The following is a 144,179-nucleotide window of genomic DNA, read 5'->3' as shown; positions in this document are numbered from 1 at the left end:
CCTCCTTTTTGCCTGTCAAAGCCACAATATCTCCTGACCTCCAGGGTTCCCTCTTCCTGCCAACCTTGCCTTTTACGCTCACAGGAACATACAGACCTTGAACTCCCGCCATTTCACTTTTCAAGGCCTCCCAATAGCCGGAGGTCCTCTCGCCTGCAAAAAACCTCCTCCAACCAACCCCTCCAAGTTCCTCTCTAATTCCATCAAAATTCGCTTTCCCCCAGTTTAGAAATTGAACATGCGGGCCAGTTTTGTCTTTCTCCATAAGTATTTTAAATCTATGGTCACTGGTCCCAGCGTGCTCCCTCACTGTCACCTCAGTCACCTGTCCTGCCCTATTTCTTAGAGTAGGTGAAGTTTTACCCCTTCCCGAATTGCACCCTCTACAAACTGCTTGAGGAAACGTTTCTGAACACACTTAATAGATACACCCCATCTCAGTCCTTAATTCTATGTAATTCTCAGTCAATGTTAGGAAAATTAAAATCTCCGACTATGGCAATCCTATTGGCCCTGCAAGTCTCCCCAATCTCTGTACATATTTTAATTATTCTAATTCCCTTTTACTATTAGGGGGGCTATAGAACAACCCAAATAATATCATCAATCCTTTTTTTATTTCTTTGCTTCCCCCACAAATCCTCACTGGATAATCCATTAGTTATTTTATCTCTGATTACTGCTGTGGTACTCTCCTTAATCAAAAATTAAACACCCACACCTCCTTCCACCAACTCTGTCTCGCATAAAGCACCTGTACCTTGGTACATGAAGCTGCCAGTCCTGTCCCTCCCTTAGCCATGTTTCTGTCATGGCTATAATATCGCAGTCCCACGTACCTCTCCACGCACTGAGTTCATCGGCCTTACCTGTCAGCCACCTTACATTGAGATAGATGCAATTTAATCCAACAGGCATTCCTTGCTCCCTGTCGTGTTCCTGCTTAACCTGTCTCTGCACTTTACACTTTGTGATTACGGTATCTCCTTCCAGCCTCACACTTGCAACCCTACTGTTGAGGATCCCACGCTGCACCCCACGCCAGCCTGTCTAGTTGAAACACTCCCTTGCAGCACTAGCAAACCTGCCAGCCAGGATATTAGTCCCCTTCCAATTCAGGTACGACCCGCCCTTCCTGAACACGTCACCTTTGCCCCACAAATGATCCGAGTGATCTAAAACTCTGAATCCCTACCTCCTGGACCAATTATTTAGCCACGCATTCCTCTGCCATGTCCGCCTGTTCTTACACTCACTAGCACGGAACACTGGAAGTAAACTGGATATTACCACTGTCGTGGTCCTGTCTTTTACCTTTTTTCCTCGCTCTCTATAATCACTCTGCATGACCTCATCATTACTTCTATCTGTGTCATTTGTACCAATGTGCACAATGACATCTGGCTGCTCCCTCACCCCGGTGAGAACGTTCTGCAGCCGCTCTGAGATATCCTGGACCCTGGCACATAGGATACGATACATCATCTTGGATTCCTATTTGCAGCCATAGAATCCCTTGTCTGATCCCCTCACATATCGAGTCTGAATAATTACTTCTGAAGTTATTCGTCTCGCATAAACTTCTGACAATGGGATTTCTTCCTGAAACAGTTGGATTGGCTGAATTGCTTTGCTTCAGGCAGTGGGGAGATTCCAATGAATCATCATCAGGAATCCTCCATGAGTGGAAAAGACGACGAGGCTTGTTTTCATTCCCACACAGTGCTGTGTTGAGCAGCAGGGAAAGAGAAAAGTAGCAATAGACTGTTCCTTCACAGATAGGCTACATTTTTCTATCTGTAAGTTAAATCAGTAATGTTATCAGGCCACAAACGGGACCATGTGAGCTCTCCTTGAATATTGTCTGAACTATATGACTCCATCACATTCTCGACTCCAGGTCAGTGCATTATTGCTGTTGTCATACACCGAATCAATTCATTAACAACAAATGGCCCGACTTGTTTTGAAGATGTGTTGATATATGCCTGCATAGTGTAAACATAAGCGTTTGATGACTTCACAATATCTGTGTTAAGATGAATATGTTTTATTCTTAAACAAATACAGAAATTGCTGGAAAAGCTAAGCCTGTCTGGCATCAGATATGAAGAGAAATCAGAGTTCAATTTTTCGGTCCAATGACCTTTCCTTTGAACCTGACTTATTGTTAAATTATTTCCCCAATTTTATTCTCCCAAATAAGAAAAACTATCCATCCGGTATTTACCAACTAAACTCTTCTCAAGATGTTATACGGTCAATAAAACATCTCTCATTCTCAGGTCGAACTGTTCCTTCTTTGTAACATAATGCCTTCATCCGAAGAATGAGTAAAGAGAAAAATCTTTGAAACCTTTCGAAAGCAATTTTGTTTTTATCAGTTAAGGCAATTATAACGACACATAATACATCAGATGTGATCTCAACAATGCCCTGTACTGATGCAAAAATCATGGCTAAGATCAAACACAACACCCCTAACACGGAACCGAATAATTCCATTTATTATCAAATCACCAGCTGCATCTTCAGAGTAACTTGATGTGATTCATGTACTAAGACAGTCAGATCCCTCTGTACCACTCTGTTCTGCATTCTCCTTGCATTTAAATAATTTTCTGCTGTTTTGTCGTTTCCCCAAAACAGAAAATTCCCATCACAGAAATGTTGTACTTTTTTCTGCTGAAGGTTTGCTCAAAACTGTCCCCTGTCTCTATCCCATTGCAGACGCTCTGCCCTCCCCTGTCTGTATCCCATCGCTTTATTCTCTGTCCATCCCCCTGTCTGTATTCCATTGCAGATACTCTGCACTCCCCCTGTCTCTATCCCATTGCAGACGCTCTTCCCTCCCCTGTCTGTATCCCATTACAGATGCTTTGCCCTTCCTCTGTCTCTATCCCATTGCAGACGCTCTGAACCCCCCCCCCCCGCTCCCCCGTTGTATCCTATTGCAGACGGTCTGCCCTCCCCCTGTCTGTATTCCACTGTAAATGCTATGCCTTCCCCGTCTGTATCCCATTGCCGACGTGCTGCACTCCCTGTCTGTATCTCATTGGAGACGCTCTGTCTCCCTTTGACATCTTATTGATTGACTATCCTGATGTATGAGCAAACTGAGATAAATCCTCTCCATCCAACTCATTGGTGTGGATTGTAATTTGTTGATGACCTCACACAGATCCCTGAAGAATTCCACTAGTTACAGCTTGCCAAAAACAAAATCAGTAATGATCTCTTGTCTGTATTTCCCGATGCTGCCCAAGGCGCCCCTGCTCCTGCGTAACAGCCTGGGATGGTTATATGGCGTCCACCTATGCTGTGTAATTTACTGAAATGATTTGAATACTTCATTCTATTCCTGTCTAACCCCATAGAGGTGCATTATGGCCTCCACCTGCTGTATTGTTACGATGCTGACTGGCTGAATGGGATCTTTCTCTCCCTCTGTAACAGCCTTGGAGGTGAATTGACAGAACAACGGGTGAGGTAGGAGCAGCAGTTGGCCATTCGTCCCCTCTCCAGCTTGCTGCTCAGTTTAGAAACATCATGGCTGGGCTGATTGTAACTGAATACCCCTTTCCTGTCTGTTCCCAATAAATGTTGACCCTCCTGGCCATCAATGATCAGTCAAGATCAACCTTGAATATCCTCAATGACCCATACTTCACTGTTCTCGGGGGATGAGAACGCCACCGATCGCAAAATCCAAAGGAGAAAGGAGCAAAGTAATCTCAAATGGAAATGGGAGACCCCTTTTATATTAAAGCGTGTTAACCTCACAGCAAGTCACCTACTCTTTTCAGAAACAAGGGCACAGCAAATAGGAACAAACATATACCATTCAGCCCCTCAAACCTATCCCACAGTCAAATTGACTGTTCAGTCAAGTATTTATCAAACTTAGCTTCTATTGCACCCTTGGAAAATAATCCTGACACCTTAAGGCCACAGAGCATAAGAAATTGGAATTAGGCCATTTGGCCCATCAAGTCTACTTTGCTATTTGATCCTGTCGGATGTGTTTCTCAACACATCTTTCCTGCCTTCTCACTGTAACTCTCGATCGTTGTTTTAATTTAACCTTTGTCTTAAAGACATAGTTGCGTCGGTGTCTCTGTATGTGTGTGAGATTGCGTGTGTGTTTCTGTGTATATCTGTTTAATGGCAGGAGACAGGGTGGTGGTGGATGGTTGTTTTTGAACTGGAAGCCTGTGAGCAGCGATGATTCCAGAGGCAAAATTGTTGGGTCCACTTTTGTTTGTCATTTATATATATGATTTAGATGAGAGTTATAGAAGGTATATTTCGCAAATTTGTGGATGACATCAAGTTTTGGTGTACAGTGAACAGTGTTTGTCTCATGGTGAACAGCTGAAGATTACAAAGAGACCTTCACTAATTAAATCAATGATTCATAGAGATGTACAACAGGGAAACAGACCCTTCAACTTGTTCATGCCATCCGATTATTCTAAATTGATCCACTCACATTTGCCAGCATTTGGCCCATGTCCCACTAATCATAAAGCCATCCAGTTGCCTTTTAAATGTTATAATTGTTCCAGTCTCCACCAGTTTCTCTGGCAGTTTATTCCATAAAAGCACCACACTCTGCAGGAAAAAAAAGTGGTTCTTCATTGTCTTTGAAATATTTCTCTTCCCACCTTCAACCTATGCCTTGTAGTTTTAGACTCTCCTACCTTGTTGGGGGGGGGGGGGGGGGGAACCTTGACCACTCACTTTATCCATGCCCTTCATAATTTTATAAACCTCTAGAAAGTGTAAATGTGACTCCAATCAAGAGGGTTGGCTGCGCTTTCAGTCATCCTGGTTCTATAGTCTCAAATTCAGTCGTGGTACCTCTTCCTTCTCCATCAAGGCACGATTCCAAAAAAGTTTCATCAACTTGTTCAGATATATTATGAAACAGCTCTGTGGGAGTTGGAACTAGATTTTTCGGTGCAGTGATAGGGACACTACCATCATTCAGCATTAGCCCCTAAAGCTGCAACATGATGCTCTTGTATGTTGTTCATCAGCCTGTTGTAACATGCTGTGACACACCTCCATAGGACATGACTCCACTCCACCTTCTCCAGAGATAGGGGCACTATCAGACAGTCATGGACTGGAATCGAATCCAGAGCTCCAGCGCAGAAACGTGGGCACCATCCATTAAACAAGGCCTAAATCATGCCCAGATTTCGGGTCATATTTGAAGTGTGTGGATTTATTAAAATCTGGTTAACATTGCCAAATTATACAGGAGACATTTCTAATTGAAAAAAAAGGTACAAGTTATTAGCCTCAACTAAAGGATGTTGAGTGCATTCGCTGTGTCATTGAGATAACGATTGAACATCTTCAATTGCTTGGCTATGATTTCTGGTTTAAATGGTTATTGCCAGTAGTCTGCTATATAAGGGAAAGAAATCCTGCAGACACACTCTGAACTATTAATGATCTCGAGTAGATAACAATACTGAACACCAGAGAGGAGAAAGGAGCACAATTCTGGGCCCAAAATACTTGTCACTATTTCAAATCTCTATCATGTGGCTTCCCTCGTCCTAAAATCATTCATTGATACAAGGCAACTGTTTTCTTTCCAGCTTTTGGTTATGGACTCCTCACTCTGCCTGTACAAGGCAAACCAAACTCTGGGTCTTTGGGAAAATCAAGGTTGGTGTCTTTCGGCCTTCTGGAGAGGGGATTGTCGTTTAATCCAAAGGGGGAGTGTGAGGGGGCAGTAATATCACTCACTGGGCTGAGGTGTGGCAGATGGAGTTTAACATGGATACATGTGAGGCATTGCATTTTGAAAAAAACAAACAAGGGGAGGACTTATACAATTAATGCTGGGCTTTGGTAGTTACATAGAAAAGAGGGACCCGGGGCGCAGGTATAATTCTTTGAAGTTGTGGCGTAGGGTGTTTAAGGTTACTTCATTGCTCATACCTTTGAGGTTAGAAGTTGGAAGTCATGCTGAGATTGTGCAGGATATTGATACAGCCTCTTCTGAAGTACTGTGTGCAGTTCTGTTATAGGAAGGAGATTATTAAGCCGGAGATGGTTGAGAAGAGATTACCAGGATGTTACCAGTAACACCTCATCTTCTGCTTCGGAAGCCCCAAACACACGGCATGAACATTGGATTCACTGGTTTACAAATCCCTCCTGGCCAACCCAGATCCCAGATCCAACCCCCGGACTCACATCTGCCCTCTCGAGGAGACTTAATGTCCATCTTCCTTCCCACCATCTGCTCCCCACTCCCCACCGATCTATCACTATCACCTCCTATCTTCACTCACCTATCACTGATCTTTCCCCCAGCATCACCCCATCACCCATTTTCTGTTAGCCCCTTTTCCCTCCCCAGTCCTGAAGAAAGGTCCTGCCTGAAACGTCGACTCTCTTGCTCCTTGGATGTTGCCTGGCTTACTGTGCATTTTCCACCGCCATGCTTTACCTGCACTGAATTATCCAATATCTGCAGTCACCATTATCTCTTAGGTACAATTCCCTTTTAACATAGCCATGTCGCAGTCTGTTATAACCGCATGTAGTCTTAGGGATATTTTCTTCTCAGATCATGGACGATAAAAGTTCTCTCAATGTCTTCCTGATATTGCAGTGCCTGATCAGTAGATACAGAACGTATGTTTCAATGCATAAACGAAGAAGCACGCTTATATTCTGATAAACCTTTGGCATTGCTCCCATATCCAAGGCAGATTGAATGCTTACACATGATTGATCTACCAGACCCAACATTTGTTCCCTCAGTCACCCCCACATATATCATCCAGAATATGTAAATTTTTAATCATAATTTGGAATTTTAATAAAAGTCATTGAAGTGAAATGGGTTAACGGGAGGTATTTGTTCAGTGACTATGATTGATGTCAGTCCCCGTGCATCCTAAATATGTCACTGGAGGACTTTCCTCTTCTATTAATTAGGGACTTGGTTCAATGTGTTATCTCATAGTATCAGTGGGAGCATCACCGACAGCAGTAACAGGCATCAGCAGATCCAGAGAGAGGGGGAGGAGAGATCAGAATCTGAGAACATTAGACTGGAATGTTCCAACAATGGATCAGAATCTGAGACCATGAGCCTGAAATGTTCCAGCAATGGACAGGAGTTTATCCGAGGATCTTTACTGTCTTTCTCGGTCTTGGATCTCATTAGTTTTGCGGATCTATGATGTACTGATGGTTATTCAAGCTGGTTACTATCCAATCCTCGCTAATTTGGTGTTCCTGGTAATTCATCCTATCTGTTCATTAAGCCAGGTTGGACTGAATTGCTGCACATATCATTTAACATTTAGAAAGGTGAATGCCAACATTTTCAAGTCCAATGAAATATTCCGTTCCTCACAAATTGTATCGAGCAAATAACTCATGACAAATTACTCACCAAATTGTGAGGAGAACCAGATTGTTCTCAAACTCCATAATCCTTCTAGCCCTGCACAGATCTACATTTCTATATCCTCCCACTCACTAATCCTGTCCAATACCACCATCATGATATCCTCGACTCCTCCTCTGCCTCAGTGCATCTTCTGAATAAACCATCAATTGTGCCTTTGTTAAATCTGGATACAATTTATCAAGTCCCTTTTAACCACATGTCAATTACAGAATAATTGCTCTTGAGTATGTTGAACTTGTTTACTGCACAGATTCTGTCAGATGGGCAGATGCTGCATGCTGCTTAAGTCATTGACACATAATCTAGAGGCACAGATTAATAATCTTTTGATATCTCATGAACGACATTGATGTTATTGGACTGAAACTATCATCATTTGTGAGAAAAGGCCCATCTGCTTGCTCCATGTCCTTCAGAGAAGCCAATGCGTTATCCTTCCCCAGTCATGTCTGGGCAAACCCACAGCAATGTGTTTTACTCTTGACTTTCCTGTGGAACAGCTGAACCAGTCACTCAGTTCAACCTCAGCATAACATGCTGGCCTGACCATGGCTGCACACATCCCGTGAGAGACGAACAAAAGTAAAGTTAGCTCCCTTCCTCTGCCTGTTTTCCTTATTCCTACACTTCATTTCCATTCAGGTAGGTGACCATTCCCTATTTCAAGTGCAATCTTTCTGACCGAGTCTCTCCCCAAGAGTGATGTTCATTTCCACGGGCACCTCTGGTGCTGGCTTTACTGATGCTGACAGACAGATGTAAGGAACTTTTAAATTCCACAACAGTGGCAGTGCATAGAGAAGGAATGGGTTTTTATGTCATAATAAAGATACGGAGACCAGTAAGTGAGCGAAAGGAAGTATTGTGATCATCACTGAGAGTGTAGTTGAGGCCATATTCGGGGTATTATGGACAGATTTTTCTCCTTTAAAAGGAATTATCTCATTACAATAGAGGTTGTGCAAAGGAATTTTATGAGACTAATCCCTGGGCTGGTGGTAAAAGACGAGTGAGTGAAGGTTAATCTGTAGCACAGTCAACGAATAACAGGTCATTGCATTGAAACTTGATGGTGATGGACAATCACTCGTTATATACTACACAGACACTGAGAAGGTGATGAATTCCATGGCTTGTATTTTTATTTTTACTCGGGATGCATGATTCTGGGTATTTAAGCGCCTCTGTCGATAAAATCTTCAGTCATATCCAGCCTTGATATTAGGGTCAATCCCTCTTACCTGAGCAGGTCAGTTAAACACTTTTGTTAATGTTAATACGTGATGGTGTCTGTGTGGAGAGTATTTTCTTCTCATAGAGGGTAGTGAATGTTAGGAATTCTCGGTCTAGAAAGTTAGGGGAGCTATATCACTCCAAGTATTTAAAAAGGAGGCAGATGGATTTTTGACCTGTCATAGAGCTGAGGGGTGTGAAGAATTGCGCATTAAAGAAGAGTTAATGCCAACAGTAGGTTAGCCATGATAGCATACAATGGTTTGAGCATCCAAATTACCTCTTCCTGTTTCTTATGTTCTCATATTCTGTCTTTGTAATGTTAATGGTTTTAATTTTCCTGGAAATTTTCCTATTGAATGTTGAGGACAATGAGAGAAAATAATTTTATGAGACATCTCTGGGAGAGTATGGGCTGGATATTCACATGAATCTGGGTCTACAACATGACCAACAAATGAAACACCACTTGCAGAGAGGAGACACTCTTTAAAGAGGTGGGAGACCACTTTCATACACAGCTTGAATTTCCCATCACATTTTCCAACTCACAGCAAACCACACAGTGTTGAGGGACTGAATGATATCCTGTAATACTGCGAACCAGGTATTTGGAGCAAGTGGTCTCTATCTGCTCCTATACAAGTGGTTTTAAGGACTTAATGGAACACAGGAACAGAGAACTGAGGAGCAGGAGTGGGTCATTAGACACTTTGTCATTGCTCGACTAGATAATAAGATCATGGCTGATCTGATTGTGGTCTGCGCAGCACTTTTCTGTCTGTCCACAATTTTCCTCCATTTACATGTCTGTCAAATGTTCCAAAACACAACTTTGAATAAATGCAAGCATCCAGGCACAATACTAGGGAACTGCACAAAGTCAAAGAACACAGGCAGCACAATTCTGGAAGGCAACAGGCATTTATCTATCAGTCTTGTTCCCATTCAATTAATGCTGTTGCAGTTTATCATTTTAGATTTGTTCATGGAATGTGGGTGTAGTTGATAGGCCAACATTTATGGACCATGTCTAATTACGCTGGAAGTGGTGGTGTTGAGCTGCCATCTTGAGCTGAAACCTCTGAGGAAGGGAATTCCCATTTGAACAGCCCGTGTGAATTTCTCATTTCTGCTCCGACAAATGTTGGAGGGTCACTGTGTCCTTTTCCAGCCCCACTTCTCCACTGGTTACAACAGGTTTGATGTGTAACCTAGCCCAGTCTCTCAAAAAATGTGAATACACAGAGTCACACACGTACAGACACATACACAATCGCACATGTCTGACGACGAAAATGAATAGGAAAAGGTTTCCAGAGTTTCATAGTAGTTGAACTCATTTCAAATGGAAAAGAGATAATGCGTCCCAACTGATACACTGTCTCCAACGGTATTCTACTCAAACAAGCTGCTGGTATGAGACCTCTTCCTGGAACAGTTGGATTTGGCAGAATTTCCTTTCCTTCAATCAGAGGAGCGATTCCCATGAATCCTCAACAGGAATGCTCCAAGTTTGGTGAAGATGACTCAGGGATTTTTACTCTCACATTTTGTGGTCAGAAGGGACAAAGTGAGAGAGAGGGGGCAATAGACAGTGGGTAACGACCATAAGATCATCGGATACAGGAACAGAAATTAGGCCATTCAGCCCATCGAGTCTGATCCACTATTCAATTACGGCTGACAAGTTTCTCAAAATCATTCTCCTGCCTTCTCCCTGTAACCCTTGAACCCTTTGATACTCAAGAAGCTAACGACCTCTATCTTAAATATACACAATGAACTGACCTCCACTGACTTCTGTGAAAATGAATTCCATTGATTTTCCACTCTCTGGCTTAAAACGTTTCTCCTTACTTCCGTTCTTAAAGAATTTCCCTTGGCTCTAAGATTGTATCCTTGGGTCCTATAGTCTTCTACCAATGGAAGTCTTCTCACCATCCGTACTGTCCAGGCCATTTAGTATTCGGTATGTTTCAATTAGATCCCCCCACATCCTCTGAACTCCATCAAGAACAGACCCAGCATCCTCAAACGTTCTCATATGTTAAGCTTTTCATTCCTGGGAACATTCCCGTGTACCTCCTGTGAACCCATTCCAAGGTCAGCACATCCTTCCTGAGATATGGGGCTCAGAACAGCGCACACTACTCCAAATATAGTCTGACAAGAGCCTTATAGAGCCTCAGAAGTACGTCCCTGCTTTTACATTCAAACCCTTTCAAAATAAATTCCATCACTGCATTTCCCTTCCTAACTAATGACACAACCTGCAAGTTTAAATTGAGACAATCCTGGAGTAGAATTCCCAAGTCCCTTTGCACGTCAGACATCTGAATTTTCTGAGTAGTCCATGTTTTTTATTCTTCCTAACGAAGTGCTTGTTCCCACAATTTCCCACGTTGTACTCCATCTGCCATTTCTTTGCTTATTATCCTAACCTATACAAATCCTTCGTGAGCCTCCCTGCCTCTTCGACGTTACCTGTCCCTATACCTATTTTTGCTTCATCTTCAAACGTGGATAGAATGCCTTCAGATCCTTCATCTGGATCGTTAATGTATAAAGTGAAAAGTTATGGTCCCAACATTGAGCCTTATGGAACACCACTTGTCAGCGACTGTCAACCGGAGAGGTGCACTTTTATCGACACTGTTTGCTTCCTGCCAGACAGCCAAACTTCTATCCATGTTAGCACCTTGCCTCTAACACCATGGGCCCTTGCCTTACTCAGTAGCCTCCTGTCAAAGATCTTCTGGAAGTTCTGGTCGATGTCATCCATGGCTCTCCTTCATCTAAGCTGATTGTTACATCCTCAAGGTTTTCTTGCAGATTTTCCAGGCATGACCTTCCCTTGATGAAACCATGCTAACTTTGTCCTACTTTGCCATCCACATCCAAGTATTCAGAAATTTCATCCTTCACAATGGATTCCAGGATCTTACGTACAGCCAAGTTTAGATTAGTCAGTTTGTAATTTTCCATTTTTTGTTTACTTTTTTAAACGGTGGTATCACGCTAGTGATTTTCCAGTCCTGTGGGAATCTCCCTGATTCGAGAGATTCCTGAAAGATCTCCACCAACGCCTCCCCTGTCTCATTCGCTATCTGCCTTAGAAATCTGGAGTGGAGTCCATCTGGTCCAGGTGATTTACTTACCTTCAGGCCATTCAGTTTTCCCAACACCTTCTCCGAGGTGATGCCCACCTTACTCAGGTCTGTCCACTAAGTCTTTTCAATGTTTGGGATATTACTCGTGTTTTCAACCGTGAAGACTGACACAAAGTAATTTTTCAGCTCCTCAGTCATTTCCTTGTTCCACATTACTATCTCTCCTGTGTCAATTTCTAGCGATCAGATGCCCAATTTTGCCTCTCTTTTGCCCTTTATGTCTCGAAAGAAGCTCTTACAGTCTTTCTTTACATGGCTGGCTTGCTTATCCTCATATTTAACTTTCTCACTCCTTATTTTTTTCTCTCTCTGTTGGTCTTTGCAAGTGTTACGATATGGGGGTGAACGCCTCTGTTAATGAAACCTAAAACCCAGGAGAGCTCACCTCACCTCGTAATCTATTAGAATATGAGTGACAGAGAACTCCCAAATTCCACTATTTAAAGAAAATAACGCCAATTTATTTTTAACTGTAAAAGTGAACATTATGCCACAACTATTTACAACTTTAACCAACCCACCCCCCACAACTGCCCCCAAATCTCTAACAATATGCTGTTTCAATAAGACACTTATAAAGATTACATCAACTTAATTTCAAAACTACACAGCCACTGCCGTCCTCAGTGATGTTACTCTCGTGGCTGCTGAATTCCCTGGGTCGTCGTATTTCTGTTTACTGTGAATATGTTTCATATGAAAACATATATATATTTAGTGAGTATTTCCTAATTTCTTGCGGAGCAAGATGATTGATCCCAGGCTTCTACCATCTCGATGGCATCTGTTCTCTCCCAATTTTTAAAATGTCCGCATTTTATGTCCCCAGCATCAAAATGTCTCACTGTTTCAATGTTGGCAAAACAATAAATTTAATCTCGAATTGCTTTCAGTGACAGAGAGAGTGAAGGAAAGAGAGTGTTGCATGCAATAGTGAGAGTAGTGGAGCAAGAGCCTTGGTCGGGGTAAGGTGCTGTAACAGATATATGGAGAGTGTGAGGGAGTAGAGAGAATAGGAAGACCTTTGTCCTAGCTGAACGGGGAAGGTTATTGATGCTTGTCCTGTATTGATGGGCATTTCTTCAGATCATCTCAGCATCGGGGTGAGCCTCCCTAATGTCTTGTCCACGTCTATCACTAATGACAGCACAGAGCACATCCCATAGCTTCTTAAGAATATGTTTGCATGGATCTTGCAAATAACAAGGAGGAACACACATTGGTGCCTTACATATCTAAACCAAAACTGTTGTGCAACTTTGCGCATCCTATTATCTGGAAATTAGATATGTAAATATCTTGGGTGATGCGGTAATACTGGATGATCTAAATTTGCATCTAAACTGCGTTAACTAAATGATTGCTAATGCTGTGAAAAATCTATTTCACGTGTACATGAGGTAGGTTGAAGAGTATGTTGTGAACCAAAGTAGATAGCAGGTTATTTCGGGTGTGGTGTTGTGTGGTCAGAAGGACTAATTACTTACCGTGCTCTGAGGCAGCTTTTGGGCAATCGCATTAATGTGTTGAATTTTACACGGCGCCTACAAGCAATATAGAATTTTTTAACATTACACTCAAATATCATGGAAACCCGAAGGCTAGAGGGTCAAGTGAATTGGAAAAATACAATATGACATTTACTGTGAGACAAACAATGGCTTTTAGTGATAGAAATACTGTAAAGTCTGAAAAATACATACATATCACTTAGTTACAAACATCAACGAAAGGGAAGGTGACTCATCAATGGTTTACGTAAGAAAGCAAAGATTGCATTAAATCTAAGGAAGCAGCATCAGAAGAATTCCAGATATTGTGCCAACCTGCACATTCTGAGAGATTTACTTTTCCGATAATAAGGATGAAGAAAGTGTTAAGGAAATCAAAAAGAACATGAAAACAAACAAACAGGAAACACACAGACTGCTTACATCTACAATCCATATACCAAAGAAAACAAAAGCAAGGTCAAATGTAGAAATTTGTAAGGTATAGAAGAAGGTCCAATGTAGAAATTTGTAAGGTATAGAAGAATTTATTGTGGGGAACAAGGAAATGGCAGAGAAAATAACAAGCTACTTTGCATCTGTCTTCATGGAGAAAGCGCCAGGCAATCTCTGTGTAAAGCAAGTGATCACATGGGACTTGTGGAACTAAAGACAGAAAGTCCATTCATATCAGCAACAAGGTAGTCCTTGAAAATTGAGCTAGATTGATCATTGCTAAATCTGATGCGCCAGATATATTTCATATCAATATGTCAGAAATAAAACAGCATATTAATTGAACTGTCGGTGACTGTATTTTATTTTCTTGTAGACTCTGCAAAGGCCATAGACATTGTAGATAACTGAAAGGTAGTAAACATGATCCATCTATGTACACAGGGAGGAAGAGATAATGTGGAGGACTGCAGACCAATTAATTTGACATATGTAGGAAAACAGTTGGAATCCATTATATAAGAAGTGATATAGGGTACGTAGAAATGAACAGCAAAATTGCAGAGACTCACAATGCATTGCTGACAGAGAAATCTTGCCTGACAAAATTCGGAATTACTTGAAGTTCTTTCTTGCAGCATAGACCACGGACAGCCAGTGGAAGTAATGTATTTGGATTTTCAGAAGTCAGGTCAGGAAAACTTTCTAGCTGTAACAGCTGCTCCTTTTTTGAGGTATTTTAGGTGTTGGAGTCGATTTCCTCGAATTCCAGAAGCAGCAATTACTGTTTTGTATGCTGTTGCATTATTTTGGAACTTTGGGAAAAAAAGTCAAAGCAACAGCAGCTTTATGAGGGAAAAGAACAGACAAAGGAAGCACATGGTGAGGGGAAGAAACTGATAGGACAGCGTACCTGCTGAGCTACTGCCTTTTGTATTTGAATTCATGTATCGCTGGATATCGGAGTACATCTTGGAAAATTAACAAACAGTGAAATTTACAACTGGTTTGGAGGAACTGTTTGGGCAAAGTTCCCTGCCAGATAAGTGAATTGTTTTATCTGTGTCCTACAGAATGTCTGCAGAAGTAAGTCGAGTGGGTTCTTCCTTAATTATATGTTTTTGATATATGTCTCTTGATTAATCTTAAAATATAAGCCATAAATATTAATTTTACTTTGAGCAGTGTTTTGTAGAGGAATAAGACAGTTTTGTTTTTCTGGGTCAGTAGATTGTGAAACAGCACAAATGGCCTTAGTAGAATCATATGCGCTTCTTGTCAAATGTGAGAGTTTAAACAGGATTTAAGGGTTACTGCAGATTATATCTGCAATAAATTCTTCTGGTTGAGAATTCTGTCAGATTGAATGTATCGTTTTGAGAGACAGTTAAAGACAATGAAGAATTTGTAGCAGCAAGAGTATGTGATGGATAGCAGTTATAGGAAGAGGGGAGGTCTCAGATACAGTCACATAGATGGGTTAACTCCAAGTAAGGTAAAACAGTTAAGCAGGTAGTGCAGGATTCTTCTGCGGCTGTCCCCATTTTAAACAAATATGCTGTTTTGGAAAATGTAGCGGGTGATGGAATCATAGGGGAATGTAGCACGAACAGGCAGGTGTCTGACATTGAGACTGGCTCGACTGCAACAAGGGATACGTCGGATTCCACGAGGTCAATTGTGTTAGGGGACTCACTAGTCTGAGGAACAGACAGACGGTTCTGTGGCCAGCAGAGAAAAAAAATGGTGGATGGTATGTTGCTTCCCTGGTGCCAGGATCAATGATGTCTCAGAAAGGGTGTAGAATGTTCTCACGGGGGAGAGGGGCCAGCAAGAGGTCATTGTCCAAATTGGAACCAACGACATAGGAAGGTAAATGTTTGAGATTCTGGACGGAGATTGCAGGGTGTTAGGCAGAAATTTTAAAAGGAGGTTCTCGAGAGTAGTAATATCTGGATTACTCCCGGTGCTAGGAGCTAGTGAGGACAGGAATAGACGGATAGAGCAGATGAAGGCATGGCTGTGGAGCTGGTGTATGGGAGAAGTATTCACAATTTTGGATCACTGGAATCTCTTTTGGGGTAGAAGGGACCTATACCAGAAGGATGGATTGCACCTAAATTGGAAGGGGACGAATATACTGACAGGGAGATTTGCTCCAGCTGCTCGGGTGGATTTAAAGTAGTAAACCGGGGGAGGGGGGAGTGGGCAGAGAGATAGTGAGGAAAAGATCAATCTGAAATTGGTACAATTGAGAAAAGAAACAAGTCAAATAGTCAGGGCAGACAGGGACAAGGTAGGACTAATAAAGTAAACTGCATTTATTTCAATGCAAGGGACCTAACAGGGAAGGCAGATGAACACAGGGCATGGTTAGGAACATGGGACTGGGATATCATAGCAATTGCAGAAACATGGCTCAGGGATGGGAAGGACTGACAGCTAAAAGTTCTAGGATACAAATGCTACAGTAAAGATAGAAAGGGAGGCAGGAGAGGAATGGGAGTGGTGATTTTGATTAGGGATAGCATTACAGCTGGACTGAGGGAGGATATTCCCAGAAATACATCCAGGGAAATTATTTGGGTAGAACTGAGAAATAAGAACGGGATGATCACCTTATTGGGATCGTATTATAGACCCCCTAATAGTCAGAGGGAAATTCAGAAACAAACTTGTAAGGAGATCTCAGCTATCTGTAAGAAAGTAGGTTGATTTGGTCGGAGATTTTAACTTTCCAAACATAGACTGGGGCTGTCATAGCTTTATGGGTCTAGATGGAGAGGAATTTGTTAAGTGTGTACAAGAAGATTTTCTGATTCAGTATGCGGATGACCCTACAAGAGAAGGTGCAAAACTTGACCCACTTTGGGGAAATAAGTCAGTTGAGGTGCACTATGGGGCCAGCGACCGTAATTCTATTAGATTTAAAATAATGATGGAAAAGGATAGACCAGATCTAAAAGTTCAAGTTCGAAATTGGAGAAAGGCCAATTTTGACGGTATTTGGTAAGAACGTTCAAAACCTGATTGGGGGCAGATATTCACAGACGGCTGGAAAATGGGAAGCCTTCAGAAATGAGATAACAATAATCCAGAGGAAGTATATTCCTGTTAGAATGAAAGGAAAGGCTGGTAGGTATAGGGATTGCTGGCTAACTAAAGGGTTTGATTAATAAAAAGAAGGAAGCATCTGTCAGGTATAGACAGGATAGATCGAGTGAATCCTTAGAAGGGTATAAAGGCAGTAGGAGTATACTTAAGAGGGAAGTCAGGAGGGCAAAATGGGGACATGAGATAGCTTTACCAATAGAACTAAGGAGAATCAAAGGGTTTTTCTTTACAAATACATTAAGGACAAAATCATAACTAGGGAGAGAATAAGGCCCCGCAAAGTTCAGCAAGGCAGCATTTGTGTGGAGCCGCAGAAAATGGGGGAGATACTAAACGAGTATTTTGCATCAGTATTTACTGTGTAAAAGGATACGGAAGATATAAAATGTCAGGAAATAGATGGTTACATGTTGAAAAATGTCCATATTACAGAGGAGGAAGCGTAGGATATCTTGAAATGGTTAAAGGTGGACAAATCTCTAGGTCCTGATCAGGTGCATCCGAGAACTCTGTGGAAAGCTACAGAAGTGATTGCTGGGCTTCTTGCTGAGATATTTGTATCATCGATAGTCACAGGTGCGCTGGCGGAAGACTGGAGGTTGGCTAACGTGGTGCCACTGTTTAAGAAGGGTCGTACGGACAAGCCAGGGAAGTATAGGCCAGTGAGCCTGACGTCGGTGGTGGGCAAGTTATTGGAAAGAATCCTGAAGGATAGGATGTACATGCATTTGGAAAGACAAGAACTGATTAGAGATAGTCAACATGGCTTTGTGCGTGGAAATCATATCTCACAATCCTGCTTGAGTTTTTTTGAAGAAGGAACGAAGAGGGCAGAGTGGTAGATGTAATCTATATGGACGTGTTCGACAAGATTCTCTATGGGAGACTGGTTAGCAAGTTTAGATCGCATGGAATACGGGGACAACGAGCCATTTGGATACAGAACTGGCTCAAAGTTGAAGACAGAGGGTGGAGGTGGACGGTTGTTTTTCAGACTGGAGGCCTGTGACCAGTGGAGTACCACAAGGATCAGTGCTGGGTCCTCTATTTTTTGTCATTTACATAAATGATTTGGATGTGAGTCTAAGAGGTATCGTTAGTAAGTTCGCAGATTACAACAAAATTGGCGTGCAGTGGACAGCGAAGAAGGTTACCTCAGAGTACAACAGGATCTTGATCAGATGGGACAATGGGCTGAGAAGTTTAATTCAGTTTAATTCATGGAGTTTAATTCAGATAAATGCGAGGTGCTGCATTTTGGGAAAGCAAATTTTAGCAGAACTTATACACTTATTGGCAATGTCCTGGCGAGTGTTGCTAAATAAAGAGAGCTTGGAGTGCAGGTTTATGGCTCCTTGAAAGTGGAGTGGCAGGTAGATAGGATAGTTAAGGCGGCGTTTGGCATGCTTTCCTTTATTGGTTAGAGTACTGGGTATTGGAGTTGGGAGGTCATGTTGGGGCTATACGGGACACTGGTTCGGCCACTGTTGGAATATTGCATGGAATTCTGGTCTCCTTCGTATTGGAAATATGTTGTGAAAATTGAAAGGGTTCAGGAAAAATTTACAAGGACGTTGACGGGTTTGGAGCATTTGAGCTACAGGGAGAGGCTGTACAGGCTGGGGCTGTTTTTCATTGAGCACTGGAGGCTGAGGGGTGACCTTATAGAGATGTTTAAAATTATGAAGGGTATGGAGAGGATAAATGGACAAAGTCTTTTCACTGGGGTCATGGAGTCCAGAACTAAAGGGCATAGGTTTAGGGTGAGAGGCAGAAGGTGTTGGGTGGCACGGTGGCACAGTGGTTAGCAATGCTGCTGCATAATGCTCGAGACTCAGGTTCAATTCCTACCTCAGGCTGTGTGGATTTTCTGTGTGGAGTTTGCACATTCTCCCTGTGTCTGCGTGGGTTTCCTCCCACAATCCAAAAATGTGCAGGCTAGGTGAATTGGCCATACTAAATTGCCTGTGGTGTTTGGTGTAGGGCAATGGGTCGGGGGGGGGGGTTGTGCTTCGGCGGGTTCCCACACTGTAAGTAATTAAACGTAAAGGACCTAAGGGGCAACTTTTTCACACAGACAGTGGTACGTGTATGGAATGAGCTGCCAGAGGATGTGGTGGAGGCTGGCACAACTGCAGCATTTAAAAGACTTTTGGATGTTTATATGAATAGGAAGGGTTTGGAGGGATATGGTCCGGGTGCAGGCAGATGAGACTAGATAGGGTTGGGATATCTGCTCGACATGGACGGGTTGGACTGAAGGGTATGTTTCCATGGTGTACATCTCTATGCCTTTTTAACTCACACAGTGAGTTCATAAATGCAATTAATGTGAATGGTATTTGGAGGAATACATGTAATTGGAAAGTTAAAGTTAGGTTGGAGATTGTTTAAGGGAATTGGAATATAGAGGTAAAGGCATCATGAAGCAGTGGCATAGAATGTTGGTGAGAGTGTACCTGAGGTATTGAGTGCAGCGTTGGTGATCTAATCTAAGAAAGATTACACTGATCACAGAGGACGTGCAATGGACATTCTCCAGATTAATTCCTGAGATGACAAGAGTTTCTGATGGGGAGAGTTGTCTTGCGACCTCTCCAGTTTCAAAGCATAAGAGGTGATCGCTGTGAAATTTCAAAAATCTATGATACATGTGATGAGGTGGAAATAAACAGGATGTTTCTCTAGTGGTCTAATCTATACTTAAGGAAAATAATGACAGGATAAGGGATATGCCATTTAAGACCGTAATAAGGAGGAAATTCTTCCCTCGGAGGGGACTGACTAACACAGGGGCACGGAAGCCTATTGGCAGGGCAAGATTAAGGAGAATCCCCAGATATTCTTCACGTATATCAAGTGGAACAGAACAACCAGGGAACATGTAGGGCCTATTAGTGACTTGCCAAGTTGTATCCCAACTCAACTTCATGGTAGAAGGGTGTTTGTGTGACTGGAGCCCAATTTCCCCAGGTGTACCGCAGAGATCAATGCTGTGTCCCTTATTATTTGTGGTATTCATAAGTGATGTGAATGTGAAGTGGGTAGGGGGAGTGTGATAAGTACGTTTGTGTTGTCATAAAGATTGGCCGGGTGGTTGGCAGTGAGGAGGAAGGTCTTATGTCACAGGAAGATACAGATAGAATGGTCAGATGGACAGAACAATGGCAGATGGAATGTAACACTGATAAATAGGGGATACAGTTTGGAAGAAGGAACCAGACAGGGGAGGAAACAAAGAATGGCATCACACTAGGAAGCTCAGAGCGTGCTTCTCCACACATCCCTGAATGTGACTGGATATGATAATTGATGAGTTCAGCATGACTGTAGATAAAGCCTTTTTTCATTGACCCAAAGATTATCCGAGTTTTATATAGCACTTTGGTAAGGCGAAATGAAATGGTTTGTGCAGTTCTGGGAGCCACATTACAGGAAGGATGTGATTGTACTGGATGAGGTGCAGAAGAGATTCACCAGGATGCTCCCTGGGATGGAGCATATGAGCTGTGGAGAGAGGCTGGGTAAGCTCGAGTTATTTATTTTGGAGCAGAGGAAGTTGAGCGGATAAGTCATTCAGGTTTAAGATTACAAGGGGCATGGACAGGGTGAATAGACAACAGCTGTTCTTTTTAGTCAAAGTTTCAGCTTCTTTACAGAGTGAAACCAGGGAATGGAGAATGGAGAACAGAGAAACATGACACAGCTACTTCACTTCTGTCTTCACAGAAAAATACATAAACAAAGCCTTCCCAGCAATAGGAGAAAACCTGAGTCTGATGAGAAAATGATGTCGAATGAAATTAGTAATCAAACTAATTTCGAGAAATTATTGTAACTGAAAATAATGGGCATAGAAAAAAAACAACACAGATTGATGAAATGGGAAACATATTTGAGAAACTGACTGGTAGGTTAATTACAGAAAATACAATAGAGGCATTGAACTTGGATTTTCAGCAAGACTTTTAATAGAGTCCCAAGCCTAGTGTGCAAAGTAAAAGCACATGGGATGGGGCGTAATATATGAACATGGTGTTAAAATGGGAGTGTTGACAGGAAACAATGAGGAGGAGTAAATGGATGGTTTTCAGTTTGGAAGGCTCATGAGGCATCGCAATGATTGGTGCCGGGGCACCAGATGTTCACAATATATCTCAAACATCTCGTAAAAGGAATCAAATGCCAAGTTTCTAAGTCTGCTGACGGAAGTAGGATTTTGAAAGTGAGGAGGATGTGAAAAAAACTTAAAGGTGATTGAAACAAATAGAGTGAATGAGTAAACATGTGGCAGATGAAGAGCAGTGTGGATAGATGTGATGTTGTCTACTTTGTTGGGAAAAACTTAAATTCCAGCCAACCACCGGAAAAGGGAGTGGTTGAGAAATGTCCATCCATGAAGGGAATTGCACTTTTCTTCTGTTATTGTTTGGACAGACATCTGAGTTCCATGTTTACACAGTCCAGTTTTCACAGACCCATCATGTGGGGAGCTGTAACATTGAAAAGAATCTGGGATTTCCCTGTACAGCAGTCACTGAAATTAATATTGCAGGAGCAGAAAGCAGTCAGGAAGATAAATGGGGTGTTGACAGTTATTTCAGGTGGGCTTGAGTCCAGGAGTAAGGGTGTCTCAGTGCAGCTGTACAGGCCCTTGGTTAGACCTCAACTCGAACATTGTGCAGTATTGTGTGCAGTTTTGGTGTCCGTACCGAATAAAGGACTATCTGACATTGAGGGAGAGCAGTGAAGGATGAAGGATGAGAGACTTTTTGTGGGAGCAGAGTTTGGGGCGACTGAGCCTGTATCCCATGGGGCTTAGGAAAATGAGTGGAGATCTCAGTGAGATAAATAAAACACTGACAGGGCTACGTAGATTGGAAGCAGTGATGATAATTCCCCTGGCTGGGACGTCTAAAACAAGAGGTCACAGTACAGATGGGTCACATTGCATTTAGATACGAATAAATGTCTGAACTCAGAGACTGGTGAACCTGGGAATTCTCTCTCACATAAGGTTGTGGAAGACAAGGCACTAAAGACTAATAAGGATGTCTAGACACCGAAAGGATGGGGGAGAGAGCAGGAGTATGTAGTAGAAATAAAGGGTCAGCCATCATTATATTGAATTGGATAGCAAACTCGACAGACCAAGGGGACAACTTCTGTTCCTATTTTATAGCTTCACAAGGTTAATCACATTAAGGCATGTGTACAGTGTGTGGGTAAAGTGCGTTGAGGAGATGTTCAGACATTAACTAGAATGGGGCAGGCTCAATGTGCTGTATGGCCTATTTCATTCCCAATGTTTCTGTGCGGTCTGTCGGAAACCTCTGTAAATGTTGTCACAAGTTCGCAGATGTTAGGAAGGAGGTCTCTGCAGGGTCAACAGGACTTTCTTTCCAGTTCCCTTTCCCATACTGAGGCTGAGGCTGGGTGTTCTGTCCGGTTTTATCCTTTAAGACCTTGGAGCAGTTTGATACAATAGAATGTCTTGCTTGGCTTTTTCAGAGACCATTGAAGAGTTGATCACATGTCTGTGCGTCTGGAGTCAGATTTAGGCCAAACCAGGAAAGCATGGGAGATTCACTTCCTGAAAGTTCATTGGAAAAACAAATTGGTGTTTACAATCGACATTGACTTCAACGCCACTGTTACTGACACAAGATTTGAGATCTCGATATTTTATTAATTGTTTTTAACTTCCACCAGCTGCCAGAGCATTAGCCTGGTCTGGATTATTCATCCAGTGTCTTTTCCAAAACAGCACCATCTCCACATGGGGACCTATCAGAAAACACACTGAGCAAGTTTATGTCTGTGCTGCTTGACAGCTCTATCAAAACGAACTCCCAATTTGACTATCGTGATGAGACTGAGAGGGTTGTAATTGGTCAGATTGTAATTATTCCCCGACACTGAGTAATTTTCCACATTGTCAGGGAGATGTCAGAGTTGGAGCTGGAAGGAAACCGCTTCCCCAGGGATACAGGCTTGTTGTACAGCACAAGTCTTCAGTCCTATTGTAGGGATGGGGTCAGGGCTCATTGCCTTTGCCGTCTCTACTGTGTTCAGCTGTTTCTTCATGTCACGTGCAGCAAATCGAATTGGTTGAAGACTGATAAACTCTTTTTTTATACGCAGTTCTGTGATTCTGTGGGCATAATGATGACGGTGAGTTGAATCATCGACTCAACACCCCTGGCTAGGATGGTACAGATACTATTTCCTTGTTTTTTACACTGATGTGCAGAGCTTATCCATTGACAGAATGGGGATAATTGTGGAGCCCTCTCCATCAGTCAGTTGTTTAATCGTCTATCACGATTTTTGGCCGGATGTGGCAGACTGCAGAGTTCGATCTGGGTGTATTGACCTTGTGACAATTTCTCTCTCTCTATCATGAGATTTGGTTTCATTTGATTTGATAGGAGTCATTGTCGTATGTATCTAAGTGGAATGAAACTCTTTGTTTATACACAGTTCTGGCAGATCATAGTGAGAGTTGGAGCTGCCTTTTTTTAGAGACATGGAGTGGCCAAAATTTAAAAGTCTATTTCAACTGTCTGTTTTTGAAGAGCCACAAAATAGCCAGAAATTAAAATAGATTGCTTCAGCATTCGTGAAAAACGGGCCTTTGAGAAAGGAATTATTCCAAAGCAAAATAAAGGATAATCTGAATCGTAAGATTCTGAAACATGCCAACATAGTGATAAAGAAAGTTCTTTATTAAAGAATCGATGATTTTTAACAGAACACAGATGAAATAATGAAATTGTAGCACAAAAACCTTGAAGAATCATTACAAAAGGTAACTTATTCTGATCTCAGTAAGGATTCTTTTCATCCACAAAAAAAGCAACTCAAGTTATCTTTCAGAAGCAAGCTGCGCCTTTGAAACTATTTGGGGAATCTCCCTCCGACAATAAGCAAGGACATACAGATCATAGGGTAAAGGAAACTCTTAGACTGAGACATACAGGCTACACCAGAAAGGGCAGGCAATAGGCAGCATCAATGTGAGCAAGATCAGAATTATTTGAAGTTAGAGAGTCCAATCATTAGTTGAATAATGGCTGGGAAGAGGCTGTCCAGGAGCTGCTGGTTTCAGTGTTCAAGCTTCTGTATTGTCTGCATGATGGAAGAGATTGCAGGAGATCCAGGGTGCGATGGGTCTTTGATAGTGTTGTCAGCCTTTCTACGACAGTGAGCTGTGTAAATGGAGAGAATGGATAGGACGTTGGTTTCCGTGATGGCATGGGCTGTGCACACAACCTTCTGTCATTTCTCTTCCTTTCTTGGGCAGGGCTGTGGCCACACCAGGTCATTATGCACACAGATAGTTTGCTGTCAGTGGTGCATTTGTAGACATTGGTGAGGGTCCTTGTGGATATGTCAAATGTCCTGAGCTGCCAGAGAAAGAAGAGGCTTTTCTTGTGCCATCTCGGCTGTCATATCTACATGGGAGGTCGGTTATCGTCACTCCAAGCAACTTAATGCTTTCCACTCTTTCAACTTCAGTTCCATTGATGCAGATGGGGGCATGTTCTCCTCCTTTCTTTCTGAAGTCATTGATCAGTTGGTTAGTTCTGCCGACGTTGAAAGAGAGGATGGTCTCAGTGCAGCACATCACCAAGTCCTCTATTTCCGTTCTGTATTTTGACTTGCCATCATTATATACCTGTCCTACTATGATGATGTCATCAGTGAACACATAGATGGAATTTGTTCAAAATTTGGCAATACAGTCGTGGGTGAAAATGGAGTATACTAGGGGGCTGAGGACACATCCTTTGGGATTTCAGTATAGAATGTTATCATGGAAGAGACACACTTACTTATTTTCACTCACTGTGTACTGTAGGTCAGAAACCTGAGGATCCAAATTCAGAGGGCGGAGCCAAGACTAAGGTCAGGGAGTTTGGTGATCAGCCTGAAGGGAATAATGGTGTTGAAGGTGAACCTGTAGTCTTTGACCAGGAATCTGACGTGGGTGCCCTTGTTGTCCAGATGTTCCAGGGATATGGCACCCGCTATGGAGCCATTCCACTGGTAGGAAAATTGTAAGGGATCGAGGCAGGCTGGGAGACTGGAACTGATGTGGGCCATGACGAGCTTCTCGAAGCACTTCATGCCTCCCTCAGTCTCTTGCGCTCTAAAGAGAATTGTCCCAGCTTATCCAACCTCTCCCTATGACTCAGACCCTTGAGGCCTGGCAACATCCTTGTAAAGTTTCAGTTTAATATCATCCTTCCTATAGCAAGGTGACCAAAACTGAACACAATGCTGAACTGGGATCTATTTGGAACTGTAAGTTTCACTCTGCTGCCAATTATTATGCTGCTGTGATATTGCTTTACTTTATGTGTTATTCTGAAACCTTATTATTCATTGAATCCTCTGATGGTAATCCCCTCGGGTGAACGTCCTGCTGACAGCTTGAATTTGAATCAATGTATTTGTTTGGACTGATATTTTGAGGCCGCTGTATATCAGAGAACAGGAAGAGATGATGGATGATTGTGCAGTGCGTGTCCTTTACTGGACCAGCTTGTCTCTCCAGGCACCTAAAGCTTTTATTGTGGGCCAGAGTACCTCAGAATCGTTACATCACAGAAGAAAGCTACCTAGCCCATTGTAGGTCTATGCACATAGAACATTACAGCTCAGTTCCTACAACATCCTTCAGCACTGCCGACAGATCCACCGACCTTACTGTCAACCGTAAATTTACTAACTCATACTTCTATATCCTCATTAAGGTCATTTTCAAAAGAACAAACAACAGTCACTCTAAAGCAGATCCTTGCAGTATACCCCTCGCAACTAAACTCCAGGACGAACATTCCCCATCAACTATCATCTTCTGTCTGCTTTCAGCTAGCCGATTTGTGATCCAAACGCTAAATCACTCACAATTCCACGTCTCCATATTTTCTGGGAGAAAGTAAAGACTGCAGATGTTTGAGATCAGAGTCGAGATTGTGGCGCTGGAAAAGCACAGCGGGTCAGGCAATATCCGAGGAGCGAGGAGAAAACGAAGACTGCAGATGCTGCAGACCAGAAAACTGATTCCTGATGAAGGGCTTACAAGAGAAACATCAACGTTCATGCATCTTGGACGCTGCCTCATCTGTTCAGCTTTTCCAACACCACGCTCTCCATATTTTCTTCAATAGCCTACCATGAGGGACCTTATCAAACGCTTCACTGAAATCCACATACCTCACTTTACCCTCACCCACCTGTTTGGTCACCTTCTCAATGAACTCGGTATGATTTGTGAGGCATGACATACCTTTCACCAAACCTTGTTGACTATTCCTAATCAAATGATTCCTTTCTAGATGATAGTAAATCCTATCTCTTATAATCCTTTCCAACACATTACCCACAACCAAAGTAAGCCTGGTATCTAATTACCAGGGTTGTCCCTTCTCAATTTCTTGAGCAAGGGGACAACGTTTGCTATCCTCCAGTCTTCTGGCAGTATTCCTGTAGATAATGGCGATGCAAAAATCCGAACAGATGGTTGTGTAAACTCCTCCCTAGCTTCTCAGAGAATCCTAGGATAAATCCCATCTGGCCCAGGGGACTTATCTATTTTCACACTCTCCAGAACTGCTAACATCTCCACGTTACAAACTTCAATCCCGTCTAGTCTAATAGCCTGTGTCTCAGTATTGGCCTCGATAGCATTTTCTTTTTCCATTGTGAATACTGGTTCAAATATTAATTTACACCCTGTCCTATCTCCTCAGACTCCACACGCAACTTAACACTATTGTCATTGATTGCCATTAATCTTCATTTGTTCATTCTATTATTCATGACGTACTGATAGAAAGCTTGAGGGTTTTCCGCGATCCTACTTGCCAAAGAGTTCTCATGCTCTCTCCTGGCTATTAATAGCTCTTTTTGAAAGACCTTCCAGGCTAACTTGTAACTCTCAAGCATCCGAACTGAGCCTTCACGTTTCATCTTAAAATACGCCTCCTTCTTGCTCTTGACAAGCGATTCAACTGCTTCAGTAAACCACAGCAGCCTCACTCTACCACTTCCTCCTTTCCTGACAGGTATAAACTTATCAAGGACACACAGTAGCTGTTGTTTGAAAAAGCTGCACTCTTAAATTGTAGCCATCCTCTGCAGTTTCCTTCCGCATCCTATGTATCCTAAAACCTTTCCTAATCGCATCATAATTGCCTTTTCCCCAGCTATAACTCTTGCCCTGCGGTATACACCTGTCCCTTTCCATCGCTAAGGTAAACATAACGGAATTGTGGTCACTATCAGCAAAGTGTTCACCTACCTCCAAATCTAACACCTGTTCTTGTTCATTACTCAGTACGAATTCCGTTTTGGCCACGGCCCTTGTTGGCCTATCTACATACTGTGTCAGAAACATGACCCATATAAAGTAATTGAACTGCAGCATTTCGAGTCAATATTTGGAAAGTTAAACTCTTACATAACACCTACTCTGTTATTTTCGCTCATATCCAGTATCATGTTTGTAATCCTTTCCTCTGCATCGCTGGATCTTTTCAGACGGCAATAGAGAACTTTCAGCAGAGTGACCTCTCCGTGTTTGTATCTAACCTCTTCCCATACGACCTCACGAGACGAGTCCTTATCAAGCATCCTTTCTACCAACGTAATGCCGTCTTTGATTTTCAATGCCACCTCACCGTCCCCCACACCAACCCCACCCCCGCCACACTGTTAGTATCTTCTTTGTTCTTATTGAAGCTTCTAAACCCCGGACCCTACAACAATCAGTCCTTTCCCTGCTCTATCCATTTCTCCAAAATGGCCAAAACATCAAGTTGTACAACTGCACAATTTGTAAACAGGGAGTGATTGGAGGGATGTTAAAAGAGGGTGAGTTGGATAGATCAGAAGACAGCATGAGGGGTGAAAGACAGGAACGGACAGAAAATGGAAGTTTTATTTAGAAATTCTCACGGATGGCAAGGTCTTTATCTATTGCCATACCGTTTGAGCACAATGCGGATGCTGGCAGTGGTCCCAGAGCATTTATCGCCAATAATATCACAGAGCTGAGTTGCTGACAGTTAAACAGAGTCCAAAAGGCAAAGTGATTTTTTTTTTCTCTACAGTGAGAAGGTGATGTAATATAAATAGACTGGATGAACAGCAGGAGGAACTGAGAATCGTGCTCGATACTGAAATATTGCACCAGAGAATCTCAATGAGGTAGATCACTGACAGAGGGGAAATCAGCATTTCAGCTGTGAGCCAAATAATGATTGACAAAGATTACACACCACATCTGTGGCTTTGTAATACACATTTCAATTTATGAAACTCAATATCATGAGTGTATCTTATTTCTTTGTACATCCCATAGTTTAGTACGGACAGAAAATCATTTTGTCACCGTATTTTGTGTTCAATAAACAAATTTTACTCCTCATTCCTCACTTTAGATGTATCCTTGAATCTGTTCTTCATATGAGTTATGAAGAGTAACATTCCAATACTGATGACTGGGGAATATTATTGTCCCTCCCTCCAGTCTGAACTGTCACATCCCACAATTCTCTCTGTTTCCTGTCTCCTCCACAATGCAATAATCACACTGTAATTGAAGTCCAGTAAATAACATTTCATTACAGTTCACTAACATCGATAACATCAATAGCACAGGCCTCATCTGCCTCTCTCTAAATCTGGAATTAACAATCTGAATTGTATTTGCCACGTTCAATTCTCTGTTAACATATCCATTCCATTTGTCTGTTAGAACCCCACGTTTCTCAGACACACATTCCCCTCCGATCATGAATTATAAAAATTGTTTCAATGTTTAATTGAAATTATGATGCTTGATCAATAGATCCAGGATGTATGTTTCCATTTATAATCAGAGACGCATATTTACATTCTGATAAACCTATGGCATTACTCCTGCATCCAAGACAGATTGAATGGTTACACTCAATTGATCTACCGGCCTCAAGATTTGTTCCATCAGTCACCCTCACATAGCCCATCCAGAAAATGACAGTTTGAATCATTGTTTTGAATTTGAATAAAACAATATTGTGTTGAAAAGCGTTGGCTGGAGCTATTTGTTCAGTGACTGAGATTGATGTCAGTCTCCGTGGATCCGAGATGTGTCACGACAGGGTTTGCCTCTTCTATTAATTAAGGACTCGGTTCAATGTGTTATCCCAGTATGGGCAGGAGCATCAATCACTGGACGAACAGGGATCAGTAGCTCGAGAGACAGGGGAGGAGAGATCAGAATCTGAGAACATTAGACTGGAATATTACAACAGACAGGAGTTTATCCTCGGGTCTTTTCTACCTTTCTCAGCCTTGGATATCATTAGCCACACGGATCGAAGATATCCTTTGTATTATTCAAGGTGGTTACTATCCTATCCTCGCTATAGTTGGTGTTCCTGGTAAGTCTTTCAATCTGACCATTAAGCTGAGTTGTACTGAATTGATGTTCATATTCAAATTTTAAAATTTGCAAGCCATCATTTTCAGGTCCAGTCAAAAAATTTATTCCTTACTGACTATAACTAGCAAATTACTATTCACAGCTTACTCAACAATACGCGAGGAGAAACCAGACTGTTCCTAATTTCCATTATCTTTTTTCTTCATTCATGTTTACATTTCTACATATTCTCCCCATTCACCAATCTTGCTGAAGACCACTATCAGGATATTTCAGTCACCTTCTCAGCCTCAATGCAGCTGCTGAATAATCCATCGTTTGTGCCTTTGATAAATTCAGATATTACCGTTTCAAGTCGCTTCTAACTATGCTTACGTCACTTGAGCTGGTTAATTTGTCCTCTCCACAGAATCTGTCAGATGGACAGACAGTGCATGGTGGTCAAGTCATTGACTCATAATCAAGCGGCACAGAATAATAATCTTTTGTTGTCTCATGAAGGAAGTTGATGGAATGCAAATTAAATCATCACCACTAGTTTTAAACAGGAGCATATCTGTTTGCCTCATGTCCTTTAGAGAAGGCAATGGGTTATCCTTTCATGTTCGGGTCTCTGTGTGACTGCAAACCCACAGCAATGTGGTTTACTCTTTATTATCCTGTACAACAGCTGAATCGCCACTCAGTTCAATATCAGCATAAAATGCTGGCCTGACCAGGGCTGCACACATCCCGTGAGGGAAGAACAAAAGGAAAGACAGCTCCCTTTCTCTGCCTGATTTCCATTTTCCTGCAAGTCATTTCCATTCAGGTAGGTGACCATTCCCTGTTTCAATTGAATTCTTTCTGATTGAGTCTCCCTCTGAATGTGATATACATCTCCATTGACACCTCTGGTGATGACTGGCGTACAGATGCAAGAAACTTCAAAATTCCACATCATTCGCAGTGCAGAGAGAAGGAATGGCTTTTTATACTACAGGAAAGAAGCTGAGACAGCTAAGTGAGGGAACAGAATTGCTGTGATCAACCTTAGAGTGTTGTTGAGATAGTATTTGGATTATTGTGCATAGATTTTCTCTCCTTTATAGGGAATAATCCACTTGGCAGAAACAGTATAAAGGAGTTTTACCAGACTAATTATTGGGATGATTGTACCATCGGACGTGCATGAGGATCTGTAGCGCTTTGAAGAATAAGAGGTGAATGCATTGAAACTTAAGGTGATGGACAGTCACTCATTATATTCCAAACAGAACTAATACGGTGATAAATTCCATGTTTTTTTAACTTGGTTTACATAATTCTCAATGGCTTAAAAGGCTGTGAGAATGTTCCTCTCAGTCCACGCCACTCCCCATTTCGATTGAGAGAGAGAGAGCCAGTCTTCAACCAAACTCTTCCAACATTAATCCAGTGCATTTGGTGTGTGATCATACATAGAACTTCACGTTATCCTCCATCGCGACAGGAGCCAAAACACCTTCATTCTAAAACAGTTGACTGTCCCCACCAGCTTCTGACCCCCACGAAGAACATGGGTCTGTCTTCTTGGAGATGGAAGATGCCTCCTAGAGGCTTGGCACAAAACATTTGATTCCTTCCTCACTGCCGGAAATACACGTTAAAGTATCATTTGTTCCACAGGCAATGGAGCCACGAGGAGCAATGTGAGCAGTCTATGAGTGCAGTCTCTGCTCTATTCGTTTTCCAGGTTGGAGCATCAATGACACCTTCCTATTCCTGTATAGGTGTCTCGAGGGGTGAATGGTCTCCTCCTGGTTCCATAGAACAGGTTTAGGGGTCTTACTGAACTCTGCCTGTTCCTGTTTAACAGTTCAATGTACTGACCAGACGCCTCCTCTTCCTGTGGAACAGGCAGGAGGATTGAATGGGCTGTCCCTCTTCTTGTTCAGTCATTTCGATGGGCTGAATAGTTTCCACATATCCGGGTGTAACCAGCTTGAGGTGCTGAATGAGCTCCTCTTTTAACTGTGGAAAAGTGCAGTGCCTGACCGTTCTGTTACATGAATGTTACCGACACTTTAACAGCACAAACGAGAATGTTGTTTGGGTCTTGCTGAATATGGACACAGACCCGTTCAGGAGCTGAGTGGAGACAAAATGTCCTGAATATTGTGTGATCTTCAGTGATCACTCCACTTCTGATCTTGGGATAGATGAGGGGCGACGGGAATGGGGGCACATAGACGTTGACGAAGGAGCTGAAGATGTTTGTGCTGAGGAAGTTATTCTGAGGATCTCCTGAAGAGATGTCCCGGGACTGAGAGGATTGTTGGCCACCGACCACAAACATCTTCCTTTGTGCTCTGAAAGACCCCAACCAGTGAGGAGGTTAGACCTGATTCTCATTATGCTCAAAAAATTAGGTGGTCCCGATGACATCCTCAGCCAACTACTGCCTTGATATCAAGGCCATTCACTCTATCCTGAGCCCCTGTGTTCACCTCTTGTTCAAGACGGTGTATGTGTAGAGACTGTTTTCCTCTCACAGAGGGTAATCAGTGTCAGGAATTATCTGGACTAGAGAGTTCGGGGAGCTACATCACTGAAAGTATTTGAAGAGATGGTACATGAATCTTTGACCTGCCAGAGAGCTGTGGAGTGTGAAGAACTGGGGATTATGGAGGAGTTAATGCGAACAGGAGATCAGCCATGATCATATACAATGGCTTGACCATCCGAATTACCTATTCCTGTTCCCTATGTTTTCATTTTCTGTAATTTCAAAGTAAACGGCTGTAATTTTCCTGGATGTACTGTATTTGTATGTTGTAATCAGAGAGAGCAAAGCATTTTTGAGTCATCTCTGAGTGAGGTATGGAGCTTTATTCATAACGAATCCTGGTCTAGACCAAGACCAATAAATGAAGCACAAGTTGCAGAGAGGGGGCACTCTATAAACATACCAGAGGCGTCTTTCAAAGCCAGCCTGGATTTCCAAATAACATTTTGCAATCCATCCCAATCTGAGTGTGCCAGTTGTGAGGGATTAAATGAAATCCTGTGTTACTGTGGAGCATTGGCCCCCATCTGCACCTTGCAGGAGCTGTGAGAGGCTGAATCCACCATAGTAACACGGGACAGTGGAGCAAGAGTGGGTCATCAGACACTTTGTTCGGCTCTACCATGCACTATGATCTGATTAAGGTCTCAGCAGCACTTTTCTGTCAGTACCATTTCCCTACATTCATTTGTCTTTCAATTGTCTGACATAGACAACTATGAACAAATGGAAATATCCAAGCATCACAATCTTCTGTGGAAGGGAATTCACACCTTAAAAACCTTTTGAGAATCTCTTGTTTGTGTTCTGACCAATGTTGGAGGGTCACTCATGTCTTTTCCCACTGCTCTATTGGTGAAACAAATTTTAAATGTAACCAGTTGAGTGCTGTGCCCAATGATATAGGTATCGGACTGGGTAATTTTCTAGAAAAATCTGAGGCACAGAAAGTTGAACTGTGAACAAATGGTAAAATGATAGAGTGTCTCAAATATGTTTCTGACTTTGAATTTATTCTGCTCACACTAATGTCTGGGAATGCGGATTTCTTCTCGGAACAGTTGGATTTGGATTTGTCTGAATTCCCTTTGCTTCGAGCTGTACAGAGATTCCAATGAATCCTTATCAGGAATCCTCCAGAAGTGGTAAAGATGACTCAGGGATTTTCTGCTCTTACACCTTGTTTTCAGGCAGAACAAAGTAAGAGAGAGAGAGACCAATTGGCTGCTGCTTCTGAAGCAAGTAATATTTTTCTCCGTCTCTGTGTGGAAAAATACAAGAATGTCAACTGAACACCAAACTGGACCATGTGCACTCTCCATGTACATTCTCTGGAATGGATGATAATAGACTGTATGCTGTATGCAGTATCATTGCTGTTGTTGTGCACAGCGCTTTGCATTAGCAAAAGAAAATAATGTGCCCGTTTTATGATTTGATGAGATGCTTATATGCATCTGTGTAATTTTTAAAAATGGGTTGACATCTTCATAATATTTGTGTTAATACCAATGCATCTCATTCAAAAAAAAATATTATCTAGCTTTAGTCTTCTTAACAAGAGAAAATATGTATCCAGCTGAAAGACTTCTCTGAAAATCGTGGTTCAGTAAGATTTCTCATCTAAGATCTAAACAGATAAACCCCGATAACAAAAGACCTTCATTTCAGGAATGAGTAAAGGGAAGCATCTTTGAACATCTTTGAAAGAAATTGAATTTATTTTTTAGTTTAGAGGATCAGAACTGCACCCAGTGTATCTGATGTGGTCTCACAATCCTGGCACAGATATAGTGAAATATTCCTAATTAAACCTAATACCCGTTGCCACAAAGAGCATCAGTCCACTTACCTTCCAAATCACTTGCTGCATCTGCAGACAGACTTCATATGATTCATGCACCAAAAATATAAAAAACATCTGCATCACAGAGTTCTGCAATCTCTCTCCATTTAAATTGTTCCCGACTGCAATAGACAAATCACATTATATTATTACTGCTGAGGGTATGCTCACTAACCTTCCCTGTCTACATCATAATGCAGATTCACTCCCTCCATTTGAAGGTCTATTGAATGATCATTTTGGTGTGCAAGGTAGTCCAGCTTTGATCCATTCAGTCCCTTCATCCAGATATTTTACATAGATTATTGATTATTGATGACCCTACAGTGATGTCTGAGTCAAAACTTGTTACAGTTTTGTTTTAAAAAATCATATATCTCGACTGTCTATTTCCTGTTAATGACAACATCCCTGTTCCTGTGCAGAAGTTCAGGCGGGTTGAATGGCCTCGTTCTGGGTTGTGTAATGTACTCAACGAGCTGAATTACTTCATCCTATGTTCCTGCGTAATTCTTTGGAGGGGCAGAATGTTCTCCTCCCGTCTGATTGTAACGATCCAGTCTGGCTGAATGGGATGGTCCTCTACCCTGTAATCGCATTGAAAGGTGCATTGAGGAAACAACATTTGGGGTCGGCGCAGCAGTATATCTCTGTAACAGCCTGGGGTGTGAATTGAGGGAATCACACATGGGCTAGGGGGAGCAGTATATCTCTGTACAGCCTCGAAGGGTGGATTGAGGGAACAACACATGGGGTAGGGGCAGCGGTATATCTCTGTAACGGCCTGGGGCGTGGATTGAGGGAACAACACATGGAATAGGGGCAGCGGTATATCTCTGTAACGGCCCGGGGCGTGGATTGAGGGAATAACACATTGGATAGGGGCAGCAGTCTATTCCTGTAACGGGCGGGAGACTGGATTGACAGAACAACACATTGGAAAGGGGCAGCAGTTGGCCATTTAGCGGCACCATTCAGAATGCTCATGGCTGATCCGAGTGTGTCTGACCATCCGTCTCCTGTCTGTTCCCAATAAACATTGACTCTCCTGTCCGGCAAAGATCAGTCAAACTCAAACTAAAATACCTTAATTAACCGAGTCTTCACCGCTCCCTGAGGATGAGGACACCACAGACAGCTCAACAGTAAAGGGAAAGGGACATCTTTCTTTCATTGTGGGACACATTGTTTATAAACTGTGTTAATCTCAGATCAAATCACTGCCCCTTTTCGGATATAGTGGCACAATAACTAGGAATAGACATTAACCATTCTGCCCTCCAATCTTTTCCCACATTTCCACTGACTGTTTCCAATCAAATATGATGCTGCTGCTGTCTCAGGAAGAGAATACCTGATAGCGTAACATCACACGCACATTAAAAAAGGAGCAGAATTAGACCAACAAGGCCTATCGAGTCTGATATACCATTCAGTCATTTCTAATATGTTCCTCAACATCATTCTCTCTTCCTACCTTCTCCCTCGAATCCTTGATCTCCTTATAAATCAAAAACTTATTTATTTGTGTCTTAATGGCACTCGTGTCTGTGTCTTAATGTGTATTTAAGTGTGTGTGTCCATGTACTTGTTATTTTTGTATTTGTGTGACTAAGTCTGTCTGTCTTTGTATCAGCCTGTGTGTTTCTATCTGTGTTTGTGTCTATTTGTGTGTGACTGTTTATGTCTTTGTCTGCTTCTCCGTGTGTGCATGCTTATCTCCTTGTATGCATTGTGCATGTTAGTATATTGGGGTATTTACCAATACTTCTGTATATTTCAATGACTGCATCTCTGTGCAATGGGGCATCTGTTCTTCTGCAAGTGAGAGAGATGAAGTTGTAACTGACTGTTGGTTTGAATTGAGAATTGCTCTTTACTGAACACTACTCGTTATTCAGTTGGTGGGACGTGGATGTTTCAGAATCTCCACACAAGGCCTCCTGGTCCCACTGGCTCTCTCCAGGATCCTCCCGACATATCAGGGCAGGGGAATGAGGGAACGTTACTCCGGCACTCCACCACCCGGCATGGCCCTTTCTGTCCTATTCCAGGCTGTTTCTCGTGAAATGGGAGAAAGGGAGGGAATGAGTGAGAGTGGGAGTTGTTGGCCCTGCTGTTAGTGCTGTGGTAGGTGAGGTGTGACATGGTGAGGTGGCCGGAGGGAGACTGTCCATAGTGTTGTATCCATGTAGTGCTATTAATGTGTGGGGCTATTGCATCAAGGACAGAAAATGTGGGGGAGGGAAGGTGCTGAATTCAACAGTGAGTGTGGTCGTGCTTGAGCCTTATTGGAGTTAAAGTGTAAGCCTTGGTCGATGGTAGGTGCTGTAACAGATATACAGTGAGTCTAGGAAACAGTGAGAATATAGAGTGACACTTATCCTGACAGAGCGGAATGGATATTGATGTTTGTCCTGTATTGCTGGACATGTTTGCAGATCATCTCAGCATCGAGGTGAGCCTCCGAGAATGCCTTATCCAAATCTATCACTTATAATGACACAGGCGCTGTCCCTCAGATTCCACAGAATCAGTGTGGGTGGGTCTTACAAATAGCAAAGAGTAACAAACTTGCTGTGTTATATATCTGAACCAAAACTGTCGTGCACATATTTTGCATCATATGCTCTGGAAATTACATGTGCAACTATATGCAAAGGGAAGCTATGACATACTGATATTACCGCTAGGCTCTTAACCCAGATACCCAGGTAATGTTCTGGGGACATGGTTCCAAATCCTGCCATGGCAGATTGTGGAATTTGAATTCAATAAGTATCTGGAATGATGATCAGGAATCCATTGTTGATTGTTGGAAAAACTCATCTGGTTCACTAATGTCCTTTAGGGAAGCAAACGGCTGTTCTTATCTGGTCTGGCCTGCATGTCACTCCAGATCCAAGGCAACGCTGTTGACTCTTAACTGCCATCTGGCATGGCCAGTAAATGCTGGTTATCCTGCTAAGCCCTCATCCTGTGAATTTGTGACAAATACGCGTGGGTTCTGCAGTAATAATGGATGGTGTCAAGTTGCATCGAAACTGAGTTAACTAAGTGACTGCTAATGTTGTGAAAAATAAATTCCTTTAGTGTATATCAGGTGGTTGAAGAGTATGTTGTGAACCAAACTAGAGAGCAGATTATTTCGGATTTGGCATTGTCTGATACTAATTAAGGATGATCAGCCATGATCATATTGAATGGTGGTGCAGGCTTGATGGCCAGAATGACCTACTCCTGCACCTATTGTCTATTGTCTATTGTGTGGTCGGAAGGACTAATTACTAACATTGCTCTGAAGCAGCTTTGGAGGAATAGTGACATTAATATGTTTTATTTTACACTGCGTCTGCATTCAATGTGGAATGTTTGAACATTCTGGTCAAACATCATGGAAGCCCAGAGCCGTGAGTGTCAAGTTCGCTCCAGTGAATTGGGAAAATACAGTATAACATTCAGTAGGAGAACAATGGTTGTTAGACCTATATAGTCTTACAGCACGGAGACATGCTATTCGGCCCAAACTGGTCCATTCCGAACAAAATGGCCATTCACACTAACCCCATTTACCTGCCATTTCCCTGTATCCTTCTAATCATTTTCTACCTGTGTATTTGTCCAAATGTATTTTAAATTTTGTGAATGTACACGCCTCGACCACTTCTGCTGGCAGCTCATCCCATATGCATACCACCATGTGTTTAAAAGAAATTGCCACTCAGGTTCCCTTTTACTCTTTCCCCGCTGACCTTAAATTGATGTCCTCTAGTCCGTGATTGCCCAATCATGGGGAAAAATAAGACTGAGTGAATTGACTCTATCCATGTCTCCCATGATCTTATACACTACTATCAGATCCCCCTCAGCCTCATGCTTTCTAAAGTAAAACATTCCTAGCTTGTTCAACCTCTCATTATAACTCAGACCATTGAGTCTTGGCAACATCCTTGTAAATTTCTTCTGCACTTTTTCCAGTTTAATAACATCCTTCCTCGAGCAAAGTGAACAAAACTGAACATGACGCTACAAGTATGGACTCGCCAACATTTTGTATAACTGCACCGTAACTCCCTAATTTCAATACTCAGTGCTCTAACTGATGAAGGCCAATGAGTCAAAAGCCTTTTTCAGTGCCTTGTCTACCTAGGACTCCACTTACAGAAAACGGTGCACCTGAATTCCAACGTCACTCTGTTCCACTACAATCCTTAAGGCCCTGCCAGTCACCATGAAACTCCTGCCTTGATTTGACTTTCTAAAATGCAAGACCTTACACTTATCTGAATTAAATTCCATTTGCCATTTCTCGGCCCACTTCCCCACCTGATCAAGGTACTGCTGTATTTTCTGAAATTTCTGACAACCTTCCACACTGTCCACAATACCACCTATTTTAGTGTCACCTTGAAACTTACAAATCATGCCTGTACATTCTCATCTAAATCATAGATATATGTAATATATGAATATATGGTCGCAGCACCGATCCCTGAGGCATTCCACTCATCACAGGCCTCCAGTCCGACAAGCATCCTTCCACGATTACCCTCTTCCTCCTATCATCAATCCAATTTTCGACGTAATTTGCCAGCTCCCCCTCAATTCCATATGATCTAACCTTCCAGAGCAGCGTACCATGGGGAACCTTATTGAAGGCCTTACTGTAATCCATGTAGACTATATATGCAATCATGCCCTTGCCAAAGTTACTGGTCACTTCATCAAAGCTGTCTAACAAATGTGTGAGCCATAATCCCCCATTCACAAGGCCCTGTCGTTCCAAATGCATGTATATCTTCTCCCTCAGAATCTTCTCAAGTAACTTACCTGCTACAGATTTTAGGTTTACTGGTATATAGTTGCCCGGTTTTTCTTTGTAGCCCTTCTTGAATAAGGGCACAGCATTCACTACCTTCCAGTCCTTCAGGACTTCACCCGTTGGCTACCGCTGATGCAAAAGTACCAACCAGGGCTCCCGATATTTCTTTCCTGTCCTCGTGCAGTGTTCCTGAATATATCTGGTCAGGACCAGGAGATTTATAGAAACACTACAAAGTCTGGAAAATATCTTTATTTATTTCAGGTAAAACACCCAAGAGTGAGAAAGTGAGTTAACAATGATTAGCATAATAAATGAAAGTATATATTAATCACAGGAAGTGTCTTCAGAAGAATTCCACACATTGTGGAATCCTGAGAATTCTCAGAAATTTACGATCCAGAAATACAGGGCCATGAAACGGGTAAGGAAATCAAAAAGCGAACATGCATGCAAACAAACAGGAACACAAAGATTGCATAAATCTATGTTCTATATTTCAAAGGAAAGAGATAAGCATTGTCAAATGTGGAAATCTGCAATCAGGAGAGACGATCTTATTATGGATAACTGGGAAATGGCCAAGTAAGTAACCAGTTGCCTCGCATCTGTCTTCATGGAGGAAGATCCAGAAAATCACCCAGAATTACAACGTCATTATATAGGACGATGGATCAAAAGACATAAAGTCAATTTATATTAGTAACAAGGCTCTACGTGAACATGCAGCTGGATTGAGCATTGCTAACCTTGACAAACCAGATGTAGTTCATAATCGAATCTTCAGAAGTAAACCACTAACAGAAGTATTAGTTGCATCGTCGATGACTGTGTTCTCTTACCCAGTGCATTCTGCATCGTCTGGAAGCCGTTGTAGATAAATGGACATTAGTAAACATAATCCAAGCACTATAGATGTACGGTAGTGATCCAAGCATCTACAAAGTGAAGAAGAGATAGTGTGGAGAACTGCAGACCAATTAACTTGACATTTGTGGAGAAACTGTTGGAGTCTATTATATAGGATGTGATATTCGTTATTTCGAAATTAACAGCAACATTGGAGAGAATCAGTCTGCATTTCTGAAAGGGAAATCATACTTGACAAGCTTTGGAATTGTTTGAAGTTGATTCTTACAGCATCGATCATGGGGAACAAGGACAATTGGCATATTCTAGATTATCAGAAGGCTTTCTATAAGAACTCACACAATGAGTTTGTAAATGCAATGAATGTGAAGGGTATTTGGAGGAATATATGCAAGTGGTAAGTTAAAGTTTGGATTGCCTTCCTTTTAGGGAGTCAGAATATAGATGTAAAGACATTTTGAAGCAGTTTAACAGCGTGTTGGTGAGTACTGTTCCTGGAATATTTAGTTCAGTTTTGGTCACCAAATCTGAGAAAGAATATACCGACCACAGAGGAAGTTCAACGGACATTCTCCAGATTAATCCCTCAATTGGCGAGATTGCGTGGAAACTCGGCCTGTGTTCTCTAGAGTTTCAAAGAATTAGAGATGGGTCACTGTGAAATGCATAAAATTCACAAAACATGTGACAAGTTGGAAATTAACAGGATGTTTCTCCGGCTGCCTAATCCACATTCAAGGAAAATAATGGCAGGATAAAGGACAGATCCTTTAAGACTGCAATAAGGAGGAAATTCTGCACGCGTAGGGGACTAATTAACACAGGGGCATGGAAACCTGCTGGAAGGGCAAGATTAGGGAGAATTCCCAGATATTCTACAAGTGTGTCCAGCGGAACAGAATAACCAGGGAAGAGGTAGGTCTCATTAGTGACTTGCCAAATTGCATCCAAATGAAGTTTAGTGGTAGGAGACACAAGGTGGTGGTTGACTGCTTGTGTGATTGGAGGCCAGTGTCCAATGGTATACCACAGGGATCAGTGCTGTATCTCTTATTGTTTGTGATTCGGAGGTACTGGTGTTGGACTGGGTGGACAATGCTGTAATTCTCATAACACCAGTTTAAACTCCAACAGGTTTATTCAGCGGCACTAGCTTTCGATGTGCTGCTTCTTCATCAAAGCGCACAATCACCTGATGAAGAAGTAGTGCTTCGAAAGCTAGTGCCTCCGAACAAACCTGTTGGACTCTAATCTGATGTTGTGTGATTTTCAACTTTAATATTTGTGGTAATCATAAATGACGTAGCTGTGAATATGGATAAGGGGTGGGGAGTGTGAGAAGTAAGTTTGTGTTTGATATGCAGATTGGCTGTTGGCTGGCATTGAGGAGGAAGGCCTTAAGTTAGGGGAAGATACAGATGGAATGGTCAGCTGGGAAGATCAATGGCAGATGGAATGTAACCCTGATAAATAGGAGGGGATACACTTTGGAAGAAGGAACCAACCACTCAATGAATGGCAGCACACTAGGAAGGTCAGAGGGTGCTTCTCCACATATCCCTGAATGTGAGTGGACAGGTTCATACACAATTTTGGAAAGTATAAGGGACTGTAAACATTGAGGCGCAGATTATAAGAGCTATGTGGAACTTTGGTGAGGCCAAGATGGAATACTGTGTGTAGGTCCGGGGACCATATTACAGGAAGGATGCGACTGCACGGGAGGATTTGCAGAGGGGATTCACCAGGATGTTCCCTGGGATGGAGCATATCAGCTGTGGAGAAAGGCTGGATAAGCTTGAGTTGTTTAGTTTGGAGGAGAGGAGGCTGAGGGATACGTGATTCTGAAGGATAGGATTACGAGGAGCAAGGGCAGGGTGGATGGACAGCAGTTGTTCCTTTTCGTCAAGGGGGCGGTTTGCTGTTTAGTGAGGATTTGAGGATTGCTTTTCAGCCAGTGTGCATTGGGGTCTGAAGTACACTTCTTGAGAGGGGAGATATCATGGCAAAGTCAAAACTATTAGAAAATACACGGTCGTGCACTTGAAATGCCTTAAGATTCACGGCTAGGTGTATTGTGTCAGAAAGTGGGCCTTATGTAGACCATGCTTTATTTCTGATAGTACAGAGTCTTTGCTTCTGTGATTGTATGGCTGTCAAAGACCAATCAGTGAGTACCTTAAAATAGGATTTGATAGGTTTCTGAAGAATATCTTAACAAAGTTTATAAGACAGAACTTGTGATATTTTCGGAAAATATGTTAATGGCAAAATTAAGAGAAAGAAATGTGCAGCTTTCTTACAGTTTGATACCAGATTATTGAGGACTGGGTAATGGTAGAACTATGGAACAAAAGTTTCAGTTATGCCTTCACAGAGGAAAACAAAATAAAAAAGAAAACTTCCTAGCAATACTAGGGATCTTTAGTCTGGTTAGAAAAAGGGAATAGAATGAAATTAGCAACTAAACAGTTTAGAGAAAGTATCGGAATGAAATTAATGGACATAGACAAAGTCAACAGAGATTTATGAAATGGGAATCATATTTGAGAAAGTGGCTTTTAGCAACATTATGGAGAAGGTATCAATGTAATACGAGTTGAATCTCAGAAAGATTTTTGATAAAGCCCCAAGCCTATTGTGCGGATTCGAATCCTGAGGGACTGGGTCTAACGGATGGTCATGGTTTTAGAATGGGAGAGCTGGCAGGAAACAGTGCGCAGGAATAAAACAACATTTTTTTAAAATGGAAGTCTAGGAGGGTATAGCAAGGATCGTGTCTTGGGCCCCACCTATTCCCAATACACATCATATATATGGTTGACGGGCTCAAATGCAATATTCTAAAGTCTGCTGACAGCACTAAACGATGTCAGCATGTGAGTTGTGAGGAAGATGTAAAAAAGCTCCAAAGTGACTGAGACAAGTGAAATTACTGGGAAACTACGTGGCAGATGGAGAGTAATGGCAGAGATGAGATGTTGTGTACTTTGATGGGAACAATAGAATGGCAGCCTCTCATTTGAAAAGGGAATGTTTGAAACATGTTGTTCTATAAAGGAACTTAAGCTGCATTTTCGTTTATTTCTGTGCAGCCCTCTGAGTACATGTGACAGTGAATGTGAAGCCAGAAGTCAATACTGGGAATGGCATTGACACGCTGACCAGTGTACATAGACCCAACAAGTGGGGAGCTGTAACATTGAAAAGAATCTGGATCACCATGTACACCAGTCACTAAAGCAATATTGTAGGAGCAGTAAGCATTTAGACAGATAAATGATGTATGCACCTTCATTTCAGGGGAATTGAGTGCAGGAGTAAGAGTATCCTACTGCAGCTGTACAGGGCCTTGGTGAGACCCCATCTCGAACATAGTACAGTATTGTGTGCACTTATGGTCTCCTTACCCAATAAAGGACAAACCTGACATTGAGGGAGAGCAGGGAAGGATGACCAGACGGATCTCTGGGATGACAAGCTTGTTGTGGGAGCAGAGTGTTGGGCGACTGGATCTGTATTCCATGGGATTTAGGAAAATGAGCGGTGATCACAGTGAAATATATAAAACTCTGACAGGGCGAGACAGATTGGAAGTTGGCTTGGACGCCTGAAACAAGGGGCCACAGCATTAAGTACAGACAGGCGACTTTGCATTGAGATGAGAATATATGTCTTCACTCAGAGACTGTCGAACAAGGTGTACTCTCTCCCAGCTCGGGCTGTGGAAACCTTGGCACTGAATATAATTAAGGATTTCTGGACATTAAAAGGATAGGGAGAGAGATGAGTATCGCGTGAAGATAGAAGTTCAGCCATCAATCCAGGTTGTTCTCCAATAATTCAGTCGCTGTGTTCCTGTGCAACACCGTGTTGTGCAAAATCGTGCAATATTAATAATGGGGTCTATGGGAAAAATAGGGTAAGGGGCGAACCCCCCAAAATAATAGTAAAGCCAAAAATTTAATTTCGTTTAACACACATACTAGCACAGTCTAAATAAATCTTTAAGTCCCATATTGTAATAAAACAGTGCTGTAAATGTAACACTTTCAAAATACAGGTCACTGACTACAACAGTGTACCTTTCACCACACTCTTCACCAGAAAGCGCGTGAGGCTGACTGACCACGTGATGCCGATGGGGAAACTCCAGGTCTCCTCAAGATTCTCCCCACAGTTTGAAATAAAGTTCTTTCTAAATGGATACTACAACTCTCCGTTTCAGGCTCAGTTTCAACGCTTCTAGATTGGATTACATTCCTGTTTTAGCTGAACACATTGATTGTACATTTTGCAGACAGAGGATCCTGAGGCTGGGTTTTGCTGTTCAGTTGGTTCCCGGCAAGGAATTGCGTCACAATGAACGGGAGTTCACGTTATGGAAAAAGGTTCACGAATCACATTGCAACCAAATTGTATTTAATCAACACACGTTATCTGAGAACTGCCTGTATATTGAATGGAGGAGCAAAACTGATGGGCTGAAGGGACTACAGCAGTTCTCACTTTATATTTCACAATATTTAAACATATTAAGGGATATGAATATTGTATGGGTAAAACTGCATTAAGGAGATGTTCGACCATTCACTAGCACAGAGAAAGCTCGATGCGTTGTGTGACGTACTCATTTCCCGATGTTCCTGTAAAGTGTGTGGGAAAGCTCAGTAAATGTTGTCACAAACCGTCAGATGTTAGGAAGGAGGTCTCTGCAGGGTCGACAGGACTATGTTTTCCGTCACCACAGTTGGAGCCAGGTGTTCTCTCCGGGTATATCCTTCAAGAGTTCGGAGCAGTTGATACAATTGAGTGTCTTGCTTGGCCGTTTCAGAGACTGTTGAAGAGTTTATCACATGGCTGTGTATCTGGAGTCACTTTTAGGCCAGACCAGGAAAACACGGGAGATTCACTTCCTGAAAGTACATTGGGGAAGGAAATCGATGTTTACAATCAACATTGGACACAAGATCACTGTTACTGACACCAGATTTTAGATCTTGATATGTTAATAATTGTTTTTATCTTCCACCAGCTGCCCAAGCATGAGCCTGGTCTGTATTAGTAATCCAATGACAATTCCACAACAGCACCATCTCCACATGGGGACCTATCTGAAACCACACTGAGCAGGTTATTTCTGTGCTACTTGACAGCTCTATCAAATAGAACTCCCAAAAATTTGACTGTCTTGATGGGACTGATGGGGTGGTAATTGGTCAGATTGTATTTATTCCCCTCTTAGGAAACTGGACATAGCTGAGTAATTTTCCAAATTGCCAGGGAGATGTTAGAGTTGGAGCTGGAATGAAACAGCTTCCCCAGTGACACAGCTTATTGTGCTGCACAAGTCTTCAGTCCCATTGCAGGAATGGGTTCAGGGCCCATTGCCTTTGTCGTATCTACTGTGTTCAGCGCTTTCTTCATGTCACGTGCAGCGGATCGAAATGGTTGAAGACTACCATCTGTGATTCTGTGGGCATTCATGATAGGGTAAGTTGGAACATCCACTCAACACGTCTGGCTGAGGACAGTGCAGACACCACATACTTGACTTTTACACTGATGTACAGAACTGTTCCATTATTTAGGATGGGGATATTTGTGGAGTCCTCTCCTCCAGTAAGTTGTTTAATGGTCCATCAACATTTATGCTTGGAGTCGGCAGGCTGACAGTGCTTCTATCTGATTTGTTACTCGTGGTATAAATTCTGCCTCTGTACAAGATGTTAGTTCTGCTGTTTCGAGAGTAAGCAGCCAATTGCGGTAGCTTTAATGGGTTGTCATCAGGAAAAGGTACACATGGTACTGACCCTGGCATGTTCACCCACACGCATCACTGAACTATAGATCGGCTTGAGGGTAATGGTGGACTGAGGGATTATCCTGAGGGAAAGGTTACAGATTATCATTGAATACAATTCTGCTTCTGCTGTTGCTGCTGTGACCTACAGCATCAGATGATAATCAGTTTAATCTGCAATATCTACAATTCAATTCTACTGACTGTCCCCCAGTTCATACTCTGGTTTCTGATGCGGTAACACTTCCATTTTCTTCTTCTCATTCTGCTGAAACTCTTTCCTTGGTGTCACGGCTCCAATTTGTTACTTTAACTCAATCAATTTAAGGTATGAATCTAAATATTTTCCTTTCAGCAATGCCATCTTCTGTATTTGAAGTGAATGTGTTTCCTTCTGTTTTTCTCCCTGACCATAATTCAGAGCACTGCTGTGTCAGTGATGCCAGCCTTATGCAGTTCCAGAGTTAAGGAACTTGTCACCATGCGATATCGTTCAGTTCCCGGTGTCAGGCGCTCCATGTTGGACAGGATGTTTGGGCATCTTTGACATTCGTCGTTGGAAATTGTTCAAAAACAGAAATTGCTGAAGATGTTGCAGCATCTTATGGAGTGAATGCAGATATCAACTTGCAGGTCCATTGAACCTTCTACAAAGCTCTCTGTTTCTCCAGCAATTTTTGGAATTTTTATTTCCAGTATCGATCGTTATTTTTTAATTTAAAATTTGTTCTGTGCCCCTATTCATTTCTGGAGAAACTCAGCAGGTCTGTCAGCATCTGCAGAGACAGGGAAACAGAATTAGTGTTTCAAGTCTCGTGTGACACTTCTTCAGAACTCAAAATGATTGGAAAATATGTTTTAAATCCCTAGCCAGAGTTGGGGAATGAGTGACAGGGGAAAGAAGGTGTGGCAAAAGATAAAAGAAGATTCTGTGAAACGGGTTTAAATTAAGATGCGATGGGGAAAGGGGTTCTCTCTATTGAGTGCAAGATAAGGAAGACACAAGCACAGAAGATCATTGGGAGGCCAGGAGAGGGAATGTTGACTATATGGTATTATATAGATCTGGCCATAGTTACGTTTTCAATGTCGAGATCATCACCCCTGTTAGAGAAATAAATTCAGGTGCGTGACTTGTTATTGGCACTAAATAAGCATTTCATGCTGCCTCAGTATTGTAATATGGAGAAAAACAAATAATAGTATGAAGTTTTGGTTGTGTATTGTTTTACTGTCATGTTTAATATAGTTTCAAATTTGCAGCACTTATCTTTAAATGTTTGTTCTTGAAGTTAGTATCAGATGGAGTGTAGAAAGTTGTGGCCTGACATTATAGAAGTTTTTGAAATCAAGAGAGGTACGCATTGGGTGAATAGCCAAGGGCTTTTCCACAGGACGGGAGAGTTCAATTATAGAAGGCATAGGTTTAAGGTGAAAGGGGGAAGATTTAAAAGGGACGCAGGGGCAGTGTTTTTATACAGAGTGGTACGGTTATAGAATGAGCTTTCAGAGAAAGAGTGGTAGATGCCAATACAGCTATAACATTTAAAACTCATTTGGACAAACCCTCGAATGGGAAATATTTAGAGGCCTATGGGCCAAATGAAAGCAGATGGGGCTAGTTTCGTTTGGAAAACCTGGCCAGCATGGACATTAAGAAAAGCTTCACGCAGTGTCAGTGAGGGTTTGTGAAAGGGAAATTATATTTTGCCCTGAAAGATCATGCAAAGACTTATGGAGATGCCTGTAAATATAACAAGCGGACTTGATAAAGGGGATCTGGTAGACAAGAGGCTTTTCAGTGATTTTCCAAAGGGAATTACAAAATAAAAGATCTTACTCAACCCAGAAGCTCGTAGGATGACAGATAATGTATTAACATGCGATGATGACTGGTTAACACATAGAAATCGGTGAGTCAGGATTAATGGATCTTTATGATAAAGGTGTATCTGCTGGAGCACCACACATATCAGTCCAATGGCATCAGTTATTGCAATCTATACTCACAGCCTGAAGGAGGGAGTTGAGTGCAATATACATCCGAGTTTGTGGAAGACACTGAGAACCAAAGGCAGGCTGTTATTTAATGGAGAGGACTTCCAGAAAAGGAGGAGTACAAAGTGATTGGAGTCTTCCTGAGTATGAAACATAATGTCAGCATGCTGATGCAGCAAGTAATGCGGTTGGATCATTAACCAGTTTCCAGAGATGAAAGGGTTGAGTTATTCAGAATCTCTATAATGGTGAGGTGATTATTCATTGGAGTTTAAATGAATGAAGAGTGATACTTCTGAAAAATATAAGATACAGAGCGGGCTTAAGAAGGTAAATGTTGAGAGGTTGCTCCCATTCCTGGGCAGAGTGCCGAACTCGAGGATAAAGATAACGAAAAAGGAACATCGATTTCAATCTGAGATGCAAAGTGATGCCTTCTCTCAGAAGGTAGTGAATATCTGGAATTCCCTAACCCAGAGAGGTGTGCAGAGATACAGGAGTCGGCAAGAAAGTGGAGTTGAGCCCTGGAGTCGATCAGCCATGTTCTTATTTTATGACAGGGCAAGCTTGAGGGGGCGAATGACCTACTTCCGTTCCTATTTATTAATTTCACATGTTACGCTATTGGAAACTAGCAGGTTATTTTCCTGGAAGTCGTGTTGCACAATGTTGCATTCAGGGACAGCAGATGATTTGTTTAGGTTAACCGTAGGTGGGGTATGGGGGCTGTATACCCAGCGTATCTAGGTCTGTAACATGACCCACATCTGGAGCAGATGTTACAGAGAGGGGAAGCCTGGAAAGAGAGCTTGGGGGTGGGGGTCGGTTACTGACACAGCCTGGATTTTCCAAGTAGTCTTCCGAAACTACACCTCACCATCGGAGTGGCCTCGATGTGCCTTTGTGAGCAGGTCTGAAGGGTTGAATGTAACATCAGAACATGGGGCTGAGGCACATGAGTGGGCCATTCTGCCCATTGACACTACTCCACCAGTAAATAAGGTTGTGGTTCATCTCATTGTGTTCCCAGCTGCACTTTGCTCCCGATGCACTATTATCCCTGATTCACCTGTTTGTGGAACATCATTTTATATAATATCACAGCCAGCCTCGATATAATATAAAGATTCAGCCATCCCAAACTTCCGGGAAAGAGAATTCCCACTGGAATAAATTCCCACTTGGTGAATTTCTCCAAATTCCTGCTCTGACTGAGGTTGGAGGGTGTCACTGTTTCATTTTTATCCCACTCTTCCACTGCTCCCAACAAATTTAAAATGTAGCTTAAAAATGTATTGCTGGAAAAGCGCAGCAGGTCAGGCCGCATCAAAGGAGCAGGAGAATCGACGTTTCGGGCATATGCCCTTCTTCAGCAATGAGGAGGGTGTGCCAAGCAGGCTAAGATAAAAGGTAGGGAGAAGGGACTTGGCGGAGGGGGTTGGGAATACGATAGGTGGAAGGAGGTTAAAGTGAAGGTGATAGGCCGGAGAGGGGTGGGCCGAGGTCGGGAAGAAGATTGCAGCTCAAGAAGGCGGTGCTGAGTCTGAGGGACTGAGAAAAGGTGGAGGTAGGGGAAATGATGAAGCTGGAGAAATTTGCATTCACCCCTTGTGGTTGGAAAGTTCCTTGGTGGAAGATGAGGCGCTCTTCCTCTAGGCGTCGTGTTGCTACGATCTTGTGATGGAGGGCGCCAAGGACCTGCATGTCTTTGGCGGAGTGCGAGGGGGAGTTAAAGTGTTCAGCAACGGGGCGGTTGGGTTCGTTGGTGCGGGTGTCAAAGCGGTGTTCTCTGAAACGTTTCCCCAATGTATAGGATGCAGTAAATGATGAGTGTGGAGGTGCAGGTGAATTTCTGACGGATATGGAAGGATCCCTTGGGGCCTTTGAGGGAAGTGAGGGGAGAGGTGTGGGCGCATGTTTTGCATTTCTTGCGGTTGCAGGGAAGGTGCCAGGAGCGGAGGTTGGGTTGGTGGGAGGTGTGGATCTGACAACGGAGTTGCAGAGGGACTGGTCGTTCCGGAACGATGATAGGGGTGGGGGAGGAAATATATCCTTGGTGGTGGGGTCCGTTTGGAGGTGGCGGAAATGATGAAGGATGATACGATGTATCTGGATGCTGGTGGGGTGGTAGGTGAGGACCAGTGAGGTTCTGTCCTTCTGGCGATTGGAGGGGTGGGGTTCACGGGCGGAGGAGTGGGAAGTGGAGGAGATGCGGTGGAGAGCATCGTCAACCACGTCTGAGGGGAAATTGCGGTCTTTGAAGAAGGAGGCCATCTGGGTTGTTCGGTATTGGAATTGGTCTCCCTGGGAGCAGATGCGACGGAGACGAAGGAATTAGGAACATGCGATGGCGTTTTTACAGCGGGCAGGGTGGGAAGCGGTGTAATCCTGGTAGCTGTGGGAGTCGTTCCGTTTATAGTAAATGTCCGTGTTGAGTCGGTCGTCCGAGATAGAAATGGAGAGGTCTAGGAAGGGGAGGGAGGAGTCTGAGACGGTCCAGGAAAATTTGAGGTCGGGGTGGAAGGTGTTAGTAAAGTGGATGAACTATTCTCCTATTAAACTTTAAATGTATCCAGGTTGGTGATATGGCTGATCATAAAGTTCTCAGACTTCGTCAGGTTCAGTGACAGGAACAAGTCAGGCAGATTTCTTTAGTCAGCCACAAATAACTAAGAGAACTGACAGATGTGCATGGTGGATATCTGGTTAGCACTGCTACCTCCCATCATCAAGGAGCTGCATTCAATATAACCTCAGGCGACGCTATGTGTGGTGTTTGAGCATTCTCTCTGCAGTTTTCTGTGTGGGTTTCCTCCCAATGCTCCAATTTCCTCCAACAGTCCAAAGATCCGCAGCTTAGAGTGGATTGGCTATGCTAAATTGCCCATCGTGCCCAGGGAAGTGTAGGTTAGGTAGGTTAGTCATGGCAAATGCAGGGTTACTTGGATAGGGTAGGGGGGCAGGTCCGGTGGATGCTGTTTGGCGGGTCAGTGTGGAGTTGATGGATGGGATGTCCTGCTTACACACTGTAGAGATTCTGTGAAAATGACAAGAAATTTAGACTATACCCAGTGGGTATCTATCTGATCCACTCTCATCTAGGTCTTGTATGTTTCAATAAGATCATCTCTCTTTCCAAGGGTGACCTGTTAAATCCTTAATAATATAAGGTACTCATTCCTGGAATGCGTGAAGTGAAACATCGCCGAACCGCTTCTAATGTAATTATATTCTTTCTCAGAGAAGGAGACAAAGAAAAAATAATCTCACACTCAGATCTTGAGTTTTTTTCTCTCATTGTTGTGGTTCTTTGTAACTCTCTTCCCCACAGAGCATTGGAGGCAGAGATATTGAATAACTTTGTGGCACAGACAGAAGGTTCATAAATAACAACAGTGTCGAGGATTATCAGGGATTGGCAGTAATGTGCGATGTGGGGGTAAATGCAGATAGTGGTACCAAATGACTCTGCTCCAGAACATGCAGGAATATAATTCAAAACGAAATGGTAATATCGATAAAATGTTAAGGGGGAAGCCCAGATGGCGGCGATCTGGAAGGTCTGTTTTACTGGGGTCTGCATCACAGCACAGGCAAAGTGGTTCTCTAACCCACCCCATACCAGCCAGTTACTTAACATTCAACACTAAAAAGAGCGATAGAATCTTTCCTAATCCCGTTTCGCCAAGTGGAAATGACAAAACATGGGAAAGGATCAAGCAAGTCACAACACATGGTGCACCCGTCAGAAGCATCGAGCATGGCTGAGGCTGTAGCTGCAACCCACTCTGCTCGCTCCATGGACCCAGTTACTCACCAGGCCTTGGTCACTGAGTTCACCAACTTAAGTGAAATAATTGAAGGCACGACTGAACAAAAGTCCAGCTCTGGCTAGAACCGCTCTCAGACGTGCTGCAAAAACATGAGCAGCAACTAGACAGCCTTGGAAACAGAACATACAATGTCAAGTGCCGAACTGCATTGACAGTGACTGCGATCAATTCCTCTCGGGAGAGGATCCTCCCCCTTGAAATACAGGTCCATACCTTAACTGAACAAGATGACCACCTCGAGAACAGGGACAGGATGAAGAATGTTCACATCGTCGATCTGCTGGGCCAGACGGCAGGTGGTCAGCTTTGATCTGGCTGCTGTGATTCCTTCACTTCGAAGCTGAAGTTCATTTGGTTACGGCACGGGGGTTAGACTCAGACCAAGGCCTTTGCCCTGTCCTTGTGCGGTGACATAGTTACAGGGATAAACAAAGACTGATGGAAGCTCAGTGTGGTTTTGGATGGCTTTAATTCACGAGAGATCCAGGATTATGTTCTTTTATGACTTTTCAGCATCAGTGATTTAGGAAAGAAAACCTTTTGATGATATTAAGAGAAGAGTAAGCGAACTCGGGATTCAGTATTCCTTAAGGTTCTCAGCGGTGCTCTGTGTTGCTTTGAATTGATCAATGAACTCGTCTGATTCTCCAGAGAAAGCGAACATTTTGTGGATATTTTAAAGAATGCTGGATGTTTAGATAATCATGTTTCTCCCTTAAAGAAATTTTGTTGGATTTTTCTGGTATTAACCAGTGTTAAATTATAGTCAGGGATGGGTAGAGTTCACACTTTTAACTTCTTCATTAGTATTACGACTCATTTTCTCTTTCTTTGCTTGTGTTGGAGGTGTGGCCCAAGCTGGAGGGAGTTACAGAGGTAGTTGTGATGACAAACTGCCGACCTAAGGGCAGTTGAAGCCGCATTTTTGTTATTAATTGCCTTGAATGCCATATTGGTAGCGGGGAGAAGATAATGTTTTGGGATATGTAAGCGCCCCCAATGGGCGTGGTAAATTTCCATATAAAGTGTCATTGGCACTTGGGATTTTGTTTCGTTCGTTGTTCTTTTTTATGTGTTTAGCTTTGGAACGTTTTGCGAGCTTGTTAGTTGTAGTAGTAATAGTTTGTGTCGTTTTTAGGGTCGCTGAGTGTTTTATCATTAATGCTCAGCGATGTGTAATTCGATGTGAAACTCTCTCGAATTCAAATGTTGCTGCAATGTGTTATGGATTATTATGTGGTTAAATGGTGTACCTGAAACATTAGGGGTACTGATCTGCCAGACAAGAGGAAAAATGTAATTTCTCGTCTTAAAATCAAAGAGGGTGGATGTTGCTCTATTGCAGGAGATGCACCATGATGACAAAGAACATTTGATTTTACAGCAGGGCGGCTTTGATCGGCTTTATTTCGCGTCTTTTAATACTACGAGTAGGGGAAAAGTCAGAATGGATAGTAAGAATCTTCCATTTAAATTACTAGATTGTATTAAACACTCATGGAAGGATCATAATCCTCAAAGCCTTGAACTATGGGAATTAATACAGTATTTTGAATTGCCACCCAGTGCACCCGCTTAAAATCCTGGTAGATGCATTTCCCAAATTAAGTTATCTTACATCGTGGCACATTATTGTAGAGGATATTTCAACTGTCTAATGCACCCCACGGTGGACAGAATGTCCAAAGGTCCCCAATACCCTCGTTATAATGTACGTAATTAGTGGATTTGTGTGCAGAATCAGAGGTGGTGGATGTCTGGAGGCACATCTACCTCACAAGTAGAGATTTTATTTTCTTCTTGAACCCGCATAAATGGCACAAGAGGGTTGATCTCTTCCCCATCCCTGAAATAATCTTAGATTCGGTGGCATCCTGCACATTTGGGAATATTACCCCAACATACCTGCCCCAGAAATGGGATAGAAGTCACATAAGATTATGTTGTTTGTAGATGAAGGTCTTATATTTTTGTCAAATTCCGCAATTTCGGCAGCTCACGTGATGCAATGCATTAATTCGCTCGTCGCCGTTTTGGGCTTTAAGATTAATTTGACAAAGTTGGAGGCCATGCCTATGGGAGGCCTTAGGGAAATACCAGATTTTGAGAGTAAATCCTGTTTTCCTTTTAAATGGACGGGGTTGGGTCGGGGTGGGGTGGGGGGGAGGTTTCTCTATTTCAGTATATTCATTACATCCATTTTTGATCATTTATTTAATGTGAACTATGTCTATTTGTTTGAAAAACTAAACAAGACCTTCAAAGAAGGGAGGCACCTCCAATATCCTGGCTAGGTCGGATAGCTGTTGTTAAAATGAATGTCCTTCCTCATTTACTATAACCCGTGTGAAAGCTTCCTTTGATGTTTCCCAGACAGACATTTAGGAAATGTTATGGCTGGTTAACTCTTTCATTTGGCACCATAAGCGACTCTCTATCAAGCTAACCAAATTTTAACTATCCCGCAGATTGTGGGGAGTAGATCTCCTAGATGAAAAGCTATGAATTCAGGTCTTTTTTATCCTATGTTAGTACCTGGTCCAAAAGAGGACTCGGCGTCAATAGGATTAGATATTGAACCCCCTCAAACAAAGTGAACCCTTATTGGTCTGCGGGTCTTCGACAAAATGAGAATATTTCTAGAGTATTGTCATAATCCAATAATTATCAATACTGTTAAAGCATGAATGACAATGCGTCAGATTGAGGGCAATACAGTGAAAACCATGTTTCTTACCCCTATAGTTGATATACCGGCTTGTCATCCTGGGATAATGGATTCCAGGTTTAAACTGTGGGCAGCAAGGGGTGTGTCTTACTTGAGTGAGTTAGAATTAGTAGAAGCCTTACAGTGTGGATAAAAGCCCTTGGGCCCAGCAAGGGTAAAAACATTCTCTGCTCGAAATTGTATTTTATAACAAGACGGGTTTAGAAGTTGTTTTTGGTTTAATATCATTATGGTGAGTCAACTGAAATAACCAGAATTACACAGTGTGATTGGATATCTATAACTATAAAATAAGAGCATATTTTTGTTTGGTCTGTGTAAAGCATGCTGACTGTTGCATGAAAGTATACAGTTGATGGAATATATTGTTAGGAGAGTGCGTTCCATCGGAAATGCCCTCAAACAGGCGCTTGAAGAAAATTGGGGTAAAAGTGCCTGAGTGCCGTCTGGACAGTGACAGGAACGCAGAGGTTTGAATGACTGAAAGCTCCTGTATCTGAGAAAAGCACCAGATCAGCTGGGAACTTATTAAATGCTAGAGCACATTTGAAGGGCTGAATGGGCTCAACATGGTTTGAAATATGTGTGATTTGGAAAACGTGCATCTCTACTCCTTCCTCTTATGTGGTTACACACTGGGGCACTGCCATTTTCCTGAAACTGGGCATTATTTGGAACACTATCTGGAACATTCCATATTCGGTGTTCTCCAGAATATTCTCTAACTGTGTTGGGGGGTATTGCAAAGGCGAGAGAGAGAGAGAGTGAAGCTGTTGCATGCGGCAGTGAGAGTGGTGGAGCATGAGCCTTGGTCGTGCTATAACAGATATACAGTGAGTGTGAGGGAGTAGAGAGAATACAGTGGCCCTTATCCTGACAGAGCAGGGAAGGTTATTGATGATTGTCCTGTTTTGCTGGACATTTCTTCAGGCCACAGATGCTACACCGAATTCGGTGGTGAGCACAGACCATGCTCGGTGGATCTGGTGGTATGGCCCCCTCTGGGAAGGCAATGGCCCCGCTCTGCACTAGCCCATCCACTATGCACACCATGCACCGTCAACAAACTATCTGCCATGATCGGGGTAAACTGTACAGGGCAGCTCCAAACTGAGAAAGCTCACCCGTGTGCCCCTTGGCCTTTTAAAGATGGCACCAATGACAGGGAACACAGAATATCTAGGGAAATCCTGGCGACTGTGAGTACCTCCAATCATGATGGGTGGGAGAAATGGGCTGGCATTCAATGAGAGGTGGGTGGGGTGGGTGGTATTTAATGAGGTGAGTTCGATAAGATAGCACCAGGAAACTAGCTCAGCTTCGTACAGACAATCCCTCTGTCACACTCAATGAAAATGACACTGAGACAAATTACTGTTTTATACAGTTCAATGAGCCGAAGACTCTGCTGTCCTCACTCCCTGTTACAAAGTTGCAGAACAAATGCTCATTCAAAACTCACTTTCGCCTGAACTCAGAACATTATTCCATTCACTCATAATTCTTCATAATACTGACCCGTGTTGCATGATACTATCGAAATGTCTTCATATCAGCATTCTAAAACCTGTGAACATATCTTTCCATGACATTTTTTCTCAGTCTGTCCCTCTCTGTCTCTATCCTGAAACACAGGTATTTACAGTCATACGTTTCTACTGCATGGAAACAGGCCCTTCGGCCCAGCTGGTAGATGCCGACCAAAATGTGCATCCACACTCACCCCATTTCCCTGCCCTTGCTCCTTTCCTATCCATGTATTTATCCAAATACCTTTTTAATGTTGTTATTGTACCCACCTCAACCACTTCCACTGGCAGCTCAGTCCATAGGCAAAACAGAGTCTGTGTAAAAACGTTGACCCTCAGGTTCCTTTTTTATTTTTGTCCTCTCCAAACATTAACATATGTCCTCTAGTCCTTGGTTTCCCAACCTTGCAAAAAATATTTGAAATATTCACCCTATGCATGGTTCTCATGATTTGATAAGAGGTACACTTCTATATAATCCCCCTCAGTTTTCTACCCTGTAAAGAAATATGTTCTAACCTATCCAACTTCTCCCTATAACACAGACCCTTTAGCCCAGGAAACATCTTTGTAAATTTCTTGTACATTGTTTCTTGTTCAATAATATCCTTTCTAGGGCAAGGTGAACAAAACTGAGCACAATACTCCAACTGCAGCCTTACCAACATCCTGTACAACGGCAACAGAACGTCCCAACGTCTATACTCAATGCCCTGATGTAGGCCAGTGTGCCAACAGCCTTCCTCACTGTCCTGTATATCTGCGACTCAAATTCAGACAACCATGCACCTGATTTCCAACATCCTTTTGTTCCACGACACTCCTTAAGGCCCTCTCATTCACCATTAAACTCCCACCTGAATTTGATTTTCCAAAATGAAAGATGTTGCATTTATATATATTAAACTCCATTTGCTATTTCCCAGCCCACTTCCCCAGCTGATCAAGGTAGTGCTGCAATTTCTGATAATATTCCTCACTGTAAACAATACCTCTTATTTTAGTGCCATCTGCAAACTTACTAACCTGCATTGTGCACTCTCGTCTAAATCATTATCCAGATAACACACAGCAATGGGGACAGTACCGAACCCTGAGGCACTCCACTAGTTACAGGCCACCAGTCCGACAAGCATACCTCCACCATAGCCATTTGCTTTATAATGTCAAACCAATTGCGTCGCCAAATTGCCAGTTTACCTTAGAGTCTGTGCGATCTAACCTTCTAGAGCGGCCTTTCATGTGGAATCTTACTAAAGGCCTTACTGAAATCCATATAGATTATGTTGACCGCCCTGCCCTCGACAACTTTCCTGGTCGCTTCCTCAAAAAACCCTAATAAAACTTGTAAGGCATGATCCGCCATGCACAAAACTATGCTGACTGCTCTAGGTCAAACTCTGTCTTTCCAAATGCATGCATATCTTGTACCTCAGAACCTTCTCAAGTAGTTTACCGCAAACAGATGTGAAGCTTACTGGTCTGTATTTACCAGGCATTTATTTGCATCCCTTCTTGAAGAAGGGTACTATATATTTGTTACCGCCCAGTCTTCCGGGACCTTGGCCCCTGTCTTCTCTCACCTCTTGCAGTGCTCTTGGATATATCTGGTCAGGACCAAGAGATTTATCTGACTTTGTGCATTCTAATATGTCCAGCAGCACCTCTACTGTGATTTCGACAGTACCAAGATATGACAATTAACCTCCCAAAGGTCACAGGATCTTCATGACTTTCTTCATGGTAAACACAGAGGAGAAATTGAGGACCTCAACCATCTCTTGTAGTTTTACACATGCGTGCCTATTTTGGTTTTTAAGGCGTCCTATTCTCTCTCTAGTTGTTCTTTTTCTTTACGATAGTGAATTTGGGTTCACCCTAATCGTCTCAGCCAAGGCTATCCCATACTCCCTTTTCGCCTTCCTGATTTCCTTCTTCAGTAAATTCCTGTATCCCCTGTGTACCTCCAGGGATTCCCTTAATTCCAGCTGCCTGTACCTGAGCCACGCCTCCTTTTTGCTGGATAGAGCCTGAATATCTCTTGTCATCCAGGGTTTTCTATTCCAGCCTCACTTTCCCTTCACCCTCACAGGAACATGTAACCCTTGAACTCGAGCTATCTCACTTTTACAGCTGTCCCTCGTGCCAAATATCCTTTTACCTGAAAACAAACTACTCCAATTAACCCCTGCAATCCTCTGTCTAATTGCCTTGCCCCAATTCAGAACTTGAATCTGTGGACCAGTTTTGTCCCTCCCATAACTATTTTAAAATTAATACATCGCCAGACACTTTTCCCAAAATACTCCCCCACTTTACCACCGTCACCTATACATCCCTATTTCACAACAGTAGGTCGAGTTTGTCCCTTCCCGTGTAGGACCCTTTATATACTGCTTGGGAAACTTTCTTGAACAAACTTAAGAAATTACGTTTCATCGAAGTTCTTAACCATCTGGATGTCCCATTCTATGTTAGGAAAATTTAAATCACCTATTATGACAATCCTAATGCTCCTGCTACTCTCACCAGTTTCCCTGCATATTTGTTCCTCTAATTCCCATTGATGATTTGGAGGCTTATAGTGCAACCACTATAACATCACTAACCCCCTCTTACTTCCTTGTACCATTCACAGAACCTCATCGGATAATATCTCAGTTATTTCATCTTTAAATACTTGTGGGATACTCGCCTTAATCAGAACTATTGGTGTTTCAACTGTTTCCATTTACATCTCTCCCTTGCAATGATTTTCTCATCTGCATCAAAACTTGTCAAGGTACAGTGGAGATATGGCGCTGTAACTGGATGGGAGTTGCACATCCTGTCACTTCCAGCAAGTTTCCCCACACTGGGCAGTGATCTAACACAGTGTTACGGAAAACTGGAACAGCCTGTGTTTATATATGAATAAACCAGTGAGGTCTGCACATCTCCCCCCGCTGGACATTTATCCCAGGAATATAGATCAAGTATTGGTGTGAGCTGCACAGAGTTCCATTCTGGATATGGTTGGGTTGCATTCAGCAGTACGCTAGCCATATCTACACAGTGCTCCATCCCGAATGTATTATGGATGGGCTGTTTATGTGAGTTTGATTGCGAATGTGAGAGTACTAAACATCTGGCAATACCTTTATTTTGTGTTTTCATTCTTGTGATTGGATCCTTCAAATCCTGACTCATCCTTAGACCCGACCATCTGGATGAGTGATGGTGACTGTTGTTAAAGCATCTGGGTCTGCAACATGACCAACAAATAGAGCAGGGGCTGCAGAGAGTACAGTCTCCGCAAAATGGAATGAGGAAATCACAGTCTGATCAGCCGTGGTCTTCGTGAATGGTGGGGCAGGATTGAATGGACCACTAATGCAACTTGTTCATGTATTTATGTTTGTTCCAAGCAAACTCCTCTTCTCTCCCAATGTCTCATACTGGTGGGAAGTTAGGCACCTCCTCCTGTTCCTGCGTAACAGGATCCTGGGGCCTCACTAGCCTACAGATTTTCCTGTGGCCCAGTTTCGAACAGTTGAGTGACGGCCTCCTGTTCCTGTTCCTGTTCCCGTGTCCCAGTCTAAGCAGTTGAGTGACTCCCTCCTGTTCCTGTGTCCGAGTCTCAAGCAGTTGAGTGACTCCCTCCTGTTCCTGTGTCCCAGCCTCGAGCAGTTGAATGACTGCCTCCTGTTCCTATGTCCCAGCCTCGAGCAGTTGAATGACTCCCTCCTGTTCCTGTGTCCCAGTCTCAAGCAGTTGAGTGACTCCCTCCTGTTCCTGTGTCTCAGCCGCGAGCAGTTGAATGACTGCCTCCTGTTCCTGTGTCCCAGTCTTGAGCAGTTGAATGACTCCCTCCTGTTCCTGTGTCCCAGCCTCGAGCAGTTGAATGACTGCCTCCTGTTCCTATGTCCCAGTCTCAAGCAGTTGAATGACTGCTTCCTGATCCCAAGTCTGTGAAAATGGATGTCGTCCTCCTGTTCTTGTGTAACAGGCTCCAATAGCTATGTGCTCACCTCCTGCTCCTGTAGAATGGAATTGAGGGACTGAATAGCCTCTTCACATTCCTTACAGCTTCTGTTGACGAAAAGCAATTCTCCTGATTCTGTAAATCACCATCAAAATCTGAATGATGTATTTTTGTATTTTGCTCTCAGTAATTGAGCAAACAATCTGACTGACAGAATTCAGAAGCTGAGTAGCCTCCTCCTGTTCCTGTGTTATACACTCAAAAGGCAACAGAGTCTCAGTGATGTATAGTACAGAAAACGATCCTGCAGTCCGGTCATCTATGCCAACCAAATATCCTAAATAAATCTCGTTCCCCTTGCCAGCATTTGGCCCATTTCCGTCTAAACTCTTCCCATGCATGTATCCATCCAAATGCCTTTTAAATGGTGTAACTGTACCTGCCTCCACCACCTCTTTTGGCTGTTCAGTCCATACACGCAGCAGTCTCTGTGTGAAAATGTTGTCCCTCATGTCCCTATTTAAATCTTTCCCCTCTCACCTTAAACCTTTGTCTTCTAATTTTGGACTCGCCTATCCTGGGAAAAGACGTTGACTGTTTGCCTTATCTATTCCCCTCATGATTTTATAAACCTCTTTAAGGTCACCCCTCAGCCTCAACACTTGAAAGTAGTCCCAGCCTATTCAAACTCTCCCTGTGACTCTAACCCTCCAACACCTGCAACATTCTTTTAAATCTCTTCTGTACCCTTTCAAGTTTGACAACATCTTTCTGACAGCAGGGAGACAGGAATTAAAGGCAATATTACAAGAGTGGCCAAACCAATGTCCTGTACAGATGCAACGCGTCGTGAAAATGTTTAGACACAAAGCACGCACCAATAAAGGGAAGATCACCATATGCCTTCATCACTGCGCTGTCTACCTGTGACGGCACTTTCAAGGAACGGAGAACCTGCACCACAAGGTGACACAGTAGCTCAGTGACTAGAATTGCTTCTTCAGAGCACAGCGATCTGGGTTTAACTCCATCCTTGAATGACAGTCTGTGTGGTGTTTGCACATTCTCTCCATGTCTGCATGAGTTTCCTCCGGATGTTATGTTTTCCTCCGACAGTATAAAGATATACAGATAAGGGTAGATTGGCCATGCTAAATTGAGTAAAGTACCCAGGGATGTGCAGGCGAGGTAGATTAGCCATGGAAAATGCAGGCTGAGAGGGATAGGGTAGGGCTTTGTCCAGTGGGATACTGTTTAGAGGGTCGGTGTGGCCTCGATGGGCCGAAAAGCCTGTTTTCTCACTGTAGGGATTCGATAACTTCTATGGAGTTCTCCTTGATTGGCAGCTTTCGACAGGACCCTACCTGTATGTCTTGCTTTGATATGTCTTGCCAAAACGCAACAGCTCACGTGTATCTAAAATTAACTCCATCTGCCACTCCTCGGTTCACCTCAGCAAAGTCCCATTGTGGTCTAAGAGATCATTCATCACTGTCGACTACACCACCAAATTTATTATCATCTACAAACTTACTGACCATACTTCATATCCTCAAATGGAAATGATTTGTATAAGTGACAAAAGGCAGTGGACCCACTATTGATCTTTGCGAGCTGGTCACAGGTCTCCAAGTTTAATGAACAAATGTCCACTGTCACACACTGTCTCCAATATTCAAGAAAAGTTTGGAGCTAAATGGCGAGTTCTCCCTAGATCCCAGGCAGTCTGACCTTGCTAACCAGTCTACCATGTAGACCATTTTGGTTTTCTTACTGAATTCCATAAAGACAACATCCACTCTCCTGCCTTCATCAATCATCTTCATCACTTCCTCAAAAAAATCCACCGAATCAGTGAGACATAATCTCAATTGTACAAAGCCCTCTTCAGTCCTTGTCTTTCCAAATACATATCGATCCTTTTCCTCGAAATCCCCTCCAACAATTTAATCACCATTGACGTCATACTCACCAATCTAGAGTTACCTGTTTTTTTCTTTACTTTCTTAAATCATTGCACTATGTTAGCAGCCCTCCAGTCTTTTGACACCTCACCCGTAAAAATCAATGTTACAAATATATCAGCAAAATGCAAAAGCAGTCTATTTCCTAGCTTCCCACAAACATCTGGGATACAACTGATCAGGTCCCAGGGATTAGTTCACCTTTATGTGTTTTAAATTTCCAACACCTCCTTGAAATATAGACACGTTTCAAGGTATCATTGCACATTTCTTCATTCTCTCGCTCTTGTAACCTCGTCCACATTAAATAGTGAGGAGAAATACTTGTTTAGTATCCCTCAAATCTGTTGTGGTTCATAAATAGGTAGCCTTACTGATCTTTAAGGGACCCTATTCTCTGCCTAGTTAATCTTTTGCCATTAACGGATTTGTAGAATTTCTTCAATGCCTCATTAACCCAATTTCTAAAGCCATCTCTTGTCCACATTTTTCTGGCCCAATTTCCCGATTGACGATACACTTGCTGCCATTACACACCTTTCAGAATTCACTTGATCTCAGCTCTGTTTATCTGACATATGCCTCCTTCCTTACCTTGACCAGAGCATCAATATATCTAGCCATCCAGCACTCCCTGCACTCATCAGCCTTGCCCCTCTCACTAATGGGAACACGTTGGCTCCGGAATCTCTGAAACCAAGTTTTGATGGCCTTGCATTTACCAACCATCCGTTTACCTGTGAATCGGGTATTCCAATCAGCCTTTCACAGTGCACGCCTAACATTTTCAAAATTGGCCTCATTTAAAGTTAGAACTTTAATGTTTACATCAGGTCTTTCCTATTCCACACTAATTTAAAACTAATATTTATGCGTAACAGACTTGAAAGTTAAATAAACACTTTCTGTGCCTCTATAACGGGCTCGAGAGACTGAATAGGCTCCTCCTGTCCCTCTGTAATACACTGGAAATGCTATCCCTCTGTAATAGACTCAAGAGGCTTAATGGCCTCCTCCAGTTCTTCTATAACACACTCGAGAGGCTGCATGGCCTCCTCCTGTCCTTGTGTAACAGATCCGAGACACAGCAACCCGTGGATTACAAGCAGCCGGTAAACTGTATCTAATAGAGACCCATTCCTTCTCAGTTACAGAAACACAAACATCACAATGTACTCCAGGTGCCCTCTCAGTGACACCTCATACAGCTGCAGCGACAAATCCCTTTGTTTTGAATGATTCTGTTGACAAAATGTGCCAATATTCCAACTTTCCACCTTTTCAAGTAGCACCAGATTAATATGGGCTGAATGGCCTTCTCCTATCCTCTGTCAGGGGCCCATAGGGACAGAATTGCTTTGGCCTGTTACTGAGCAGCAGTCTCAATGCTCTGTCTCAAGGTTATGAAAGGATTAGAAAACAGGGTATTAAAACCAGGAGTAGCCCCACACTGGTCAATAAGTACCGTACTTTGTTTCAGAATCTGAGAACATTAGACTGAAATATTCCAACAATGGATCAGAATCTGAGAACATTAGACTGAAATATTACAACAATGGATCAGAATCTGAGAACATTAGACTGAAATATTCCAACAATGGATCAGAATCTGAGAACATTAGACAGGAATATTCCAACAATATACAGGAGCTTATCTGATTATGTTTGGTATCTTTCTGAATTTGATTGGTGGTCATTATCATCGCGGATCTATTACGCTCTTCTCATTATTCAATATTTTTATTATCCCTTCCTGGCTATCGTTGGTGTTCCTGGTGAGTGTCACTATCCAGATTTTGTTTTCTATAAACCAGTTATGACTGTATTATTGTTCTTTCATATAGTCTACACTTCCTGCCACTGTTATTGCTCCTGTTGAATCTCTCCATCCAGATATTTACTCTACAGACTAACTACATCAATGAAGGTGTTTAATTACTGTCTCGCTCTCTGCTCTGGCAGTGTTACTCACGGGTCTCTATGTTGAACTATTCAGTTTCAGGGGAGAACCACAATGCATTGTCTCATTGCCTTCACTGTTAAGAGCATGGAGGTCACTTTCTACTCTTCTGGTTACAAACTCAACTTCCTTCCACTGGTTCCATCCCATTCCTGGCCAATATCTGCAGCTGAAGCAGTCAGGTCACAACTGTGGGAGATCCCTTTGACTATGAGCTGATTCTTGACACCATACCCTGAACATTTCTAACTTGAAATACTCACCTCTCCAGAATATATCTCATTGGTTTATTCGATCTGTTGTTTGAACCTTGAGCTATGAAATACAGTCTTAATGAAGCCAATAATCTCCTGCTGACACTCCGGGCTTCAAACCTGCTGAAGCAAATCTGATTCAACCTCACACCAAACTCCCAGCCATCTGTCATTCATGTGCACGCCGATGGATATTGCTATTGTGTCTGGCAATGCCTTTACTTTAACATTCTCAAACACTTTAGCTCATCTGTCCATTAAACCTCCCTCGTTCTCTCTACTGATTAACAAAAAGCTTGCCTGTTGTTTGTATTTAAAATAATTTCCTCCATGTGCGTTCCTTCTCAAACAATGAGTTTTGCATTCAACCACGCCAATCGCGCGCACACACACTCTCTCAGTCTCTGATGAACACACACACACACACGCAGAGAGAGCAAACCTTCCCACTGTAAGCAGTAAATCTGTTGCGAGTATAGTTAGCATATGAGAGTAAAGTTTGCAATACTCTCATGCTGTGCAGATAGTGCAGTTTACTGAGGAACACACTAGCACGGTTTGCACAGCTCTCCATGCTGGGCTGTCATCTTGTCCCAGTTTATGTTGTTTGTGGTGTTCTGTGAAGCAGATTGAGAACTTGATGTAACAAACCATTTCAGCTGATCTGACAATGCCTTTATTCAATGTTCTCATTCCTGTAATTTTACTCTCGAAGATCTCACTTCGCCAGTTAGTCCCACTGCCCTGACGTTTTCCACATATTTCCACAACATCTTTTCAGTTAATTAACTGTCTGTTTCTGTCTTTAATGTGAATCTCTTGTCCCTTTCTTTCTTTCCCTGGTCTTGGGTTTTGGCCTCCCTAGTGTATCGAGTGCTGGCATTGTGTAGCTCAGAAATAATGAAATGGGGTGTGTCAAGCTGTTGTTCACTTCCTGGTATGTCCCATGTGATGGTCCATGGACAGGCGTGTTTCAGAAGTTAGGAGAAACATCCTTGTAACTTGGTCTGTACCTGTGGCTGTCGCTCTCAGGTGACCGTGCGATTAGTAACAAAAGGAAGCCCACTGAGTAAAGGACCACGCATATAAATTGCCTGACAATGCTGTCACTTTTTAAATAAGAGGTTATTTTCTCCCTTTTTTTAGTAAGAGACCTTAAAGGCAAAACTTCCTACTGAAAACGGCTCAAGTAAATAACTTATGGGGCTTTTAGGGTTTTAAAAATAAATAGCAGTAACAATGGCCAGCTGGCACAGACCAGAATTTCTAGTTTTTTTTATACTGTAGCTATAACAATCACCACGTGCTTGGGGTCCCAGAAGGGTTGCAAGTTTCAGAAAATTATCCACAGCTGCTATTCTCTCTGGAAGCTCACTTGATGGTGTTTCCTCCTGGATTGGAGAACTGTATGCAAGAATGCATGTCTGAATGTTCCTTTTTGCCAAGGGGTGTGTTTATGGGATGTTGATATATTGGAACAGTTCATTAGTAGAAGGTACTGTATCCATTATTCGGTTAAGATTGCCAATAGAAAAATTATTCTAAATTAATCTTCATTTCTAATTGGATTTTCATTAGAGTGTTTAAAAATATTGTGTTTTGCTTAATGGTGAGTGGTTTGAATAGTTTGACATCTGGAACACCCAACTCACATCTACCTTTAAAGTAAGGAAAGGTTGGCATCCAACCTACCTTCTTAAAATAATTTGCGGCAGTCTGGTTCGTCTATAGCAAACTGGGGACTCTTGTCCGGTTCTAAATCGATAATACCAAATTGGGTTTAGAATTTGCAAACAGGCCATTCTCCCCAACAAGTCCACACCGATCCTCCGAGGAGTAACCTACCCAGACCCATTCCTCTACCCTATTATTACACATTTACCCGACGAAGGCAACCAACCCACACATCCCTGAAAACTATGAACAATTTATCATGGCCAATACACCTGACATGCACATCTTTGGATTGTGGGAGGAAACCAAATCATCCAAAATAAGCTCACACAGACATTGGAGAATATGCACCAGGAGGCTATTGGGTTCAAAGGTCGCGTATGGTAGTTGATAGTGTCTTTTTTCTGGATGTTGAATTCTGTTGGTTTAAACAGTATTTTGTATATAAAGATTCAGTCATTAAGAGTTCTCTGGGTGTGGAAAAGTGAAGTTGGCGGTTTTACAAATGGTAATGATGGTAAAACTTTCGGAATTGACAGACAACCTGGAGTTGGGGTTGCGATTGTCTGTGAGAAAATGAGAGATAATTACAGCTATAGATCGGCAATTACGTTTAGTGGAACCGCCATCAGACTCTTTGGAAATGGCTGGAATTCAATTTCAAATGATGGTCTTTGAACCTGAGAAGGAATTGAAAGAGTTTGAATTATGATGAAAAGTAGAAATAAAAGAAAGGGAAACGAAGAAGAAAGAGAGAAAAGGACAGAAGAAAAGCAGAGAGTTTCAACTTTAAAAGTTAGCAATTAGAGACGGAAGTTGATATAGAAGGCGGAGATGAAGATAGAATGTCGGTGGGATGAGGAGGATAGTGCGGTTGAGCAACCCTATTGTAACCAATGGCCTAACAAGGTTCTGTTGAAATACATCCAGGCATTCTCTAAATTTGATGAGAAGGATGGGGAAGTCCTTTTAATTTCATTTGAGAAAGTGGCTAAACAAATGCAGACACCAGTGACCATGTGGATTTATTTGATCCAAAGCTGATAGGTATTTGCATCCCTATCGGAGGCGGTATCTGGCCAGTATGGAGTGGTGAAGAAAGCCATCTGAAGTACATATGAGCTTGGGCCAGAGACTGACAGACAGCGTTACAGGAATCTAAAATAGCATCCCTGGTTAAACGCACATTGAGTTTGAAAGGATCAAACAAAGTAATTTGGAAAGGTGGTAAGGGTATTAAAAACAGACAAACCTATGACACTCTTAGAAAGATTCTTATTTTGGAGAAGTTCAACAATTCACTTCCTGCAGTCGTGAAAACTCGTGTGGAAGAGCAGAGTTAAAACGGCAAGATTATAAGCTGAAATGGCTGATGATGATGATTGAGTTCAGAAATCAAAGTTTGGTTTCTGTGAGAGATGGAGAAGAATGTGCGAGGTCTTGTTAAGGTTTACTGGCATAGGCCAGGAGTAGCAGGTAAAGAGGTTAGAGCATTAAGAGGTGCAGAAGCATTTAATTTTTTTATGCTGAGACGAGGAGCTATCTCATTCAAAAGGACTATTGGAAAGATTAGAAGCGCTCCATTATGTAACGTGTGATTGGAGTGTTCAGTGGAAACATCAACAGATTTATTCCACAATGGGGAAGGAGGCCTTGAGCTTGGTGTTGGCGTTGCAACATTTCAGATTTACATTGCCAATAACACACCTGAGACAAATCTTTATCACTGATCATGACCCCTTAAAGTTTTTGGAGAAGTTTAGGGAGTAAAATACCAGTCTGTTTCGATTGAGCTTATTATTGCTGCCATTCAGTTTGAAACTATACAGGCGACAGGGCGATAAAACCTAAGTGTGGAGACTTGGATGAAGAAAGACAAAGGCATTCTGTGGCAGGAGTAAAATGACTGAAATCGAAATAGATGTGAATATTTATATGCTCAAAGTCAATGTAATATATATGCATTTCAGTCTACTAACAGAGGAAGATTAGGAGGTCTAAAATGAATCCACCTTTGTGTATTGATAGATTATTTTATTAAATATGGAGTTGTGAGGATGCTATCACTGTAGAAAGGTTATTTTCTTTTGGGTTTTTTTTTGAAGACAGGTGTTAAAGGCAGAGGTGCAGAACTGCTGTCTGAAAACAGTTTAAATAAATAACTGAGATTTTAGGTTTCATTAAAATGGTGGTAACAATGGAAGGGCAGTTGCCAGCTCTTCCAGACCAGATTTCCTCATTTTACTTTTACCTGCAGCATTCAGAAGCTGCTGGGGATCCCAGAAGTGTTGGAAGTTTCAATACATGATTCCCCAGCTGCTTTTCTCTCTGAGACCTCTGTTGATGTTGTTTCCCCCTGGATTGGAAAACTGCTGTAAGGATCTGTATTTGAATATATCTTTGTGCCAAGCGGTGTAAACCAAGAAGGTACGGTATCTATTGTTTGTGTAAGTGTTCCAACATATAAGCTATCCCAAAACGTTCTTTTCTTTGATTGTATTTTAAATAAAGCATTTGAATAGATAATATTTTGCTCAATGTCGAGTGGTTTGACTAGTCACAACATAACTGGAACACACACTTCACATCTATATTTAAAATAAGGAAAGGTTTGGGTCTAAACGGCCTTCTGGAAATATTTTGCAGGGATCTGGTCTGGTCGAAAACACTTGTAGCGAGGGGCCTCTGACTGGCTTCTGCAATTGAAAATTTAGTGGAGGGGCAGGGGATGTTTTGCAGGACGTTGTGCTGTAAGTTGCCTCAGACATTCAGGGAGATCTGAGGATTTGGTGACCCAACTCTGGATGGAGCATGGGGACTGCAGCTACAGCATCTGAGCCTGCAACATGAACAACAAATGGAGCAGAGGCTGCAGAGAGGGAAGCTCTGAAACCACGCAGTGAGTGTTTGTGGGGAAAGGGATCTGCTGTATCCACCCCGGATTTTCCAGGAACAATTTCCAAAACGCCATTTAACCCAGGATCAAAGTATGAGGGGACCCTGACTGAACAAGGGGCTGGTCACAGAGCGGTGTCACCTCCTTCAACACGCCCTGCAGCTTCACACCAGGGGGAGGATGGTGCTGCCAGTGGCTGTTAGGGTCACTGTTTCATTCAGCTTCTATGATCCAGAACTTTCCACGCAGGACGAGGTGACATATCCATCATCTCCCAGTATCTCAACATCAATGTCACCATTCGGTGATGGAGGATATATATGGTGGATGAGGTAAATAGATTGTTTCTCCCTCAGCAGGGAGCTGCCGGTTGTATCTATACTGGATAGTGGGATTCCCGATGGTGTCCATGGCACCTGCAGAGTATCCATGTCAATGCGGAGATGCAGAGGAACTGAAGGAGCTCTCTCTCTCTCCATTAATGTCACAGTGTGCCCATCACAGTACATCATGTTGGTGAATACCCACTGTCCTGGCAGCAGTCATGGTCTCTTCATTCAGAAGCAGTCAGCCATTCCCATCGTCATCGGGTCTCCACGTAGACAGGAATGAATATATCTTGGATAAAGGCCGTCCCCTTGATGCACGTTTCAAAACACCATCCCCACCACCAATCAACCAGATCAAAGTATTCCATGTGTACGGAGAGCAATGGGGTCACTTGCAGTGTCTGGGAGTAGACGATCAGGGATGGAGCAAAACCTCCCCTGTCTGAACGGATCTGAGTGAACCCACCAGTACACAGTTTCATTAAGTCCTGTAATGCCTTGAATGGCGGTGCAGGCTCGAAGGGCTGAATGGCCTACTCCTGCATCTATTGTCTATTGTCTATTGTCTATTGTCCATATCATGTCAAATTCCACCTGCTAAACTATTATCTATTGCCTTTACATTTCTGAATCTATTTGCAGACTCTCCACCCTCTCTTGATAATTTATTTTCTTGCTTACCACAGCGACATCACCAAACTCAGCATCTGTATATCTGTTCCGTCCACCTGATCAGTAATATAGATTGTAAATAGTTGAGAATCCAGCGCTGGCCAATGTGTGACCCTACTGGTTACGTTCTATCTAACTGATTGAGTCTGATTTATCCTGAGTGCCTGCTTTGTGTATGATACCCAGTCCTCCCCCACTCCTGTGAAACACTGTCGAAGGGTTGAAAAGTAACAAGGAGCAGCTGTGAGGAATCCAACCCCACGATGACACTGATGTCAACACGGCCTCTGTTCTACTTTCCTGCCATCTCTCCATCCTAAAACTTCAGTCTCTTATTGTAGATTGCGCCACATGAAAAAAAACTCCACTCCATATCTACACATTGGATTAGTTTTAGAATGTTACAGACCTCAATGAGATCTCCTTTCATTCTTATAAACTTTAGAGTATATGCCTAAACTGCTCAATTACTCTTCATAAGGCAAACACTTCAAATACGGAATCAATCTAATGAAGCTCTTCTGAATTGCCTCCAATGGAAATACCTCATTCTGCAGGACACCCAAACTGTACTCCAGTTGCAGCCTCACTAATGCCTTGCATAGCTACACCAACACTCCCTACCTTTCTCCTCTATCCTTTTATAAATAAACACTGAAATTATGCTTGCATTTCTCATTACTTGCAGTACCTGCAGGCATGTTTTCTGTGATATGCACGCAGACACCCAGATCCCTCTGCACCTAAGCACTTTGAACTTTCTTTCCATTTAGATAATAATTTGTCTTTCCAATATACTGGCCAACTTGAATAGCCCCATACTTATTCGCTTTAATTTTCCTTGCTAAATATTGGCCTATTCACGCAACCTATCCATATAGTTTTAAAATCTCTTGCATCATCATTCCAAAGTAATTTCCCACCGATGTGAGAGTCATCTGAAAATGTGGCATTGTATTTTCTCTCCCGTCAACCGAGTACAGTAATCCAATCAATGCAAATGGTTGAGGCATGAGTGCTGAAATCAATGGCACCCCACAAATTGCATTTTCCAAAATAAAACGACACATTTATTCCATCTGACTCCATTTTGTTGGTTAACCAATCCTCCATCCGAGCTAATAAATTACCCCTAAACCAATGTTGTCTGATCTTACCATTTACTCTTTGGAGAAGCGACACATCCAATGCCTTCAGGAAGACCAGATATGTTCCATCTCCCACGATCCAACTTTTTTGTGACATCTTCAAATAACTCAAGCAAACACTTCAAACTTGATTGTCCTTTGTAAAACCATGTTGACTCTGATGGATTGTGGTTTAAATTTGCAAATGTCCTGAACAATGGACTCTAACAATTTGCCTTAAATTACAATGGTTTATTGTTACACTTTAGTCCCTAATGTATACCATTATTATAAGTTCTTCCCTTTCGAAAGCCTTTACGTTTTCTTTGATTTCCTATTTAATGGGAATCTGTTTTTAAGGGATCTGCTCCAGTTGCTGTATAAGAGCCATGTGTGGCTGAGTGGACTCATCATCCTGCTGGTGTACAAACTCGATGGGCTGACTTCTTTCGGGTGTTCCCATGTTGTCGTCTCCAAGGCCAGAATGATCTGCACCTGTTGATCCTTTAGAGGATTGGGAGATTATGGAATCTTACTGTTGCTCTCTAACATTTTGATGGGCTGATGGGTCTTCTCATACTTCTTCATGGAAATATTGAACGGTCTCCTCATGTATCCGGGAGATGGTTCAGAGGGATTGATTGGTTTTCTCTTGTTCCCATACAACAGACACGTGTCGAAATTACTTCTTCCTTTCTCATTAAAGAAGTCTCAGATAGTTTTTATCCTTATCCAATTCCCTTGCAATAGGCTCGGTGGGTCTGAATGGCCTCCTGTTATCCCAGTGTAACAATCTCCAATCATTGTGTGACCTCTTCCAGTTCCTATGTTACAGACTTGAGGAGGCTGAATGGACTGATCCTGTTGCTGTTTAACAGGATACTGGTGCAGCATGGCCTACTGTTACAGAGTTGAATGGCTGATTGGCCTCCTTCTGTAAACGTATATCAGGCTCCAGGGGCTGAATAGCCTCATCCTGTTTTGGTGTAACAGGGTCGAAAGTTTGAATATCCTCCTGTTTTTCTGTGTAACACACTGGAGAACGGAATGGTTCCTCCACTATCTGTGTAATTCGCTTCACTCGTTGACTACATCTGTCATCTATGTTGAAATAAGGTCATCCTTATTTTTTGTAAACTCCAATGGCTACTGGGTCAACCTGATCATCCTTTCGTTACAAGCTAGCATCTTCATTGCAGGATTCAGTTGAGGGAACCATCTCTGAGCTGCTTCCAATATAACAACATCATTTCTTCACTGAAGAGATTAAATCTGTACACACTACTCCAGATGTGATCTCACTAAGACCCTGTACAGCAGCAGAAACTTTTTGCCAGCCTGTTGTAAGATTCCCACCCAGGTTAGAGCTGTCTCAGCTCTCTGGGGGAATATAGAGCATTGTTGGAAAATCATTGTCCTTCTCTACTCCATCAGCATAACGGGAGATCTGGAGAAATTAAAGTTTCAGAAGTTCATAAATGATGTGGCGAAATGATCTCTACCATTAATCTCTCCAGAGCCCACATCGCTCAGATTCCACAGAATCTAGTAAGATGGAACAAACATTGATGGGAGTTATATCTCAAAGTGAAAGCTGCAATACAAATGCTGGACATGTTATAAAACAGGAAATGAGATATACACATTTGTGGGTACTGCAGTAATAATATACTGCTTACATTATATCTAAACTGTGTTAACCCAATTGAATGCTAATGCTGGGAAAATGGATTTCATGACCGCGTGTGAGATGGTTTACATGAACATTATGTTGAGCACTGAGCTCGAGATCAGGTTATTTAGGAATTGGTGTTGAGTGATCAGAAGAGCTAATTGAAAATTTTGCTGGAAATGACATTTTGGGAACAGTGACCACAATGTATTGGTTTTCTTTTATGCTGTTTGAGTACACGATAGTTTTTGTTGTATTTGAAGTAACCATTTGAAATCTGAGTCGTACAGACCATGAAGGTGTGAGGAGAAAGTGGGGACTACAGATTCTGAAGATCAGAGTCGAAGAGTGTGGTGCTGGAAAAGCACAGTCAGGCAGCATACTACGAGCAGATAAATCGATGTTTCGGGCATAAGCCATTCATCAGGAATGAAGCTTATGGGCCCAGGGGGCTGAGAGATAAATGAGAAGAGGGTGCGGCAGGGGAGAGGTAGCTGGGATTATGATAGGTAGATGAAGGTACGGTTGAAAGTGATAGGTGATGAAGGGAGACAGAACGCCTCATGTACTGCATCCATTAAAGACAATGTGGTCTTCCCTTCATTGGCGAGGCTTGGAGGTCAACTTGTAGATCATTTCAGGGAACATCTCTGAGACAACCACATTGAACGACATTATCGCCTACTGGCTGAGCACTTTAACTCCCCTTCCCACTCTGCCAAGGACATGAGAGTCCTGGGCCTGCTCCATCGCCAAACCCGAGCCACCAGAAGCCTGGAGTAAGAAAGCCTCCTCTTCTGCCTTGGGGCCCTCAAACCACAGGGGCTCATAGTTGATTTCCCCATTTCCCCATTTCCCCTAATCCCACCTTATCCTACTCCAACCTTCCAAGTCAGCACTGCCCTTTTGAATGTTCCTATGTGTCCACCTTCCTTTCTGACAATCTGGTCCACTCTTCTCTCCGACTATCACTTTCAACCCCACCTTCATCTACCTATTAGATGAAAGGAGGCAGCTTAGAAAAATGCCAAGTGTTGCAGTGAGCCAGTGGATTCAGAGAAATGTAGGACCCAGCAAAGAATGACCAAAATCAGAAAGAGAAAAAGGATGCAAACGGAAGAAAAATATGAAGACAGCTAAAAAGCGTCTATCAATGTATGAAAAAAATGAAAACAAGGTCAAATGTGGAACAGTTGGTTTGCGTTCAGGATAATTTATTGCAGATTACAGAGAGATCGCAGGGAAAAGAAACAGTGTCTTTGTGTCTATCTCCATGGAAGAATGTCCAGAAATTCTCCCAGAAATACCAAGTGACCATGGGACTTGTGTAAGTAACGTCTAAGATCATTCTTATCAGTGATGAGGTCATCTTTGAAAAGAAAGCTGGATTGAGTATTTATAAATCTGACAGATCAGATGTGGTTCATACAGGAATTTCAGAGGAAGCAGCAATAGACATGTTGATTGCATCGCGGATTTTCACTTTATTTTCCGACACATTCCCGAAAGGCATTTAGCCAATCTGGATAAGGCAAAGGTTCTAAATATTATCCAACAGTTTAAGAAAGGATGAATTTGGAGAATGGTAAACTACAGACCAGATAACCTGTCATCCGCAGTCAGGTATCTCTTGGACTCGATTACAAAGAACATGCTACTAGATATTTAGAAGGTAAAAACATAACTGGGGAGTGTGAGAATGCATTTATGAACGGAAAACCAGAAGTGGCAAACATTTTTTTTGGAATGGTTTGAAGATGCTTCTTGTGGACATAGGCAATGATGAACCATTGGATAATGTACAGTTGGATATTCATGAGCTTTTTTAAAGAACTCACACACTGAGCTCATAAGAAAAGTTAAACCGAGAGGTATTAGGAAGAACATATGCAAATGGGAAAGTAAAAATTAGGTTTACATTCATGTGAATGTAATTGGAAGATAGAGGATGTCGTGCACCAGTTGCATCGAGCGTTGGTGAGACTAAACTTAGACTATTGTGTATCGCTCGGAGTCCCAATCTAAGAAAGAATATACTGACTACAGACGAACTTCAAAAGGTATTCTCCAAATTAACCCCTAAGGTGGCAAGGATGTCTGACGGGGTAACTCAGCCTGTAATCTCGAGTTTCGAAACATGAGAGGTGATTGTGGTGAATCTTAGAAACATCGAAAGGACTGAATAACAGAGGGACATCAGGAAGTACAAGTAGACGAGATCTGGGAGAATCCCACGATATTCTACACAGACAAGTCGAACAGAATAATCAGCAAACAGTTAGTGCCCATTAGAAACCAAAGGGGCAATCTGTGTGTCAAGCGGGAGAACATTGATGGATTGTAACATGAGACCTTCACATCTATTTTACTTGGGAGAAGGAGGATGCAGGTACAGAATTCAAGAAGATGGACTGGACAACTCTTGAACAGATGGATGTAAAATACGAGCAGGGATTTGAGGCTTTGTTCTGTACAAATTTGGACCAATCTCCATGTCTGAAAGGCTTGTATCACAGGCGGCTGTTGGGGCAAAGGGAGGAATGACCCTGATTGAATATTTTAATTGGAATCTGACCATAGGGGAGGTGCCAGAGAACTGGAGGACTGCTAATACGATTACACTTCACAGTAAGAGTGGGAGAAATAGTCTAGGTGACTATAGACGAGTGAGTATTATATCACTGTTAAGGAAACTACTGTATAAAATAGGGAAGGAGAAAATCGAACTCCAATCAGAGTCACAAGGTTTGATCAGGGATAATTATCATGACTTTATCAGAAGGGAGTCGCATCTAATGGATTTGATTGAATTAGTTTGAGGAGGTCGATTGTTTAGTTTTGTAGGAAGGCCTTTGACAAATTTCCAGCTGGGATACTGAGAAATAATGTAAAATCTCACAATATGAAGGATACCTTGACAGGTTACAAGGAGAATTGTCTTAATGGCAGCAGGCAGAGGGTGGTGGGAGAAGGCTGTTTGTGTGACTGGAGACCAATGTCCCCTGGTGTACCACAGGGATCAGTGCTGTGTCCCTTATTGTTTGTGTTATTCATAAAAAAAGATGTGAATTTGGAGGGGGCTAGGTGGAGAGTGGGGGAGGTGTGATAAGTAACTGTATGTTTGACTTAAAGATTGACCGGATGGTTCGCAGTGTGGAGGAAGGCCTTAAGTTACAGGAAGATGCAGATGATTGGTCAGATGGGCAGATCATTGGCAGATGGAATGTAACCCTGATAAATATGAGGTGATGCACTTTGCGAGAAGGAACCAGGCAGGGGAGGACTCAATGAATGGCAGCACACTGGGAAGGTCAGAGGGTGCTTCTCCACACATCCCTGAATGTGACTGGACAGGTTAATGGACTAGTTAAAAATTGGACCTTGGGTGTAGCATTTCCTAATCAGGAGTAGATTATAAGAGCAATACAGGGCTTTGGTTCGGCCAAAATGGAGTACTGTATGTAGCTCTGGGAGCCACATTCTAGGAAGGATGTGATTGTACTGGAGGGGGTTGCATAGGAGATTCACCAGGATGTTCCCTGGGATGGAGCATATCAGCTATGGAGAGAGGCTGGATAAGCTCAGGTTGTTTATTTTGGAGCAGAGAAGGCTGAGGGGGATGTGATTTAGGTGGATAAGATTATGAGGGACATGGACAGGGTGGATAGACAGCAGCTGTTCCTTTCAGTCAGAGGGTCAAGAACAAATGAGCACACTTTTAAAGTGAAAAGTTTGAGGTTCAGAGAGGATTTAAATATTTTTTCACCTCGAGGATGTGGGGTTCTGGGATTACTTCCTGAGAAGGGGGATTATCACGGGTAACCTCACAATCATTAAAAAGTACTTGGACGAGCACGTGGAGGTGTCATAACATTCCAGGCTATGGGCCTGGTGTAGGAAAGTGGGACTAATATAGATTGTGCTGTATTTCTGTTGGCACAGAGTCTATGCTCCTGTGAGTGTATGGTGTGGAAGGTCAATTACTGAGCAGTCTAAGGCAGGAATTGATAGCTTTCTGAAGAGTATATTCACAAGGGTTAAAAGAGTGAACTGTAATAGCTTGTTAAATTATGTCAATGTGAGAAATATGAGAAAACAAGTGCAGTTTCCCTACAGTTTGAAACCAGAGAATAGAGAATGGGAAACAGGGAAATGGCAGAACTATGAAGCCACTACTTCAGTTCTGTCTTCACAGAACTTTCAAACAATACAAGGAAAACCAGGTCTGGTGTAGGAAAATGATAGAGTACATTGAACATAGAAATTAGTAAGTAAATGGTTTAGGAGAAATTATTGTGGCTGAAAGTATTGGTCATAGGCAACACTAACATAGATTTATGAAATGGGGATTATGTTTGAGAAACAGAATGGGAGACAAATGAAAGAGAAGCAATGGATGTAAAACATGTGGACTTTTAGAAAGATTTTGGTAAAGCTCCAAGCCCAATTTGCAAAATCAAATCTGAGTGGATTTGGGGCTAATATATGGCTATGTTTCCAGAATGGGACAGCTGGCAGGAAACGGTGAATAGAAATAAACAGACTCGTCAAGCAACAGCCTGACATTGTCTGTAAGGTATGATTCTGAGTATAACTATATCGCAGACACCCCATTCCCTTCCCCGGATATCTCCTGTCTCATCAGCAGGACGGACACAGCAGAAGTGGCGGCAAAGTGGGATACAGTTGGAAGGGAATCTCTCTTGGAGTCCTCAACAGTGACTCCGTATCCCAAGAAGTCTCATGGCATTACTTTGCACATGGGAAAGGAAACCTCCTGCTGATTACCATGTACCAGCCTCTCTGAACTGATGAATCATTACTCCTCCATGCAGACCAACACTTGGAGGAAGCACTGAGGGTAGCACGGACGCAAGATCTACTCTGGCTGGGGGATTCCAATGTTCACCACCAAGAGTATCTCAGCGGCAGCATTACTGATCGAGCTGGCCAGGCCCCAAAGGATATAACTGCTCGACTGGTTCTGCAGCAGGTGGGGAAAGAACCAACAAGAGGAAAATTCATACTTGAACACAGCCTTACTAATCTGCCAGTTACAGAAGTATCTGTCCCTGACATTATCGGTAAGAGAGACCACCGCATAGTCATTGTGGAGACAAAATCACACTTGCACATTGAGAATAACCTCCATCATTTTGGGTGGTACTATCACGTTGCTAAACAGGGCAGACTTCGAACAGATCCAACAGCTCAAATCTGGATGTCCATAAGGTGTCGTGAGTCATCAATAGCAGCCAAGTTGTACTCCCACATAACCTCATGGCCTCCCGCATATCCCCCTCGCAACAAATGCCATCAATCTAGAGGATCAACATTGGTTCAGTGGAGTGTGCAGGATGGCAGGTGCAGCCCCAGGCATACCTGATAATGGGGTGTCAGCCTCGTGAAGCCACCAATCAGGACTACTTGTGCGCCAAACAGCATAAGCAGTAAGTGATAGACACAGCTAAGTGATCCCACAAGCAAAGTAACAGATCTAAGCTCTGCAGTTGTTCCACATCTAGCCGAGAAACGTTGGGGACAATTAAGCAATTCACTGGAGGAAGAGATTCCACAAATAACCCCTTCCTGCATGATGGTAAAGCCCAGCCCTTCAGTGTATAAGATAAGGCTGATGCATTTGCAACAATCTTCAGTCAGAAGTGCTGAGTGGATGATCCATTTCAGCCCCCTCCAGTGGTCCTCAGCAATTCAGTTACCAGTCATCAGCCAATTCGATTCAGTCCACTCGATATCCAGAAACGATTGCAGATACTGGATACTCCAAAAGGTGCATAATCTGACACCATTATGTCAATAGTACTGACAACTTGTGCTCCATAACTTGCCACTCCCCGAGCCAAACTATTTCAATACAGTTACAACAATGGCTTTTCCTGATTACGTGGAAAATTACCCCAAGTAATCATTGCTCCTGTATGTAAAAAGCAGAACAAATCCAATCCGGCCAATTGCCACCCCATCAGTCTCCTCTCGATCATCAGTAAAGTGGTGGAAGGTCTCAGTGATTTTAAGCAGCACTTGCTCAGCAATACCCTGGTCAATAACGCCCAGTTTGGGCTCCTCCAGGGCCACTCAGCTCATGACCTCATTCCCGTGGTTCAAATATGGACAAAAGAGCTGAATTCCAGAGGTGGGGTGAGAGCGATAGCCCTTTAAATCAAGGCTGCATTCGACTATGTGTGGTATCAAGGGGCCTTAGCAACACTGAAATCAATGGGAATCAGGGGCAAAGTCCCTGCTGGTTAGAATCATGCCTGACACGTAGGAAGATGGTCATGGTTGATGAAGGTAAGTCAAGTCAGCTCCAAGTCTGCAGGAGTCCCTCGGGCAGTGACCGAAAACATCTTCAGGTCTACTTCATCAATGACATTCCCACCATTTTAAGGTCAGCAGTGGGGATGTTCGCCAATGATTGTAAAATGTTCTGCAACATTTGTGGCTCCTCAGATACTGAAGCAGTCTATGTCCAAATGCGACAAGATCTGGACAGTATCCAGGCTGACAAGTGGCAAGTAATATTCAGGCCACACGAATGCCAGACCATGACCATCACCAATAAAATATAATCTAACCTGCCCCTTGGCATTCAATGGTTTTACTATCACTGAATCCCCCAGTGTCAAATTCCTGGTGGGTAATCATTGCTCACACACTCACTGGTCTCGCCACATGAACACAGTAACTATAAGAGCAGGTCAGAAGCTAGGAATACTGCGGCGAGTAACTCACATCCTGACTTCCAAACGTCTGTCCATCATCTACAGTGCATAGGCCAGAGGTGTAATAGAAGACTCCCAATTTGTCTTGATGAGTGCAGCCCCAATAACACTCAAGAAGCTTTATACCATCCAGGACAAAGCAGCCAGTTTGACTGTCCCTTCATCCACAATGCTCCACCATCAACGCTCAGCAGCAGCAGCAGTGTTTTACTGTCTACATGCTGCAATAAAATGATCCACCAAAGATCCTCAGAGACCATCTTCACAACTCCCATGTCTATCTAGAAGGAAAAGGGCTGCAGATGTATGGGAATACCATCATCTTCAGGTTCCCTCCAAGCCAGTCAGCATCCTGACTTGGAAATTTATCACCGCTCCTTCACAGTCACTGGGTCAGAATCCTGGGATTCCCTCCCTAATGGCATTGGAGGTCAACCACAGCAGGTGGACTGCAGCGTTCGACAAGGCAGCTCACTACCACCTTCTCAAGGGCAACTAGGGACAAGCAATAAATGCTGGCCCAGCCAGTGACTCCAAGATTCACGAAATAAATAAATAGAAATTAACAGAGGAAGGTTGCTGAGTTGTCGCAGGGATCAGTGCTTGGGGCCCAACTGTTCATAATGCCCTTTAAACATTTGGTTGCTGGAATCAGATACAATATATCCCAGCCTGCTAACAGCACTAACGGATGTGGGATTGTTGAGTGGGTGAGGAGGATGTAAAAAAAGCACCGAGATGATAAGTGGAGAGAATGGGTAAATACGTAACAGATGGAGAACAATGTGGATTGAGGTGACGGTGTGCCCTTTGGTGGAAACGATAAATTGGCAGCCTACCATTTGGAAAGGATTGGTTGAAACATGTTGATATACAAAGGGACGTATGCTCCTGTTTGTTGTTTCCTTCTGCATAAACCTCTGAGGCCCCTGCAGCGCAGTGAGTTCTGCAACCAGAAGTCAATACTGGGCATGGAATTGGCACGCTGACCAGTGTATACAGACCCACGAAGTGGGGAGCTGCAACACTGAAAAGGATCTGCATCTCCTTGTACACCAGTCGCTGAAAGTAATATTGCAGAAACAGAAAGCAGTGAGGAAGATAAATGGTGTGTGGATCTTCATTTCAGGGGGATGTGAGTCCAGGAGAAAAGGTGTCTTACTGCAGCTGTACAGGGCCTTGGAGAGATATCATCTTGAATATTGTGCAGTATTATGTGCAGTTTTGGTCTCCTTACCTAATAAAGGACAAACCTGAGATTGATGGAGAGCAGTGAAGGATGACCAGACTGATCTCTGGGATGACAGGCTTGTTGTGGGAGCAGAGTTTGGGGTGACTGGGTCAGTATTCCATGGGGTTTTGGAAAATGAGTGGAGATCTCAGTGAAATATACAAAACTCTGACAGGGTGAGACAGATTGGAAGCAGGGATGATAATTCCTCTGGCTGGGACTTGTAAAACAAGGGGCCACAGTATTAGGTACAGGCAGTCACTCTGCATTGAGATGATAATAAATATCTGCTCTCACTGACTCGGGAACCTGGGGAATTCTCTCGCACCTGGAAACCTAGACACTGATTATAAATAAGGGTTTAGAGACAGTAAAGGGATGGTGGGAGAGCAGGAGTACGGTATGGAAATGAAGGGCCAACCATCATTATATTGAATTGGTTAGCAAACTCGATGGACCAAAGGTACTACTGCACCGACTATTTTATATCTTCCCAAGGTTACTCACATTAACGGATATGTATATCATGTGGGGTAAGTGCATTTTTCCATGAACTAGAATGAGGAGGCTAAATGTGTTTTCCATTCCCGATGTTTCTGTGCAGTCTGTGGGAAAGCTCTGTAAACGCTGTCACAAGCACTCAGATGTTAGGAAGGAGGTTTCTGCAGGGTCGACAGGACTGTGTTCCCATTCCCTTTTCCGACACTGATGCTGAGGCCGGGTGTTCTGTCCGGTTTCATCCTTTCAGACCTCGGAGTAGTTTGCTTCGAACAGATCTGTTGGTCAAGTCTGGTAGCTATAATGAGTTAGCATCAGGTAAAGTTCACGTGATTCTGACCCTGACATCTTCACCCACACTCGTCACTGAGCCATTTAGATGGTGTTGATGCCAATGACAGACTGAGGTGTTACCCTGGCAAAAAGTTACAGGTTGTGGTTGAATGCAGATCTGCTTCTCCTGCTTCTGTGGTCTAAAGCACTACGTGAATACGCAGTTTCGAGCTGCAATATCTGCAATGCAATTTTGCTGTCTGTTCCCCAATTCTCACTAAGACCCATTCACCCATCAGCCCTGCACTCAGTGACATAACCTGGTTTCTGATGTGGCAATACTTCCATTTTCATACTCTCATTCTGCTGAGGGTCTCTCTCCCCGGGTCTTGCTTCCAATCTGACACATTCCGCAAAAGCATTTAACTGATCTTAATTCAAATATTTAATTCACCTAAATCTTTTTCGTTGAGAAATACCAATCTTCTGTCTCTAAAGTGAATGTGTTTCCTCTGTTTCTTTACCTGACCATGACTAAGAGCTCTGTAGTGTCAGTGATGCCAGCGTTATGTAGTTTCAGAGCCAATGAATTCTCTGGATTCCCAATCATCTTCACCACATTGTATATTTTCTCTTTTGGTTTGATGCCTTATCACTCATGGCTGCCTTGTTCTCCCTTGAGTATGTTTCAAGTTCTTGGGGTTGCATTTCTGGTATTATCTTCCGAATTTATCCCCAGAACCTCCTCCCATTGCTTCTCCATGGTCTTTCCTGCTCAGATCCCCTTCCAATTAACTCTGGCCAGCTACGCCCGCATGTCTTGGTAGTTACATTGCTTAATTATAACCACATTAGATCTTGAAGAGAGCGTTAGATACAAACCGAAAGAAGGAGTTTTGGGAGACAGGACACGAAGAATAATTGGTGGATTTCTTAACGAGATACAAAGGGAGAACGAGAGTGAGGATAGAGATCTGGAGATGTGGAAAATGAGAAAGCTACATTATCGAAAGAAGTAGATGAACATCCCCCAATGTTTTGGCAATGGCTGTGTGCTGTGGTCCTTTGTACAGTGCATGTACAACAGAGTAATATGTTCAAATGCTGAGTCTGATGCCAGAATATTTATCTCCAATATTTTGACAGACACTAGCTTTGGAAAGAACCCACCAGGCCAACATATTGAAGTCCCGTTAGAAAGGGGATTAACTGAAATAAGTTGGGACATCAGAATCAAGAATTTGGAGCACACATCGTGGTAAGAATGAGAGATTAGAGTTGGAAATCCCAGAAAAGGAGGGTTCGTTGAGAGGATCAAATCATGTTTTAATGTTTTATCAATTTTATACATCATATGCATCATTTTTCGTTAACTGTGTCTCTGTTGTTCATTTACAATGTGTTGTGCACAGATGAAAAATGCGACTTAGCTGCACACACACATTGATTAAACAGTGTATATAAAATCATTTTTCCACCATTGAAACTGTCCTGTTGTCGTGTTATGAGGATACATGAACATCAACTAGCCACCAAAAAACATGACGCACAATCACTATGTTCCATGCATACAGACAAAGAAGGGCACTACTTTGACTGGGACAAAGCACACACACATACTAAGACACGCAAGGACCTTCTTCGAGGAATGGTATTATAACCAGAAGTCCATCAATAAACGGATCAATTTAGATCCTGTCTACATTCTCTTGTTTAAAAAACCGGAAATGACATCACCCACTTTAAGAAACCCAGACCTATAAATAGAGAGGCGGGACATACCGCCAGAGCTTCAGCAGATACTCTCACTGATGATGTCACCTAGTCCTGGTGATAAAACGTCTGAAAACAAACCTTCAATCTCAGTGAGCTAACTTGCACACAAATAAATTGTTATTTTTTGTTTATTAGTGGAATTTAGGAGTTCTCTGTCGCTCATGTTTTGACAGATTATGATGTGAGGTGAGATTTTCTAGGTGTGTGGTTTTAATTAACAAAGGGGTTCGACATTGATGTCATAACAGTTTGGGGCCTTGCCATATGGCACTTGGACCGACTTGAACAGATTTGAGATACAACAGGTCCCAGCAAATTCCAACTCATTGCAATTAGTGACTTTGATCTTCAAATAAAACCAGTGGGAAAATTCGTTTAATTTTGTTACTTGTGGATGGTTAAATGAAAAGTGAGGGAAATAGCTTTTAACATTACTAAAGAGGTTCCCAAATTTTCCAAGGAAGTTTAGAAAGACAGAAGGAGGACATTTTTTTAGAATTAGCAAAGAAGTTGGAATTGGGTTTAACCAGGGAGAAAAGGGAAGCTGAAATTGTAATGGAGTTGGTTAAGCACTTTGATGTATCAGAGAAATAGGCAACTGCAGTAATATTATAAAAACTAAAATTGCAAATGTGGCAACTGGAGATAGAAGATACATAAAGGGATGGAAACAGAGAGAGACAAAAGAGAAAGAGAGGAAAAAGAAAGAGACAGGGGATTTGAAATTCAGAAGTTGGGAATTAGACAAGAAATTTAAATTAACAGGATGGAGATGAACGGAGAACGTAGGGATGTATACAACTAGGTTAGTAACTTGTCATATTTCGGTGAGAAAATTGTCAAAGCCTTTTTTATTTCATTTGAAAAAATGGCTAGTCAGATGACGTGTCCAGTGAACTTGTGGGTAATGCTAGTTCAGATTAAGCTGGTGGGCACAGCTGGTGAGGCATGTGCAGCGCTGTCAGATGAGGGATCAAGAGATTATCAAGATGTTAAATTGGTTATTTTGATTGGTTATAAATTGGTACTAGAGGCATACAGACAGAAGTTCAGAAAAGTAGAGACGGAACCAGGTCAGACTTATATTGAGTTTGAAAGAATTAACCACAGTCATTTTGACAGGTGTGTGCTGACCTTAAAAATGGATAAGACCTGTGAGGCTTGAATGGAGATTAATCTGCTGGAGAAGTTAAAAGACTCACTTCCAGAGATAGAAAGAATTCATGCGAATGAATAGAAAGTTCAAGAAGTGAGAAGCGCGGCAGAAATGGCAGGTAAATATGCACTGGGGCATGTGATGAAATTTAGCTTCTGGCAGGAATTTCATCCTGTGAGGGATAGAAATTGGGAGAAGGGACGATCACACATTACAAAGCGAACAGTAGCTCACAATAGTTTACCACAGGTGAAGAAAGAAGCCCAAGGGGTTGAAAGGTGGTGAAAGGCCTCAGGTGCTCTCACTATAAGGAAGTGGAACACATAAAATTACAGTGCTGGTGGTTTAAGAAGGGCACAGGGAAAAAGTTGTTTTCACTGCAGTAAGCTGGGACACACCGTGCTGGGCGTTAAAGGAAGACACTTTGGGGAAAGATGCGGGAGAAGAGGCTAAGCCCAGTGGCATTAGTGAAACTGGTAAGGGAGAGCCCAAGTGGAGCCGAGGAGCTGCAGGAAATTGCACAGCCTCGGCAAGGGCTGGGTATGGAGGCAGTGCCTGATCTCTCTAAAGAATTCACCTCTGTAGATAAAGTTTACTCAGAAAGAACAGGGGGAGAAGGACAAGAATTTATAATTTTGTAAGATATGGGATCTGCTCAGTCTCTAATAGTTGAGAAGTGAGGCTCCAGAAAAGCACAACAGATCAGGCAGCATCCAAACAGCAGGACAATCGAATATCAGGCAGTAACCAATCTTCAGGAGGGGTGGGGGGACAAGGGGACTGAAAGATAAATACGAGGGTAGTAGCTGAGCTGGTGGAAGGGTCACTGGAAAGGCAATAAATTGATGTAGGTGGGAGTAATAGTGATATGTCGGAGGGTAGGGTGGAGTCGATAGGTGGAGAGGAAGATGTCGAGTTAGGGCAGTCCCAGAGGGCAGTGCTAGGTTGTACGGTTGGATCTGGGAGAGGTTGGTGGAGGGGAGATTTGGAATTTGGTGAAGTCAACGTTGATGCTGTACAGTTTGAGGGTTCCAGCTATCATACCACCGATAGGAGTCCTATCACCCTCCTATCCGACCTACCACCATCACACCCCCCTTGCATCTACCTATCACCTTCCAAGCTCCCTTCCACCCCAGCTCCACCCCCACTCTCCCATTTATTTCTCAACCTCCTTCCCCCTCTCTTACGTCCCACTTTCCTGATGAAGGATCTATGCCTGAAACGTCAACGCCCCTGTCCCTCGGATGCTGCCAACGTGCTGTGCTTTTCCAGCCCCACACTTTTCAACTCTAATCTCCAGCATCTGCAGCCCTCACTTTCTCTCACCATCTAATAGTAAGAGATGATTTTTTTTTCAATCTTTCTGGCATGTTAATCAAGAGCGTGTTAATTTGTGGAATGGGGACAGAAATTAAGCATTCCCTTGTGTAACATCAAAATGGAATGCCAAATCAAGGTTGGGGAAGTAACAGTGACAGTGAGTAACAGCGTGTCAGTTCCAGGAATACAGTTTGTTCTTGGGAACGATTTCGCAGGAGGTGAGGAGGGATAGGCACCCCTTGTGGTGGAGAAGCCAAAGGAAGACTAGGGAATTGGGGAGTTAAAAGAAAATTACCCAGGAATTTTTCCAGACTGTGTAGTAACAAGATCCCACTGTCATAAGTTACAGCAGGAAGGAAAAACGAACGAAAAAGACAAATGGGTTGATGCTCAGTGAACTGACCCCCTGTTTGATGTAACGGTGCAGGATAAACCTGAACAGGCAGAGGATCAGGCAGAGGGGTTTAGTCCAGAAAGGCTAATGGACTTACAACAGATATATACACACACATTCACACACACATACACATGCACACACACACAAAAGGAATCAGAATATATGGTTGAACGTTATTAACTTAAAGATAGAATCATAAAATTAAAATGGAGACCCCGATGGGTTACTGCAGACGGGAAATGGGCCGAAGTGCACCAGATTGTTTTAGTAGTAACGTACAGTTTTACGGGTAGGTCATAAAACTCACTGCAGGCGGTCACCTAGGTGTACAGAAGACTCAGGCTAAGGTACAGAAGCATTTCCACTGGCCTGGAATGCACAAGGACGCTGTTAATTTTTGTTGTACGTGATATACATCCCAAATGGTAGGTAAGTAACAGGCAGTAATAAAACCAGCAACTTTCTTACCAATTCCTGCATTCGAAGAACCTTGCACGTGGGTTATGATTAATTGTGTCGCTCCCCTTTCTAAAGTAAAAGTGGAAACCAATATTTGCTGACTATATTGGATGTGTCCACCAGATTTCCAGAGGCAATTCCATTATTGGAGTGTCAAGGCAAAAAGGTAGGTGGAGGAGTTGGTAGCTTTCTTTACTCACTGTGGGCTGCCCAGAGAGATTCAGTCAGACCAAGGGTCTCATTTTACCACTCAGCTGTTTAAGGAAGTCATGGATGGCTTAGGCATACAGCACTTCAAATCAAGTGCGTCCCAACCTGAATCCCAGGGAACCTTGGAAAGTTAGCATCAGACGCTGAAGACTATGTTAACAGCGTACTGTCAGGATTGGCCAAATGATTGGGATAAAGGTGCCCCATTAAATTGTTTGCCATTAGAGATGTCCCAAATAAATCTACTCACTTTACTTGCATTGAGTTAATATTCGTACATGAAGTGAGAGGTCCTTTGAAATTAATTAAACATAAATTGACAGGTCCGAAGTTGGAAATTTCACACCTGGATTCTGTGTGTGAGGTGAAGGAGAGAGTAGATGGAGGAGGTGAGTTTGCTAAACAGTATCTGAAGAGCATAGCATAGAGTGAAGCAGGTGGCAGATGAAAACTTTGAAACTTTGAAGATTTCCCGTGGGATGACGTATTAGTATTGCCACCAGTGGTAGGAAATCCCTTCAAAGCCAGGTTTAGTGGCCCCATTCAAATTTTTAAAAATGTGGAGTCAGTTAAACTATCTAGTAAAGATACCAGAGATGACAAAAAACTTCATCAAGTATTTCATATGGATGAATAATGCACCAGCCACATTTAAGACTCAGAAACAGAGTTGTGGCCATATGAACAAATTGTGCAGCTTATCTGTATGATATAGTGATCTTTAGCAACTGATTGAAAGCTCACATGTTACAGCTGGCAGAGCATGCTGAACATTTACAAGATTCAAACTTAGTAATAAACTTAAAGCAAACAGAATTCGCGAAGGCAGAGGTGACGTTCTTGGCATATTCCATTGGACATGGAAGGTTGACCCCATGGAACACAAAGACGAAGGGATTTGAGGAATTTCCACGACAATCCTCGAAGAAAAAGGTGTTTCGATTTTTGGAACTGAGTGGATTCTATTGGAAGTTTGTTCCAAACTTCAGCAGCGTATTGGCACCACTGATAGATTTACTAAAGAAGAACACAGAATTGTGGTGGACAGAACAATGCCAGGAGGCATTTGAGAATTTTAAAGCAGGATTAATCACCGCACGAGCTTTAGCTACACCAAATATTTTGAAACCCTTTGAAAATTGTGTTTGATGCTCGGGATATAGTGGTCAGAGATGTACTGATACAGAAAGAGGATGATGGAATTGAATGGCTAATTGGCTACTTGTCGAAAAAACTCAATATCCACCAGAAAAAAAATACAAAATCTCCATTATTGAACAAGAATGATTAAGTTTCACACTGGCCTGACAATATTTTAATTTTTATGTGACAAACAAATTGTCGGAGATGACTGTGGACAACGACAAATCTCTCGCATTTTTTCGAATATTTAAACACCACAATATGAGACTATTTAATTGGAGTCTTCCCTTCCCGACTTTAAACTCACAAAATATACATGCTGTGGCTCCTACAATGTGATAGCAGATGTGTTTTCGCGGATTTAACGGAAAACAGTGTAGATAAGATTTGACTTATTCCAGTGTTGTATTGGTGTGCAGAATTAATATGAATGATATAACTGAGATTAATACTTTTGTATTTCATATAATTGGGATTAAGAATTAGAGGAAAAGAAATGTAGCCATCTTTTCATTCTGCTGGTTCATTTTATTTTCTGAAGCGGGGAGATGTTATGAAGCCAAAAACATGTATGGACATTTTAAGACAGAATGGGTTTTGTTGAATAGAAATTAAAGCCACTGATGTCAGCTAAAGGTCACACTGTTCCACATGTCACCATTAGCTGAGAAAATGATACCTGAATTTTGGTTGCTATTGACAGCCATTCAAATGCAACCAAAGAGTTTAAATAATGCTCAGGATACCAAAACCAACAGAATTTGAATATTATTGTTTGGACACCTGGACAGCAATCAAATTACGAGAATTATTATATCATGGGGAGTATATAAACCCAGCATTTTGAAAATAGAGGGAGAGTCACTGCCATCCAACAGCAGAGTAACTGCTGTCGAGCAGGAGTGCTAACTGACCATCTCAAACACTCTCTATCAAAGACACATGTTCATGTAAACCTACCTGCAGTTAAAAAAATGACCCAGGGAGATCAGCAGCTGAAAGAGTGAACACAGCGGGGAAGATAGAGACTGTGTGGTCTTGAGATTGTCATGTTTCATATGTGGGTAGTTGGAACAACATATTTTTACAGAGTTGGAGTCAGATAGTAAGTAGGTAAGAAAAGAGGGGCTTGTATTTGTGAATAGTTTTTGTTTAGTGTTCACTATTAAAGTTAAGAAACTAACTTGATAATTTTTGTTTTAATAGTGGAATGTAGGAGATCTGTGTCACTCATATTTTAACAGATTACAAGGTGAGGCGAGCTTTTCTGGGTGTTTGGGTTGAATTAACAGAAGGGTTCAACTCCACCTTGTAAATGTCCATCCACGTTCCCCCCATTTCCCTGCAGTTGGGTCATATCCTTCCAGTCCTTTCCGATCCACATATTTATCCAAATGCTTTTGAAATTTTGTTAATGTACCCCCCTCAACCACATCTGCTGGCAGCTCATCCATGTATCAGCCCTTTGTGTAAAGGAGTGGCCCCTCAGGTTCCCTTTCATTCCTTCCCCTTTAACCTTAAAATGATCCCCTCTAATCCTCGAATCTCTACACCTTGGAAAAAGACAGAGAGCATTAACCCTATCCGTACCCCTGGTGATTTTATATAGTTCAAAAAGGACTCCCTCAGTCTCTTCCACACTAAAGAAAAGGTCCTAGCTTGTCCAACCACTTCCTATAATGCAGACCATTGGGTCCTGGCAACGTCTTTGTAAATGCCTTCTGCACTCTTTATAATTTAATAACATCCTCACCATACGAAGTTGACAAAACTGAACACAATACTCCAAGTGCAGCCTTACCAAAGTCCTGTGTAACTGCAACATAAGGTCCCAACTTCTATACTCAATATCCTGCCTGATGAAGGCCAATGTGCCAAAAGCCTTCTTCACTGCCCTGTCTACCTGTGACTCCACTCTTAGAGAACCATGCACCTGAACACCAAGGTCCCTCTGCCCACTGCATCCCTTAAGACCCTCCCATTCACCATGAAACTCCTACGTTGATTTGAGTTTCCAAAATGCAAGACCTCACGCTTTTATATTAAATTCCATTTGTCATTTCTCGGCTCATTTTCCACCTGATTAAGGTCCTGCTGTAATTTCTGATAAACATCCTCACTGATCATGCTCCCAATTACTTTAGTGTCATCTGCAAACTTACTAATCATACCTTGTACATTCTCAACCAAATCATAGATAACAGACAGCAATGGACCAAGCCTCCGGTCTGACAAACATCCTTCCACTCAACCCTCTGCTTCCTACCATCAAGCCAACCGTGTATCCAATTGGCCAGTTCCCCCCCGCATTCCACGTGATGGAACCTTCCAGAGCAGCCTGCCGTGTGGAACCTACTCAAAGACCTTACTGAAATCCATAGAGACTACGTCTATCACTCTGACGTCACCAAACGTCCTGGTAACTTCATCAAAGGACTGTAAGAAATCTGGGACGCATGATCTCCCACTCACAAGTCTATGCTGACTGCTCCGACCCAAACCCTGTGTAAGTAATTGGTGCAGTCAATGGTATGATGTGCTTCATTGAAAGATGATTCGAGTACATAAGTAAAGCCATCTTCCTGCTGTGGTAGAACCTTGCTGAGAGAGCATTTGGGGCACTCTCTACAGATTTGATCTCCTTTGTAAGGAATGATCTCCTTACCACAGACACGGCTGATGGTAACATGGGGATAGAGTGAATAAGCTGAGTGTTTTATCTGTAGAGCTGTGAGAGACGAAGAAATGGTGACGCTGAAACTCGAGGAGAGGCAACGATTACTTATTTCCAAAAGAGACATTGACAGGGTGAGGAATTCCATACTTTACCCAGGATTGATTGTTTTGATTTATTGTCACGTGTACCTCAGTACAGGGAAACACTTTATTTATGAGCAGTGGAGTAAGATCATAGTAAGCATGGCCAGACAGTATCATAGGGTGGAAATAGACTTGGACAGAGTAAGGCACACAGGTTACACTGAACAGGACGTGTACTAGACAAGATCAACATGAACACGATCAGCATTATTTGAACTTAGAGAGTCCATTCATCAGTCTAACGTAGCTTACCTAATAGTTTATATGCCTAAATTAACTCTCCCCACGTTATTGTGCAGTCGGTGAGTGAAACCTGTACTGTACAGGTAGCCATTCCCATCAAATTCCGCCCTACATAGAGAACACCAGGCTGGCTTCTCAGAGATGGAAGGTGCCTTCTTGAGACTTCACACAAGACATATGGCTTCCTTGCTCACCACTAGAAAACCACGTTAAAGTCCCACGTGTGTATCATAAGCAACGGAGCCAGGAGGAACAATGTGGAGCAGTCTGTCTGTGCAGCTCCTGCTCCACTTGGTCATCATGTTAGAGCATCATTTAGGAGACACTTAAGACTGCCGATACTGGAGATCAGAGTAGAGCATCAATTGCTGGAAAAGCACAGCGGGTCAGGCAGCATCCGACGACCAGGAGAATCGACATTTCGGGCATAAGCCATTCATCAGGAATCAGCAAAAATTACCTCATTCTGTCCCCGTGTAAGTGCATTGAGGTGGGAACGGCGTCCTGATGTTCCTGTGTAAGTGACTCAAGGGACTGACTGGCTTCTTCCTCGTCCAATTGGACAGGGCCAAGGGCCTGACTGGTTACCCCTGTTTCCTGTTTGACAGCTCATTGTACTGACTAGTATGACAATGCTGCAGCTTTAAGAGGTTATTTTGTCCGGGCTTCTTTTATGAGAGAGATTCAACGATCGTTACCAAGCTGGTTAGTTAAGACCACTTGAGTAACAGCTAGGGAGGCCTTGTGTTTATTTTAATGCAGCCTGAATGGGTGTGGCCAGCTTTCACAGATTAGGATCTCTGGGTTTTGGTTTCTCTTTCAACATCAGAAACTATTGGGGTCGCCACAGAGTTGGAAGCTTCAGTGGATGTTTCCTGGTTGCTTCTCTCTCTGAATTTTCTCTTGATGCTGTTTTTAAATTCTGGATTGGAGAAATATTTGTGACAATCTGTGTCTGAATATTTCGTTTTGCCAAGGGCTGTGTTTATGGGAGTTTCGTATATTGGAACAGTTCATCAGTAATAGTTCCTAGATCTATTATTCTGTTAACTTGTCCAATAAAATTACGTTATTCTAAATTCCTCTTTCTTTGGTTTCATTTTCCGTTTCGTGTTTAAGTAGATAGTGTTTTTTCTTCACACCGAGTAGTTTGACCAGTCACATTGCATCTGGAACAGACACTTTACATTTCCTTTAAAGTAAAAATAACATTAGAATCTACGCTACCGCCTTCAAATATTTTCGAGGGGCTCTGGTGTGGCCCATCACACTAGACTTCTTCTCTTCCTGAGTAATAGGCTGGAGGTACTGAATGGGGATTCCCTGTTCTTCTCCAATAGTGTCAATGGGCTGAATGACTTGCTCATATTCCTGTGAAACCAGCGTGAGGTGTTGAATGAACTCTTGTTTTACTGTGGCAATGTGCAGTGCCCGCCAGTGCTGTTACATGAATGTTACAGACACTTTAACAGCACAATTCTCAATGGAATCTGAATCCTGCTACACACGGACAAAGACCAGTTCAGGAGCTGATGGGGGACAAAATGTTCTGAACATTGTGGAATCTTTAGCGACCATACCGACTTCTGATCTTATGGTGAGGAGGGTGGGGGCGGGGAGACATTGATGAAGCAGCTGAAGCTGTTTGTGAAGGGGAAGCTACCCTGAGGATCTCACACAGAGGTGACCCAGGACTGAGATGATGACCATCTTCCTTTGTGCCATGTTTGACCCCAAACACTGGAGAGTTTACTCTGATTCCCATTAAGTCCAGTTTTGTTAAGCTCCTTGATGTCAACAGAAGGCAACCACTGCCTTGATATCGGGGCCACTCATTTTTATCTGAACGCTTGTGACAACCTCTTTTGTTCACATCAATAGGCCATGATATAGGAGCAGCAAATGTTTTCTTCAAACAGGTGGGATTGAATGTCAGGATTTCTCTTCTCAAGAGTGTTCGGGGAGCTAGATGACTGAATGTATTTGAAGAGGAGGTAGATGGAAATTGACCTGTCAGAGAGTTGAGGGCTATGAAGAATTGCATATCAAAGAGGTTTTGAGACGAAGAGCAGATCAGTCAAGATCTTAAAGAAGGGCAAGGCAGGCTTGGGGGTGAACAACATGCCCCTGTTTCTGATGTTCTCCCATTCTGTTATTGGAAGGTTAGTGGGTGTTATTTTCATGAATGTTCTCTTATTGAATGTTGCAGACAGTGAGACCAGATGATTTTGTGAGCCATCCCTGAGTGAGGTATGGGGGCTGTATTCACACTGAATCTGGGGGTACAACATGACCAACAAATGAAGCACAAGTTGCAGAGAAGGGAAGCTCTATGAAGAGAGATGAGGGGCCTCTTTCGCACCCAGCCTGGGTTTTCCAATTACATTTCCCAATTCATTTCAAACCGTGTGGGACAGTACTGAGGGGCTGAATGGTCTCCTGTGTTTCTGTGCAACAGGTTATAGGAGTAAGTAACCTCCAACTACTCCTGTCTAGCAGGTTTGAGGGGCTAAATGGAACACGGGAACATGGGACTGAGGAGCAGGAGTGGGTCATTAGATACTTTGAGCCTTCTCCACCAGGCACTAAAATTGTATACAGGTTGTGGTCTCAGCCCCACTTTCCTGTCTGTGTCCCATTGTGCACTTCTTTGTCAAATATTTAACTAACACAGCTTTCAATCAATGTGAACATAGAGACACGATAATCTTCCACTGAAGAGAATTCCGACTTGAAATGTCCTTTCGGAATTATTCGTCATCCCTCTTATAGAATCAGAGAGTCATGCAGAATGGAAACAGACCCATTAGTCCAATCTGTTCACTCCGATCAGATATCAAATCTGATTTAGTCCCATTTGCCAGCATTTGGCCAATATTCCTCCTGTGATTGTACCCGCCTTGACCACTTCCTCTGACTGCACTTTCTGTACACACACCACTCTCTGTGTGAAATATTTACCTTCAGGTCCCTTCTAACTCATTCGCCCTCTCCCCTTCAACCTATGCTGTCTTGTTCTGGACTCCCCTATCCTTGGGAGCAGAACACGGCTGTTCAGAATATCCAGGCCTCTGATGATTTTATAAACCTCCATAATGCTGCCTCTCAACCTCTGACACTCCAGGGGGAAACACCTCAACGTATTCAGCCTCTCCCGAGAGCTCAAGCCTCCAGTCCTGGAACATACGCGTAAGACATTTCTGCAGAAGACAGAGTTGTACACAGTATTCTTAAAGTGGCCTCACCAACATCCTGTACAGATGCACCATGCCACCACAACTCTTATACTCAATGCTCTGACTGATTAAGGCAAATGTGCCAAATGTGTTCAGCACCACTCTGTCTTCCTGCGACTCACTGCTACAGGTAATCATGTACGTAAACATCAGTAAGTTAACATGATGGTAGTGCCAGCAGATAGGAGGACCAGTGATACATTGATCATTATTGAGATTAGATTGTGTTGGGAATATGAGCTTAACATGTCAGGAAGGGAAATTAAATCAATGGGTTCAGGGTAGTTAATATCCAGAATACCAGATACCCCGGAGTGAGTTACAATCTGGAATCTAATTGAGGGGTTCAGGGTGCTTTATATACGAATAACAGATATCCCGTAGTGAGTTACAGCCTAGCCTAGCATCTAATTGAGGGGTTCAGGGTGGTTTATATACAGAATAACAGATAGCCTGGAGTGTGTTGCAGATTGGAAACTAATCGGGGGAATTAAGATGGTTTATGTACAGAATAACAGATACCCTGGAGTTAGTTACAGCCTGGAGTCTATACGAGGGATCCAGGGAGTTTTAGATACAGAATAACAGATAGCCCGGAGGGAGTTACAGCCTGGAATCTAATCGAGGGATATGTTAACCTTTTTATGTGAAATAACTTGTAACTGGGAGTGAGTCACAAAGTGTACTATTGGCCAAGTGTTTTCAAATCTTGACTCACATAAACATAATGCAGTCACAAACTACACAACTTTACTGACTCCCAACTTTTCTTGTTTGAGGACTATCCTCCTCTGTTTTCCTCTTTCACTGAAATTATTAATATACCTTTTATACTGCACTGCCATTCTGGTCGTAGTGCTACCTATCTCTCACTGTCTCATTTATCTTCAATCCTGTTGAAAGATATTTAAACCAACAGATGCACAAAGTTCCAGAAAGAGCTTTGTTCAATTGCAGGTGCATTATTTTCTTTTATTTGTAGACAACACACACTTTGAACCCACAGAAGGTCAGTGTGGGATTTGAGAAACCCTTCAATTTGGGATGAGGCCTGGCCAGGCAAAATTCTGATCCAACGCTGCAAATCTACAATTCAGTGGCTGAGCTCTATCAGATTTTGGATATAATGTTTCTCTCATATATTAGGAGCTTGGAAAGTAAGGCAGACCTTACTGGAATGTCACATTGTCTCTCCGCATTCACAGTAAACAAGTTCTGGGATTTGCATTTTAAGCACCTTCAAAGAGCTGTCTCCATTTCCTGTCTCTGCTCGCATCAATGAATGGAAATAGCTTTTGACACATTGCCACCTCTCCTTTGCTGAAAGTATTCTTGACACAAATCAGTCAGGCAGACATTTTAGATTTGTCCACAGCCACCATTTTATATCAGCAAAACGATGAAATTGAGTTTATAAATAAGGAAAAGCAAGAGAGACTGGCAACATCAATACAGTTTGAAAATATATAAAACATTGAACATGCACACAGCATCACAGACACATAGAATCACACACAGAGAAATACAGACACCTTCCAGGAGCTGTCTCCATTTCCTATCTTGCAAGAGAATTCATGTTATGATGATGCATTCATGCAGGACAGTAAACAGCTTTTGAGACTTTCCCCATTGGGACAGAACTTCAGCCCCAATCTGAAACTTTGAGATATGAAACAGGACAGAAATGAACCAGCAGCTTTCTGTGTTCCTGCTCCCAATGTAACATTTGACCATTTAGTTTATCTTGTCTTCGGTCTAACATCCAACAAGGATCACTTCACAGATCCAATAACAGATCCCCAGGAGTGAGTTCCAGACTGGAATCTAAGAGAGGGGTTTAGGGTTTACATACAGCATAAGAGATACCCAGGAGTGAGGGACAGAGTGGAATCTAATCGAGAGGTTTGAGGTGGTTTACATACAGAATAACAGATAACAAGTAGTGAGTCACAAAATCCCGGAGTCATACAGTCATAGAGATGTACAGCATGGAAACAGGCCCTTTGGTCCAACCCGTCTATGCCGACCAGATATCCTAACCTACTCTAGACTCTTTTTCAAACACTTGGCCCACCTCCCTACAAATCTTCCCATTCATATACCCTTCGAGCTGCATTTTAAATGTTGCAATTGTACCAGCTTCCACCACTTCCTCTGACAGTTCATTCCATTCATGTACCACCCTCTGAGTGAACAAGTTGCCCCTTAGGTCTCTTTCATATCTTAACCCTCTCACACTAAACCTCTGCCCTCTAGTTCTGGACTCCCCACCCAAAGGAAAAGGCTTTGTTTAGTTATCCTATCCATGCCGGTCATGATATTATAAAACTCAATAAGGTTACCCCTCAGCCACTGATGCTCCAGGGAAAACAGTCCCAGCCTATTCAGCCTCTCCCTGTAGCTCAAATCCTCTAACCCTGGCAAAGTCCTTGTAAATCTTTTCTGAACCCTTCCAAGTTTCACAACATCCTTCCGATAGGAAGGAGACCAGAATTGCTCGCCATATTCCAACAGTCGCCTAACCCATGTCCAGTCCTTCTGCAACATGACCTCTCAATGCCTATATTCAAAACTCTGACCAATAAACGAAAGCATACCAAACGCTGCCTTCATTATCTTATCCACCTGCCACTCTACTCTCACGGAGCTACGAGCCTGCACTTCAAAGTCTCTTTGTTCAGCAACTCTCCCTCGAACCTGACCATTAAGTGTATAAATCCTGCTCAAATTTGCTTTCCCAAAATGCAGCGCCTCGTGTTTATCGAAGTGGAATAGAATTGAAGGTTTTGGGGTGTTTTTGAAACATGCCAGTCACACATACATGGAAGTGAGTTACACGTTGGAATCTAATCGAGAGGGTTCTGGGTGGTTCATATAATCCCGACAGTGGGGAAACAAGCCCTTCAGCCCAACAAGACCACACTGACCCACAGAAGGATAACCCCTCCAGACCCATTTCTCCACATATACCCCTGATTAATGCACCTCACCTACACATCCCTGAACACTATGGGCAATTTTAACAGGGTTTGGATTGGATGATTAATATGCAAACTAACAGATACCCAGGAGTGTGATACAGACTGAAATCTAATCAAACGATTGAAGTGGCTAATGTACAGAGTCCCTTAAAATTGGAAGTCAGTTACAGATTGGAATTTTATCAAGGGGATTCGGGATGATTTTGTGTACAATAACAGATACCCCAGAGTGTGTTACAGACTGGAATCTAATCGAGGGTTTCAGTGTGGTTTATATGCAGAATAACAGGTAGCCCGGAGTGAGTTATAGAGTTACAGAATCATCGCGATGTACAGCATGGAAACAGACCCTTCGGTCCAACCTGTCAATGCCGACCAGATATCCTAACCCAATCTAGTCCCACCTTCCAGCACCCGGCCCATATCTCTCCAAACCCTTCCTATTCATATACTCATCCAAATTCCTCTTAAAAGTTGCAATTGTACCAGCCTCCACCACTTCCTCTGGCAGCTCACTCTATACACGTACCACCTTCTGCGTGAAAAAGTTGTCCCTTAGGTCTCTTTCATATCTTTCCCCTCTCAAACTAAACCTATGCCCTCTAGTTCTGGACTCCCTTATCCCAGGGTAAACCTCGATAAGGTCACCCCTCAGCGTCCGACACTCCCGGGAAAACAGTCCCAGACTATTCAGCCTCTCCCTGTAGCTCAAATCCTCCAACCCTGGCAACATCCTTGTAAATCTTTTCTGAACCCTTTCAAGTTTCACAACATCTTTCCGATAGGAAGGAGACCAGAATTGCATGCAATATTCCAAAAGTGACCTAACCAATGTCCTGTATAGCCACAACATGACCTCCCAACTCCTGTACTCGGTACTCGGACCAATAAAGGAAATCATACCAAACGCCTTCTTCACGATCCTATCTACCCACGACTCCACTCTCAAGGAACTATGAACCTGCGCTCCAAGGTCTCTTTGTGCAGCAACACACCCTAGGACCTTACCATTAAATGTAGAAGTCCTACTAAGATTAGCTTTCCCAAAATGCAGTACCTCACATTTATCTGAATTAAACTCCATCTGTCACATCTCAGCCCATTGGCCCATCTGGTCCAGATCCTGTTGTAATCTGTGGAAACCCTCTTCGCTGTCCACTACACCTGCAATTTTGGTGTCATCTCCAAACTTACTACCTGTACCTCTTATGCTCGCATCCAAATCATTTATATATATGACAAAAAGTAGAGGGCCCAACACTGATCCTTGTGGCACTCCACTGGTCACAGGCCTCCAGTCTGAAAAACAACCCTCCACCACCACCCTCTGTCTCCTACCTTTGAGTCAGTTCTGTATCGATATGGCTACTTCTCCCTGTATTCCATGAGATCTAATCTTGCAAATCAGTCTCCCATGGGGAACCTTGTCGAACGCCTTACTGAAATTCATATGGATCACATCTACTGCACTGCCCTCATCAATCTTTTTTGTTACTTCTTCAAAACACTCAATCAAGTTTGTGAGACATGATTTCCTAAGCACAAAGCCATGTTGACTATCCCGAATCAGTCCTTGCCTTTCCAACTTCATGTACATCCTGTCTCCCAGGATTCCCTCCAACAACTTGCCCACCGCCGAGGTCAGGCTCACCGGTCTATAGTTCCCTGGCTTGTCTTTACCGCACTTCTTAAACAGTGGCACCACGTTTGCCAACTTCCAGTCTTGCAGCATCTCACCTGTGACTATCGATGATACAAATATCTCAGCAAGAGGCCCAGCAATTACTTCTCTAGCTTCCCACAGAGTTCTCGGGTCCACCTGATCAGGTCCTGGGGATTTATCCACCTTTAACCATTTCAAGACATCCAGCACCTCCTCCTCTGTATATCTGCAACATTTTGCAAAATGTCACCATCGATTTCCCTGCAGTCTATATCTTCCATATCCTTTTCCACAGTAAATACTGATGCAAAATATTCATTTAAAATCTCCCCCATTTTCTGTGGCTCCACACAAAGGCCGCCTTACTGATCTTAGAGGGGCCCTATTCTCTCCCTAATTACCCTTTGTCTTTAATATATTTGTAAAAGCTCTTTGGATTCTCCTTAATTCTATTTGCCAAAGCAATCTCATGTCCGCGTTTGGTCTTCCTGATTTCCCTCTTAATTGTACTCCAACTTCCTTTATACTCTTCTAAGGATTCACTCGATCTATCCTGTCTATACCTGACATATGCTTCCTTCTTTTTCTGAACCAAACCCTCAATTTCTTTAGTCAGCCAGCATTCCCAATTACTACCAGCCTTCCCTTTCAACCCTGACAGGAAATTACTGCATGGAATCTAATCGCGGGGTTCAGGGTGGTTTATATACAGAATAACAGATAGCCCAGAGTGAGTTACAGCCTGGAATCGAATCGAGGTGTTCATGGTGGTTTATATACAGAATAACTGATAGCACGGAGTGAGTTACAGCCTCGAATCTAATCGAAGGGTTCAGGGTGGGTTATATACAGAATAACAGATGGCAAGCAGTGAGTTACAGCGTGGAATCGAATAGAGGTGTTCAGGGTGGGTTATATACAGAATAACAGATACCCCGAAGTGAGTTACAGCCTGGAATCTAATCGTGGGGTTCAGGGTGGTTTATATACAGAACAGCAGACACCCCGGAGTGATTTACAGCCTGCTATCTAATCGCGGGGTTCAGGGTGGTTTATATACAGAATAACAGATATTCTGGGGTGTGTTACAGCCTGGAATCTAATTGAGGGGTTCAGGGTGATTTATATGCAGAATAACAGATACCCCAGAGTGAGTTACAGTCTGGAACCGAATCGAGGTGTTCAGCGTGGGTTATATACAGAATAACAGACAGCACAGAGTGAGTTATGGCCTGGAATCTAATCGAGGGGTTCAAGGAGGTTAATCTACCGAATAACAGATAGCCCTGAGTGTGTTACTGCCTGGAAGCTAATCAATGTCTGTTCACTTTAAGATAGGACAGGTTTTGCTGAATCTAAAGTACAGCCACAGATGCCAGCTAAAGGTCAGACTGTTCCAAATGTAACAATTAGCTGGGAAATGGAAGCCTGAGTTTTTGTTGCTGTTTTGACAGCAATTCAAATGCAATCAAAGACTTGAAATAATGCTCAGAATATCCGAAGCCAATGGAATTTGAATATTATTGTTCGTACACCTGGAAATCAATCAAATTATGAGAATTATTGTATCATGGGAAGTAAATAAACCCAGTATTTTGAAAATAGAGGGAGAGTCACTGCCATCCAACAGCAGAGTAACTGCTGTAGAGCAGGAGTGCTAACTGACCATCTCAAACACTCTCTATCAAAGACACATGTTCATGTAAACCTACTTGCAACAAAAAAAAACATGACCAGGGAGATCAGCAGCTGAAAGAGTGAACACAGCGGGGGAGAAAGAGACTGTGTGGTCTTGAGATTGTAACGTTTAATATGTGGGTAGTTGGAACAGCATATTTTTTACAGAGTTGGAGTCAGATAGTAAGTAGGTAAGAAAAGAAGGGCTTGTATTTGCGAATACTTTTTGTTTAGTGTTCACTATTAAAAATAAGAAACTAACTTGCTAATTTTTGTTTAAATAGTGGAATGTAGGAGATCTGTGTTACTCATATGTTAAAAGATTACGAGGTGAAGCGAGCTTTTCTGGGTGTTTGGTTTTAATTAACAAAGAGGTTCGACACCACCTTGTAAATGTCCATTCACACTAACCCTATTTCCCTGCAGTTGGCCCATATCCTTCTAGTCCTTTCCTATCCACATATTTATCCAAATGCTTTTGAAACGTTGTTAATACATCCCCTTCAGCCACATCTTCTGGCAGCTCATCCACATACCAGTCATTTATGTAAATAAATGGTCCCTCAGGTTCCCTTTTATTCCTTTCCCTTTAACCTTAAATGGATCCCCTCTCGTCCTCGATTCTCTAAATTTTGGAAAAGACTGAGAGCATTCACCCTATCCATATCCTTCTTGATCTTATACAGCTCTATAAGGACTCCCTCAGTCTCCTACACTCTAAAGAAAAGGTCCTAGCTTGTCCAACCTCTCCCTCTAACTCGGACCATTGGGTCCTGGCAATGTCCTTGTAAATTTCTTCTGCACTCTTTCTAATTACATTATATCCTCCCTATAACAAGTTGACAAAACTGAACACAATCCTCCAAGTGCGGCCTTACCAAAGTCCTGTGTAACTGCAACATAAATTCCCAACTTCTATATTCAATGTCTTGCCTGACGAAGGCCAGTGTGTCAAAAGCCTTCTTCACTGCCCTGCCTACCTGTGACTCCACTCTCAGCGAACCGTGCACCTGAATTCCAAGGTCTCTCTGCCCACTACACCCCATAATGCCCGCCCATTCACTGTGAAACTCCTACCTTGATTTGAGATTCCAAATTGTAAGACCTCACACTACTATATTAAATTCCATTTGCCATTTCTCAGCCCACTTCCCCACCTGATTAAGTTCCTGCTGCAATTTCTGATAAACGTCCTCACTGATCATGCTGCCATTTATTTTAGTGTCATCTGCAAACATACTAATCATGCCTTGTATATTCTCATCCAAATCATAGATAACAAAAAGCTATGGACCCAACCTCCAGTCTAACAAGCTTCCTACCATCAACCCAACTGTGGATCCAATTGGCCAGTTCCCCCAGTATTCTACGTGATTGAACCTTCCTGAGCAGCCTGCCATGTGGAAACTTATCAAAGGCCTTACTGAAATCCATAGAGACTACGTTTACCGCTCTGCCCTCATTAACCTTCTTGGTCACTTCACCAAAGGACTCTAAGAAATTTGGCAAGCATGATCTCCCACTCACAATTTTATGCTGACCGGTCTCAATCAAACCCTTTGTAAGTAATGGGTGCAGTCAATGGTATGCTGTGTTTCATTGTAAGATGATTCGATAACATAAGTAAAGCCATCTTCCTGCTGCTGCAGAGCCTTGCTGAGAGAGCATTAGGGGCACTCTCTACAGATTTGATCTCCTTTGTAAGGAATGATCTCCTTACCACAGACACGGCTGATGGTAACATGGGGATAGAGTGAATAAGCTGAGTGTTTTATCTGTAGAGCTGTGAGAGACGAAGAAATTATGATGCTGAATCACGAGGAGTGGCAGTGATCACTTATTTCCAAAAGAGACATTGACAGGGAGAGAAATTCCATACTTTACCCAGGATTGATTGATTTGATTTATTGTCACGTGTACCTCAGTACAGGGAAACACTTTATTTATGAGCAGTGGAGGCAGGTCATAGTAAGCATGGCCAGACAGATCATTGGGTGGAAATAGACTTGGACAGAGTAAGGCATACAGGTTACACTGCACAGGACATGCACGAGACAAGATCAACATGAACAAGATCAGCATTATTTGAACTTAGAGAGTCCATTCATCAGTCTAACGTGACTTTCCTAATAGTTTATTTGCCTAAATTATCTCTCCCCATGTTATTGTGCAGTCGGCGTGTGAACCCTGTACTGAACATCAGGTTGCTCACAATCCCCAACAGCAGCCACATTACCTTCCATCTGAAACAGGTAGCCATTCCCATCAGCTTCCACTCTACACAGAGAACACCAGTCTGTCTTCTCAGTGATGAAAGATGCCTTCTTGAGACTTCGCACAAGACATATGGCTTCCCTGCTCACCACTAGAAAACCATGTTAAAGTTCCACATGTGTATCATGAGCAACGGAGCCAGGAGGAACAACGTGGAGCAGTCTGTCTGTGCAGCCTCTGCCCCACTTGTTCATCATGTTAGAGCATCATTTAGGAAACACTTAAGACTGCCGATGCTGGAGATCAGAGTAGAGAGTCGATTGCTGGAAAAGCACAGCGGGTCAGACAGCATCCTTGAAGCAGGGGAATCGACGTATTGGGCATAAGCCATTCATCAGGAATCAGCATCAATTACCTCATTCTGCCCCTGTGTAAGTGCATTGAGGTGGGAGTGGCCTCCTGCTGTTCCTGTATAAGTGACTCAAGGGACTGACTGGCTTCTTCCTTGTCTAATTGGGCAGGGCCAAAGGCCTGACTGGGTTATCCCTGGTTTCTGTTTGACAGCTCGATGTAGTGACAAGTGTGATGGTGCTGCAGCTTTAAGAGGTTATTTTGTCCGGGTTTCTTTTAAGAGAGAGATTCAACGATCGTTACCAAGCTGGCTAGTTAAGACCACTTGAGTAATAGCTAGGGAGGCCTTGGGTTTATTTTAATGCAGCCTGAATGGGTGTGGCCAGCTTTCACAGATTAGGATCTCTGGGTTTTGGTTTCTCAGTAACATCAGAAACTATGGGGTCTCCACAGAGTTGGAAGCTTCAGTGAATGTCTCCTGGCTGCTACTCTCTCTGAATTTTCTCTTGATGCTGTTTTTAATTCCTGTATTGGAGAAATGTTTGTGACATTCTGTGTCTGAATATTTCTTTTTTCCAAGGGCTGTGTTTATGGGATTTCCCTATATTGGAACAGTTCATTCGTAATAGTTCCTCGATCTATTATTCTGTTAAGCTGTCAATACAATTACGTTATTCTAAATTCCTGTTTCTGCGGTGTTATTTCTTCTTTCATGTATTTTGCTTACCATCGAGTAGTTTGACCAGTCACATTGCATCTGGAACAGACACTTTTCATTCCCTTTAAAATAAGAAAACATAAAGGTCTAGGCTGTTGCCGTCAAATATTTTCGTGGGGCTCTGGTGTAGTCCATCACACTAGACTCCTTCTCTTCCTGAGTAATAGGCTGGAGGCACTGAATGGGCTATCCCTGTTCTTCTCCAATAATGTCAATGGGCTGAATTGCTTCCTCATATTACCGTGAAACCAGCGGTGGTGATGAATGAACTTTTTTTTCACTTGGCAATGCGCAGAGTCAGGCAGTGCTGTTACATGAATGTTACTGATACTTTAACAGCACAAGCCTGAATGGAGCCTGGGTCTTGCTGCACATGGACACAGACCAGTTCAGGAGCTGACGGGGGACAAAATGTTCTGAACATTGTTGAATCTTCAGTGACCATCCCCACTTCTGAACTTATGGTGGGGCGGGTGAGGGTGGGGAAACATTGATGAAGCAGCTAAAGATGTTTGTGAAGATGAAGCTACCCTGAGGATCTCCCACAGAGGTGATCCAGGACAGAGATGATGAACATCTTCCTTTGTGTCATGTTTGACACCAAACACTGGAGAGTTTACTCTGATGCCCATTAAGTTCAGCTCCTTGATGTCAACAGAAGTCAACCATTGTCTTGATATCAGGGCCAGTCATTTTTACCGGGAACCTTGTCTCAACCTCTTTTGTTCACATCAATAAACCATGATATAGGAGCAGCACGTGTTTTCTTCAAACAGGTGGTATTGAATGTCAGGATTTCTCTTCTCAAGAGTGTTCGGGGAGCAGATGACTGAAAGTATTTGAAGAGGAGGTAGATGGATATTGACCTGTCAGAGAGGTGAGGGCTATGACGAATTGGGTATGAAAGAGGATTTGAGGCCAGAAGCAGATCAGCCATGATCTTCGTGAAGGGCAAGGCAGGTTTGGGGAGTGAACGACATGCCCCTGTTTCTGATGTTCTCACATTCTGTTATTGGAAAGTTAGTGGGTGTTATTTTTATGAATGTTCTGGTATTGCATATTGCAGTCAGGGAGACCAGATGATTTTGTGAGCCATCTCTGGGTGAGGTAAGTGGGCTGTTTTCACAGTGAATCTGGGTCTACAACATGATCAACAAATGGAGCTCAAGCTGCAGATAGGGGAAGCTTTCTAAAGAGAGATGAGGGGCCTCTTTCATACCCAGCCTGGATTTTCCAATTTCATTTCCCAAATCACCTCAAAGCGTGTGGGACAGTCTTGAGGGACTGAATGGTCTCCTCTGGTTCTGTGCACCAGGTTATAGGAGTAAGTGGCCTCCAACTGTTCCTGTCTAGCAGGTATTAGGGGCTGAATGGCACACAGGAACATGGGACTGAGGAGCAGGAGTGGGTCATTAGATACTTTGAGCCTTCTCCACCAGGCAGTAAGATTCTGGCTGATCAGGTTGGGGCCTCAGCCACACTTTCCTGTCTGTATCCCATTATCCGTTACTCACTTCTTTGTCAAATATTTAACTAATGCAGCTTTCAATCAATGTAAACATAGAGGCACGATAAACTTCCAGAGAAGAGAAGTACGACTTGAAAGGACCTTACAGAATTTTTCATCATCCCTCTTATAGAATCAGAGAGTCATGCAGAACGAAAGCAGACCCGTTAGTCCAACCTGTTCACTCCGATCAGATATCAAATCCGATCTAGTCCCATTTGCCAGCATTTGGCCAATATCCCTCTTCTTTCAGATACTCTTTAAATGTGTGATTGTAACCGCCTTCAGCACTTACTCTGACAGCACTTTCTGTACACACCACTCTCTGTGTGAAACATTTATCTTCAGGTCCCTTCTAAATCATTCACCCTCCCGCCTTCAGCCTATGCCCTCTTGTTCTGGACTCCCAATCCTGGAGAGCAGAACGTGGCTGTTCAGAATATCCATGCACCTGATGGTTTTATAAAACTCTATAATGTCACCCTTCAGCCTCAGACACTCCAGGGGGAAACACCTCAACCTAATCAACCTCTCCCTGTAGCTCAAACCTCCAGTCCTGGAACATCCGTGTAAGTCATTTCTGCAGAAAACCGAGTTGTACACAGTATTCTTAAAGCGGCCTCACCAACATCCTGTACAGATGCAACATACCACCACAACTCCTATACTCAATGCTCTGACTGATTAAGGCAAATGTGCCAAATGTGCCAACTGTCTACCTGCGACTCCACGTTCAAGGAACAATGCACCTGTAGCCCTATGTCCCTTTGTTTCACAACATGCCCCTGGACCTGACCATGTAATATATAATATCTGCCCTGATTTGCCTTCCCAAAATGCAAAGCTTCATATTTATCTAAGTTAGACTTCATCTGTCACTCCTTGCCTCTTTGTCCTATCTAAATGCGGTCTTGTTGTACTCTTAGATAATCTACTACACCACCTTTCTGATGTCATCTGTATACTTACTAACTATTGCCCCAATATTCACATCTAAATCCTTTCCATAAATGATGAAATGCAGTGAACTCAGTACTGATTCTTGCAGCACACTGCTGCTCACAAGCCTCCAGGCTGAAAAATATCCCTCTTCCTTCACGCCATTTGTGACTAGCTTCCTCTGTATCCCATGTGACTGAAACTTACTAATCTGTCTACAAATCAGAATGAAATTCTAGCTATGAAGGCAGGCTGAGTAGGCTAGGTTTATTTTCACTAGATAAAATGAGATTGAGGGGGGACCTGATTAACGTTTGCAAAATCATGAAGGATATAGCCAGGGTGGATAGAGACCAGCTTTTCCCAGGTTGAAGGATTCAATAACGAGAGGTCGTGCTTTCAAAGTGAGAGGTGGAAAGTTTAAGGGGGATACACGCGGTAAGTACTTCACACAGAGGGTGGTGGACATTTGGAACACATTGCTAGCAGAGGTGGTAGAGGCAGGCACGGTAGATTCATTTAAGATGCGTCTGGACAGATGCATGAGTAGATGGGGAGCAGATGGATACAGATGCTTAGGAATTGACCGACAGATTTAGACAGTACATTTGGATTGGCTCATACTTGGAGGACGAAGGGCCTGTTCTTGCGCTGTAAATTTTCTTTGGTCTTTGTTCTTTAAATGAACACCTTGCTGAAGTCCATATAGACAATGTACACCAAACTGCATTCATCAATCTTCTTTGTCATCTCTTCAAAAAACTCAACCAAATTAATGAGACATGATTTCTCATACAGAAAGAAACGTTGTCTACCCCAATCAGCCCTTGCTTTCCCAAATGTATGTAAATCGTGTCCCTCAGAATCCCCTCCAACAACAAACCCACCACTGACATCAGGCTCACCGGTCAATAGTTCCCCGGCTTTTTGGGTCACTGTTTCCATTTCTAGTCGCACTCCTCCACTGCTCACAACAAATGTTAAATGTAACCAGGTTGGTGGTATGGCCCATGATATCGGTCTCAGACTGGGTCAGGGTCAGTTTTAGGAACAAGTCAGGCTAGTTTCTTTAATCTGCTAAAACAACGCGTTTATGATCCAGAGCAATGTTACTCAAACTATGATGGAAAGATGAATGGCAAACTGTTTGGGTATTGCAATTATATAATCAGTATTTCCCTTTCTAAAAATGCTGACACACACACACACACACACACACACACACAGACACACACACACACACACATACACACACACACACACACACGCACAGACACACACACACACATACACACACACAGACAGACACACACACACATACACAAACACACACACTGACACACACACACATACACACACACACACACACTGGCACACACAATTTTAACTTGAAAGAACTTGGTCCAAATATTATTGGAACTCATGACAAAGGAAAAATTGTGAGATTGTCCAAAACGTTATTCTGCTTCTGAAGATATTGTACTCACACAAGCTGCTAGCAATGGGATTTCATCCTGGGAGAGTTTGGAATTGGCTGAACTCCCTTTGCTTTAGGCAGTGAGTAGATTCCAGTGAATTCTGGTTCGGATCATCCAAAGGGTAGCACGGTGGTGAGCACTGCTGCTTCACAGCACCAGGGACGTGGGTTCGATTCCAGCCTTGGGTGACTGTCTGTGTGGAGTTTGCACATTCTCCCCTTATCTGTGTGAGCTTCTAATGGGTGATTCAGTTTCCTACCACAAACTGTGTAGGTTCGGTGGATTGGTCATGCTAAATTGTCTGTAGTGTTCAGGGATTTCTCGGTTATGTGAATTAGTCAGGGGTAAGTATAAGGGAATGGTTTGGGAAGGTTGTTATGGACGTGTTGGGTCGAAGGGCATGTTTCCACACTGCAGGGTTTCCATAAAAATAAGAAAGGTAACGATGACTGTAGAGGTTTTTTTTAGCTCGCACACATTGCTGTGATGAGGAACAATGAAGAAGAGAGAGTGCAATAGGCCATTCCTTCTCAGGCAGATAACATTTTCTCCCTCTCTGAGTTGAATCACACAGTAATGTCATCCTCTCCCAAACTGGACTATGTGAGGTCTCCTTGTACATTATACAAACTATGTCTCCCTCACATTCCCTGTTCCATGTAGGTGCATCATTGCTGCTGTCATACACAGAGCCATACCCTTAGCAGAAAATGGTCTCAGTCAATTTGAAGATATATTTATATGTCCCTGCGTCATTAAAAAATAAAAATGTTTAATTTATTCAGAGTACCTGTGTTAAACTGAATGGATTTTTAAAAGAAATATAGAAATTGCTGGAAAAGCTCGCCAGGTCTCTCAGTACCCAGATGCTGTATAGTTGTACCATCCTCCACCACTTCCTTTGGCAGCTCATTCCATAAGCACACCACCCTCTGTGTGAAATGTTGTCCTTTAGGCCTCCTCAAAACCTTTCCCCTCTCACTTTCCACCAATGCCCTCTATTTTTGGACGCCCCTAACCTGGGGAAAAACCCCTGACGACTCACCTTATTCATGGCCATTTTGATTTTATAAACCCTTTACTGCTGTGAAATGTGTCTCCAATCAACACGAATGGCTGTACTTTCACTCATTCTGGGCCTAAATTCTGAAATGCAATATTGATACCTCTTCCTTCTCCATCAAGTCACAATTTTAAATCCATTTTAATCAGTTTGTTCAGATGTATCCTGAGACACTTCTGTGAGCTTTACGCCTGGACCTTTGTGCCCGGAGGTAGGGACTAGCATCACTCAGCAATACCCATAAAGCTGTAACATTATTCTCCTGTGTGTTTGTTCATCAGACTGTCCTGACATGCTGGGACATACCTCTGCAACAGGCAGGACTTGAATCCAGGCCTTCTAGTCCAGAGCTAGGAACACTACCACATAAGTACAGGAATTGGAATCAAATCCAGAGCTCTGGCTTAGAGACAGGGACACTACCCACTACACTACCATATCCAGATTTTGGGTCATATTTTAGTGCCCACTTTTAGCTCAGTGTGGATTTATTATAATCAGGTTACCATTACTGAACCACACAAAACATTTTGTATTGTTAAGCAAACGCAAGATATTTGTCTCAACTGTAGGATATTGAGTGTATGTGCTGTGCCATCAAAATTAACTATAAAAATCTTTAATTGCTATTATCTGTAGTCTACAATATTAGGGAAAGAAATCCTGCAGACACACTCTGCCCAATGAAGGGTCTCAAATAGGTATTTATTACTGAACACCAGAGACGAAGGAAGAGCTTAATTTCTGACCCCAAAACACCGATCACTCTTACCCAACTCTCATGTGTGACTCCCCTTTTCCTAAAACCATGAAATGAAACCAGGCTGCAGATTACTGTCCAGCCTCTCCTCCCCTCTGACTGTGTCTGCAATCTGTCCCTCCTCCCCCTAACCACACAAGGCAAAGCAAGCTCAGGGTCTTTGTGAAAATCAAGGCCGGAGTGTGCAGGCCTACTGGAGAGGGATGGGCATTTTAAAGTTGAAGGGGGAGGGTGAGGTGACAGTAATATCAATCACTGGGCTGAGGGGTGGCGGATGGAGTTTAGTTTGGATTAATGCGAGGTATTGGGTTTGGTAAATCAAACAAGAGCAGGACCTATACAATTAAAAGAAGAGCCTTTGGCAGTGCTGTAGACCAGAAACCTAGGCCGTCAGGTTTAATTCTTTAAAATTTGCATCTCATATAGATAGTGCGGTTAAGAAGGTGTTTAACACACATGTCTTCATAGGACAGACCTTTGAGTATCAGAGTGGGGATGTCATGTTGTGGTTGTACAGGACATTGGTGAGACCTCTTCTGTGATGGTGTGTCTAGTCTAGTCACCCTGCCCACTCATTCCATAGGCACACCACCCCCTGGGTGAAAACGCTGTCCCGTAGGTCACTTTTAAATGTTTCCCCTCTCACCTTAAGCCTATGTCCTCTAGTTTTGGACTCCCCGTACCCATAGAAAATACCTTGACTATTCACTTTGATATTACTGACGTTGATATTATTAAGCTGGAGAGGATTGAGAAGAGATTAACCTGGAAGTTGCTGGGAAAGGAGGGAGTGAGCTATAAGGAGAGGCTGGATCGGCTGGGACTTTTTTCACTGAAGAATATGAGATTAAGCAGTAACTTTACAGAGGTTTATAAAATAATGGGGGGTACAGAGAAGCTGAAGGGCTGGTGTCTTTTCTCTAGAGTTGAGGATTCAAAACTGAGGGATATTTAAGGTGTGAGGAAAAAAGATTTACGAAAGTCATGAGAGGTAATTTTGTTCGACAGAAGCTGGCTTGTGTGTGGAATGAACTTCCAGAGGAACTGGTGAAAGCAGGGAAAGTTACAACGTTTAAAGGACATTTAGATCAGTCCATGGATAAGACATCAGTTCGGATGATGCTGTGAGCAGTTGCCCTCTCCCTCCCTCTCTCTGAATGAATCCCTATTGGTTTTCACCCTCTGCCAATGCCTGTGCAGTGGCGTGTGGAGGCCAGCAGAGGGTGGCATTGCATCACTTGAAGCACCACAAAGACTGCCAGACCTGCCCCACACAGACACACAGATACACACACGGGAATGGTTAGGACACGGCGTGAAGCTCATCTGGTAATTTAAATGAAACATAAAGAAATGTTCAATTCGCCTCGTAAACTATTAAAATATGAGGGACAGAGAAATCCCAAATTCCACTGTTTAAATAAAAACATCAATTTATTTCTTTTTCACTCTGAAAGTGAACATTTTACATCAACTATTCACAATTCTGTGACCCCCTTTCTCTTAACTGCTTCTTACCCGACTCCAGCTCTATAGCAATACACTGTTTCTGGGTCTGACATCCTCTCATATCACAGATGCTTGTAAGGTCTCAGTTCAGAACAGCATTCCCTCTCTCTTAAAGGTACAGTACACACTTTCAACTTCATCACATTATACCCTGATGAATAACGATAAGTGGCACCTATCCGATTTCTTTTGCTCTGTGGTTTGTCAATATTTCATTTACTCCGTCTGGTGTGTGTCAGGGCTTTTGTTGCTCCATTGCCAGCATGTCATTATTCGACCCTGTCCATAGGAATATATCAGTATTTCACTTGCTCACACTCGTGAGTATGGGGCAGGATTTCAGTTGTTTCATGGGGACTGTGACACTATAACAATCTCAATGTTTGTAGATGGCACCGAACCTGGAAGAACTCTGAAGTCTATGGAGGAGAGTGTGGAACTCTAACAGGACAATCACACGTTGGTGTAGTGTTCAGGTTTATGGCAGATGGGGATCAGTGCAGAGCAGTTTGAGGTGATACAATTTGGTCGGAAAGACAATGAAAGACAGTTTAAAACAGGCTGTGCCATTATAAAGGGGCTGCAGGAACAGAGGGCTCTGGGTGTATATGAGCTCAGATTATTGAAGATGTCAGGACAATATCCCTTGTCACAGAATAGTTTCAGTATCTGAGCTGTTTACAGGAGGAGATGTAGGAGGGAGTCTCCGTGCTCCCTTCCTGGGAGGTCGTGGTGACGATGTGTTGTGAGCCCATCCTCCTGCCCACCGAGACCGTGGGGATCCCATTTGTACCAGCTCTACAAAAAAGGGAGATGGCATCAGGGCCATGGCTTCTAAGTTGTGCCAGGGGAAAACGGAGCTGCCAGTGGGTTTAAAGTGAGAATTGCCCTTCACTGAACATTGCTCCTTACTCGGTCGGTGGGACGTGTATTTTTCAGAATTTCGACACGAGGTGTCCCGGTCCTCTCCGGCTTGTACCAGCGTCCTCCCCACATGACGGGGGGTGGGGGGTGAGGGAATGGATATTGGGCACTGCACCACCCGGATAGGCCCTTTCTGGCCTATTCCAGGCTGTTTCTCCTGGAATGGGAGGAAGAGAGGGAGGGAGTGAGGGAGCGAGTGGGTGTGGTCCACTGTTAGTGTTAGTGTAGGTGGGGAGGGTGTCATGGTGAGGTGTCATGGTGAGGTGTCCGACATCCCACAGTGTTGTATCCACGCAGTGTTATTAGTGTGGGGGTGAAGTGGGGGGAGGGGGGGGGGGCGGAGAGAGGGGGAGAGACAGAGAGAGAAGGTGCAGCATGCAGCAGTGAGAGTGGTGGACCATGAGCCTTGTTTGTGGGTCGGTGCTATAACAGATATACAGTGAGTGTGAGGGAGCAGAGAGAATACGGTGAGCCTTATCCCTACAGAGTGGGGAAGCTTATTGATGCTTGTCCTGTATTGCTGGACATTTCTTCAGACCCCAGATACTGCACTGAGCTGGGTGGGGAGCTCAGACCATGCTCGGTGGGTCTGTTGGTGTCACCCCCTCTGGGAAGAGAATGGTCCCCCTCTGTACTAGCCCATCCACCAGGACCTCCGTGCCCCTGTTGACAAACCGTGGTGTAATTGTCCCTTATCTGCCATGGTCAGGGTAAACTGTGCAGGGCAGCTCCAACCTGAGAAAGATTCATCATGTGCCCATTGGCCTTTTAAAGATGACATCAGTGTCAGGGATCACAGAATATCCAGGGGTATCTAGGTGATGGTGTGTACCTCCAGCCATGAAGGACTCCATTTACAAAGCTGTAAAACAAATGCTCATCCAAAACTCTCCATCATCTGGCCTCACACCAATATCCCTTTTTACCATCTTTCCTGGGAAGACCGGCTCATGTTCCAGGATGTTATCGAAGTGTCTATATTTCAGCATTCTGAAACCTGGGAACACATCCTTCCATGACACTGTCTCTCAGTCTCCCCCTCTCTGTCTACTTCCCAAACCCCTCCCATGTGGGGATATTTAAACTGATTCTCCCGCCATCTCTCCCATGTCAGTGATGTTCACACCCACAGCACACCCTTGTAAGGGCTCAATGGAGATATAGAGCTGTAAATGGATGGGAGCTGTACATCCTGTCACTTCCAGCATGGGCTTCAAGTTTCCCCACGCTGGGCAGTGATCTAACACAGTGTTACTGAGCAATGCACTGGGGTGGGGTACACAGTCCTACTCACTTAGAGGGTACCTGCTCCAGGTTTGCAAATTAATTCACGGGTGATCACTGCACAGTTCGCTGTGCTGGTCAGTCATTCTGGTTGAGGTTTATAGATATTGCACTGCTGTGGTCTGCACAGCTCCCCGTGCTGGACAGATATCTAGTCCGGGGTTATAGATCAATGCACTGCTGTGATCTGCGCAGTGTTCCACTCTGGACAGATTGTTGGATTGTATTGACCAGTGTAATGGATGAAACTGTACAGATTGCTGGGTTGTACTGAGCAGTACACCGGCCTGGTCTACACAGTCTTCCACGGTGAACAGATATCTCCTCTGGGTGTATGGTGTCTGGGCTGGTTCTGTGAGGTGGATTGAAAATGTGGTATATCTCACCATTTCAGCTGATCTGGCAATGCCTTTCGTTCCCATTCCTGTGATTGGACCCTCCGTCTCTCACCCCATTAATGTTAGTGTGTCCAGGCACAGTACATCATGTTGGTGGGGTGGGTAGGGGGGAAAGGTCATGGACAGGTCAAGGACTTCCCCGGAATATTCTGTCCCTGACATCCTATAACTGACATTCCCCGGAACGTTCCGCCCCACGACATTCTATAACTGACGTTTCCCGGAATGTTCCATCCCCGACATTCTATAACTGACATTCGCCGGAACGTTCCGTCCCCAACATTCTATAACTGACATTCCCCGGAACGTTCCTTCCCCGACATTCTATAACTGACATTCCCCGGAACGTTCTGACCCTGACATTCTATAACTGACATTCCCCGGAACGTTCGGTCCCTGACATTGTAAACGGCCGGACGTCAGTGAATTGAACAAACGATAAGATCCCGTGGGAAGAGATCCCGTTCCAGGGAGAAGGAGACACTGTTCCGAAGGACCCTCAGGCAGTTAAAGGGGAGAATACGTTTTCCCTGCGTTTATATTTCTCCACGACACAGGATCGATCACAATTTAGACCAAAATACAGAAATTCCCAAACTCCATTTGTCTTCAGGAAACTGGGAGAGAATCCTTCAGGACAGCAACATTTCCACACTCCGTATTAGGAACTGGGAAGGAGTGACCTGTGTCTGCTCTCGAGTGATCGAGTCTGTGGGAATATTCTAGAAACCATCTGTCCTTATGGATGTGTCTCTGTGTGTTTGGGGAGGGAGGGTTTCTTGTGGTTTATGTCACATTTTTGTCAGTAATTCCGATCTTCCCATTTGTGATTCCAGCTCCAATTATTTTAATAAATCCCTGAATACAGGGACACATTGGAAAATCCCATTGGGTCCCCGATCAAACGGGTCCCTTTGCCTACAGGCTGATGGATAATGGGTTTGTTTTCCTTCCTCACAGTTAACGTCGTGACCATCTACGTCCTGCTTTATAAAGATTGTGGATTGTCTCCATGTGTCAGACGTTACCTGGGGGCCATGGCAGCGGCGGATCTCCTGGTCATTATCCTCGACCTGATCCTGAGACACATTCCCATTGTTTATTGGGAAGAGTTTTATTTCCTGAGGGACTCTGTCCCCGTGTGTAATATCCACGCCATCCTGGTTTATGCAGCCACTGACTGCTCTGTCTGGTTCACCGTCACTTTCACCTTTGATCGGTTTGTGGCCATTTGTTGCCAGAAGCTGAAAACTAAATATTGCAGTGAGAAAACGGCGGCTGTGGTTCTGGGAGCAGTGACTGTGCTGAGCTGTTTAAAGAACATTTTCTGGTATTTTATTCTCAAAGCTCGGTATCAGCTGGTGAACCGCCCGTGGTTTTGTTATATAAAAGTCGCTGCTGCATTCTCCAAGGTCTGGGTCACAATCGAATTCCTCCACCACATTCTAACCTCGTGTGTCCCATTTCTCCTGATTCTGCTGCTCAATGTTCTCACCGTCAGACACATTTTAGTGACCAGCAGAGCCCGCAGGAGACTCCGCGCTCACACCAATGGGGACGCTCAGTCTGACACTGAAATGAGAAACCGAAAAAAATCAATCATTTTACTGTTTGTGATCTCGGCCAATTTTATCCTGTTATGGTCAACGTTAATGCTGTATTCTATATGGAGACGGATGTGGTTGATTAGGTATAAGTCTGTGTATCTCGATCCCTTTGTGCAGGAATTGGGCTTCATGCTGCAGCTCCTCAGTTGCTGCACAAACATCGCGATTTATGCCGTGACCCAGACTAAGTTCAGGCAGCAGCTGAAGAATGTGCTGAAATATCCCTTCACCCAAATACATCCATCCATCAAATTCGCTCATTAATCACACCATCCGGGATTTTCTCATTTCAGTTCAGTGTTTCCGTGATGGAGCAGCCTGTCGCTATGGTAACAGACTGAGGGTAGCGCTGGTTTGTCCATCCTTATCCCCCAGGGGGTTTACAGGGAAACATTTCAATGTTTCTCACAACTTAGGGGCCAGTGAGAAAAGGCACCATTCCACTGACTGTATCCATCACTTCCATTTGTAAACAATAAAAATGTTGATTAAAGCATGCCGAGCAGCAGTGTGACCGATGTTGTTGTGTGTCTTTGTGTTGGAGAAACTGAGCTGTAGATAAACAGACTCAGCCCCAAGTCCTGGTCCTCAGCGAAGGGAAGGGGACAGACCACTGAGCTCAGGAGCTGGGTGTAACTCCCTATGTCCCCCCCCCCCCCCCACTCCAACCTGGCCTCCCCATTACCTCTCCCCCACTTTTCCCCCTCAATTCTCTCCCTCTCTCTCTCTTTCTGCACACTCTCTCTTTCTCACCACCTCTCCCTTTCACTCTCTATCGTCCCCTCTCAGACATCCCCCCAAACCCCGATTTCTCCACCTGCCTCCACTATTCTTTCTGCCTCACTCTCCCCCTCTCGCTCTCTCACACTCCCAACATGAGTTTCTCCACCTGCCTATATTCTTCTCTCTCCCCCTCACCCTCACTCTCTCTCCTGCCGTCTCTGTCTCCCTCCCGCAATTCCTTCTCTACCCCATTTTCCCCACCTACCACTTCCCACATCTCTCGTTCATTTCACCCCCCACACGCAGCCTCACCACCAACCCCCAGTCTCTGGGTCAGAGGGAGAGGGAAGGACCAGGGAGACAGAGTGTGTCAGAGAGAGAGGACGGGCGGCACAGGAGGGAGAGATATTCAGTCAGAGAGAAACGGAGGGCAGTGGGGAGAGAAAGACCAAGGTAGGGGGATCGAGAGTGAGAGAAGATGGAGAGAGAGCGAAGCAGCAGGGAGAGAGAGAGGGAGAGAGAGAGGGAAGGGAGAGATAAGGTGAGGGAGGGAGAGAGAGAAATAGGGGAGGACATAATGACAGAAGGGTCAGAGAGAGAGGGGACAGAGAGAGAGGGGGCAGAGAGAGGGGGGGCAGAGAGATGGCGACAGAGAGAGGGTGACAGAGAGAGGGGGAGATAGTGGGGCTTAGAGAGAGAGGGGGACAGAGATAGAGGGGGACAGAGTGAGGGGGACAAAGAGGTGGGGGACAGAGAGAGGGGGACAGAGAGAGACGGGAACAGAGAGAGAGGATGAACAGAGAGAGAGAGGGACAGAGAGAGAGGGACAGAGAGAGAGGGGACAGAGAGAGGGGGACAAAGAGATGGGGGACAGAGAGAGAGGGGGACAGAGAGAGAGGTGGAGAGAGAAGGAGGGGGGACAGAGAGACGGTGACAGAGAGGGGGCAGAGAGAGGGTGACAAAGAGAAAATACAGTGAGAAGGGGGTCAGAGAGAGAGGGGGGAGAGAGGGGGGGACAGAGAGAGGGGAACAGAGAGAGGGGGGACAGAGGGAAGGGGACAGAGGGAGGAGGGACAGACAGAATGGGGGACAGAGAGATGGGGACAGAGAGAGGGGTACAGAGGGAGGGGGGACAGAGAGAGGGCGGACAGAGAGAGGTGGGGCAGAGAGAGGAGAGGAGACGGGGGGGGGGAACAGAGCGACGGTGACAGAGAGGGGAGAGAGAGAGGGTGACAGAGAGTGGGGGGCAGAGAGAGGGGGAGCTAGACGGGGTCACATGGAGGGGGACTGAGAGAGGGGAGGACAGAGAGACGGTGACTGAGAGGGGGGCAGACAGAGGGCGACAGCGAGGTGGGCAGAGAGTGGGGGGGGGGGGGGACAGAGAGAGGGTGGAGCAAGAGAGGGGTGACAGAGAGACGGTGACAGAGAGGGGACAGAGAGAGGGTGACAGAGAGAGTCGGGACAGAGCGCAGAGGAGAGAGCGGGCGCAGAGAGAGGGGGGAAAGAGAAAGGTGGGACAATAAGAGAGGGGGACAGAGAGAAGGGGACAGAGGGAGGGGGGACAGAGAGAGGGGGAACAGAGAGAGGGATACAGAGAGAGGGGGACAGAGAGAGGGGTGACAGAGAGGGAGGGGACAGAGAGGGGGCAGAAAGAGGGCGACAGAGAGAGAGGGGACAGAGAGGGGGGACAGTGGGAGGGGGACAAAGAAACAGTGACAGAGAGGGGGCAGAAAGAGGGCGACAGAGAGAGGGGGACGGAGAGAGGGGGAGATAGAGAGAGGGGGACAGAGAGGAGGATGACAGAGGGGGGGCAGAGAGAGGGTGAAAGAGAGTGTGGGACAGAGGGAGAGGAAGCAGCAAGAGGGGGACAGACATGGAGGGGACAGAGAGAGAGCGAGGACAGAGCGTGGGGGGGACAGAGAGAGGAGGACAGAGAGCGGGGGGATAGAGAGAGGGGGAGAGAGAAGGAGGGGGAACAGAGACAGGGGCGACAGAGGGGGCAGAGAGAGGGATGCAGAGGGAGGGTGGACAGAGAGACGGTGACAGAGAGAGGGTGACAGAGAGAGAGGGGGAGATAGAGAGGGTTAGAGAGAGAAGGGATAGAGAGAGAGGGGGACAGAGAGAGGGGGAGTTAGAGGTGGGGGACAGAGAGAGAGGGGGACAGAGAGAGAGGGTGAACAGAGAGAGAGAGGGACAGAGAGAGAGGGACGGAGAGAGAGGGGACAGAGAGAGGGGGACAAAGAGGTGGGGGACAGAGAGAGAGGGGGACAGAGAGAGAGGGGGACAGAGAGAGAGGGAGAACAGAGACAGAGGGGGACAGAGAGAGGGGGGGCAGAGAGAGAGGGTGCAGAGAGGGTGTGACAGAGAGAGATGGACAGAGAGAGGGGGACAGAGTGAGAGGGGGCAGAGAGGGGGGGGGCAGAGAGAGAGGGGGCAGACAGAGAGGGGCAGAGAGAGAGGGAGACAGAGAGAGGGGGGTAGAGAGAGGGGGACAGAGAGAGAGGGGAAAGAGAGAGGGGGAGTCAGAGAGAGAGGGGGACAGTAAGAGTGGGGGTCAGAGAGAGAGGAGGGCAGAGAGAGAGAGAGGGCAGAGAGAGGGCGAGAGAGAGGGGGACAGAGAGAGGGGGCAGAGAGAGAATGGGAACAGAGAGAGAGGGGACAGACTGAGAGGGACACAAAGAGGTGGGGGACAGAGAGAGACGGGGACAGAGAGAGAGGGTGAACAGAGAGAGAGAGGGACAGAGAGAGCTGGAAAGAGAGAGAGGGGACAGAGAGAGGGGGACAAAGAGGTGGGCAGAGAGTGGGGGGACAGAGAGAGGGTGGAGCGAGAGAGGGGAGACAGAGAGACGGTGACAGAGAGGGGACAGAGATAGAGTGACAGAGAGAGTCGGGACAGAGCGCAGAGGAGAGAGCGGGCGCAGAGAGAGGGGGGAAAGAGAAAGGTGGGACAGAAAGAGAGGGGGACGGAGAGAAGGGGACAGAGAGAGGGCGGACAGAGAGAGGGGGAACAGAGAGAGGGATACAGAGAGAGGGGGACAGAGAGGGGGCAGAAAGAGGGCGACAGAGAGAGAGGGGACAGAGAGAGGGGGACAGTGGGAGGGGGACAAAGAAACAGTGAAAGAGAGGGGGCAGAAAGAGGGCGACAGAGAGAGGGGGACGGAGAGAGGGGGAGATAGAGAGAGGGGAGACAGAGAGGAGGATGACAGAGGGGGGGCAGAGAGAGGGTGAAAGAGAGAGTGGGACAGAGGGAGAGGAAGCAGCAAGAGGGGGACAGACAGAGGGGGGACAGAGAGACGGTGACAGAGAGGGGGCAGAGAGAGAGCGAGGACAGAGCGTGGGGGGGACAGAGAGAGGAGGACAGAGAGCGGGGGGATAGAGAGAGGGGGAGAGAGAAGGAGGGGGAACAGAGACAGGGGCGACAGAGGGGGCAGAGAGAGGGGTGCAGAGGGAGGGGGGACAGAGAGACGGTGACAGAGAGAGGGTGACAGAGAGAGAGTGGGAGATAGAGAGGGTTAGAGAGAGAAGGGACAGAGAGAGAGGGGGACAGAGAGAGGGGGACAAAGAGGTGGGGGACAGAGAGAGAGGGGGACAGAGAGAGAGGGTGAACAGAGAGAGAGAGGGACAGAGAGAGAGGGGACAGAGAGAGGGGGACAAAGAGGTGGGGGACAGAGAGAGGGGGGACAGAGAGAGAGGGGGACAGAGAGAGAGAGGGGGAACAGAGAGAGAGGGGGGCAGAGAGAGAGGGGGGCAGAGAGAGAGGGTGCAGAGAGGGGGTAACAGAGAGAGGGGGACAGAGAGAGGGGGACAGAGTGAGAGGGGGCGGGGGGGACCGAGAGAGAGGGGGACAGACAGAGGTGGACAGAGTGAGGAGGGCAGAGAGAGGGGTGACAGAGAGAGAGAGGACAGAGATTGGAGGAGATAGAGGGGGTCGGAGAGAGGGGGAACAGAGAGGGGGACAGAGAGAGAGGGGACAGGGAGAGAGGGGAAAGAGAGAGGGGGAGTCAGAGAGAGAGGGGGACAGGAAGAGTGGCGTCAGAGAGAGAGGAGGGCAGAGAGAGAGAGGGCAGAGAGAGGACGAGAGAGAGGGGGGACAGAGAGAGAGGGGGACAGAGACAGGGGGAGTGAGAGAGAGAGGGGGGGCAGAGAGAGAGTGGGACAGAGAGAGGGGGCAGAGAGAGAGGGGGACAGAGAGAGGTGGGTGGGGGGGGATAGAAAGAGGCGGAAGGTAGAGAGATGGGGATAGAGAGAGGCAGGTGGGAGGGAGAGGGGGACAGAGAGAGGGAGAGGTAGAGGGGGTCAGAGGGAGGGGGACAAAGAGAGGGGCACAGAGAATGGGGGAGATGGAGGGCGTCAGACAGAGGGGGGCTGAGAGAGGGGCACAGAGAGAGAGAGGGGACAGAGAGAGAGGGGGACAGAGAGAGGGGGACAGAGAGTGGGGGAGATAGAGGGGGTCAGAGAGAAAGGGGACAGAGAGAGAAGGGGGGCAGAGAGATGGCGACAGAGAGAGTGTGACAGAGAGAGAGGGGGCAGAGAGGGGGGCAGAGAGTGGGGGAGAGAGAGGGGACAGAGAGAGGGGGACGGGGGGGCAGAGAGAGAGGGACAGAGAGAGGTGGGTGGGAGAGAGGGGGGGATAGAGAGAGGCGGGTGGTAGAGAGAGGGGGATAGAGAGAGGCAGGTGGGAGGGAGAGGGGGACAGAGAGAGGGAGAGGTAGAGGGGGGTCAGAGGGAGGGGGACAAAGAGAGGGGCACAGAGAATGGGGGAGATAGAGGGCGTCAGAGAGAGGGGGGCTGAGAGAGGGGCACAGAGAGAGTGAGGGGACAGAGAGAGGGGGGACAGAGAGAGGGGGACAGAGTGAGGAGGGCAGAGAGAGGGGTGACAGAGAGAGGGGGACAGAGAGAGAGAGGACAGAGATTGGAGGAGATAGAGGGGGTCGGAGAGAGGGGGAACAGAGAGGGGGGTGCAGAGAGAGGGGGGGACAGAGAGAGGGGAACATGGAGAGAGGGGGACAGAGAGAGAGGAGGGCAGAGAGAGAGAGGGGCAGAGAGAGGGCGACAGAGGGGGACAGAGCGAGAGGGGGTCAGAGAGAAGGGGACAGAGAGAGAGGGATATAGAGAGGGACAGAGAGAGGGGGACAGAGAGTGGGGTACAGAGAGAGGTGGACATGGAGAGAGGGGGCCAGAGAGAGAGGAGGGCAGAGAGAGAGGGGGACAGAGCGAGAGGGGGTCAGAGAGAGGGGGGCAGAGAGAGGGGGATATAGAGACAGAGAGAGGGGTACAGCGTGGGGGACAGAGAGGGGATCAGAGAGTGGGGTACAGAGTGGGGGACAGAGAGTGGATCAGAGAGGTGGTCAGAGAGAAGGGGGCAGAGAGTGGGGGGATAGAGAGAGTGGGGGAGAGAGAGAGGGGGGGACAAAGCGGGGCATAGAAAGAGGCGGGTGGAAGAGAGAGGGGGACAGAGAGAGGGGGACAGAGAGTGGGGGAGATAGAGGGGGTCAGAGAGAAAGGGGATAGAGTGAGAGAAGGGGGCAGAGAGATGGCGACAGAGAGAGGATGACAGAGAGAGAGGGGGCAGAGAGGGGGGCAGAGAGTGGGGGAGAGAGGGGACAGAGAGAGAGGGACAGAGGGGGGGGGCAGAGAGAGAGGGACAGAGAGAGGTGTGTGGGAGAGAGGGGGGGATAGCGAGAGGCGGGTGGTAGAGAGAGGGGGATAGAGAGAGGCAGGTGGGAGGGAGAGGGGGACCGAGAGAGGGAGAGGTAGAGGGGGTCAGAGGGAGGGGGACAAAGAGAGGGGCACAGAGAATGGGGGAGATAGAGCGCGTCAGAGAGAGGGGGGCTGAGAGAGGGGCACAGAGAGAGAGAGGGGACAGAGAGAGAGGGACAGAGAGAGGGGGACAGAGTGAGGAGGGCAGAGAGAGAGGTGACAGAGAGAGGGGGACAGAGAGAGAGAGGACAGAGATTGGAGGAGATAGAGGGGGTCGGAGAGAGGGGAACAGAGAGGGGGGGCAGAGAGAGGGGGGACAGAGAGAGGGGAACATGGAGAGAGGGGGACAGAGAGAGAGGAGGGCAGAGAGAGAGGGGGGCAGAGAGAGGGCGACAGAGGGGGACAGAGCGAGAGGGAGTCAGAGAGAAGGGGACAGAGAGAGAGGGATATAGAGAGGGACAGAGAGAGAGGGACAGAGAGTGGGGGACAGAGAGAGGGGGACATGGAGAGAGGGGGCCAGAGAGAGAGGAGGGCAGAGAGAGAGGGGGACAGAGCGAGAGGGGGTCAGAGAGAGGGGGGCAGAGAGAGGGGGATATAGAGACGGACAGAGAGAGGGGTACAGCGTGGGGGACAGAGAGCGGATCAGAGAGTGGGGTACAGAGTGGGGGACAGAGAGTGGATCAGAGAGGTGGTCAGAGAGAAGGGGGCAGAGAGTGGGGGGATAGAGAGAGTGGGGGAGAGAGAGAGAGGGGGACAAAGGGGGGGATAGAAAGAGGCGGGTGAAAGAGAGTGGGGGACAGAGAGAGGGGGACAGAGAGTGGGGGAGATAGAGGGGGTCGAAGAGAAAGGGGACAGAGAGTGAAGGGGGCAGAGAGATGGACAGAGAGAGGGTGACAGAGAGAGAGGGGGCAGAGAGGGGGGCCGAGAGTGGGGAGAGAGAGGGGAGAGAGAGAGAGGGACGGGGGGGGGGGGGGGGGAGAGAGAGAGGGACAGAGGGAGGTGGGTGGGAGAGAGAGGGGGGATAGAGAGAGGCGGGTGGTAGAGAGAGGGGGATAGAGAGAGGCAGGTGGGAGGGAGAGGGGGACAGAGAGAGGGAGAGGTAGAGGGGCTCAGAGGGAGGGGGACAAAGAGAGGGGCACAGAGAATGGGGGAGATAGAGGGCGTCAGAGAGAGGGGGGCTGAGAGAGGGGCACAGAGAGAAGAGGGGACAGAGAGAGAGGGGGACAGAGAGAGGGGGGGCAGAGAGAGGGGGGATATAGAGACGGACAGAGAGAGGGGTACAGCGTGGGGGACAGAGAGGGAATCAGAGAGTGGGGTACAGAGTGGGGGACAGGGAGTGGATCAGAGAGGTGGTCAGAGAGAAGGGGGCAGAGAGTGGGGGGATAGAGAGAGTGGGGGAGAGAGAGAGAGGGGGGACAAAGGGGGGATAGAAAGAGGCGGGTGGAAGAGAGTGGGGGACAGAGAGAGGGGGACAGAGAGTGGGGGAGATAGAGGGGGTCCGAGAGAGGGGGGCTGAGAGAGGGGCACAGAGAGAAAGAGGGGACAGAGAGAGAGGGGGACAGAGAGAGGTGGACAGAGTGAGGAGGGCAGAGAGAGGGGTGACAGAGAGAGGGGGACAGAGAGAGAGAGGACAGAGATTGGAGGAGATAGAGGGGGTCGGAGAGAGGGGGAACAGAGAGGGGGGGCAGAGAGAGAGGGACAGAGGAAAGAGGGGACTGAGAGAGGGGGGACAGTGAGGAGGTACCGAGAGAGGCGGGTGGGAGGAGAGGGGGTCAGAGAGCGGGCGACTGAGAGAGGGGACAGAGAGTGGGGGTGATGGGGGTGTCAGAGAGAGAGGGGGGACAGAGACAGAGAGCGGGTCAGAGAGATGGTGACAGAGAGAGAGGGTGACAGAGAGAGGGGCGGCAGAGAGAGAGGGGTCAGAGAGAGGGCGAAAGAGAGTGGGGCAGAGAGAGTTGGGGAGATAGAGGGTGTCAGAGAGAGGGGGACAGAGAGGTGGGGGAGATAGAGGGGACAGAGAGAGGGGGGACAGAGAGTGGGGATCAGGGAGAGAGGGTATAGAGAGTCGGGAGATAGAGGGGGTCAGAGAGAGGGGGACAAAAGAATGGGAGGTAGAGGGGGTCAGAGGGAGGGGTACAGAGAGAGGAGGACAGATAGTGGGTGAGATAGAGGGCGTCAGAGAGAGGGGGACAGAGAATGGGGCACAGAGAGAGAGGGGACAGAGAGAGAGGGGGCAGAGAATGGGGGAGATAGAGGGGGTCAGAGAGAGAGAGGACAGAGAGTGGAGTAGACAGAGGGGGTCGGAGAGAGGGGGAACAGAGAGGGGGGCAGAGAGAGGGGAGAGGCGGGTGGGAGAGAGAGGGAGACAGAGAGAGGGGGAACAGAGAGAGCGGGACAGAGAGCGAGGGGTACAGAGAGAGAGGGGGGATAGAGAGAAGTGGGTGGGAGAGAGAAGGGGACAGCGAGATGGGGACAGAGAGAGGGTGAGATAGAGGGGATCAGAGGGAGAGGGACAGAGAGAGGGCACAGAGAGTGGGGGGAGATAGAGGGTGTCAGAGAGAGAGGGTGACAGAGAGGGGGGGCAGAGAGAGAGAGAGGGGGGCAGTGAGAGGTCAACAGAGAGTGAGGCAGAGAGAGATGGGGCAGAGAGAGAGGGACAGAGAGACGGGTGAACAGAGAGGCGTTTGGGAGGGAGAGGGCGCAGACCGAGGGCGACAGAGAGTGGGTCACAGAGAGTGGGGGAGATAGAGCGTGTCAGAGAGACGGGGACAGAGAGAGGGGGAGATAGAGGGGGATAGAGAGGGGGGGGCAGAGAGTGGGGGTCAGAGAGAGGCGTACAGAGTGGGGGAGAGAGAGGGAGTCAGAGTGAGGGGGACAGAGAGAGAGGGGGACAGAGAGAGAGGGGGACAGAGAGTGGGGAAGATAGAGGGGGGCAGAGAGAGAGGGGGACAGAGAGGGGGGCAGAGAGAGCGGGGGGGAAGAGAGATGGCGACAGAGAGACGGTGACAGAGAGAGGGCGCACAGAGAGAGGGTGACAGAGAGAGGGCGCACAGAGAGAGGGGGACAGAGAGAGGGGGGCAGCGAGAGAGGCGGGTGGGAGAGAGGGTATCAGAGAGAGGCGGGTAAGAGAGAGGGGGGACAGAGAGAGAGGGAGAGAGAGGGTGTCAGAGAGAGGGGGACAGAGAGAGGTGCAGAGAGAATGGGGGAGATAGAGGGGGTCAGAGAGAGATGACAGAAAGAATGGGAGATAGAGGGGGTCAGAGGGAGGGGGACAGAGAGTGGGGGAGATAAAGAGGGTCAGGGGGGGCAGAAAGAGGGGGAGATAGAGGGGTGCAGAGAGAGGGGGAACAAAGAGGGCGACAGAGAGGTGTGCAGAGAGTGGGGGAGAGAAAGAGGGGACAGAGTGAGGAGGGCCAGAGAGAGGGGGACAGAGAGAGGGCGCACAGAGAGAGGTGGACAGAGAGAGAGGGGGGTCAGAGGGGGGGGGCAGAGAGAGGGCAACAGCGAGGGGGGCAGAGAGCGGGGGAGAGAGAGAGGAGCATAAAGATTGGGGGAGATATAGGGGTCTGAGAGAGAGGGGGACAGAGAGAGAGAGGGGGACAGAGAGAGAGAGGGGGACAGAGAGAGAGAGGGGGACAGAGAGAGGCGGGTGGGAGGGAGAGGGGGGAGAGAGAGAGGGCGACAGAGAGAGACGGGGACAGAGAGAGGGGGTACAGAGAGAGTGGGAAAGAGAGAGAGAGGGCAGAGAGAGAGGGTGACAGAGAGAGGGGACAGAGAGCAGGGGAGAGAGAGGCGAGGACAGAGGGAGGAGGGACAGAGAGAGAGGGTACAGAGAAGGGGGGACACGGAGAGAGGGGGACAGAGAGAGAGGGCAGAGAGAGAGGGTGACAGAGAGAGGGGACAGAGAGCAGGGGAGAGAGAGGCGAGGACAGAGGGAGGGGGGACAGAGAGAGAGGGTACAGAGAAGGGGGGACAGAGAGAGGGCGCACAGAGAGAGGGGGACAGAGAGAGGGGGCAGCGAGAGAGGCGGGTGGGAGAGAGAGGGTATCAGAGAGAGGCGGGTAAGAGAGAGAGGGGGACAGAGAGAGGGGGACAGAGAGAGGGGGAGATAGTGGGGGTCAGAGATAGGGGGGACAGAGAGTGGGGGACAGAGAGAGGGATACAGAGTTGGAGCGAGGGGGGGGGCAGAGAAAAGTGGTCAGAGAGAGGGCACAGAGAGAGGGGGACAGAGAGTAAGCAGAGAGAAGGCAACAGAGAGAGGGAGACAGAGAGAAGAGGGGGACAATGAGAGGGGAACAGAGAGAGAGAGGCGGACAGAGAGAGAGGGGGACCAAGAATGAGCAAGATAGAGGGGGTTAGATAGAGGAGGACGGAAAGTGGGGGAGATAGAGGAGGTCAGAGGGAGGGGGACAGAGAGTGGGGTACAGAGTGGGAGAGAGGGGGGGCAGGGAGAGGGGGTAAGAGATAGGGGACAGAGAGAGTGGGACAGAGAGAGAGGGGACAGAGAGTGGGGAGATAGAGGGGAGCAGGGGGGGGACAGAGAGAGGGGACAGAGAGAGTGGGACAGGGAGAGTGGGGACAGAGAGAGAGAGGGGGACAGAGAGAAGGATGGACAGAGAGAGCGCGGGACAGAGACAGGTGGGGACAGAGAGAGGGGGACAGAGCGAGAGGGGGGCAGAGAGAAAGGGGGGCAGAGAGAGGGCGACAGAGAAAGGGGGACAGAGAGAGGGGGCAGAGAGTGAGGGGGACAGAGAGGGGGACAGAGAGAGGGGGACAGAGAGAGGGGTCAGAGAGAGAGGGGAACAGAGAGAGAGGGGCACAAAGAGGGAGGGGGACAGAGAGAGGGGGCAGAGAGAGGGGGGGACAGAGTGAGAGAGGGGGCAGAGAGAGGGCGAGAGAGAAAGGGGGACAGAGAGAGGGGGAAAGAGTGATGGGGCAGAGAGAGAGAGAGGGGGACAGTGACAGGGGTCAGAGAAAGAGGGGGGCAGAGAGGGGGGACAGAGAGAGGCGGGCTGGAGGGAGAGTGGGGCAGAGAGAGGGCGACAGAGAGAGGGTCACAGAGAGTGAGGGAGATAGAGGGGGTCAGAGAGAGGGGATGGAAAGAGGGGGAAGTAGAGGGTTTCAGAGAGAGCGGGACCGAGAGGGGGGAGACATAGGGGGTCAGAGCGAGGTGGAACAGAGAGTGGGGGACAGAGTCGGAGAGGGAGACGGGCAGAGAGAGGGGGACAGAGAGTCGGCAGAGAGGGGGACAGAGAGTGGGCAGAGAGAGGGCAAAAGAGAGAGGGGGACAGAGACCGGGGGAAAGAAAGGGGGCAGAGAGAGGGTGACAGGGAGAGGGGGGACAGAGAGAGAGGGGGACAGAGAGAGAGGGAGACAGAGAGAGAGAGGAGGACAGACAGAGAGGGAGACAGGGAGTTGGGGACATAGTGGGAGAGAGAGAGGGGGGCAGAGAGAGGGGGTCAGAGAGAGAGGGACAGAGAGAGGGGGACAGAGCGTGGGCAGAGAGAGGGCAACAGCGAGAGGCAGAGAGTGGGTGAGAGAGAGGGGGCAGAGAGAGTGTGACAGAGAGAGGGGGACGGAGAGAGGGGGTGATAGAGAGAGGAGGGACAGAGAGAGGGCGAAATAGAGGGCAGAACTGAGGGAGGGGGGAAAAGAGAGGGGGACAGAGAGAGGGGGGACAGAGAGAGAGGGTGACAGAGGGGGGGACAGAGAGAGGGGGACAGAAGGTGGGGGACAGAGAGAGGGGGATAGAGAGAGAGGGAGAGAGAAGGAAGGGGGTCAGAGAGGGGGGACAGAGGGAGGGGGACAGAGAGACGGTGAAAGAGAGGGGGCAGAGAGATGGCACAGAGAGAGGGGGGACAGAGAGTGGGGGAACAGAGAGAGATGCGGACAGAGAGGGGGCCCAGAGTGAGAGCGGGTCAGAGAGAGAAGAGGACAGAGAGAGGACAGAGTGAGAGGGACAGAGAGAGAGGGACAGAGAGTGGCGGGCAGAGAGAGGGGTCAGAGAGGAGAACAGAGAGAGGGAGACAGAGAGAGATAGGGACAGAGAGGGGGGGACAGAGTGAGAGCGGGACAGAGAGAGAGGGGGACAGAGAGAGGGGGACAGAGAGAGATGGGGACAGAGAGGAGGGAACAGAATGAGAGCGGGACAGAGAGAGAGGAGGACAGAGAGAGAGAGGGACAGAGAGAGGCGGACAAAGAGGGGGAACAGAGAGCGGGGGAGATAGAGGGCATCAGTGAGAGGGTGTCAGAGAGAGAGGGGGACAGAGAGAGGGGGACAGAGAGAGACAGACAGAGAGTGGTGGACAGAGACAGCGGGACAGAGAGAGACAGACAGAGAGTGGGGGACAGAGAGAGGGGGACAGAGAGGGGGTACAGAGAGTGTAGGACAGAGAGAGGGGTACAGAGTGCGGGAGAGAGAGGGGGAGAGAGAGGGCTCCAGAGAGAGGGGGACAGAGAGAGGGGACAGAGAGAGGGGGAGATAGAGGGGGTCACAGACAGGTAGACAGAGAGAGGGGGGATAGAGAGAGGGGGAGAGAGAAGGAGGGGGGACAGAGAGAGGGGCGACAGAGAGAGGGGGGATAGAGGGAAGGGGGACAGAGGGAGGAGGGACAGACAGAATGGGGGACAGGGAGATGGGGACAGAGAGAGGGGTACAGAGGGAGGGGGGCAGAGAGGGGGAGAGAGAGGGCTCCAGAGAGAGGGGGACAGAGAGAGGGGACAGAGAGAGGGGGAGATAGAGGGGGTCACAGACAGGTAGACAGAGAGAGGGGGGATAGAGAGAGGGGGAGAGAGAAGGAGGGGGGACAGAGAGAGGGGCGACAGAGAGAGGGGGGATAGAGGGAAGGGGGACAGAGGGAGGAGGGACAGACAGAATGGGGGACAGGGAGATGGGGACAGAGAGAGGTGGGGCACAGAGAGGAGACAGAGGGAGGGGGGACAGAGCGACGGTGACAGAGAGGGGACAGAGAGAGGGTGACAGAGAGTGCGGGCAGAGAGAGGGGGAGTTAGACGGGGTCAGAGGGAGGGGGACTGAGAGAGGGGAGGACAGAGAGACAGTGACTGAGAGGTGGGCAGGCAGAGGGCGACAGCGAGGTGGGCAGAGAGTGGGGGGGACAGAGAGAGGGTGGAGCGAGAGAGGGGTGACAGAGAGACGGTGACAGAGAGGGGACAGAGAGAGGCTGACAAAGAGAAGGGACAGTGAGAGGCGGGTCAGTGAGAGAGGGGGAGAGAGAGGGGGGACAGAGAGAGGGGAACAGAGAGAGGGGGGACAGAGGTAAGGGGGACAGAGGGAGGAGGGACAGACAGAATGGGGGACAGAGAGATGGGGACAGAGAGAGGGGTACAGAGGGAGGGGGGCAGAGAAAGGGGGGACAGAGAGAGGTGGGGCACAGAGAGGATACAGAGGCAGGGGGGACAGAGCGACGGTGACAGAGAAGGGACAGAGAGAGGGTGACAGAGAGTGGGGGGCAGAGAGAGGGGGAGCTAGACGGGGTCAGAGGGAGGGGGACTGAGAGAGGGGAGGACAGAGAGACGGTGACTGAGAGGTGGGCAGGCAGAGGTCGACAGCGAGGTGTGCAGAGAGTGGGGGGGACAGAGAGAGGGTGGAGCGAGAGAGGGGTGACAGAGAGACGGTGACAGAGAGGGGACAGAGAGATGGTGACAGAGAGAGTCGGGACAGAGCGTAGAGGAGAGAGCGGGCGCAGAGAGAGAGGGGAAAGAGAAAGGTGGGACAGAAAGAGAGGGGGAAAGAGAGAAGGGGACAGAGAGAGGGGGGCCAGAGAGAGGGGGAACAGAGAGAGGGATACAGAGAGATGGGGACAGAGAGACGGGTGACAGAGAGGGAGGGTACAGAGAGGGGGCAGAAAGAGGGCGACCGAGAGAGAGGGGACAGAGAGAGGGGGACAGTGGGAGGGGGACAAAGAAACAGTGACAGAGAGGGGTCAGAAAGAGGGCGACAGAGAGAGGGGGACGGAGAGAGGGGGAGATAGAGAGAGGGGGGACAGAGAGACGGTGACAGAGAGGGGGCAGAGAGAGAGAGCGGGGACAGAGCGTGGGGGGGACAGAGAGAGGAGGAGAGAGAGCGGGGGGATAGAGAGAGGGGGAGAGGGAAGGAGGGGGAACAGAGACAGGGGCGACAGAGGGGGCAGAGAGAGTGTTGCAGAGGGAGGGGGGACAGAGAGACGGTGACAGAGAGAGGGTGACAGAGAGAGGGGGAGATAGAGGGGGTTAGAGAGAGAGGGGACAGAGAGAGAGGGGGAAGAGAGAGGGGGAGAGAGAAAGGGGGGGACAGAGAGAGGTAACAGAGAGAGGGGGGACAGGGGGAAGGGGACAGAGGGAGGAGGGACAGACAGAATGGGGGACAGAGAGATGGGGACAGAGAGAGGGGTACAGAGCGAGGGGGGACAGAGAGAGGGGGGTCAGAGAGAGGTGGGGCAGAGAGAGGAGACAGAGGGGGGAACAGAGCGACGGTGACAGAGAGGGGAGAGAGAGAGGGTGACAGAGAGTGGGGGGCAGAGAGAGGGGGAGCTAGAGGGGGTCAGAGGGAGGGGGACTGAGAGAGGGGAGGACAGAGAGAGACGGTGACTGAGAGGGGGGCAGAGAGAGGGGGGGGACAGAGAGAGGGTGGACAGAGAGAGGGGGGACAGAGAGACGGTGACAGAGAGGGGACAGAAAGTGGGTGACAGAGAGAGTCGGGACAGAGCGCAGAGGAGAGAGCGGGCGCAGAGAGAGGGGGTAAAGAGAAAGGTGGGACAGAAAGAGAGGGGGACAGAGAGAAAAGGACAGAGAGACGGGGGACAGAGAGAGGGGGAACAGAGAGAGGGATACAGAGTGAGGGAGACAGAGAGAGGGGGGACAGAGAGAGGGGGACAGAGGGAGGGGTGACAGAGAGGGAGGGGACAGAGAGGGGGCAGAAAGAGGGCGACAGAGAGAAGGGACAGTGAGAGGGGGGTCAGAGAGAGAGGGGGAGAGTGAAGGAGGGGGGACAGAGAGACGGTGACAGAGAGGGGGCAGAGAGAGGGTGACAGAGAGAGTCGGGACAGAGCGCAGAGGAGAGAGCGGGCGCAGAGAGAGGGGGGAAAGAGAAAGGTGGGACAGAAAGAGAGGGGGACAGAGAGAAAAGGACAGAGAGACGGGGGACAGAGAGAGGGGGAACAGAGAGAGGGATACAGAGTGAGGGGGACAGAGAGAGGGGGGACAGAGAGAGGGGAACAGTGGGAGGGGGGATAAACAGACAGTGACAGAGAGGGGGCAGAAAGAGGGTGACAAAGAGAAGGGACAGTGAGAGGGGGTCAGAGAGAGAGGGGGAGAGAGAAGGAGGGGGGACAGAGAGACGGTGACAGAGGGGGGCAGAGAGAGGGTGACAAAGAGAAGGGATAGTGAGAGGGGGGTCAGAGTGAGAGGGGGAGAGAGAGAGAGAGGGGTACAGATGGAGCGGGGACAGAGAGACGGTGACAGAGAGGGGGCAGAGATAGGGTGACAAAGAGAAGGGACAGTGAGGGGGGTCAGAGAGAGAGGGGGAGAGAGAGCGGGGGGGGACAGAGAGAGGGGAACAGAGAGAGGGGGACAGAGGGAAGGGGACAGAGGGAGGTGGGACAGAGAATGGGGGACAGAGAGATGGGGACAGAGAGAGGGGTACAGAGGGAGGGGGGACAGAGAGAGGGTGGTCAGAGAGAGGTGGGGCAGAGAGAGGAGAGAGAGGGGGGACAGAGCGATGGTGACAGAGAGGGGAGAGAGAGAGGGTGACAGAGAGTGGGTGGCAGAGAGAGGGGGAGCTAGAGGGGGTCAGAGGGAGAGGGACTGAGAGAGGGGCGGACAGGGAGACGGTGACTGAGAGGGGGGCAGAGAGAGGGTGACAGCGAGGTGGGCAGAGAGTTGGGAGGACAGAGAGAGGGTGGACAGAGAGAGGGGGACAGAGAGACGGTGACAGAGAGGGGACAGAGAGAGGGTGACAGAGAGAGTCGGGACAGAGCGCAGAGGAGAGAGCGGGCGCAGAGAGAGGGGGGAAAGAGAGAGGTGGGACAGAAAGAGAGGGGGACAGAGAGAAGGGGACAGAGAGAGGGGGAACAGAGAGAGGGGGAACAGAGAGAGGGATACAGAGAGAGGGGGACAGAAAGGGAGGGGACAGAGAGGGGGCAGAAAGAGGACGACAGAGAGAGGGGACAGAGAGAGGGGAACAGTGGGAGGGGGATAAACAAACAGTGACAGAGAGGGGGCAGAAAGAGGGCGACAGAGAGAGGGAACGGAGAGAGGGGGTGATAGAGAGAGGGGGGACAGAGAGGAGGATGACAGAGGGGGGCAGAGAGAGGGTGAAAGAGAGAGTGGGACAGGGGGAGAGGAAGCAGCGAGAGGGGGACAGAGAGAGGGGGGACAGAGAGACGGTGACAGAGAGGGGGCAGAGAGAGTGGGGAGACAGAGCGTGGGGGGACATAGAGAGGAGGACAGAGAGCGGGGGGATAGAGAGAGGGTCAGAGAGAAGGAGGGGGAACAGAGACAGGGGCGACTGAGGGGGCAGAGAGAGGGGTGCAGAGGTAGGGGGACAGAGAGACGGTGACAGAGCGGGGGCAGAGAGAGTGGGGACAGAGAGAGGGGGACATTGGGGGGGAACGAGAGAGGGGGTCAGAGAGATGGGGCGACAGAGAAATGGGGACAGAGAGAGGGGGACAGAAGGAGGGGGGACAGAGAGGGGGGGCAGAGAGAGGAGGGGCAGAGAGAGGGGACAGAGGGAGGGGAGACAGAGAGACGGTGACAGAGAGGGCAACAGAGAGAGGGGGGAAGAGAGCGTGGGAGAGAGAGGGGGCAGAGAGATGGGGAACAGAAGACGGGGACAAAAGAGGGGGACCGAGAGGCGGGGGACAGAGAGACGGGGGCAAAGAGAGGGCAGAGAGAGGGGGTACAGAGAGACGGGGAAAGAGAGAGGGGGCAGAGAGAGGGCGACTGAGAGAGAGAGGGACAGAGAGCGGGGAGAGAGAGGGGGAGAGAGAGGGGGCAGAGAGGGGGGAACAGAGAGCGGGGGGACAGAGAGAGAGGGGATAGAGAGAGGGGTAACAGATGGATGAGGGACAGAGAGAGGGGGTACAGAGAGAGGGGGGGCAGAGAGCGGGGAGAGAGGGGGGCAGTGCGAGGGGGGTCCGAGAGAGGGACAGAGGGGGGTACAGACAGAGGGGGAACAGTGGGGGGGGGACAAAGAGGGTTGACAGAGAGAGGGGGCACAGAGAGCGGGGCGGGACGGGGAGACGGGGAGACAGAGGGGGTCAGAGAGGGGGGAGCAGAGAGAGGGGGACAGAGAGAGAGGGGACAGAGAGTGGGGGTAGATAGACAGGGTCAGAGACAGGGGGATATAGAGGGGGTCAGAGAGAGGGTGAACAGAGAGTGGGGGACAGAGAGAGGGGTACAGAGTGGGGGAGAGAGAGGGGGTCAGGGAGAGGGGGACAGAGAGAGGGGGGCAGAGATAGAGGGGGACAGAGAGAGATGGGGACAGAAAGGGAGGGACAGAGGGAGAGCGGGACAGAGATAGAGGGGGACAGAGAGAGATGGGGACAGAGAGTGGGGGACAGAGAGAGGGTGACAGAGAGTGGGGGACAGAGAGAGGGCGACAGAGAGGGGGGGCAGAGAGCGGGGGCGATAGAGGGCTTCAGTGAGAGGCGGTCAGAGAGAGACGGGGACACAGAGAGGGCAACAAAGAGAGGGGGACAGAGAGTGGGGGACAGAGAGAGGGGGACAGAGCGCGGGGGAGATAGAGGGTATCAGAGAGCGGGGGTCAGAGAGAGGGGGACAGAGCGCGGGTGAGATAGAGGGTATCAGAGAGCGGGGGTCAGAGAGAGGGGGACAGAGAGAGATGGGGAGATAGAGGGGGTCAGAGGGAGGGGGGACAGAGAGTGGGGGACAGAGAGAGGGGTACAGAGTGGGGGAGAGAGAGGGGGAGAGAGAGGCCTACAGAGAGAGGGGGCAGAGAGAGGGGGGACAGAGAGAGAGGGACAGGGAGAGTGGGGACAGAGAGAGGTGCACAGAGAGTGGAGGAGATAGAGGGGGTCATAAAGAGGCGGACAGAGAGAGTGGGACAGAGAGGCGGGGTCAGAGGGAGTGGGAACAGAGAGTGGAGGACAGAGAGAGAGAGGGAACAGAGAGAGTAGGACAGAGAGACGGGGACAAAGAGAGAGGTGACAGAGAGGGTGTCAGAAAGAGGGGGGCAGAGAGAGGGGGACAAAGAGAGGGGGACAGTGAGTGGGGGAATGGAGAGAGTGGGGGACGGGGGGGCGGGAGGGACGGAGAGGTAGAGGACAGAGAGAGGAGGGACAGAGGGGGGACAGTAATAGATGGGGACAGAGAGATCACAGGGACAGAGTGAGGGGGACAGAGAGAGAGGGGGGACAGAGAGACGGGGACAGAGAGAGAGGGGACAGAGAGGGGGAAGAAAGAGGGTAACAGAGAGAGGGGGACAGAGAGAGAGGGTGTCAGAGAGAGAGGGGGATAGAGAGAGAGGGGGACAGAGTGGGGGGGACAGAGAGACGGCTACAGAGTGGGGGAGAGAGAGGGGGTCAGAGAGAGAGTGGGACAGAGAGGGGGGGACAGAGAGAGGCGGGTGGGATGGAGAGCGGGGCAGAGAGAGGGCGACAGAGAGAGGGACACAGGGAGTGAGGGAGATAGAGGGGGTCCTAGAGAGGGGGACGGAAATTGGGGGAGGTAGACGGGGTCAGAGAGGCGGGAGATAGAGGGGGCTCAGACGGAGGGGGCACAGAGAGTGGGGGACAGAGAGAGGGGTACAGAATGGGAGAGAGAGAGGGGCAGAGAGAGGGGGCAGTGAGTGGGCAGAGAGAAGGCAACAGAGAGAGGGGCAGAGAGAGGGGGACAGAGAGAGGGGGGAACAGAGAGCGAGGGAGCAGAGAGAGAGGAGGGCAGAGAGAGAGGGACAGAGAGGAGGGACAGAGAGTGGGGGACAGAGAGAGGGCAAAAGAGAGAGCGGGACAGAGAGCAGGTCAGAGAGAGAGAGTCAGAGAGAGATGGGAACAGAGAGAGAGGGGGACAGAGAGAGAGCGACAAAGTGAGGGGGACAGAGAGAGGGGGACAGAGCGCGGGGGAGATAGAGGGGATCAGAGAGAGGGGCTCAGAGAGAGGGGGACAGAGAGAGAGGGGGAGATAGAGGCGGTTAGAGGGAGGGGGGACAGAGAGTGGGGGACAGAGAGAGGTGTACAGAATGGGGGAGAGCGAGGGGGAGAGAGAGGCCTACAGAGAGAGGGGGACAGAGAGAGGGGGACAGAGGCAGGGGAACATATGGAGGGGACAGAGAAAGGGCTATAGAGAGAGGGGGACAGAGAGAGGGGGGACAGAGAGTGGGGGACAGAGAGAGAGAGACAGTACTGACCCTCTGACGGTGCAGCACTCCCTCCATGCTGACAATGTGGCAGTGCAGCACCCCTTGGTCTTGTGCCCCTGATAGTGCAGCGATCTCTCTGTACTGACCCCCCAACAGTGCAGCACTCCCTCAGCACTGATCCTTTCACACTGCAGCACTCCCTCAGAAGTGAGCCACTAACGCCACAGCATTCCCTCAATACTGACCCTCTGACTCTGCAGCATCTCTTTGTATTAACATTTCTAAAGTGCAGCACTCCCTCCGTACTGACCCTCTGACAGTGCAGCGTTCTCTCAGTACTGACCCTCTCACAGTGCAGCACTCCCTCAGTACTGACCCTCTGACAGTGCAGTGCTCCCTCAGTACAGACCTTCTGACAATGCAGCTCTCCCACAGTAAAGACCCTCTGACAGTGCAGCACTCTCTCCGTACAGACCTTCTGTATTGGTATTGGTATTGGTATTGGCCTTGGTATTGGCCCTCTGATAGTGCGACTCTCCCTCAGTACTGTTCCTATGACACTGCAGCACTCCCTCTGTACTGACCCTCTGACAGTGAGGCATTGCACGTATACTGACCCTCCCACAGTGTGGCGCACCTTCATACTGACTTTAAGACAATGCGGCGCGTCCTCTGATCATTCAGTACTCCCTCAGAACTGACCCTCTGACACTGCAACAGCCCCTTGGCCCCTGACAGTGCTGCAATCCCTCAGTACTGACCCTCTGACAGTGCAGCGCTCTCTCAGTACTGACCCTCTGACAGTGCAGCGTTGTCTCAGTACTGACCCTCTCACAGTGCAGCACTCCCTCAGTACTGACCCTCTGACAGTGCAGTGCTCCCTCAGTACAGACCCTCTGACAACGCAGCTCTCTCACAGTAAAGACCCTCTGACATTGCAGCACTCTCTCCGTACAGACCTTCTGTATTGGTATTGGTATTGGCCTTGGTATTGGCCCTCTGACAGTGCGACTCTCCTTCAGTACTGTTCCTATGACACTGCAGCACTCCCTCTGTCCTGACCCTCTGACAGTGAGGCATTGCACGTATACCTACCCTCCCACAGTGTGGCGCACTTTCATACTGACTTTAAGACAGTGCGGCGCGTCCTCTGATCATTCAGTACTCCCTCAGAACTGACCCTCTGACACTGCAACAGCCCCGTGGCCCCTGACGGTGCTGCAATCCCTCAGTACTGACACTCTGACAGTGCTGCCATCCCTCAGTACTGACCCTCTGACAGTGCAGCTCTCCCTCAGCACTGCTCCTTTGACACTGCAGCACACCCTCAGACATGACATTCTGACACAATAGCATTCCCTCAGCACTGACATTTCTACAGTGTGGCATTCCCTCGGTACTGACTCTCTGACAGAGCAGAACTCCCTCAGTACTGACCCTCTGAAACAACACTCCCTCAGTACTGACACACTGACCGTGTAGCGCTCCCTCAGTAATGACCCTTTGAGTGTGCATCACTCTCTCAGTACTGACCCTCTGGCAATGCAGCAATCACTCAGTACTGACTGTCCGACACATAGTGTGGTGCTCCCTCAGTACTGACCCCCTCACAGCGCGGTGATCCCTCAGAACTAATCCCCTCAGAGTGTGGTGATCCCTCAGTACTAACCCCCTCAGAGTGCGGTGCTCCCTCAGTTCTAAACCTTTCACAGTGCAGCGCTCCCTCAGTAGTAATCCTCTCGCAGTGAGACACTCTGACAGCATGGCCATCCATTAGTACTAGCCGACAGAGAGTGCGCACTTCATCATTACTGACTCTCTCACTGAACAGCAATCCCTCCGTACTGACCCTCTGACAATGCTGCACTCCCTCCACACTGACTCTCTGACAATACTGCACTCCCTCCACACTGATCCTCTGACAATGCTGCACCCCCTCCACACTGACCCTCTGACAGTGCAGCACTCCCTCCCCACTGATCCTCTGACAATGCTTCACTCCCTCCACACTGACCCTCTGACAGTGCAGCACTCCCTCCCCACTGATCCTCTGACAATGCTGCACTCCCTCCACACTGACCCTCTGACAATGCTGCACTCCCTCCATACTGATCCTCTGATAGTGATGCACTCCATCAGTACTGACTCTCTGACAGTGTGGAAGTGGCCCTATACTGACCCTCCGACAGTGTGGCCCAGTCTCAGGACAAAACCTCTGACAGTACAGCACTCCCTCAGTACTGACCCATTGACAGTGTAGCACTCCCTCAGTACTGACTCATTGACAGTGTAGCACTCCCTCAGTACTGACCCATTGACAGTGTAGCACTCCCTCAGGACTGACCCATTGACAGTGTAGCACTCCCTCAGTACTGACCCATTGACAGTGTAGCACGCCCTCAGTACTAACCCTCTGGCTCGGTCCTGCACCTCTTACAGTCCAGCAGTGCCTCAATACAGACCCTCTGACAGTTTAGCACTCTCTCTGTACTGACCCTCTGACAGTGTGGCACTCTCTCTGTACTGACCCTCTGACAGTGTGGCATTCTCTCTGTACTGACCCTCTGACAGTGTGGCACTCTCTCTGTACTGACCCTCTGACAGTATGGTGCTCGCTCAGTACTGACCCTCTGTCATTTTCAACCGACCCTTAGCTTCTTCATTACGCTGATTTCAACACAGGTAAAGAAACAGAGTTAGTGACCATCCACCGTCACCCTGTAATAAAACTTATTTTCAAATGTGGCTTGTATGTGATTCCCACACCCTCTAATAGTTGCCTGGAAGGTGGGGGTGGGGTGTCCTCTCCTTCTGCAGTCCTTGGGTGTCACACAGTGATGTTAGGGAGGGAGCTCTGGGAGTTTGATCTGAACCATGTAAAGAGCTCTCTTACTGGAGTGCCTTTTTAAAGTTGGGAAGTTATTATAGTCCAGGAGGAGCCGAGAGCTGCTGTCTTGTCAGAGAGAGAGGCCTTGTGGGCCACACACCTCAGGTAAGGGGCGAGGTTGAGAAGCTGAAACCTTCATGGTCATTTCAGACATGATAGAGATTGAGCCAGCAATGTTGGCATCACGAACCTCTTAGCTGTGGTAACTGACCCTCCTTAATGGCAGAGGGATTCAATCCCTTGAACAGAGCAAGCTTGAGAATTCAACACTAAAATCAATCTGTCCGGACGCGCTGAAGACCTGAAACATCAATACAGAGATTGCTGAAGATGCTAAGCATGTCCGGCAGCATCTCTGAGGGGAGAGGGAGAAAGAGACAGAGAGAGAGTTCATCTTTTAATCCAGTGATTTCTGCGGCAAAGTTCCTTCAGAACAGGCCGTTTTGAGGAAGAGTCACTTGGAATGCGAATTGTTCCTCTCTCTCTTCACCGTGGCTTCCTGCTGAATTGTGCTGAATTTCCCCATCATCTGTTGACTTGAGAACTTGATCTCATTCAAGCGTCACTGAGTAATTCAGTCTGTGTTCAATGCCCTGAGGCTGCTACTGTTAAAAGTTGACAAACAGGTTTAAGGCTGTGTAAGGTATTGTATTCGGAGGGCGGGCTACATTGGAGAACAGATACAGAACAAAGGCACACTGAAATGTTAGGTCTGAGCTGTTCCTTCTGAACTAACATCACAAAGATACATTGATCAGGATCTTTGTGAAGTGCCTTTGTCAAGTTACCCTTCCTCAAAACGGTCTGTTATGAAGGAACTTTCCCGCAGAAATCACTGGATTAAAAGGTGAACTCTCTCTCTGTCTCTTTCTCCCTCTGCCTTCAGAGATGCTGCCGGACAAGCTTAGCTCCTTCAGCAATCTCTGTATTGATGTTTCAGGTCTCTAGTGCGTCCGTACAGATTGATTTTAGTGTTGAATTCTCAAGCTTGCTCTATTAAAGGGATTGAATCCCTCTGCTACAAAGGGGGGTCATTCCCACAGCTAACAGGTTCGTGATGCCAACATTGTTGGTTCAATCTCTATCATGTCTGAAATGACCATGAAGGCCCCAGCTTCTCAACCTCGCCCCTCACCTGAGGTGTGTGACCCACCAGACCTCTCTCTCTGACAAGACAGCAGCTCTCGGGTCCTCCTGGTCTATAATAACTTCCCAACTTTAAAAAGGCACTCCAGTAAGAGAGCTCTTTACATGGTTCAGGTCAAAATCCTGGAGCTCCCTCCCTAACATCACTGTGGGACACCCAAGGACTGCAACAGGAGAGTACAGCTCATCCCCACCTTCCAGGCAACTATTAGAGGGTGTGGGAATCACATGCAAGCCACATTTGAAATTAAGTTTTATTACAGAGTCACAGTGGATGGTCACTAACTCTGTTTCTTTACCTCTGTTCAAATCAGTGTAATGAAGAAGCTAAGGGTCGGTTGAAAAGGACAATGCTAGCCTTTTGTAGGTTGGTGTTTATTAGAATTTGTATCGACAGTATGAATGTTTGAGCACTTATTCAAGGGCATGCAGGCTGCTGCCAGAGGAAGTGATGGGGGCTGGTATAATTGCGACATTTAAAAGGCATCTGGATGAGTATGTGAATAGGAAGGGTTTAGAGGGATATCAGCAAAGTGCTAGCAAATGGAATGAAATGAGATGAGAATATCTGGTTGGTACGGACGAGTTGGACAGGAGGGACTGGTTCCATGCTGTGCATCTCTGTGACTCTGTACCTCTGAATAGTCTATTGCAGAGAGTTTCAGACAGTCCTTGGTTTGTGTGTCTCTCTCATGCTTCCTCAGAATCTGCAAACCCTATGTCTCCATATTTCCCAAGAAATAAAGAGGGTCAGTACCGAGGGAGTGCTGCACTGTCAGAGGGTCAGTACTGAGGGAATGCTGCACAGCCAGAGGGTCAGGACTGATGGAGTGCCGCACTGTCAGACTGTCAGTCCTGAGGGAGTGCTGCACTGTCAGACGGGTCAGTACTGAGGGAGTGCTGCACTGTTAGAGGGGTCAGTACTGAGGGAGTGCTGCAATGTCAGAGGGGTCAGTACTGAGGGAGTGCTGCAATGTCAGAGGGGTCAGTACTGAGGGAGTGCTGCACTGTCAGAGGGTCAGTACTGACGGAGTTCTGCACTGTCAGTGGGTCAGTACTGAGTGAGCGCTGCACTGTCAGAGGGTCAGTACTGAGGGTGTGCGGCACTGTCAGAGGGGTCAGTACTGAGGGTGTGCCACACTGTCAGATGATCATTACCGAGGTAGTGCCACACTGTCAGAAATTCAGAGCTGAGTGAGGTCTATCCTGCCAAAGGGTCCGTGCAGAGGGAGTGCTACACTCCCAAAAGGGTCAGTACTGAGGGAGTGCTGCACTGTCAGAAGGTCAGTTATGAGGGAGTGCCACACTGTCAGAGGAACAGTATTGAGGGAGTGCCACACTGTCAGAGGGTCAGTATTGAGGGAGTGCTGCAATGTCAGAGGGTGAGTACTGAGGGAGTGCTGCACAGTCAGAGGGTCAGTCCTGAGGGAATGCTCCACTATCAGAGAGACGGTACTGGGGGAGTGCCACACTGTCAGAGGGTCGGTAATGAGGGAGTGCTGCACTGTGAGAGTGTCAGTACTGAGGGAGTGCGGCACTCTCAGAGGGTCAGTACCGAGGGAGTGCCACACTTTCAAAGGGTCAGTACTGAGGGAGTGCTGCACTGTCGGAGGGGTCAGTGCTGAGGGAGTGCAGCACGGTCAGAGTGTCAGTACTGAGGGAGAGCTGCACTGTCAGAGTGTCAGGACTGAGGGAGTGCCGCACTGTTAGAGGGGTCAGTACTGAGGGAGTGCTGCACTGTCAGAGGGTCAGTACTGAGGGAGTGCTGCTGTCAGAGGGGTCAGTACTGATGGAGTGCAGCACTGTCAGAGGTTCAGTACTGAGGGAGTGCTGCACTGCCAGAGTGTCAGTACTGAGGGAGTGCTGCCCAGTCAGAGTGTCAGTACTGAGGGAGTGCTGCACTGTCAAAGGGGTCAGTACTGAGGGAGTGCAGCACTGCCAGAGTGTCAGTACTGCGGGATTCCTGCAAAGCCAGAGAGTCAGTACAGAGGGAGTGCAGCATTGTCAGAGGGTCGGGACGGAGGAAGCGCCGAAATGTCAGAGGGTAATTACTGAGAGAGCTGAACTGGGAGAGGGTCAGTCCTGAGAGAGTGCTGCACTATCAGAGGGTCAGTACTGAAAGAGTGCTGCACTGTCAGAGGGTCAGTACTGAGGCAGTGCTGCACTGTCAGAGGGTTAGGACTGACGGAGTTCTGCATTGCCAAAGGGTCAGGACTGAGGGAGTGCCGCATTGTCAGAGGGTCAGTACTGAGTGAGCGCTGCACTATCAGAGAGTCAGTACTGAGGGTGTGCCACACTGTCAGAGGATCATTACTGAGGTAGTGCTACCCTGTTAGAATTTCAGAGCTGAGGGAGGTCTACCCTGCCAAAGAGTCCGTGCTGAGGGAGTGCTACACTCCCAAAGGGTCTGTACTGAGGGAGTGCTGTACAGTCAGAGGGTCAGTACTGAGGGAGTGCCACACTGTCAGAGGGTCAGTACTGAGGGAGTGCTGCAATGTCAGAGTGACAGTACTGATAGAGTGCCACACTGTCAGAGGGTCAGTACTGAGGGTGTGCGGCACTGTCAGAGGGGTCAATACTGAGGGTGTGCCACACTGTCAGAGGATCATTACCGAGGTAGTGCCACACTGTCAGAATCTCAGAGCTGAGTGAGGTCTACCCTGCCAAAGAGTCCGTGCTGAGGGAGTGCTACTCTCCCAAAGGGTCAGTACTGAGGGAGTGCTGCACTGTCAGAGGGGTCAGTATTGAGGGAGTACTGCACTGTCAGAAAGTCAGTACTGAGGGAATGCTGCACTGTCAGAGGGTCAGCACTGAGGGAGTTCTGCAACGACATAGGGTCAGCACTGAGGGAGTGCTACAATGTCAGAGGGTCAGTACTGAGGGAGTGCTGCACTGTCAGAGAGTCAGCACTGATGGAGTGCTGCACTGTCAGAGAGTCAGCACTGTGGGAGTGCCAAAGTGTCAGAATGACAGTATTGAGGGAGTGCTGCACTGTCTGAGGGTCAGTACGGAGGGTGTGCCTCACTGTCAGTGTGTCAGTACTGAGGGAGTGCCACACTGTCAGAGTGACAGTATTGAGGGAGTGCTGCACTGTCAGACTGTCAGTACTGAAGGAGTGCTGGACTGTCAGAGGGGTCAGTATTGAGGGAGTGCTGCACTGTCAGAGAGTCACTACTGAGGGAGAGCTGCACTGTCAGAGGGTCAGCACTGAGGGAGTTCTGCAATGACAGAGGGGTCATTATTGAGGGAGTGCTGCACTCTCAGAGAGTCAGTACTGAGGGAGTGCTGCAATGTCAGAAGGTCAGCACTGAGGGAGTGCTGCAATGTCAGAGAGTCAGCACTGAGGGAGTGCTGCACTGTCAGAGGGGTCAGTATTGAGGGAGTACTGCACTGTCAGAAAGTCAGTACTGAGGGAATGCTGCACTGTCAGAGGGTCAGCACTGAGGGAGTTCTGCAACGACATAGGGTCAGCACTGAGGGAGTGCTACAATGTCAGAGGGTCAGTACTGAGGGAGTGCTGCACTGTCAGAGAGTCAGCACTGATGGAGTGCTGCACTGTCAGAGAGTCAGCACTGTGGGAGTGCCAAAGTGTCAGAATGACAGTATTGAGGGAGTGCTGCACTGTCTGAGGGTCAGTACGGAGGGTGTGACTCACTGTCAGTGTGTCAGTACTGAGGGAGTGCCACACTGTCAGAGTGACAGTATTGAGGGAGTGCTGCACTGTCAGACTGTCAGTACTGAAGGAGTGCTGGACTGTCAGAGGGGTCAGTATTGAGGGAGTGCTGCACTGTCAGAGAGTCACTACTGAGGGAGAGCTGCACTGTCAGAGGGTCAGCACTGAGGGAGTTCAGCAATGACAGAGGGGTCAGTATTGAGGGAGTGCTGCACTCTCAGAGAGTCAGTACTGAGGGAGTGCTGCAATGTCAGAAGGTCAGCACTGAGGGAGTGCTGCAATGTCAGAGGGTCAGCACTGAGGGAGTGCTGCACTGTCAGAGTGTCAGTACTGAGAGACTGCTGCACTGTCATAGGGTCAGTACGGAGGGAGTGACTCACTGTCAGAGTGACAGTATTGAGGGAATGCTGCACTGTCAGAGTGTCACTACTGAGGGAGTGCTGCACTGTCAGAGGGGTCAGTATTGAGGGAGTGCTGCACTGTCAGAAAGTCAGTCCTGAGTGAGTGCCACAGTGTCAGAGTGTCAGTACTAAGGGAGTGCTGCACTGTGAGCGGGTCAGTACTGACGGAGTGCTGCACTGTCAGAGAGTCAGCACTGTGAGAGTGCCGCAGTGTCAGAGTGTCATTACAGATGGATTGCTGCACTGTCAGAGGGTCAGTACTGAGGGAGTGCTGCACTTTCGGACCGTCAGTATGGAGGGAGAGCCTCACTGTCAGAGTGTCAGTACTGAGGGAGTGCCACACTGTCAGAGTGTCAGTACTGAGAGACTGCTGCACTCTCATAGGGTCAGTACGGAGGGAGTGACTCACTGTCAGAGTGACAGTATTGAGGGAGAGCTGCACTGTCAGTGTCACTACTGAGGGAGTGCTGCAATGTCAGAGGGTCAGCACTGAGGGAGTGCTGCAATGTCAGAGGGTCAGCACTGAGGGAGTGCTGCACTGTCAGAGGGGTCAGTATTGAGGGAGTGCTGAACTGTCAGAGGGTCAGCACTGAGGGAGTTCTGCAACGACGGAGTGTCAGTACTGAGGGAGTGCTGCACTGGAGGTGGGGTCAGTATTGAGGGAGTGCTGCACTGTCAGAGAGTCAGTACTGAGGGAGTGCTGCACTGTCAGACAGTCAGCACTCTGGGCGTGCCACAGTGTCAGAGTGACAGTATTGAGTGTGTGCTGCACTGTCAGAAGATCAGTATTCAGGGACTGCTGCAATGTCAGCTGTTCAGTACTGAGGGAATGCCTCACTGTCAGAGTGTCAGTACTGAGGGAGTGCCACACTGTCAGAGTGTCAGTACTGAGAGACTGCTGCACTGTCATAGGGTCAGTCCGGAGGGAGTGACTCACTGTCAGAGTGACAGTATTGAGGGAGTGCTGCACTGTCAGAGTGTCACTACTGAGGGAGTGCTGCACTGTCAGAGGGGTCAGTATTGAGGGAGTGCTGCACTGTCAGAGAGTCAGTCCTGAGGGAGTGCCACAGTGTCAGAGTGTCAGTACTAAGGGAGTGCTGCACTGTGAGCAGGTCAGTACTGACGGAGTGCTGCACTGTCAGAGAGTCAGCACTGTGAGAGTGCCGCAGTGTCAGAGTGTCAGTACAGATGGATTGCTGCACTGTCAGAGGGTCAGTACTGTGGGAGTGCTGCACTTTCGGACGGTCAGTATGGAGGGAGTGCCTCACTGACAGAGTGTCAGGACTGAGGGAGTGCCACACTGTCAGAGTGTCAGTACTGAGAGACTGCTGCACTGTCATAGGGTCAGTACGGAGGGAGTGACTCACTGTCAGAGTGACAGTATTGAGGGAGTGCTGCACTGTCGGTGTCACTACTGAGGGAGTGCTGCACTGTCAGAGGGGTCAGTATTGAGGGAGTGCTGCACTGTCAGAGAGTCAGTCCTGAGGGAGTGCTGCACTGTCAGAGGGTCAGCACTGAGGGAGTTCTGCAATGACAGAGGGGTCAGTGTTGAGGGAGTGCTACACTGTCAGAGTGTCACTACTGAGGGAGTGCTGCACTGTCAGAGGGGTCAGTATTGAGGGAGTGCTGCACTGTCAGAGAGTCAGTCCTGAGGGAGGGCCACAGTGTCAGAGTGTCAGTACTAAGGGAGTGCTGCACTGTGAGCGGGTCAGTACTGACGGAGTGCTGCACTGTCAGAGAGTCAGCACTGTGAGAGTGCCGCAGTGTCAGAGTGTCAGTACAGATGGATTGCTGCACTGTCAGAGGGTCAGTACTGAGGGAGTGCTGCACTGTCAGAGGGTCAGTACTGTGGGAGAGCTGCACTGTCAGAGGGTCAGTACGGAGGGAGTGCCTGACTGTCAAAGTGTCAGTACTGAGGGAGTGCCACACT

This window comes from Chiloscyllium punctatum, chromosome 17, assembly GCF_047496795.1.
Source record: "Chiloscyllium punctatum isolate Juve2018m chromosome 17, sChiPun1.3, whole genome shotgun sequence".
Lineage (NCBI taxonomy): Eukaryota > Metazoa > Chordata > Chondrichthyes > Orectolobiformes > Hemiscylliidae > Chiloscyllium > Chiloscyllium punctatum.
Note: the sequence above shows the minus strand (reverse complement) of the source record.